Here is a 124,828-nt window from a genome sequence, read left to right as displayed (position 1 = left end):
CATCTACATTTACTTTTAACTAGTGACATATATACTGAAATTTACACATCTGAACAAATCTTACAAGTGTTCCTTTTATTATGACACAAGAATTATTCAAATAGACCTTGTGGTTGCAGAGATAAACTGTTATTATGGGTAGGTAATTTTCGAGAAAAGGCCTGAAAAATAGCTCAGGGCTTAAAGGGTTAAAGCAAAGGAGGTATTCACAGTACACACTACGATATTTACAGCAGACAGTATTTACAACATTACAAGTCAGTGGGGCATTTTGTGAGAGATTTGTACACTAGCGGGAATGTAGCACAACATGAACTTTCAAGCAGTGCTGTCTTTATTTAAATGTGAGTGCAGTAAAAAAAAAAAAAAAAAGGAAAAAAAAGTTGTCTTTAAAATCAATAACATCTCAATATCAATCAAAAAAAATCCTGATTATCATTTTGGCCATACTGAGCAGCCTGAACTTCCTCTAAATCCAAACACTTCCAAACAATAGACTGTGATCCGTTTTGAAGTGCTAGCTTCCTCCAATCTAGACATTTGATTTTCACTTCCTCTGCTCTCTGTTCTATAACACTGTTCTACTTTGGACTGCCGCCTCAACATCCAGCAATTTTTTTGCACAGTCTGCCGCTGCAGGGGCTGTCATACACACCAGCATGATGGCTGCTCAAAAGAAAAGCTAAAACATCTGCATCCCTCCCTGGTGGCTGACTGCTAGTTTAGGAAGCATTTAATCTTATATGTGCTGGAATTTTCTATGAGCAGAGTACGTACTTTAAACATCAGCATCGCATTTGGTCAAGCTGATTTAATTACCAAAATTCATGATCAACATTAATATTCTATTAATTGAGCAGCCGTGACCCCTTCAACTGGAAGAACCAAAAAAATAAGTCTGTCTTTATGCTGATGATATTTTATTGTATTTGTTCAATTGTGGTAAGCCAGTGCCTCACATCAGGGAGTTTTGGAGGTCTTTAAAGTTACCTCTGACTAGTTCTCTATAATAACTAGCATGTGACAACGAACAGTACTCATCAGTGAGTAAGTGCAGAGCAAGCGGCCTACAATATATTCTGAGCAGGAGGTATGATGATAGCGGCATTACGAGCCGAAGCAACAATGCTTTTTATGGCACATGATGAGTGAAGGTTCAACTGCTGAAATGTGCTCAAATAGAGACATTAAATTCTTGGCTCCTTGCCATGGATATTAAAAAGAACTTTATTTAGGCTGTAGCCATTCATTTCACATTGTAAGTCACAACGTGCCACAATGGGCCTTCTCAGATGTCTACTGCACAGTATGACTGAATGTGCAGTATGCGCTGTAGATGTGTTTACAGTGGCCATAGCATGTTTTATGTCATCCACGTAGTTTCTCCCTCCACATACTGATTTATGTTTGCTATTTATTGCAAGCATCAGCAGGCCATATTTGTTTTGTGTTTTTTTTTTTTTTTTTTTAACGAAATGAAATCATTTTAAATCTGGTTTTTCAAACACATTGTAATTAGCTTGAACACCTGTATGGCAGTTCGGCTTGTGACGAAGATCGGCGAGTATGCGAAGGCTGAGATGAGCCAGCCCACCTGCTTTCTCTTATGGGATCAGTTTAGAAAATGTGTTTGTTATGCCGCCTCTGTGGTAGTTTTTTTTGTTTGTTTCTTTTGTCTGTTCGAGCTCATTTTCTCAAAGAGTCAGAAATTTCAAGTGACAGCTCTCTCGCTTTAAAAGCCGTATAAAACACAGAAAGAAACTCAAAGTGGAGAGGGTGAATTTATTTATCCGCTCTTATGTAGGTGAGAGAAACATTTCCAGTCCCGTCCACATCAGAAACGAGCTCCACCAGGAAAAAGTGAGGCCTCATGAGCTTCAACCCAAACTCATTTTTTTGTCATTCATGGCTACAGGATGAAACCTCCTTGTATTCAACTATAAGACACATGAGACCCAGTTGCTGTTATGAAAGGCAGAAAAATGCGTTCTTTTCTCTTTTCACATGTTTTTTTTCATGCATTTCTGTGATTGCAAAAAAAAAAAAAGAGTGATCTCATTTCATACCCATTCAAACTGGTGCCAGGGAAAAATGGTTTGGTTTGAATAGAACCACTGTTCTGTTCGGCTCTGTTCTGTCCTGCTCGCGTCTCTACAGGGCTCAAGGATGCTGGATTCAGAGCTACTTCTGTGGCTTTTGGTTTCACTCCAAGGTTCGGTTAAGTGGTATTTCCCCTTTTCCCCCCTCGCCGTCTGATCTGTGCTGCAGACACATGCACAGCCTGTCCGTACAAACTCTTTTACACATAATGCAAAGAGCAGCCACGTTGTCACACACGTTCCATCACTCTCTTACTCATGTTGACACGCAGCATCCTCCAACTCACAAACTTTTTTCTTTTTTTTTTTTTTACACACAACAGAAGCATTCACAGTTTCCTCTCTGCTTCAGCTGAGACGAGTGACTGTTGAGGGGCAGAGGGAGAGGGCAAGCTGTCTGTTAGCATTACATCCAAGGCTGTGGAGCTCAGAAAGCTTACGGCTTTCAGGAATAGCAATGGCGACATACTACACCTTTGTAAACTCGCAAGGCACTCTGAAATTGTTCCTCTCATAAACAACTTAAAAGCACTGAATGATGAAATCAACAAGTTCGTTGGAAGGGCACAACCTTTACCTCCTCTTAAAAGTCTCGCCCCGTACCTAATAAATTTAAAAAAAAAAAAAATAAATTTCTGGGACCTCGAAGCAGAAAATAGTCGACTGCTGCTCGACTTTTTTAAAAGCACCGTGAGTAAAGCATTTGTCATGAGTATAGCAAATGTCAGGAAATCTTTGATTTTCTAGCAGCATTTTTTGAAATTGGCCAACAAGAGCAGCCAAAACATGCGATGGCTGTCTTCCCTGTGCAGCTTGGTCATGCTATCAGTCCATCACGAAGGAGAGATTTGGCTTCGAGGAAGATGCAGATCAACACAGGTCAGGTTTTCCTCCAATTCTGAACCTTATACATTTCCCCCTTGGTGCTACTGAAGCCCAAGATGTTGCATAAGTTGGACATCTCCTGTGTGTCTGTACAAGCATTATGCATGACCAGTCTTTGGGAAGTTACGTTTTATGATCATTGTGTGCAAAGATGCTTGGCTTCGCAGGGGAATGCTATAATAAAGAAGTATCCTGGCACCGGACCTCTAGATCTCAATTTCCATCCAACTGTTCTCATAGTTTTTTTTTTTCATCCTCCCACAGCCTACTGAGATTGTCTTTTTCTTCTTCTTCTTTTTTTAAAAGTCAACGCTGATTTAGTGCCTTTTTCACACCAGATGAAGAACACATGTAGAGGACTTTCAGTTCGGGTGTTCCCCTTTCCATTTTCCCCTTTTCTAAACAGAGAAGAAAAAAAACAGAGGACAGTTTTCTCTTTTGTGCAGCAGGAGGGAATCCATTAACAGGATACAAGTAAACATCAATAAAATCATTTGGACTGCTTGCTAAGAAATAGAACCACGCCAGATAAAATGTCTGTGTCATGTACTTGACAAAGCCTCTAAGTCTATGATTCATAATGCCATGCAAGTGTGTCACTTGGTAATGGCTGGCCTAGCTTAAAGTAAGCGTTATTGTTTTTATTTCTGATCACTAAACCCAGTCTGAGAGAATGTTACAAGTTTGCATAATCTATAATGAGCCTTTTCGTGTGCTTTCAGTCATTTGGAGTTGATTTTTTGAAGTACAGTCACACACACATGAGGACACGCTGTGCTCCTCTTTGTGTTCCATTATAATGTGCATCATCAACTGAATCAGACATTGGGAAACATTTTGCAAACTGCGTTGGTCCCTTCTTTTTTCTTTTTTTTTTAACAAAGCAAAACACAATCATCAGCATAAATGTCTGACAAACCCTTCTTGCAAAATGCACCCTGGCTTTGACTGTTTACCCAGCTCCAAATGCTACTACAGGATGTGTAGTGGGTATATGTGCCCGGTGAAGTCCACATGCACCAGTTCTCTGGCTCGCTGCTGTCTATCTTGGCTACACTGATTGTTTTAGGGGGTTTTTTGGATCAGAACTATGCAAGTTTGAGTAACCAGGACCAGCTTACTCTCCCTCCATGCCAACCCCGACTGCTTTTATTGATGCCAACCATCAGTAACTTTTTCCTTGTATGGCAATATCAGCGCGTAGACAAAACCTTCTGCAAGACTCTTTAAACCCAAGCAGTTCGAAGCCAGTCGAAGCGATTACGCAATGCGCAACCTGACGCTACTTTACGATGCAAAATGTAGGCTGTTGGCGTAAACGTGGTGGAACTGGAGAGGCTGACTTGTGTAGACTTTGGGTCAGCTGCCATGTTGCTGAACAAACACCTCCAAAATGAGAATCTGAGAACACAGGGACAGAGGGGCAGAGTGCTGACAGAGGCAAGAGAACAAACAGATGACTCCGGGTCAGAACCCCGCTGAGGGGCCACTTGTGGTGTTTCTATGAAAATACTGACCTCTACTAAGTTACTTTCAAATGCAAAGTGAGGATAAAGGTTGGGTTTTTTTTCCCCTTCGTGATGGCAGAAGCTGATCTTGTGACCTTGTGGGTGTACTGTAGGCAGCTGCTGTTTATTTTTAATTAGTGCTGGGGGAGAAAAAAACGAGGTTTCACTGAGAAAATCTTTTTTTCTCTACTGACGAGCTCCAACTCTTCCAAGTGGCCATCTGAGGCATTTCACGCCTGCGAACAGCTTTGCTCGATGGCAGCTGTCCGTTAGGCAGCCCAGTCAACTGATTGTCATTAAATACTGTACAGATATTCATTGTTCCCACACCATGTGGCCCACTAACTGATTGACTTTTCCTCTAACAGCATCATGAGGTTAACGATTCTGTTTTTATACTGAAATGTCTCAACATCGATTAGATGGGTTGCCAGCGTTCAAAAGTTCCAATACCTTTGATGGTCATTTATATTGAATCATCATCAATAATTCCATTTCAGTTTGTCCAGTACTTTGGTTAAAAAAAAAACCTTTTATACCAAACCTAAGGAAACAGTCTTGACCACATGAGGCTTTCCAAGTTATTTTTCTCCTTTTAAATCTCTTTCTGTTACAAATGTTATGGCTGAATTACACCAATATTACAACTTTCATTTGTGTATCGTGGCGTAGTTTTACAGTATTTGAGCTGGCGTGCTCGAGCAGTGGAGGGTTGGTTGGAGAGAAAAGCGGCTCCGCACATTCTAAAGGAAGCAACGGTGTCAAGTGACATCTAAACCGTTTTTAGATATCCATCCATCCATTATCTATACGCCACTTAATCCTCACTAGGGCCGCGGGGGGCTGGAGTCTATCTCAGCCGACTTTAGGCGAAGGCAGGAGACACCCTGGACAGGTCCATTTTTAAATATGAAGAATGTTACATACTGTATGTGTGTAATTTATTTGATTTATTTGCTTACAAAGATTAGTTTTTGGGAGTTTAATTAACAACCAGGAATGAACTTTAATATTCTGTTTGTTTTATTTAGAGATTTTCATACTAACATGGTCAGCATGGGGAAAATTACACCTCTAATCATGAGCACTTTGGCATTGTCAGTGTGAATATGTTAGCGGAGCCGTCAGCATGGCTGTAGACGCTTTGTCTTGCTTTAAATTTATGCACCAGTGGTCTCAGAGGAGATTACATGCAGCTGGAACATTTAAACTTTCATGTCAGCATGTATGTTTCAGGCATCATTTTTGATCGACGCCATGTGATTGTAGTAAGTCTATATATTGTGTCCATCTGTTCAGGATCTTATCAAGATATTAGGGGCAGCAACAGTTTTTTATAGAAGTTTTTCTTTTTTTAGGATCAAAGTGGTCTTAGTTCAGGCTTCAAGCAGCATATCTTCCTCGTTTTTTTTCCATTTCTTTGCATGTGTTTCGAATTAAATTGCTGCGGCTCTTTAAATTAGTGAAAGGGTTCATATGTGAGATACAGAATTTAAAATGCCCTTCAAAAAATCTATTTCCAACGCTGCTGCAGCTAAGAGAAGCCCTTGGAATTTAAAAGACAATGCAGGTCAGCGGCAGGCGCCTCCAGAAACCTTCAGCTATCTTGAGTTATCTGCACAGAGATAAATTTGCAGTAAAAGGCCACGTCACACCCAGCAGCAGCAGCAGCACGCTAAAGCCCCAGACAGTTGACAATACTGGCGAGCTGGCTTCCCCTCATATGTGAAAAAGGAAAGAGCTAGAAGAGTGAAAACAGGGATGAGCACAAGATGCTCAATGGGGGACTTTCCACTCCACAGAGTGAGAACCAGCTGGGTTTGATGTACCCGCAGGGAAAACAGAGAACAAATGTTAAATGAGGACATTAAAATGTTGCTTTATAGAAAAGTGGATTCAAAAAGAACTAAATATTTCTTTTTATGCTTTGTTTATTTGACAAATTTGACACCAAGGTAGTCTCAACATTTTGTTAGCACCATAATACATATGATTAGAAGATTATTCAGTGTTTGTTAGGATGTAATAATGCAGCTAAAGCATACATTCATGGATACCTCCTGTCCATTTCACAGCAACACAGCTGGTAACTGTTGCCTGTGCTTAGCAAGAAGCTCAGTTTAACGGAAATATAATAAAGTTCATATTTTCCTCAGGGCTGCAAGGTGGATCGGTGGTTAGCACTGTTGCCTCGCAGCAAGAAGGTCGCTGGTTCGTGTCCCGGTGAGGACACCCGGGGTCTTTCTGCGTGGAATTTGCAGGTTTATTGGTGATTCTAAATTGTCCGTAGGTGTGAATGTGAGTGTGCTTGGTTGTCTGTCTCTAAGTGTAGCCCTGTGATAGACTGGTGACCTGTCCAGGGTGTCTCCTGCCTTCACCCTGAGTCAGCTGGGATAGACTCCAGCGACCCTAGTGACGATTAAGCGCTGTATAGATAATGGATGGATAGATGGATATTTTCCCCACATTGTCTACCTTACATAAATTTGTGAGTATACAGTAAACTATTTTGAGCAAGCATATTTACGGAACTGTCTGTCTCTAAGTGTGGCCCTGTGATAGACTGGTGACCTGTCCAGGGTGTCCTCTGCCTTTGCCCTGAGTCAGCTGGGATAGACTCCAGCCCCCCATGACCCTCGTGAGGATTAAGCGGAGTATAGATAATGGATGGATATTTACGGAGCACATCCCAAGACAAACAATCGTTAGGTATTGGAAAGAAACAACTGCAACTTTGCAAGATTTCAATGAGAAGCATTTTGTTTGCTTCGGTAGTTTTTACTGCTGTAGTCGCACGAATGCTGAAAATCTGTCAAGCACATTGGCGCTTTTTATTAAATTCTTTGCTTCTGAAGAAGGCCATCAGTGCCTGTGTGGGAACAAACAGTGACACCACGTTAGCAGAACATTACAAAGGAACCGTAACGCTCTTTCTCGGTTTGATTAAAGCTTCAACAGTGCGTTGTTTCACAGCATTCAAATGCAGGTGTCCCCTTTGACATCAGGGAAGGTTCACGCTGTACAACAGTTTATGTAAATATCTTTGGACTTTCATTCTCTTTTTCACTAACACTCCCACTACTTTTTCTAAGTGAGGTTGATCTTTGGCCCAGTGTGATGTGAAACAGAAATGTGCCACAGTTTTTTTTTAAACTTTGCTTCCACTACCGAGTGCTATCACTCTGACAGCGCTGACAACTCAGGGCCGCCGTCGCCGGGCCGATGGTAGTTTCATCTCCCCCTCCTTCTTTCTGCTCTCTCTCTGCTCTCCAGGGTCCCAACGGCTGTTCTCATGTATCATGCAAACACAATCATTTGCTTCCTCTTTCACACACACAGACACCCTTCAAACACCTTCAAGTATGTGCACATACGCATAAATTCACACAAACAGCATTGTGGGAATGCAAACAAAAATTCACACACATTCTCTCTCTCTGTATCATTCTGTCTTATCCGCATGCAAACACACACTCATGGCCATACAGGCACACACAAGTCATTAACCCCCCTTGACAATGTATGAATGCGATCTTAAAATGGCAATCCTCCATGTGCATTTTTTTTTCTAACGAGGTAAATAAAGACCAAGAAGATTTAGTGTCTTAACTAAATTGACTGAATCATGCAAAGCGATGTTGAGTCATTTTTTTTCAAACAGTATTTTATGTTCTTGTAATTGAGGATCATAACTTTTGTGGAGTAGAAAATGTGAGAAACTACAATTTAATCCAAATGCCAAATGTAGTTTCAAAAAAATGAGAAATTCGCCAAACAATAAAACACTTGGACAGATCGTCCCAATGGCAAAGAAAAAAACAAGTCGGTGCGGTTTCATCTGGTTACTTCTGTGGTTGTGATGTTCCACAGTGTCACAGCAACCAAGACACAACATATTAGTGGAGTGAGGACATACTTCACAGCGACACGAGACACTCCAGGTGGTCCAACAGTGAGAGAAATCATATATAGGGGGTCTTACCTTACCGAGCCAACGCTAAAACAATCCGACACCAGGGAAGATCAGCTTTCCAGTTTACACCTATTTGGCTCCTTATGTTACTCCTCATGAGCCCCATTTTAAAGTTTTCCTTTCAAATGGAACAAAAAGAAAACTCGGTGATCCAAAGGCCCATAATGTAGCTGGCAGTGAGTACGCAACGGGGATTAATTCAAAGTTATCCCCTTAACTGAAAATAACCAAGGCTGCAAGCTGGCAAAATTGAAGCTGCTCGTCCGCTGTGTGCTGATTGGCAGCGATGCTGCAAAACTGTCAGCTCCAAGATGAATCGACAACAGATCTTTGAAATTAGGCCTGTGTCACTGTCTAAATGTGCAATCTCTGGGGTGTAATTTGTTACACCACTTTTTAGCCACTAGCCACTGTAGCGGCCTTGTTCTAAGGAAGGCGGTGTTGGTAGGTCAACTACTGTGACGAACGGATAGGTTGCTTAGATGTTTTATGTAGACATTCGTGGTCTCTGGGTGATGAGGCCTCTTGGCAATCCCCTGGGTTTCCCTTTAGTGTCACCATGAGGTTGACATTCATTTGTATTTATTGATTTTTTTTGTCTGTCTGTGTGTGTGCAAAGGATGAATCATACTGACTCTAGCATGGACTGTAAATGAAGATGGACAAACTCTCTTTGATGTCAACCACAGGTTTCTTAAACCGCAGTTTTGAAGCTCATGGTGGTCCCAGCTGTGCAGCGCCTACCTCTACCTAACGTCTGACTAAACCAAAAATGAGCAAAGAGGTGGTGCATTAGCAGAGCTGAGGTGGATCGTGTGCTGTCCTATGATGACAGCGACCTGTCACACAAAGCAGCTTCTAATTATGCATAACTTAAAGTCTAATTTAGTCCTAGTTCGTAGCTTAGTTATAGAAAAAAAAAAGCCTCCCATACAGTTGTCATCAGTGGGGAAATTAGCAAGAGACTGTATAAAGGTTTATGCTGTGAAGTTAGACATTTTAACAAGACGGTCTATGGAGATTGAATCGCTTTTGGGGCCAGCCCCAAGTGGGCATTTGTGGAACTGCAGTTTTTGGAGTTTATTTCACATCCCCAGAGGATGTCTAATGAACTAATGAACAATAAGGTTGACAGCTTTATGTGTGAAGGGAAGTGTCTCACAACTGTTGTATGGATCATCATAACATTTGGTACAGACGTTAATGTTCAACTCATAGTGTTGCTAGCATGGCTGAAGACTGCTACATCTGTATAACATTCTTGCACTGCAAGCCAATTTATGTCCTAGCATACAAATTCTGAACATTCTCCTCTTTCACATATTTTCGCAGTTTTCAGGGATGTATCTTGGGTTTTTTTGTCCATTCATTCCATGTTATTAACCCATAAGTAGGCAAGTAACTAGTGGCGAGTCGTACTTTCAGTCTTCATAGTTTAAAATGTGACTACAAAGCATTGTTTTGGTGCACATCCAGTGCAATAAAAGTAAGGTTTGTGAGCAAGATAGTTATTCAGACCTAGATTTTGCTATTAGCTGTTAACAAAAGAATGCCAGTGCCAGTTGACTGACAAGCAGGTGCTCTCATAAAGTGAATGCCTACATGGCCAATAAATCTGTTACCACTTTATCTGAGCAGGCTTTTGTTCGCATGTACTCGAATGAAACACTGCATGCTCTCAGTTCACAGTAATGCGAATGCGGAGTGCACCACGGAGGTCAGGCTCCTAGAATATTTGAGGTTTGATGAAACATCATACACGGAGGAAAGACCTCATCAAAGAGCATCGATATCTGACAAGTTGTGACAATGATCCAGCAGCTGCCTATTTAGACTCAGCTGCTCCCCGTCCCCAGACACCACCTCGATACGATGTGAGGCCCTTGGTTCTCTCTGAGAGCAGGTCGGTGGTGCCGAGGCCCCCCACGAGGGTCTGGCGCCTTCTTAAGTTTTGCCATCTCTGGTCATAATAGTCGAGAGGTTGCCCTGCTCTGACGGCTCCGTCAGCGGTGGAGAAACAGTGCCGGCTTTTCACTAATGTGCTGCCATCCGAGAGCAGCTGTGAAGAGGGCCTGTTGCTGAGCAGATAAAGACAGGGGTGAGCATAAACACTAAACAGAGGTTGGGCTCACGGGCTTTGATGCTCGTGACGTACGCATAGCTGCAGCAACAGTGGTCTTATCTGGAGTGGGACACCGTGGTGCGACCTAGTGCCGACCCCCCCACCTCCCTCTCTTGTTTAAAATGGAGGCCGAGCGGACACACTTGCCATTCTGAAACATTTGCAAGATTCCTTACAGTCCTCAAGTGTGAAGATTTACGACTGAAACAACAGTCAGTGTGTGTCCAAAAGTAGGCTGGCTGCATTCTCTGCACAGGGCAGCTTTACCACAAAGGTTTGACAACATACCTCTAAAGTCCACACATGACTCGAGTACGGTTTTTTTTTTGTTTTGTTTTTTCAAATCTTAACAAGAAGTTATTCATCCCGGTGGGGGGGCGAGAGTAAGAATAGAGTCAGAATTGTGACGCCTCACCTCTTCAGCACACTTGCAGGCCGAGGAGATAATACACCCATCAATCAAAGTGGCATGAGCGCGGTGTGATGGTGGTAGTGAGGGGGGCTGGCGGGAGGGGATCTGTGATACTAGGTGGTCTGGCTATTCTAGGACAATCTGACTGACTACCACCACCCTTAAGTAGCAGAAAGCTCCTTTTTTTTTTTCATCCACCATCCATGGCTTTTGGAACACCCTTCTCATCCACAGATTTAACACCTGAATTTTTTTTTCGCCCCTCATTCTGTGAGAATTTATTTTGAAACTTGGCACTGCTCACCCTGTAACTGTGCACTGCCTTGCTGACACCTCCCTAAAAATAGTGCCCACTAATCCTCAAGCCCCCTCTGAGAATTATTACACGTTACCAGGCACTGACTAACAGATCAACTGTACCGAACCTCCAGAAACATTAACTTTAAAAAAATAAAAGCTATGTGAGTTTTATTACAGGGGAAATTTCAGTTCATTCCCCACTTTTGACACTTGCAATAAACCTCAAGGCATGAATTGAGAGAAATCTAATATGTTGTCCATCACCTCCATGCTGCAGCGCTGCACCCTCTTGTGGGGTTGATGAATACAGCTTTTAACAGCAGCCTCACATGTGAACAACTGCAGTGGCAACCTATCGAATAATTGAGATCATGTTGTCGAAACTCACACCTATGTGTCGGGAGGAGTTTACATGTTGCTCAAGGACGCTTGGAAAGCCAACAGCCTGCTGCAGATTTAAGCTGTATGAAGCGCTGTCTGTTGTAAATCTTTTGGTATCATTGGTGCTTCAATATTTGAAAGCTTTCAAAGCAGTGATGCAGCTGTAACTGGAAAATAAGTTTAGCAAAAACAGGAGATTTTGCCAGTATTTAGTTGATTGAGGGCTAAATTGCAGGAATAATAACGCTGTAAGAGAAGCACTTTTTCCAATGAAAACAGACATTTTTCATCATGGTAGCCGCTTTAAATGAACAGATCTCAGTAACTGTAAAACTTCTGGTCACATGCATACCTCTTAATGATTTATCTTTTTCTTTTCTATCTTTTAGATCTTTCTAACACATGGTGATACATTTTTATGTCGCCCACTGGGAGGTAAAACACTGCCTTTGGATGACAGGTTCAACAAACTGTGGTCCCAAGTTCTACTGGACTCCACAATAGTTATTTTTCATATCAGCTTTGAGACATTTAAATCACAAGTTTTACATGACGATCAGTGCGGCATGTCTTCGCGTTTGGAAGAAGGAGACATAAATCGTGTCTGTAATGCACTTCGGCAGCCAGAAGGCTGGAAACATAATGTGCCAGGCCTGCTCGCCCCTGGAATACAGCGATAGGGGCGCAGCAAATAAGAGTGTCATGTACCCCCTGTGGGGACTTTGTAAAAGGAGACCCAAACTGAAAGGGACAGCTGAGCCAACTCACATGCGTTTTACATCAAGTGTAAGGACTTTTGGTACCACCTCCAAGTCTGTTTTCCTGTGGTTAGCATGCAGCCTCGTTCACGACTTTCAGTGGGAATAGGTATTTCCCCTCAAACGTCACTGCAATTGAGCCTCAGGAGTAAACAAAGCAAATTAAAGTACAAAACCTTCCCAAGCTGTCAAAATTAATAACAAATGATAATCAATTTCTGCCTGTTTCAGATTAATGAACCTGAGAACGTTTCGCATTCAGATTCAGAACATCTGTGTTGCTCTCAGGCATCTCACAAATAATGCCTGCATACATCAAATCCACATTTCTTCCAGACAGAAAGGATGAGGAGACCACAGACTGGACCGCTTGTCTTTAATAAGACTTAAAATACTCCCACTGACCTTACAATGCACATCAAAATATATTTATAGCATATACACGCATCAGCATTTCAAATACCTCTGAGTCCACAGAATCTCAACGCAAATGAGAGAAAACTGAGCCATGCTGCTACGTGTGGAAAAAACAAAAAAAACAGTTTCAACTGTTAAATAGTGAAGCAAATCCCTGCTTATAGAGATTTGACCTTAGATGACTTCTGGTTTCATAATCTTTAAAGGTTGCACACTCATTATTACATCCAGTTCTGCATACAATCAATCATAGATGAGGTTTCAGTATGAACAGACAGTATGTTTACACTCAGTGGGAAACTGTTCCTCGTGAACTTACAATTCAATTCTTTTAATTTCTCAGCTCAATTTTACAAAAAACTGTTACAGGTAGCTTTATACAAACCAGGATGCATACTACCTGGGTTTTATTTAGAAGACCTACTCATGGCAGAGTAGCATCAAATGGCTCCCTTTCATACGACTTTAATCCACAGACCCTTCCTCTGTCCAACACACAAAGTTCATTTACATTATTCACAAAGATGTACCCAGTCTTTTATATTTCTCTTTCAGTTAAATAACTAAAGAACAAAGAAAACAAACAGTTCTTTTTTTTTTTCAGCGTAACATAATAATTACTCAGCTGTACTGTCATGTACAAAGGATGATACTGTTAAGTAATAAGGTGCACGGAATCGGTGCCACAAAGATCTTTACAAATGATAACACTGATGCACCTCTGTTGCATGCAGCAACACCTTTCATCCCGTCTTGTTTGTCGCATGTGTCCTGGTGCTTTGTCGTCGTCTTCTGTGGCCCACTTCATCTTCAGAGAAAAGCACGTTTGCTGTACAGAGCTTAGAAGGAGGTTGTTGATTGGCACAGGTCACAGGGCTCGCCATGCGAGCGTTGGCAGGGCTGGGAAAGGTTGGTGGCCTAAGGCGATGAGCACTTCAACACTGGAATATGTCACAGGACCTCTGTGAAACAGACAGAGTGACGGGTTAAGGGTCTGAAAGAAGAAGAGCCGTACAAAATGAACGAATACATGGGAATAGAAAAAAAACAGAGCTAGTAGAGGGTTAGCCTCGCTGGACTGAGTAATGGCGTGGTCTGTAAACCTTCGACCTGTTGACAATACTAAATACAAAACGATGCTGAACACGTAGGGGGCAAAACCCATAAACCTTTACTGTCTTGTTTACACGGGGCAAATAAAAAGGCCACGAGAGTCAAGGGAAAAGCATGTCATAGTCAAATACAGCCAGCCTGTAAAACACTGAATTATTTGACAGACAATGCCACATGTGAGACCAAGGACCATCAAATAGCTCCTGGGAAATATATAGACCTGTGGAGTTATCCTGTAACATTAGGTGAGTCTAGCCTATTAATATTACCTATCATTACCCTCCGCCTAAATTCTGCCAGGTCAAAGTCATCTCACATATTCAGGTTTACATGAGTGAAAATAATAAGCGAGACTGACAGGGTGGTGATAAAATGAAGACATTAAAACATTCATTAAAATGAGGCATTAGAGGGCTAGCCAGGGTGATTGTTCTTTGTTTGCTTTGCATCATATTCATCATCGCTGGCTTGTCTTCAGGCTAACAGGTGAAGGTTAAGCTCCAGCTCTAGGGAGGGGGGAGAGTAGGGTGCTGCTGACGTTGCTGCCGGGAGGGGAACGAGTGAGGGGGTTATATGGTGCTTAATTGCTCTGGAGTCCTGTTTCCAACCCTTGGCAGTGAAGCACTTGTGGATAGGGTCTCCTCATCGCCTCTGCCATTCTAGGAATTCCTCACTGGGTCCAGGCCCAAGTCAGTGAGGCTGCTGAATAAAAGCTGTCAACAGTATACAGACACCCTGCATCTCTTCACCCGTCCCTACGCTATTTCCTTCATATCCCATCTCCACCCTTTTGTGAGTGTAAGTGGACTCTCCCTGACACACCTTCCTCTCCTTGGGGGGTGCTCACTTTCACTGGGGTGATGACCTGCACGTTAGGTTCAGCTTCATAGCTGCATCATGCCAAGGACAACAGCACTAGCTGTGGTGTATTACTGTTTGCACTGATACTGCTTATCAATATCAATTTATTAGCAATAATGGACCATAGTTGATCCCTGCAGGTCCCTACCCATGGTTTTGGAATCAATCTCAGGTCTAATCAGCTGACTAATGGATACTAAATCATTAACCCATGTTCACATCATTTATTTAACTCATTGTAGGTGCTAACTATACACACACTTGACAAAAGGAGAGTTGAACTATGAGCTATGCAGCTGAAAACTGCATTTCTTTGTCTGTATGTGATGCAACAACAAACTCTGTCAGCACTGATTGGGACGTGTAACCACACTTTTGAATATTTAGCCCTCAGTGCTTGCAGGAGAACAACAGTCCTCTTTGCTCGCACACAGGCTCAGAGATAAAACTCTTTTCTGAATTTGAAATAGCAAAAATGCACTACAGTTTTAATGTAATTGCAAATTAGGAACAGAGTCAAAGAGATAAAAAGTGTAAGATACCAGTTGTGTAGCAATAATAAGTCGGAAATCTAATTTCCTCATTTCTTCATAACCTGAAAGCAGAACCAGTCAAGCTTATCAGCACTACTGTCTTTAATACTGTTCAATACCAAGTTTCAGCAGCCATACCTATATTGTACCCTGTATTGTAGTCTTGATTGGGGCATGTGAACTTGGCCAATTGTAAAACCAGCTCATCGCAGATGAACCATGACTGCAAATATTTTTCTAGGGACCAATAAGGAAGCAAAGCCAGTGACTGCATTGACACTCTGGGCTTCACTTGTTCAGGTTTATCAGGCGTTATCTTGGATTTTTAACTTCTTGTAGCGATAAATGAACATGCTTTATCTTACATTGGACTACAGGCAAAATGGGACCTTACTAACCTCACTTTGAATTTGTCGTTCTTGCATTTTCTCCAATATGTTGTTGCTGCTTCAATAGAAGCTACAACTTAGCTTAGCCTAGCACAAAGAGTGGGATCAGGGGGAAACATCCAGCATGTGTCTATCTAAAAGGGTTTGAAAAAAGAAACTACCTACCACACACATCTTGTTTTGCTTAATCTGTACAAAAAATAAAACATAATACAATTAAAATGACTGCTTTCTGTGTGCCTTCTCCAACCAGTCAAGGTGCAGTTTACATCCATGTCTGTCATCACGTCTGTCATTTCTTCATCATTCTATCCCACTAGACATTAAAAGTTTGTGTGAATTAGCAAGAGAATTTCTGAGTTATGGCCGGAAAAGTGTTTGTGAGGTCCCAGTGACCTTGATCTTTGATATTTTAACTACCCAAATCTAATAAATCAGTTGATGTGCAAGTGAATTATTAGACAGAAAGAAACTCCCAACAGGCAAGACTCTCCTGTTCTCTCCACCAACACACCACATTACAAAGCTGTTTTTAGGACAAGCCCACCAGTTGTGCAACTCGCTGTCTGAACAGCCCACGTTTGTCGCTTTTATACTTCCTTTCCTCTACTCTGATTATATGTCCGTGGTTAATTTTAGCCTGCTCTAAGTGAAAAGTCGTTGCCACCATGTTTGTTTACTTTACAAGGTTTGCATTGTGGTCTTTTCTTTTGTGTTTTCGAGCACTGTGTACCTGCAACATGCTGAGGCTTCATGGGGCCTGCCTTTTTCATGAATGACTCGTCGCTTTCGAAAGAGAGGATGGGCTCGGTGGCCATGCTGGTCTCAGACTTATCCCGGGCTCCATTAGTGGTGTTGCCGTGATTTGTGAGATGGATGATGTCTTCGAAGTGGGCAGAATCTCCTTTAGTGCACAGACCATTTTCATGTCTCACAGGCTGGACCCCATTAACCACTTGGACCGAGTGGCTGCTAGAGAGGGAGACACAAAGCACAATGTGGTTATAGTTATGATGGATCAGAATGAGTCATACAACAAGTGAGTCATTCCGCCACTGTCCAATTACAGGAGTCATTTTAAACCTACCCCAAGAAGCGTGTTCGAATACAAAGAGTAAACATTTTCAGAAACCGAATCGTTCTCCCGGTGTTACAACTGTTTACTCTGGGTCTGAAATTTGGGGCTCCTTGTGTTTTCCGTTGAGGTTTACAACAATGCGAGCATTCTGCAGACTTGATTGGTAGTCAACTTCCAGCTTGGTTTTCTGGCACACAAGTTTTATACTATTCACGGTGGTCTTGCATCAGTGTGAGCAGAAAGAAAAAAAGGAGTTTCAGTATTACCTTTCCGTGACATTGGTCTGTCCATTTTCTGTCTTATTGTTGGGCAGGTTGACCTCTGGCTTTGGCTGATAGTCAGCAGATGCTGGAGGAAGCAAAGTAAAACAGTCATTGCCTGCAATAACCGTGTAAACGAGTGTGACCACATACATTCAACATCCCACCCTACCTTGCATGGTCAACCACAGGGTGACAAATACCATTCATAATCATTCTTCAGCTGTGTCAGGGTAACTTTAATCGGTAGAAAAGCGATGCCAAATTTTTTTGGGGCATCCTTCTGCATAGTCACCCCCACCCCCACCACACACACACACCAACACACCCATACAGAGCTTAACTAAGGACATGGCTGTGGTTAAGACAGATTTCCACACCCCTGACTAAAGTGGAGGCATGCCTACCAGGCCTCCGACCACATCAGTGGCTGACTAATGTCTTCCTGCACTGGGAACTCTGAAATAAACAGAATTTCTTGAAGACTACATCGATTAGCTTCATCTTACTCGTCTATCATGTATGACATGGAAGCCAAAGCTGATGCTTCTCAAATTACTTGTGTATAAAGTATTGAGAAAATGAGTGCATAATAGCAGGTAGGCATACCTGAGAGCTGTGCAACATTACATATCCTTGTTTTATTATGTGTTTTAAAAATAAATGTTAACTGCTGCAGGCTGTAGCCATAAGCCTGCTCTTCCTCTCCACTCCTCAGTCCCAGGGACTGGACAACAAGTAAGCACACATGGGTCCTATTCAACAGAGTAGAACAACTCCAGCTGGTCAGGATATGAGGCAGTGATATAATCTAATAACCCTTTTATACAAAGTGATTCACTGTGAATTCGACTCCCATGGGAACCGAGGACGAACACACATCAAATGCGCCTTTGTTTAGTAGACATATGTGTGAGATAACAAAGAGTAGAAGCACATTTATGTGCAATGAGACATCAGTGAAAATTAGTGTGATAAGCAAAGTGCAATATCTGCAATGAATGAGTCAGGCATGATCTAAAATTCAGTAGGTAGTGTTTGTGAATTTGTTCACTGAAGCAGTACGAGTCTTTGAGTTGATTCCGAAAACCTGCACAAATCATCCACTTTGTTTTACAACCCTTCCCAGACAACACTTCAATAGTGATCAGTTACGCCAATTATCCAAAATGACTTCTGCAGATTAAATGCTCATAATGTGTAATCCTTTTTCTTCCATCACCTGAAGAGGTTTTCTAAAAGGCAGATGAGTCCACTCTGATGTTCTGCTTACCTTTGCTGCTCTCTGCCTGTTTGTCATTGACATGTGCAAGTGGGGAGGACTTTGTCTCTTTCTGTAAAAGTAAGAGATAATATCAGTCACTTCTACTGGGAAGCTGAGATCTGGTTTCTTGTCTTGGTGAAAAACTGAAGAACACATGTACCTTGTCACCGCCATCTGTTTTGCGTGTCCTCTTCATGATCTCCTCCAGACGCTGAAATAGTAAAAAAAAAAGGAATAAATTAGGGAAAATGTTGCATAGAAGAAAATACCAATAACCACAATCTATACGGAACAGTAATATGAAAGCAGCAAGAGATAATTCTATCCATTTACTTTTAACATAGGGCTGTAGTTTTTGTTCCAACACAAGGCATCTCTACAAAACAATGGATGTCAACCGAGGACACATTACACTGAAAACAACAATGGGCAGATCGAGACACCAGAAATCAGTAAATGATGTTGTCAGTGCAGGCTTATGGAATCTAATCCCTCTCTTCCTGAAGGGTTTGGCAAAGTAGGTGCACATTTTGGGGTCACGCTGTGAGACACGATCATCCAAAGCGTCATGTGGCAGATCGTCTGTCGTGCCATGCTGTCTGAAACAATTTCTTAAGATGACAAAGGGTTGAGTTGTGAAGTGTCTGGCTATGGCTCTAAATGATAAGCCAGCATCCAGCTCGCCAACAGCTTGTGTTTCTCCTGTCATCTGTGACATTGTGCCATTTGTATAAAGCTAGCGTTTTAGGGCAACCTTTTATATTCACCGGTAAAAACGGATTACCGACATTTGCTTGTTCCGTTTATGTTTTTGTACAGCTTTTGTATTTTCTGTACATTTTGTTCTATGAAGGTGGACACAAGTATATTAAAGGATCAGTGCATTTGTGTCTCTAAAATTAAGAAATAGGCAGCTTTTATAGTACCAGTAAAAGATATTCTTACAACATCCACAAAAAAAAGTAGCTTTGTTTTCCTTAGTCCAAAAAAACTGGGTCAGGTTTAGTCAGCTGGAGTGGGCCCACACACCTTGAGACGGTTTTACCAGAAACTGAGCTTTCAATTTTGCTGTTCTTTAATTCTCTTCACTAATGAAGTTGGGTTTTGTGTCATTTGTATCTCTTATTTTAAAAATACTATTATACTGGAAGGAACAGTGGCTCCTGTGTGTCCAGCTGGAGGGCTGTGTTGATAATAGGGAACTTGTTTATTCAGCTGGAACAACTGTGTATGATGGTTGAACAGTGAACAGCGGGATAGAGAAAAGAGGGCAGGACCGTGGTACAGTTCTGAAATACATTTCACTCCCGTCTGGCTAATTTGTATGCACAGAAGTTTGATACAAGATGCGACCTTCATTTGAGGACACGGCGAGCCTGGGACAGCTAGACCCCAGCAGCTGCCACTCATAAAAGTGAGGCATTTTTAAGATCTAAGATTATTCATGGACGGCCGCACACCCATGGCTTTGGCATCTAGTTTAGTTACAAAACGTCTGCTTCAGGACTAAAGATTTTGTTTGTCTATTAGGTTGCTTTTAACCACCTGTGCTTTGTTGAAGTGATAACGAGAGCAGGTCAGTTGGTTTTGGTATAAGACGGTAAGAGTGTGTTGTACAGTGTGACTGTGACTTTGGGGCAGAGGACGTGCTGTTCTTGTGGGTTTATTCCTGCACTGAGCCAGACTCTGACTGGCTGAGCCAGGCCTGGCATGTGTAGATAAGACCCTTTCACACATGGAGAGAAGATGAGGAGAGGGAAGGAAAGGCTTAGCTAGCATACAGAGGCGTGAGTTGATGTGGGTGGTATACTTGAGTAGATGGTCGCAGAGTGCACACATATCAGCTCGCATGTGCAAAGATCTGCTCAAATCCACACACAGATGACTGGCACAGCGAGCTCGCCATTATTAGTGTTTATATATAGCTTCACGCTCGCACACATTCTAAACCCTATTAAATCGTGGCATGCAGACAGCCAATCCAGGATAAGCCAAAAACATCATTAATCTTGGTTTGAGGGACTCAACTTCCAAGCCTGCCTTTGTCATGTCAAAAGGCAGACCACAGAGTGAATGTATCTCAGAATATAACACCGCCGCTGAGGGAGGAGAGCTTTAGTAAATGGCCTACAGAATTGATTTTGTGTTACTCTGAGATGTATGCCGTGAGAGCACAACTGGAACATTTTCTCCTCTCACATCAGTCAGTGTCTCGAGGCATGAAGGCTATTTTTATCCCCAAAATGTCTTCTACTTCTACTTTCATAATTCACAACTGTGCCGTTCTGTTTTGACATGGGTGACTCTAAAACCTGGCTGAAAGAACAATGATGGGAGGACAGATCCAATGCCCTACCTTTTTCCTCTCCAGCCTCTCCTGCTCCTCCTTCTGGAAGTGTTTCTCCCTCTCCAAACGCTGCTTCTCCGCCTCTTCTCGGGCTTTAGCCTCAGCCTCTTCTTTCTGAAAAACACACACAGGCGAGAACCCAACCACAATTTTAATGCCGGCAGAAAGGGGGGAAAAAAAACCTCTGCCAAAATAACATGCCTTTTACGTAACAAGGGTGTGGTTGCTCCCTGCAATTATTGTTTACAGCCACAAAGGGGACATTTTCTGTACCTTTGAGCCAAAAAGATCTATTTTGGACATTTACAGCCTCGTGAGGACCGCTCAGAGTAAAACACAATATATAAGCCTTTGCATAACTATAACGGATCGTCTTCAGCCACTCAAAAGTGCCACTTCTGTGACACACCACAAGGGGGTGGCAAAGCATAAGGGCTGATAACACATAATTTGTATAGATAAGGCAGAGCTACAGTTAATCACGTCACAAGTCTCCAGAATGAACAAATACTCTAATGAATAGCCACATTTGAGGGTTTATTGGAAATCTGTTTCTACTTATCAAGCTTCAATCTGTGCAGAAACAAACACAAAGACAGGATACGTCAACATCGCTCACTCAGGTTACTTGGCAAACTGAAAGAGAGACAGTCATTGTGGCTACCCGCTCACAATCCTAGATTAATATTTGTCTTTAGTGTAAACATATCATTGACAATGAAACAAAACAATACTGGGCTGGGGCTTTATGACAAGCCTCATATCAAATATGACTAGTGTAAGGTTGCATGCGTGTCTCCTGACCTTTACTCAAAAGGCGATAATCACATTGGTGTTTGATGCTTATGTGACGATCCGCACCTGTTTAGTGCAACACATAACACCCTCTATATCCAAGTTAGAGCTGACGGTCAGAATACCTGTTTCTGCAGGCGAAGGTTCTCCTCCTGCTCGGCTTTGGCTCTCTCCTCAGCCTCCTTCTCCTCCTGCAGCCGCTGAGCTTCATCCCTCCTCCGCTGCTCCTCGGCCATGGCTCGGGCCTCCTCCTCCCTGCGTCGTCTTTCCTCTGCCTCCCTCGCAATTCGCTCCTCTCTGAGGATTCTAAATAATTTGGGAACAAGGTTAGAATAAGATTTTTTTTTCCCCCCCACAAAATCATATGCCAAGGGCTTTGAACGTGGTAAACAATGTTAAAATGGAAATTAGTCTCCTGACAGGACGTTTCCTCTTTAGTTTATACTTCCCTCTGCTGAGTTGACATTGAAGCGAAAGCAAAACAAAACCAAACTATGTATGGAAATGGAAACAACTGGCATAACGTACGCCAACGAGAGATCACATCAGCTCGCAGGCTGTAAATAGTGACTTCCTGTGGTCAGAACTGGTTGACAGCCTCTCAAACTTCTGATGCTTCCACATCGCGGCCCGTGACAAGTGAAGGCTCATTCAGGCTCATGAGAACACATGGAGCCTTCCTGATTAGTCTTTTTTTTTTGATTGTTTATGTGGAAAATAGCGAAATGTCCTCTGTGAAACTTGTTTTGCAGCTTTAAACAGCTACAGCAGCAGATTCCACATGAGCCATCGCATGACATTACAAGAATCATTACTTTTGAAAAAAACTGTCAGCATGGGTTAGATTATCATATTATCTAGGGGCAAATGTGTACTTTAATATTAATTCCTCTTCATGATCTGTACAATTCCTGACATAGCTGCCAGCAGAAAAAAAAGAGCACTGTCTATGTAAAAAATAAAAACACAGTGGGAGTATAGACCACTTGGGAATTACTGTCATCCGTAGACACATTTAAAATTCCTTTCTCCTCTTAGACAGTAAAAGAACTTGACAGTTCTTTGACTATGGAAGGTTTGCATTGCGCTGACCTTCTCTGGTTTGAGACACATTTAAAAAAAAAAAAAAAAAACAGCTGACCTCTCCTTCTCCTCCTGTTCGCGGCGTTCCTGCTCCTCTCTCTCCCTCTGCTCACGAGCCTGCCGGCGTTTCTCGGCCAGGATGCGAGCGGCCTCCTCCGGGTCGTTGGTGCCGGCCATGGGCTTGGCAGACGGGGAGGGGGCAGGGGACACTGCACGGACAGAAGCTGTCGACTGGACTGGCTCAGGTGAGGAAGAAGTGGCACTGGTTGTCACTGGTGTGCTTGACGTATGAGCTGTGGCAGCTCCTGAGGATACGACGATGGCAGGAACCACAGGGGAACCTAAACAGGATTGCAGAGGACAGACAGCAAACATTAACCAACCTGTACTGTGACTGTTGGTGCTTCTTGTTAATTTTGAGGTGGTCCTTTCTCAAAAGGTTTGATCGTTATTGATGCAGACTTCTCTCTTTGCATGCATCGTCAAACATTCTGTCCCCAGCACAAATGGAAATTTCAAACAGTCATAGCTTGAGCTGAAGAACTCAGTAATTACATAATTAAGGCTGATTAGTCCGGCCTCTTAGCGCTGTGTGAGCAGACATAGACCATGGAGCTGTGTGTGGCTCACTGAGTGTGCACGCTTTGTTTTCACGGCTAATTACGCCTGATGTAATCTTTGCCAAATGCGACTTGAAAGAAATACAGATTTTCCAGTGGCTCAGTCACTTTTTCCATTAGATTTATTATTCTGTCCAATCAGAAGAAGGGACTCAGGCAGACGAGAAATGTTTGGGAATGTAAGGAAATCATAAACATACTGCCATGACGGGAAGCTACCCGAAATCCAGATGCACTGTATCTTATCTCAAGCAGTTGGTTTAAACGCAGTTGACAAATGAAATGAATGAATGAAAATGAATGAAATGAAAAATACTTTATTCATCCCAGAAGGGAAATTCAATATGATGTCATATTGAATATCAAATGATGAATGAATGTTGAATATCAAATGATGACAAAACAAAATTGACAATTACCAGAACAGCACTACAGAAAATTGAAAAAAATAGAACTTTCAACTGTACTTCAATGGATAAAGTTGGCTCAGTTGTCATTATGTGACATGAATGTACCTTTATGCTCATTTTTAATAAGAGCAAGAAGGATTTTGTCACAAAGTTTGTCTTACTGGGAAAAAAAACAATAACTGACTATGCATAAGAAATAAAATGCTAACATGTACTATTTCAAATCCAGTCTAGCCTGCAAGGATCTTTATCATCACCCCTTGTGGTACTCACTCTTTCTCTCCTCTGGGGTGGCGGCCCTACGAGGCTCCTTCACTCTCTCAAGCGGGACAGGGGAGGAGGTCCGATGGTCTATCCTGGCAGGGGTCCGGGCTCTTTTGGGGCGGCCCTTAGGAGTCGACGGGCTCCCGCGTGTTGACGGAGGCTTGGGGGAAGCAGCAGGGCTGGGAGAGGCTGTTCTGCCCTTGGGTGTGGCTGGGGATGCAGGCCGTTGTCTTGATAAAGGACTAGGGCTGGAGCAAAGATAAACACAGGGGGAAAATGTCAAACTGATGGGAAATGATGTCAGCAATGATCCTCTAATGCTTTTAAACCAAGTTCATTCATTTTAGATCTGGGCTGAAATCTCAGTCTAAAATGGCACATGTCCTGAAGAAACCTGACTTCAGCAAACAGGTTCACAGCAGACAGAGCACTCAAACATTGCATCATCCCTTAAAGTACATTATCAGTCAGCATCCCAGCAATTCAACACTTGGAGGGGAAACATCCATTATGCTGAATTTCTTTTTCCTTTAGACCTCTGGCTCTGGCAGCTCTGCCAAGCTCTTTGTTGCCTTTTTATTGAGTCAAAAGAACTTTATTTTTTTTCTTCTATTTCATCCCTTCTGTCATGGATGTCATTTATTCTGTGGCCTTGGGCTTAGAGGGTAAATTCCTAGGCTTACACTCAATGCATAGGCACAAGCAGTGCATGAAATATGAAGTCAGTGGCGTGCAGACATAAACACAAATGACCTGACTAACCCAGTCATTGACCAGAAATAAGCTGCAGGTCAGGGGATGGGGATTTACTATAGAGTGTATAAATGCAGATTATCCTAGTTCAGACTTTTAAAAAGCTGCTTATGGTATGTAAAGTAATGTATTTTTAAAATATGTAGCTAATTCATTTAATCTACAATGAAACAGGAGAAAGATATTTAGAAAAGGTTGGAATTTTTATGTCACTGATGCATCAAACTGAAAAGTTGGTAAACCAAAGCCCCCTCCTTTTTTTAATTGATCACATTTAAATGAGGTGACAGATTCAAAACTGAACTGACCTTGAAGTAAAAAAAAATATGTGAACCAAGGAAACGCAGTGCATGTCCTACCTTGGATCAGGTCTGTGTCTCATACTGGGTAGAGACTGTCTCTTCTTCAGCACCTTCTCTTTAGTGATGGCACTTTTTTCCTTCTCATTCTCCCGCTCTTTGTCTTTCTTTTCTTTCTTGTTTTTGTCCATCTGTTTGACAAAAGGATAGAAATGGAATAGCATCTCAAACAAAAATGCTCATCACATGTACATCAAAGTGCGAGGAAACAATGGAAAACTGGAAACCTGGTCTGTGTTCAAGATTCGTTGTCTTGGCAATAGCTTCTCAAGAACAATATAATAATCGCACCATTACTTGTTCACTCAGACTCAGTGTGAGGTAAATAATAAATCTACTTACAAAACCAGAATCAGCTGTTGTAGATTTTATGGTTATTTAGCTACACTGAAGAAGGGCCAACTTATTATGAGGCTTTTGATAGTGTGAAGTTCACTTTCGAGGCCTGTTTTAACTTTCTGAAGACTGTGACTATACTTGGCTGTGAATGGTGAATACATCTGATGCGTGTAACATTAATAATAAGCCAGACATACGGGCGTGGAGCTCCGTCGACGCTGGCGCTGGGTGATGTCCGGTGTGCTGGACGTCACTCTCCAGCGGTCAGAGCAGCGGTGATGAGGCTGGTGGGCGCACAGGGTGAGCGGACTGGCTGAGGCCGAACGTGGGCAGAGAAGAGAGTCTGAGGAGGAGAGCGAAAAACAATTAAAGCTCGTCACCATTCACACCAGCGCGCTTTGATGTAACTACTGCGACATAGATGTGAAACTAACGTTTAGTGTTTTTTTCCAACTTACGACCATCTTTGCCATTGCTGAGAACACTGGCAGCGCTGCGGCTCCGAGCGAGGAAAGACAGCGTCGGTGTCATCAGCCGGTCCACTATACTGCTCTCCCATGGGCTCAGTGCAAGGCTACGGGCTGCAGGTAGGAAAAACAATTAATCAGTGTGTCTTTTTCAGTTAGCTTCACCGGTAAGTGTTAAACGGATGTCCTGAACCAGAGCTCCGTCACCAGCTCAAAAGTCATGGTGAAGCCTGCAGTGTTACAGTAAATTGGGCTCTTTTGAGGGATTTCTCTCTTTCTTTACCCCACACAGCACTACATTTAAAGTCTAAGATTTGTCACAAGTAGGAAATGAAAAGAGATAGTGTCTCAAGGTTATGTTTCTCACATGTAGGAATTTATCTCCAAGCCATAAGGACCTGATAAAATACTCATAATCATAGTAAGACACCCAAGTGCCACCCAAGCAATTTATGAGGAGGAGAAAAAATTAGGCCAGTAAAAGTGTCCACTATAACCTTGGGCTCTACGAGTACCACCCAGGAGGGAGAGAGGTATTTGAAATGCTTGTCTAGACAGTGACTTAGGTATTTATAACCACAGCCTTGAGCATACAAGCAAAGAGGAAGACTGGAGACTCATCAGTATTTATTTGGCAGAGAAATGTTCTTTGCTGTCTGCAAGGTGCAGGATGAGGAAGATGTTACACTGAATGTTCACAGAGTGTAATTGTGTTGGTGGGGTAGAGAGGAGGGAGGCAAAAGGGACCCATCTATTTTTTCCAGCAGCAAAAAAAAGGACAGTACCTGCTCCGGGGAGTTTTCAGAATACATTATCACCTAAGAAAATGCTGACTCACCGACTCACTCACTTACTTACAACTTTACTTTTTTTTTTTCAAACTCAAAAGTTTCCCCTTTGCAGGAGTACACCATGACCCGGTTAACTGCAGACCTATAAAAAGCTGCACATATCTTCAGCATTCAGGAAGGTTGTTGATTCAAAGACAAAGTTGATTCCAAGAAACAAATGCCAAATCACACCATCTCCAAATCATCATTCACAAAACATTTAAGACACCAAGAAGACATCCTGTATCCTGTATGATGAAAATGAGAACAAAAGGACCATTCTGATTATGCAAACGCATCAGGAATGAAATGGCCAATACCACACAATGAGCCACTAGAGGATAGGAAAAGGACACTCCCATATAGCAATGAGCATGCAGGGCATGTCAAACAAAACACCAACCCAAAGTCTGGAAAGTAAAATAAAATAAAATAAAAACTCGAGATGGAAATGGGTCAGCCGTCAATCATCAAGCACAAGAGAGGGACTGAAATCAGAAAGGGGAAGAACTGAAAAAAATAGAGGACAATGATGGACGGGTTCGGAGGTGTTGGCAGTGGCAGAGTGATGGACACATTGAAACAGGAGCGGGGCATTCCACATGTTGCCTTACTTCTGCTGGGGGAGTTCCAGAGCGTGGCAGAGGACTTGGAGAGTCGCTTGTTTATAACAGAGTCCACTTGTTTGGGCAGGTTGACCGTTGAAACAGAGCATCTGCCTAAGAAGCCAAGAGAGCGCCATACAGATGTTCACACAGGTCACATGATTGAGAGGAAGAGGAGGAACTCTGTGGCGTCGTGTGTTATGCTTCGATGATACCTTTACAAACATATGCCCGCTGATGGTAAAGGCAGCTACACTAATGCATCTCATAACATCCGATTCCTGTGTGCTGACCGTATCTATAAATATATCAAAACTGAATGACAGTACAACATCTGTTCACCTCAACCAGCGTTTAAGTATGTAGACAAGCATCCGTGGCACAGAGCACGTGTTTCAGAAATTACATTTCATGATTTTACAGTTCTTTGTTGGTATTCTCTGCCAAGTTTCACTTCAGCCAAATGACAAACAATACCTTCTGTCTAACATTCTGTGATGTTTACTATGCAGATAGCTTTGGTTTTAATTGTCCAGGTTTTGACACAGATGAAAAATACTCATCTTTCTTTACACAGCACTATAAGAAGTCCATGCTACGATAAAAACAAGAGTTCTGTCTCATATTTCTGCTTTTAACACAATAGAATAGAAGTGAGGAAAAAAATTTGATTTTGTCTGGTGCTGCTAACAAGATTAAAAATCACAGCACCTTTTATATTCGTGTCTACTGACACTATTTCTTTGGTGCAGAAGTGAAAACTGCTGCGATAGTAGCAACAATTATGGATTAACAATAGTAACCTGGACCTCTTCTAAAGAAATGATTTATTAAAAAGATTGTTTAATGTCACTTTTCAGTCCTGAGAGTCCAAACTAATTGTAATCTAACCTCACTAAGGTAAATGAGAAAATACATGTTTGCTGTCTTTCAAAAAATAAAAATAAAAAACTGAAATATTCACAAAAGTTTACACCTACAAGTGCATCTAGGTCAAAACCAATTCAGAAAAGCATGAGATCCATTATTAACCACCTTGTCAAGCAACCAACACAAGCCCAGTGAACAAGGAAAGGCACATTAAAATTGCCATAACAACCAAACAAGTAAAGTAGCTGATCGGAAAATATCCGCTCATTTCAAGGCTGGTGATGTAAAACTGGCACTTCAGAAAAAAAAGCAAAACCTTGAATCCTTGAGACAATCCATGTCCAGAACTTGCATCTGTCCAAATTCTACATCCCTTTTTTTTTTTAATACTCCAATCAACAAAACACACTCTTTCCCCAAATGGCATGATTCAGAGAACATTGTGGTAATGGAGATATGGCATTAAAGCAGGCCAAGCATGAATGTCTCTGTTCAATTGCGCAAAGCCAGTAGGTGACGCAGAGTTCTCCTTTGATAGAGGCCAAGACGGGCGCTTCGAAACATTTCCCAAACAACACCCTGAGCTGTCAAACTATCCACTGCAGCCTGGTTACACTTGCTCTCATCATCTGACAGACAGCAGGCGGGCGAGGGAGGAAAGAAAGGGGAGATTGATTTAAGTGTCAATAATTCCCCTGGCATATGGCAGAGGCGATTACACGGCATGAGACGGAACTCAGGACACTCCACAGTTAGAGTTTCAACCCTATCAATCTGCACCGCTGAAACATAATTTCTACACCATTACCGAGCTTCTGCAGCTATTTCAGACTCTGATCTAATTGGCTGTTGGGCAGTCAGGACATTTATTAATTTAAATTAGGCACTTAATAGACAACTAATTTAATTTTGTTGCTAGTCGATAGAACGCTGCTCACTGCAGCAGCTGCAATAAAAGCAGCATTTTCACCTTGTGTAATCAATACAGTCTGGTCAGGGGCTTCTAACCCTGCAGTAATGTTTAGGAGACAAACAATCAGACAGAGCAGCAGGGGAAATGGTGATGAGGAGTGTCACTGATGCAGTAAAACACCAGGCAGAACTCCTGCCTACGGACCGGCCGACATCATGTGCCAACCCCAGTGATCTGCATCCACTTTGCTGTTGAGATGAAGAAGCAGCGATTCATCTGTGCGATATGATAATGCACCCATTAATGCTTCACATCTATCTACATGGTTTAGTTGTTTTATTGTGGAAGATGTTTCACAGATTAAACCTTTTATTGCAGCAAAACAAAAAGAAAAAAAATGTGATGTTTGGTCAGTTTTCAATTGCTTGTGTGTTTTTGTTCAATTGCTTAATCAAAAGTATTTTTGATCCAAGCGTAATTAATGTTGTAGGACATCCAGCTGAAAACAAACTTTCTATCATCAACATCAGAGGTTTTTGGCGCTGAAACTCAAGAGTCAGAAATGATGAATAAACACATCGATAGACAGACTCATAAGGTAGTTATTCTTGACAACAAATCGGAAAAGATGTTGTAAGGATATGTATCCAGGTAGCATCAGCGTACTCACCTTCTTTCTGGCTCGAGTTCTGGTTTAATGCGCCGGCCCATGACCATCTCTGCTGACGGATTTCTGCCCACGTCTTCTTGGTTGACCTGTGGATTGCTGCCTCATAGCGTTCCTGGACAGGATACAAGAACAGACATCTCTATAATGTCTAATGCATTACAGTTCATATGCAAGGGTGGTATAGGACACCCTTCAACTGACAAGCCTGGATTCTAGCACCCTGTCTGGCTCAAGTGTCCCTGAGTAAAGCCCTAAATCCCCCCCATATGCAGCTGACCCAGTTCAGGTGACATTCCAATGAAGGAGGTCGTTCAGTTTATTACTGCAGTGTAAGAAAGATGTCAACGTCCCCTCTGCGACTGAAAAACTACTAAAGCATCGTTCTTTTACATGCATCACTAAAACATAGCCTGTGTTCTCGTCCACACATACTTTGTTCTTCTCAAGTTTCTGTTTCTGTCTCTCTTCCAGGGCTGCTCGTCGTTTTTCTGCCTTAATCCGCTGCTCCTCGAGCTTCCTGCGGCGTTCCTCCAGCTGCTGCTCCCTCAGCTGCCGTGCCTTCTCCTCCTTCTCCAGCCACTGGGTCTTTTTGGCAGCTAAAATCGGGGAAAAGACATGGTCAAGAGAGAAATATTCTGCAGAATGGGCGTTAGAAAAAACAGTCCTGCCTCAGTTTCCTTTTTTTTTTAAATCAAAATACTGTAGGTACACGTATCCTCATCGAGGGGTCTGTTAGTTTTGATGCAACCTTGTGTGGTGTTTGTATCTGAATGTCAGAACTTAAGGCAAAAATAATATAATAGGTTGAAGGTTTACAACAAACAGTTGAAGCTTGAAGAAAATATGCCAGAAGCCAAGCAACTCTGATGTTTACTTCACATGTAAAGCTGTCTTTGAAAACAAATTGCCCTTTCACTCAGTCCCCTTTTCAGTTTAGAAAAATAAATTCAATTACTTGACTTTTCCTCAGAACACTGCATAATGCCAAGTCAGGTGGACACCGTACTTCTGAAGTGACATTTTTATGTCACACTAATCGCATCAAGCTTGCATATCAGCTTCAATAAACCACACACTTTCATATGGAAATCATCTCTTTGTCCCTGAGCCTTTCAAAGAGGGCGTAAAGACGCCCTTTGCAGCTGCTTCTCTGTGTACACAACTCACCATATTTCTTGAAAGTACAAAGAAAAACCTCCATGAAGAATCAGCCTCTGCAATGAGGCAGAGCTTAGCTCTCTAAAGCACTTGATGCAACAAAAATCAACTGGTTGTGTATTTCAGATTACGGTGATGGATAATTGTAGAGATGCTGAGGGGTTAAAATTTATGGGGAGGCACACAGTTTGGCTTCTCTCTGTGAATGGAACCGAAAGCTTAGTTAAACGAAGGCACTGCTTGCCAGCACCTTGCAGCAGAGAAATGAACTGCTGCAGTGCGTATCTCAGCTCATCGGAGCTTGATGGCCTCGATTTCAGAGGCGCCTCAGCTCTACCTCTCAGTTTTAGGGGATGGTGAGTAAAACGCAGCGGAAACAGCTTCATAATTCACCTACTGAACTGCAATGAGCACAGAGGGAGGGGAAACCGCATCACCCTCTTACAAATACAAGGCTCGCTAAGATCATTTACAGTTTTCCATATACATTTACTTCATCCTCACAAGAGGAACGGTTAAGTCATGTATTTATTGTAATAAAACTGTGCCCACTTTTTCCAAACAAATCAAACCTGCCACAGTGTGTGACACTTTGCTGAGTGAATCTGTGAATTTGACTCATTCAGCATCGACGTGTGGTAATGGTTTTCCAGAACATAGGTGCTGTTTGCAGGAGAAAATGAGCTAAAAAGAACTGGCAGGGCCTCCATAGTTAGTTAAATGGCTTTCAGCTTATGAATTACACATTTCCAGAGTCCTATGTAAAATCAGTCACTTATGCAGCTACTTCAGAGCTGTAAATGGGGTCTAAATCTGAACATGTACAGCAGACATTACTTTAAAATGCATTCCTCAACTCTCTCCTGACAGTGATGAGTGCTGACAAACAGCATCCAGACCGACAACAGTAAGGTCATTAAATAGGCATTACCAAAGGGCTGCTCTAACCCTGCTACATGAAGTATTTATACCTCCCCACCAAAGATAGACAAGGCAGGAGGGTTGCTCTTGTGTGTTCCAGATGTAACTGAAACAAAACTGATCTAATAGGAGAGAACCTAGAATATGTAGAAATTGAACCTCCGCTGCTAGAAAAATACCACTGCTGATGTAGTATGGCCAAGATCTCCTTTAAGCTGATATTGTAAACACAAGCTTTGGCAAGATCTCATCTTTTATCCCAGTCTGACTGAGAGTATTAGATTAGACCCATACCATCTGGCATGCCCCGGTGATCGCCCAATTAGACTGATCTACAGCATGAAGTGTGTCACACTCATCTTACTGCCTTTGAACACACAGTTGGATTAGACAGCAAGGCTCAAACTACAATCACAACTAGTTAAGCGGAAACCTGCATCATGTGAGGGTTCAGGATTATACATTAATTGTGCTGTTTGTTGCAGAAATGTTCAAAATCTGTGCAAGCAGGGAAATACATAAGTCACCTCTGCATCTAAACAAGGACACACTTACTGATATAGTTTAACCCTAGTTGTTGTTTTTTTTTTGCAGATTGTTTGTCTATTTGGCAACAATAACTTGATATAATTTCACAGCCAAGACAAATCTGGCTTCAAGCATCTTCAAAGCCCTTCAATTTCTTCAGTAAGCTGGTAATCGTAGCGGTTTTGCGGCATGTGGTTCAAATGTGCTATCTTTAAATGCAAAATCCAAAGAGTTTTGCGGTGCCTGCAACAGGAACATGTGGATGAGCAGAGTTCAAACTCAGGGCAGGCTACGCTGTCATACATTCTGAGCTGTGAACCGCTGCACCCTATTAATTAACTTAACATTCACACAAAAATGATAGTTAAGTGATCAGTCTGTGGCTACGTGATTGTTGTGAAAGATGTACTGATGATGTTTAGAGAGTAAAACGGCTAAAATTAGTGGAGCTTGTCATGGTAAAAACAAACATATCCATGTTCTTTTTAAGTAAAGAAAAAAAAACACCATGAGGGGGGAATGAATGAAACAGCTCTAGGGCTGGGCAATATGACCAAAACTCAATATTCTAACTCCTAAGCATATAGTGATACAGTGATGATGACCAAAAAGCTTTTAGATATTCAGTTACTGACAGATTACCACTCGTTATTTTCCATGCTTCTTTCTCTATAGAAAAAAACAGCATGATGGAAAGATAAGGAGAAAGCATGTGATAAAAGTTTTTGTCCTTTCTTTCTCCAAATTTCAGTCTGGATATGTTTCTGGTGTATTGCCCAGCTCTAGTTAAAACTACTGAACTTTATTAGGCGGAGACATCCAAATTAAACAGAATGATCCCACAGGGTCTTCACCACCACCACCACCACCACCATCACCACATAAACATAGGTGAGTGGCTTACCTTGTAGCTTGTTGAGCTCTTCTGCAGGAGGAAAGGGTGAGAGAGAAGACAGAGGCAACTGTCAATCATGCAAAGCAGTGCACGACCAGTGTGTAGCCGGGTGACAATGTGACAGCCGTGTGTTAAACAAAAAAAAGTAAAGCGTTGGAGATGCGATATCAACTGACACGGAAAGCAGAGGAGTGTCATTTGATCAAACTGCATCGGTATAAATTGTAGAAGATGCTTTCTCTGCTTTCGTGACTCATCGCTGTTGCACGAGCCAAATTTTAAGCCATCGGTCAAATTCATCACCGTCAACGTCCATTTTTTGTCACTTTTTTTGGCAATTTGATGAATATCTGCATTTAATTCAAATTGCATTACATTTCAGTGTATAGATGAGCTAAAGCAATGGCCAAAAATCATACAAAGAGGCAGTTGTTTTGACAGTGCTCAGAACTATTGCAGCATGCAAGCAGAAAATGGACGCTCACTTGTCTCTGGTAAAATGGTTCCAGGGCTTCTGCTGATTCTGGTCAGTTTTCAGCAGAAGTCCAAACTACCTTTTCTTTTATCCTTTCCAAGTGTTTGTGCATGCCATCTGCAGCCTAGCGCCAACCCAGTAGCAAGAACTACTGCTAATAATACTAACAGCAACAACCTCTTCCACCCCAACACCAGGGGGAGCTCTCTTCCTGTGTAAAAGGTTTGTCCTCCCACCCCTTGTTCCCACTTACCGAGGTATTTGGCCTTCTCCTCCCTGCGCTCTTTTGCAAGTTTTTGCCTTTCTTCTGACTTTACGGCATCTGGGATGAGAATGAGGGCAGGAGAAGGAAAAGAAACACAATGAGGACATGAAATAGAGAAGCGTATCAGGTCCGATCCTTCAAATCACATTTCAGATGTTACTGAAAATAAAAAAAAAACGATGTTGGACTTTTCTTTGTTTTCTTGCAGGTCAAGAAAACAGTTTAAAAAGAAGGTTTTCTGCTACAAAACCAAGACACAGTAGTTTAATTATTGAGAATTGTTGGCACTGCAGGTGGAGATTCATTACATACATTCACATAAATACACCAGTATTATTAAAAAGCTCTTACTAAGAAGTCAGTTTAAGCCGGCTGGTCAAGCAGACCTGACCTGCAACACTCCCCTGAAGGAAACTTGCATTACGTAGAGAATCCTTAATCGTGTCAATTTCTACTACATCTCTACTATGGGATGAAACTATTTGTCTTATTATTATTTAGTCTTTCTAAAACAACAGTTGCATTTCCAACCCCACCTCGACTGAGAGCTTCCTTGATGCACCTGCCCTCTGATAAACACAAATATGAGTAAATGTTTTTTCCAGTGCCACCAAGTCATCACGGTAAAGGCGTTTAAACTTTAAATATCTCCACAAGGAAACGCATGCCACAAGACAATGACAGGAAACTGGCAACGTCAACATTTCAACACGGATGCTGAACCCGGAGCTGAAGCTCACGCGTTCTTTTATTTTCTTGGTTAAAAGAAAAACCTTAAGAACAAATGTCTGAAGAAAACTCTGCAGGCAAGCCAATCTCCTCACAATGAAAGCTGCTGCACGTGGCAGGAACACTAAATCTCCTATGCCATCTGGATGTGGGTGTATGTTTGACTCTGATATGTTGCGGCTCGAGGGGAAAACCTACATATACTGTGTCTCCTCTCTGTTTGACATCCCTGACGTACGCTCACACTCAACATTCCTTCCAAATACCGCAGAGGAAATATTTAGTTAAAGAAAGCAGAACGGAAGAGCGGTACAAGTCTATAGACTGTCATGCCGTGTCAAGAACTGAACCCACATTTTTTTTTTTATTATAGCTGGTGGTACTTACTGGAAAAAAACAGTGATTCTAATAAATCAAAAGCACAGTTTGTCTTAGTTTCAGCTCTAGTTGTAAACATTTTTTTTGCACATTCTTTGGAGGATATACAGTTCAGTTAATCAGTACAATTTACTGGCAACAGATATTTAAATACTGTGTTTAGAATATTTTTTGTTCTTTTAACAACACATTTGAAGACATCACTTTGGGCTCTGGTAACTTTCTGATACGCAGGTTTTGATTTTTGATGGCATTGTGGCCAAACTGAGCAAATAAATGAACAAAATAATAAATCAAATTATGGAAATTTTATTGGAGCTCTATCTATAACACACAAATGATCACAAAAAGTATTCATGCTTTATCATCAGTGTAATATCTTATTTCATGATAAAGTATTTCAACTGGGCAACCATCATTTTTGACTCTTTGAAGTGTATCATTAGGTTTCCAGACATCATTGGATGATTTCTCTATTTATCAAATATACACATAATATTGTTGCAGTCTACCCAAATTAGTATACTTGATACCCACACTGATCAAGATCACGTGAAATCATAAATAGCATATACAGTAAGCTTTCAGTGTAACTACGTCCCCGACTGGGAAACACCGACACAGACGGCACTCTTGATCTTTCTTGAGCCTTTATGTTACATCATCCCCCCTCAGTCTTCACAGACCAGATGTTCAACATCAACCACAAAGGAACTCATCCTTCAGCAGCATCTAATAGGAGGAGGCGTGTATCATAAACACGACAACAATCTGCCACGCGGCCGCCCATAAGAACAACACCTGACCCACTTTGATATTTATAGGATGATGGAGAAGCCATGTGCACCGACTTGGTCAGTGTGATGTGCTGCTGTTTGCAACTCACCAACGTGTTAATCATAACATCACATGCACAAAGCGTCAGTAACAAAAGCAGAGTTGCCTAGAAAACACTGGTAAGTGCAGTGTCTGGACTCTAGACTGTTCACACATGCTCTTCTCAAAATGTCACCTCTGTTATTTGTTGGCGTCTAAATTAGGGTACAAAAGAAGTAGTGTCGGGTATACTGTGAAGAGTGATGTAGCAAATTCCAGTAGGCACACAAGCGAGACAGAGAGGCATTCCACTGTGTTAACAATTTGGTATCTGTCACTATTTATATTCAGCTGTGGCTGAGCGTAGCAGCGAGCGATTTCTGACACCACCTACACGAGGAGGTTTTCTTGGACAAAAGCAAATCTGTGTGCTGTCATGGGAAAAAGTTAGACAAAATGCAAACAGGCAGACCATAAGCAGCAGCTCCTAACAACAACCCTCTCCATTTCATTTTACTAATAGTGGGGCCACAGAGAGCTGTTCATCTTCACTGTATCCCTCTGAATGGTGTAAACGCAGTAAAAAATGAGCTTTAAAAGAAATCAAAATAACCTACTCAGGAAATACTTTTTATCTGGAGACTAAAGACTTAACCACACTTCTGCAAACTAGCTAAGAGTACTTTTTAAGTCTTGATATAAGTGATCTGGCAAAGCCCATATGGAGGTATTCGACCTGGCAGTATTGTAATAGTTTTGGGAGCAGTTTGGAACTGGTTTATCCCTGTCACCTCACGCTAAGGGAATAAAGACCATGACCACAGTGAATGGATTAATGGATAAAGAATAAAGAGGAGAGAGAAAAGAGGCTTACACTCTTAAAAACCCTCAAACATGCTCCTTAGAGTTTGCATGTGCTGTTCGCCAGTGACTATAAGAAGTTCAAGTGGTGGGATTGAGCAAACAGCTATGGTCAAACTAAAGGCCTTCTTGGTATCACTCAGACAAATGGGATTGTTGCTCAGGTTGTCTCTGCCTAGCTTTAATGAGGAACCAGCGCATGGCAGTGATCGTCATTAGTTATCCACTTAGCAACAGAAAACATTTGTCCACATTTTTACAAACCTAATTCTTCCGATGCAAAGCTGCAATACTCTCACATCTGCTGCGCCCTCTTCCAACGCATAAGCACTAACTGCAGCCACAATATTGGATTCTGTTTCACGTCTGAAAGCATGCGGTCACGATTGCTCCAATACTGCTACTCAAGAGAGCCGACCTAACTAGAACAGAGTGCAGATGTAATTGCACCATTATCAGAGTGCTGCCTCAAGTCAGGCCAAACTCAGCCTCCATTATAAGTTCTAACTTATGCAAGTGAACTCTATCCAAGCAACGTGGATGCTTTAAACGTAAAACTTTTTGTTTACCTCTTTTTGACCTGGGGACTGGAGATGCCGGCGACGCAGGTGATCGAGGGATGATGTCAGATTTTGTGGGGGTCGTCAGTCTTCGGTCTAAATCTTTCTTGACCGGAGAGTCCATCCTCTGAGTGTTGTCTGTCTTCAACGGGCTGCTTTCCCCCTCCGGGTCAGGCCTCGTAGGGTTCGAGTTGAGAACTGAGCAAGGATCTGATCCAAGAGAAAGACACAAAAACAAAAGAGCGTGAACGAAGAAGTGCAAAACTCAACCGGTTTATCTTCATTCCATTTACTGCTGAGCCTATGAGGTAGCTCGGCGTGGGTGACGTAAACTTCCTCAAGCATGAGGTGGAGTCGATGACTACAAGGAGAAGACTGTTTTCTATCAGAAATTGTCTTCGGTCTGTCGTTTTTCTGAACTCAAATTTCAGCATCGTGACAAAGTAATGACACAGAACACCACAAAAGAAACCTACTGTTTTTCTGTACAATGTTTCTTTCAACTGTTGAGCAACATTATCTGCAGCAGAGATTACACCACTTGCTCAGAAGCACAAGACAATAGGTACACAGCCTCCATTCTGCACCTAATACCATTTCTACACTGTGCGACTGATTTATCGACAGACTGGCCTGAGCAAAAGGCCCAAATCCCTGGCAGAATAAAACACAGTAATTGCTTTTTGGCATCCTGATGATTCTATTCAGGGGAAACGAATTGCTTAGAAAAACAGAATCAGAGTGTTCGCCTACGCCGAAGTAGTTAAATTTCTTTTTGATTAAAAACGACTCAATAGCAGCCAGTCGAGGCTCAGCAGTCATCTGTACTTTCCGAGATTCTGAGAGTTTTTTGATAAAAAGAATAGCTGGGCTGGTTTGTTGGGACTGCGGCTTCACTCACAGCACCATGACTCACATTTGGCAGGCTGCTTAACTTGAATCTCCTACTCAAACATTAGTTTGCCCAGGCTTTGACAGCCAAACAAAGACCCTCATGGGAGCGACACTTGGCTTTGTCCACTCAGCACTGTATCCCTGCGCTCCCCGTGGAACCATGTTGGGGCACAGTTTCTTCTGCATAGTCTCTGAAGGTAAACACTGGGGCAACATGCTGTAAATTGTTCAGACCTTGGCTAAAAACAACACAGACAGTAGGGGGCTGTCACACCAAGACAGTAAGTGCACTGAAGATTTACTATACAAATGCTGTGCTATTCAACAGTTTGCATAGAAAAGCACCAATGTGCAGCAAGGCCAATTCTGTGTAAATTCAAAGAGAACTTATTATAGGTCCCTATAATGTGTGCAATTGTGCAGTGTGCTTGTACTGCTTGTTTTTTTTCTAAACAAATCCTTCTTGTGAGCAAAACTCTGATTACTATTAAGGAGTATAAAGCTGGACAAAGTTCTGTATGGACAGTTGTCAACATCTCACTACTGCAACTGCAGATGCTTAGAAGCATTCAGCAAGATATCAGACCTCATGGCAAAGATTGTCTGAGCTCAGCTCGGCACATGGAAAGGCTATGTCATCAGTCTGGGAAATGGAGTCTGCTGCCGATGACCCTGAGTTGAACAAAGCCTGATGGGCAGTAAGAGTCTATGAAAGAGTTCAGCTGGCAGACAAGACGTTGTGTTTCCATTGTCAAAGCCTGCCACTATTAAATAAGCATTCCTGGGGCAGCAATGTGCTGTGACAGAGAGGGGCCATTGTTGTGGTCTCTGCATGGCAACGGGACAGCAGCCAAAACACTGCAATGACAGCGAGAGGGGAAAGGAAGCCGGGGGGATGGTGGTGAGATGAACTGAAAGTAGAAGATGAACACTACAATCTATTCACTGAAAGTTTGTAACAAACTGCATCTCAGTGTGAAAAACACTAAGAGCTGTAGCCAACTGTAAATTTGGGAAAGAAATTATAATGGTCTACAAGAGCAAAAAAAAATAAAAATAAAAACATGGCAACTGGGGTTTGTGACTAACTTCCAGTCCTGCGTCCAGGAAGAATTTTTCACAAGATTTAATAATCAACCAAATCCCTGCAATGTTTTTGTGGACAAATGATGCCACACAGAACCTCAGGCGTCACACACACTCCTCAGGTAATGAATCATATAGCGCTCGTCTTGGAATTTACCATCCAACACCATTTTCTCAGAGATCCCTGAGGGCAGATATGACAACTAGGGTTACCAAAGGTGGTAGGAGCGAGTGCAGCTCCGACAGATGAGTATCGTGTTGCCTCATATCTTGTGAGCACTTTCCCATACACCTGGGAACTGGAGACACAAAGACTTGACTGGCTGACAGGACTGTGTGTGACTGGTCAGACAATTACAGTGATCTATATAGTCAATGATGAAGAGAATGAGAGCGTAACATACTCTGGTATGTGGGTAGCACCGTCAATGAATACCAATGAAACCTGAAGCTCTCTGGAGGGAAAATGGGATGGGAGCTGAGGGAGAGGACCGCTGCAGCGTGGCGGGGGACTGAAACAAGGGCTGATTGAAGTAGCGGTTTGACTGTCTAGGCTGGTGATAGATGACTGGGAAAATGTGTGAATAAAAGTTTAAGAATGTAAGACGAAGTTCAAACTATGTCTGTAAGTCACATTTAATTTTCTCATCAATTATTCAGCATACTGCTTGTTTAATCATTTAGGGAAGACAAACTGCAACAGTAAATGCCAGCAGACTGTAAAAATAACTGGTGCATAATTGTCTTGAAATAATCAGAAGAGTCAACTCTTCTTTTCATAACCACCAGCAGTTGGAAATGTATACCTTGTGGAGTTGAAGCGATCCAGATACCTGCAACTGCACTATTCCGCTGATCAACAAATATGGACATAAACGATGCACAATTTTTTTTATTACGCATTTTTTCTTTTTTAAATCGCCTTGCAAATGTCTTCTAAGGAGTGAAATACATTAAAGTCAGGCCTCAAGGATACACACATTATATTTTGAACAGGAAGTCTGAATGCCAGCATAACTTTGTTTACAAGAAACCTGCACAGGTTACATTAAACTAGCAAAGAAGTATGCTAAGTTGTTGTTGTTCATCTCAGGACTTTTGCCTGTCCTCTGCTGAAGCTGGGATACATCAGGTGTATTTGGAAAACTGTCCACCCGGTGACCCCTTACAGCAAACAAGACTTGGACACGGTCATACAGCGCTTTGAGGAGAATGCTTAAGTAATATTTGCACAGAGATGTACTGAATGAAATAACAACATCTATGCCACTAATCTAACTCAGCAATCTATGAACTTTGTCTTCTGGCTGTTCTGAAATAATAAGACTAAAACAAGTTAAATTACCCAGTTGTTCTCATTTGGTGTGTTTCTGTGTGAAGTCATTGTGAAAACAGAAACACTGGCCTCAATCCATCATATTTATACATCAACAGAGGGAGTAAACCACAGGAGGTTGCTTGTGTCACCTCAGTAACTACCTTCTTGCCATATTTACACTCCAGCTTCCCGGAGGAACTGCACCCAGGAGAGGACTACAGCCAAAAGCCATTAGACCACCCTCTTGTGACATCACTTACATTATTCATATTCAGAAATCAATGCGCATCAGCCTCCTCTGAGATCCCGGAGTCTCCACCAAGTCTGAACATGGAAAAACACTTTGGTGGATCTTATTATTGGAAGACCGGGGAGAAAAATACGCAGGACAAACATTTGGCCAGTATTTCACAAGCCTGATAAAATATCACCACAGTTCGAAGGTTTAGTGTGCGTCACCAGCCTCTCCGTTCAGGTCCTGTAAAGCGAGGTCTTTCTTATCGGGGTCCATGGGTTTATTTACCTTGCCACATTTCAGCATTCGTCCTGTGTTTATTATCTCATTGTTTGCTAATATATAGATAATATTGGCGAAAACCTTAATATTTTAAACAAGTTTTTCAGTGCTTTTAGTTTTACATAGAGGACACGATCATCCAAAAGCTTCTCCTTAACATCATCTCTTACTCATAGTAGGAAGTAAATCATTCCTTATAGCAACTAGAAGCTGTAATGTCCTGCTACGGTCGCGTTGTTTTGCTCTCCTCCTGCATATCAAATGGGTATTTGACAACCAAGGGACCATACAAAGTAGGTCAGAGGAGGTTCAGGAATCTGTGGCACGCTGTGCGTGATCATTGGTTGAACATCACACCGTCACCCTCCACCACGGCTCAGTTGGCCCCATCAGGTCTCCCAACGGGGCCTCTCCAGCTGCAGGTGTCAAACAAAGCCCCAAGCACACAGTCAAACCCATTTGCATGCAAAAGTGATACAATGGTATAAGATATCTGTAAAAGTCAGCAGAAATGCTAAAGGAACCCCTGCAGAAGTGGGTGTAAACACGCATGCATGAGCACAGTGTGGGCGCAGAGCGGCAGGTTGAGAATCAGCAGGCAATTAGCATCCACCCAGCGCCATTCCTCTGTCAGGGATATGTCACTTTGGACAAAATATATAGTATGTGGAACTTTGAGTGTTGATTTGGAAAAATGTAGCACCGTTTCTGAAAAGCTCATTGCACATTCACTCCCGGAGTATAATTACAAAAGAGTTTAGTGCTTCGCGGCTCGGCTGATGACATTGCGGGTAAGGGGCCAAGTTAAAACTGGGACAACTGGTAATACTGCTACACAAAATGTGATTTAGCAGAAATCCAATTTCACAGCATATTACTTTGTTAGCGCAGGTTTATAAATACCCACACTGCAGAGTCTGTTTCTTCACATAGTGCCCCAGTGCTACTTAATAGATAATCGCCTCTAAAACCACAGGGCACAAAACCCTTCCAGTTTAATTATTTCAGTAACAACAGTGAATGAATATTATTTTTGTGACAACAATGAGAATATGATTGTAACAGCAGAGGTACGAGAGGCGATGTCCTTGAAACAGCAAGTGGCATTAAAACGAGTGCTCTTATATCTCGGTACAAGTGTATAGGCCAGAAGTGCATCTTTTCGACAACGTACCACACAGCTGTTCTTCTACCTGTCGATCAAGCATACAGGAGAAGTGTAAATCGGGGTGGCAAAAAGCTTGCGTCCTCTGCCGCAGAGCAAAACACATGACTCACTGTATGACAGAATCAGCAAACTATGACAGCACATTCTTATGACAGTGTTTGCTCATTTGCAGCTCAGGGAGGGATTCTTTCAGCTGAGAGCAGCAGTAAAATGTAAAAATGTGAAACTGACATAAAGCCAAGCTGACACTTACCAGAGCGGGCCTAATATAAAGAGGTAGTGCTAAGCCTTAAAATGATTGTTTACTGATGGTGACCGGTCATAAAGAAGACAACTTGCAAGTGCTGTTGCTTCCAGAACATCCAGAGCTCTGCGAATGTCTGGTAAAGATACACAGGCACACGGAGGGGAAAATATAGGGCAAGACATGGAATATTTATGAAAGTCGGCAGCGTCGCTCTTAAGCGCAGCCCTATTCTGCCAAACAGATAAGAAAAGGAACAACTGCACTGTCAGACCGCCGGTGAAATTAATTAAAGACTTGTAATTTAACGTGCAACGTGTAAATGTTTCTAATCTTACAAAAAAAAACACCTTGTATGAAGGGAAATGCAGCACATTCACAGGGCAAATGTAAATGAGGCCAACAAGAGGTGAGGAAACAGTACCGAGTCTCAGAGCGTAAAATCAAAAGACTGGAAAAGGAAAAGGGCGGCGACAAATAAAAAAAAAAAAGAAAGAAAAGAAAAGAGGAACTCGGGGGAAACTCACAGAGACTGGATCTGCATCTCATTTGGGATGGACCAGGGGGACTAATGAACTACCTCATTGCTCACCCCCTCCACCCCATCACCCCTTCACCCTGTTGTGTCCCTCCTGTACAGAATAGGGTGACGTAAGGGGGCAACGGGGCCCAGACACACAGGAAGCGCAGTGTAAACAGCGAGCACTGACTCCATGCAAAGACCAGGCCCTGTGCGTGTGTGTGTGTGTTTAGAGACCAAAGTTTTTAGTGGATGTAATTACAACAGAAAACTGCAATTTTAAACGGGACTTGAAAAAGTGCCACTAACCAGGAAAAGTTACTTTTAGCTAAGCCAGCAATTAATGATGCTTTTTTTTTTTTGCAGTGATTGCTATCTTGATGTTTGAAACTATTTGTGTTGTTTACAAAAATATAAAACACAACTATTTGAGGGTCCAACAGTCCAAAACCCAAAGATCTTCACTTAAAGATAATATGAAAAACAAAACAAGCAGGAAGTTCTCACATTTGAGAGGCTGAAAGAAAAGAATCTGGGTCATTTTTGATTAATAAACAAAGTTCTTTGTTATAATTGATTGTAATTTAGAGTCAAACTTCATTTAACTGCAGAATTATATAAGAACGTGTGCTCATGACAGAACTGAGAAAGCAAGAACTGAAAGTAATTGTTCTTGATTAATCAATAACTTGGTCAACAAAGTCATCTTTAAATGTCTTGTTTTGTTTAATCAACAGTCTACAATCCAAAGACTTTCAATTTACTATCACATTAGACCAAAAAAAATCAGAAAACAATCAAAAACGAGAACCTGGAACTAGAGAATACTTCGCATGTTTCTTGTAAAACTGCATCTTGAGACTGAATGACACTACACAGATCAGGTCAAACGCATCCCATACAGACTGACCCACTCATCTGGCTCTAGCTGCCTAACAAAGTGGTTGTGCATACCAACCGACAAGGCCCAAGACACTTCAAAAGACAGCATTCCTTTACTGCATGCCAATCGACCAGTGAATACTAATGTCTCTGTCAGTGACTGCAACAGCTTTCATCTCATCACCTGGCTTGGCCTGACGACAATGCCAGGCATTTAGTTGCTGCTCTCCCCTGCGCCGGCGTATGTGCCAAAGCCACCGCGCTGATGAAAGGCTCCGCTTATCTGAACTAGCAGCAGCTCCCGAGGGACCCTGCATCTGCTGCTGCCACCAACATGCTCCAACGTAAATGGATAAGTAAAGCGAGACGGACTGACCAGAGGTGGGAGAGAGTGTCAAGCACTACCAAACTGAAGCCATTTTCAATGACATCAGAGGACAAGGAGGGATTGCTGGGCAGCACAAGCTGCTTTCATAACTGGAAGCAATGTTATAAGCGGCCGGTCAGCTGCTCCTGGCAAACTGCTCTATGTCCGTTTTAGGGGCAGGGGAAATGGCTTTAATGACTGTGTTTTTCCTTGTTCACATTCACACTCCAATGCCAGGATTAGTTAATAAAGTTTTGGGTAGCTGGATGTTTTGTAATGTAGTGTGCTGTGACCCCAATTCAATGAAATATTATGATGATTGTGCTAAAAGCCAATTGGTTGGAGGAACAATAGTCAGGATTTTGATAAGTGGTTGAAAAGCTTACACTGACTAGTTAAATATTGAGTAGAAATATACACAATGGGCTGGTACTTGATCACAAACCTCATCTGACTACTAGTCATTTATGCAACTTTAAAGGTTGTTGTCTGTATTTCCCCAATGGTCCATCGTTGCAGTAGCCTGACTACAGTTTTTGAACACGACTGCAGCACTATGTTGGAAATTTCATACGCAATAAACTCGTGCAAATGACATTAGGAGAGGTCCTTCTCTGCTCCTGATCCATCTCTAGGACCACTCACTGGGTAAAGGTAACACGATTGGTGACATTTTCATCAGGACGGCGTCGTTGACATTTTGAAAGAGCTTTGGCCGTGAGTGTCTTTTCCCGAGGTCGCTCTCCAAGCTGTTTGTCATTTTGTTTGAATACGGTTATTCTGGTAGACATTACCTAAAGCAAAAATCAGCCCAAGCAGTAATCATACGACCGTTCAACGTACAATTATATCCAACAGTTATGATTAACTGGATTTTTGTCGCCACTCGCCACACACAAAAACCCAGATGTTGTTTGCTGGCAACAGGGTCCGCTCACAGGTTTTGTAATCACAGGTAGCTACGAGAAGGCGAGAGTCCAAACCCACTGGGTGAAAATACTTCATCCACAAAAACAGGAACCTGCACAGAACCTGCAGTGCTTTTAAATTAAATAAAGCAGGCGCAAAAAATTTTAAGTGTAGTGAAAATGGGTCAGATGGTGTTTTAAGATGATACATGGTGCACCTGCCAAGAAACGCGTCGGGAGATCCAGAAGTGTTTACACTTTAAGAGGCCTGCCCTTTAGCTGAACAGGGACTGGTCTAATATTAGCAGACAGGTCTGGTGACTGAACTTCCAGATGACCAGGGAGCCCAGAGCAGTCGCGTCTGGGATATTTTCAGGCTTTGATGGAGGTGGTAGGAACAAGCAGCGCAATCCAAATCAAGACTTCCCTATATTTGTCCTTCCTCTTGTGTCTCAGGGAGAACAGGCGCTACAGCTGACTGATAATAAATTTAGGCTCCAGCACTGCAGCATCAGGCTTCCTAGTGAGTGTCATACACGAAACTCAAAGACAGAAATGGGTTAGGAGAAGCAGATGACTTCCACGTAGCACATGTGTATGTCGCATGGGCCTCTCGTGCTTTGAAAATGAGAGGGTTCGTAGCAAGAACAGTATGTTTCACTGGCATTCAGTCTTTTTCTTACTACCCAGATGCTGCAGCTGCACAACATCCAGACTTTCCTGGACTCTTTTACATTCTTGTCATGTTCTCTCAAACAGCATTGTGTCGGGACTTTTAATTTCATTTGTGTATTGCATGAGCTAAACAAAACTGCCTTGTCATCCCTTGGTCCAATAAGTTAAATAACCCATACGTCGGATTACATTATGCTCTGAAATGCAATACAAAGGAAAGGTTTGCCATTTGGGGAAATACACCAATTTAAATGCTTTCCATGAGTTATATTAGCTTAACTTAGCATAAAAAATGGAAATAGGAGGTAAAGCCCACTAACATATTTTAGTTATTGTCAAAAACTTTTAATCACTCTCATGCACCTAAGGAGGAAGTCAAAGATCATTTTCTTGTACGCTACAAATTCTATCACACCTACTAATCACCAAATACTTACTGAAACTCCTGCAGACCAAGTAATCACAGGTGGTCCTAGACTGACCATATCTCTCTGAGTGATCAACTGTATTATATATCAAAGAGTCTTGTTATAAGTGAAAGACCAAAAGGAGCTGAAGAGGTGAAGACAGGTAATAAAGCCAGTCTTAGGAGGCATTCTCCTGAAGCCAGACATGTTCTTGGGAGTAAAATGTGAAGTTAAAAGCATCTCGTTTTGGAGGCACATCTATTAAAAACTGTAGCCCCCAGTCATTATTCTAAGTGTGACTAATAGCACGTGTAATGGGAGTATTGAAAGTGAATGAATTACCAGTCACCAACAGAAAGCGGCAAAGAAAACACGAGCTTGTATTGATTAAACTGCCATATGTCGGCATTTCAGGAACGCTAGTCAGAACATACGGACTATTGGACCGTAATTTGCATTTATTTGCACAGACAGTCCCTTTGGTGTTTGAGATACTGTGTTAATTTTATGGGTTAGAGGCTGTTCAAGGTTTGGTTAGTTTAACTCTTATCCTACCTTCATCAATGCTTCCATAATAAACACCGTGTTCCTATTTTTTCTTATAACTGCGAGGTTCAAAATGTACAAGTTCGGAAGCTCACTAGAATTGTGTCTGTCAAGGAGGAATCAGAACACCTACAAAAACAAACATGAACTGTGCATGGATCGATCGTTGCTTTCAGCAGCTATTTCGTGGCAGAAGTCTGCAGAGGCCAAGAGTTTATACACCTCAAGTGCTGGTAAATGGAAAGGGGATTCTAAATGATTTGCCTTTCCAGAGTACTGGCTTAGAAATCCCCCTCTTAGTCCCTTATCAGAGATCAGTGTCTGGCCCAGGGGTGATTTACACCATCTGGGTGCTACAGAACAGACCAGCACCGATGTGACGTCTTCTCTGTGTGGGGAGTTGAACTTCAGTGAAAGCAGGTCAATCAGATTGTTTTCCCCCCTACTTTTTCACAATGCTACAAGTCTGGTCTTCCTCTTTGGAGCTCTGTGTTTCTTTACTACTAGTTTTAGTCTCCTCGAGTGTTTGAATTTCTTCTTTCTTAAATCTGGGCACTGACAGAAAGATAAGATCCTCAAAGACACAAACATGCACAGTATACAAAAACATTTAAATAGGTAATACACTAGGAGGCTTTACATAACACAGAATTGTTGTCAGAGCAGATGTATGTGTACACCTTGAGTATCTGGATAGTGGCGCTGTACTCCAAAATACTTGATTTGAAATTAAATTGAACAGCCCCATTTAAAATCAAATGAGTAGTGGGAAAACTACATAAGACTTGCAGCCCTGTGCCTGTCATACTGCACCAAATGGGGCAACTATGTCTAAAAAAAAACAATGTCAACACAAATACGATGTAAAGACTATCAAACACTTTACTTTAAAACCAGTGTGACTAAGTACAGAGGAGCCAAAACAACTCCAAAAGTGACCACCACCTAAAAACGTCACTATAGCTTCAAGAGCAGACCTCGGTGCCACGGCGCTGGCGTGACTTCAGTCGGTTCTTTGTGACTCACATGCGTCTGTTCTTTCCCCAAACTTCTTTCTCCAAACTTCTTACAGGACCGAGTGCCACCGTGCTGAATGTGAGCTTTGAACATATCTGAACATGTGGGCGCCGGGGAGCCTCCAGTCTCAACAACCCTGCCTGAAGTAGCTTTAGAAGAATAATCAATTAATCCACACACCAAAAAGAAAAGTTCTATCTTGTCAACGAGGGCGGTTGAGTATAATCACTCTCAGTTTAATCCTTTCAGTCATGCATGCAGTTTGCTATTTCTTCTCAAAACGCTAACTCAGATTAAAACGCCGGGAAAAAAAGCAATCTGACTGACAACATAATCTGTGATTGCCGACACATATGCTGAATTAAATGGATTATGCAGGAGGGAGCCGACTCATAGTTCGCTCCTCTTTGTGTGCAACACTCGGTAATATAAAAATGAGATTAAAGGAACAGCAGGATGAATGTAATATTGTGCCATTGTTTTCTCCCTCCGATAAGGAAATATCCAGATTGTTTATTTCCCTACATAAATGACTTGAAGTTTAAGATTCCTCAAGTCTACTGGCATAAGCATAAAGCCTGTTGTTTGACTTATAATTTAAAATTGTCACATGTGCAGTCTTAAAGTACCGTGCAATATCATTGCAGTACCAAAATTACAAGGAAGTAAAATACGCTGTACAAAAATGTTTCCTTCTATTTTCTATTTGTCATCATGTTGTCCACATGGTACAGTATATGGATGTTACTGTATCATCAATGATACAGTGCAAACAAGTGCTTTCACACATGGCTAACACATCATCTGCGCAACATGAAAACATCTCCTTACGACACGCACTTCCCCACCGCATTGCTCGCAATTAATCCTGCTCAAATCGACAACTCCCCTCCGTTGTTATTAAAATCCATTGTTAGGCAGCGAACCCAGGAGGGCCCGTGGGATCCTGTTAATTTACGAAGATGCTAAAAGCAGCTCCAAAAATGGGACGCCGTCACACTTTGCGCTGATTACATAACAACTCCTGTGGCTGAAAATGCATAGCCGACTGATCCTGTTCACTTGCAGGCTTGACAGCAGAAGCTGGTGGATTCTCCCCTTATTACACAGCAGAGAAGGACTAGGCTATGATGCCCTGTCAGTCTGCTGAGGCTCTTCTTTCTACATTGGGACTGTGGTGATGCAGTCTGCTGTTTCTTTTTTTTTTTTTGCTTAAAACAAAGTTGGCATAATGGCTCATTAACAATTTAAAGCATCACCTCATTATCTTCCACACTTCCTCCAGAAGGAATCTATGCGATATATGAGCAGTGGAATCCCTGCGAGACGCCAGTGAATGCGGCAGAAATTGTAAATCCTAAAGGAAAATATCAAGTCCCTATTCATCTTAGCTGGTCACAGCTTTGTTATTCAGGTATGGAGATTAAAGAGGACGACCAGACAGATCTGACTGTCAAAAGGCTGGCGGAACGAAGAGCTCAGGAAGAAGAAAGCCTGCAGAATGAAAAGGAGGATTAGAAAATCTCCAAAAGTCCTCACGGCACATTTTCACAACGCCGGATGAAGCTTTCAACAGCTCCCAAGGGCTATCTTCAAACAGGGCACATCAAGCTTCCTTTAGTTAAGGTACTTTAACCAAAGAAGGAAGACTTTTGCAACAGTTTAGATGCTTACAGGTGATTAAAAGTATGAAAAATACATGATCCCACAGTGCAATCAAGCTTGAGTCAGATGTTGCACTTTGTGTTATTCATCAGAGTTGTTGATGCTCTGATCACCATGGCTTATCAGAGAAAGCTGGAAAAACAACTTTTGATCATTTTGTGCACAGGAAGCCTAACAATCTGGCTAACACACACACACATGAAACATGAGAGAGGCCTGATGTCAGTCCTCATATGATCACTGCTGTTATGTTACTCAAAACATTTTTGAAGACACTCCAGGTTTCTGGTCAAAAATTCCCACAATCAGGGTGGAGAACATCTCTCCTCCTGCTTGATGCATAGCCAAAGCAATCTGACCTCCCTGCATGAAGCTGCCTGTCTGCAGGAAGGAAGTTTTTTGTTGTCACAAGGAGGAGGTCGCATTGTGTGTCCCCCGTCTATTTCCAGAAACAGGCTGCATGTCAATAACACAAACACTTTGGCATGGAGATGCAAACATTAGTCCAAAGAAGGGTGCCTTGCAAAAAATGACCTCACACTGGCAAACATCCCGCATGGGTATTTCACCTCCTTTTAAGATGAGACATGTGTTCCGTCCGAGTGGGAAGACATTGGCCTTGAACTGTATGATCGTGGGATCACATAGTTTGTAATTGCACATATAAATCTGTAACTAAGCTGCATCTGGCCAGAGTGTGATGTGGACTCTTTATCCTGCACTTTGGCCCTGCGCTCATTAAAACATTTTCTGGATTTCAGTAGTTTGTTGATGCATCTCTGCACCAGCAGAGAAAAAAAGAGTGTGACTGCACCTGCGCATAAAGTATTCAGTGAATTTAGGGGGAGGGAAAAAAAAAAAAAAAAACATCCTCTGGTGGAGCATAAGAGCAAAGAGGAGATAGGAATGGATGCCAGACCGCCTGTGACTGCATCATAGTAGTGAGCTAAACATAACATAAGGAGGGGGATGGGATGGGACTAGTGAGATTACCTCATCTAGCGCAAATTGTGTTATTATAACCCTCATGGCTGAGCTCTCTGTGAAAAAAACAAAAAGCAATGGCAACAGAGCAGTGAGATGATGACCATACCGGCTTTTTTTTAAATGATCTTATACTGTGCAAATTGATAAATCACATTTTCATTCCACAAATTTAAATCAGCCCTAAGTGTTAAGCTTGTTGGGGGGGAAAAAAACAAGCTTTCCGAATTATGGACTGTGTGTACCCGCACCTCCTAATGGATCTGTATTCATAATTAATCACAAATGTATTTCCGACCACACTGTCCTATCCCTTCACCTTAATGCGAACCCTGTTTCTCAACATCTGAACGGACCGGTGTTGGGTTTTCTAATCATTTCAACGTGACCCGAGGACGTGAATGACAAAGCGCTCGTGCAAAATTTCAAACAGAGAAGGAAAAAAAAATCATGTCCATCAGTTCAGACTTACATGTTGCTCCTGGCAGAGTATTTTCCTCCATTGCGGCGGCAATACCCTCGCTTTCTGCTCTTTTGTTCATTCAAACATACGAGTTTTCAGCTCTCCCTCCCAGCAGTGCTCTCATTCCTCAGGCAGAATAAGGAGGGGGGGAAACTTGGTCGAGTCACTCCTGAACGGACGAGGACAGGAAATCCTCCGGTGCGCGTCCGGATCGGTCCCGAATAGGACAATTCAAACAAATTAAAAAAATAAAGCAGAAGGTTGTCGACTGAGGCACTGGTGGCTAGTCCTGCGAGAAGTTAAATAAAAAACAAAAGCAGACAAAAAAAAAAGAAAGGTGTCCGAGGGAATTTTGGGAGAAGGAAAAGCCAGAGAGGAGGAGGGAGAGAAGTTTCTCACTCTCCGACACACCACAGCTGATGCTCTGCTCGTGCGGAGGATCCCACACTGGCCTCCGGATCGGACTGTACCATTACTAATATGGGGGTGCGGCTGCGACTTAGGGTCTCGTTTGTTAGAAAAAATAAAGTACATTTAACCTCGTGGAGAACTCAGAAAGTTACTAATACATTCATTTATACATATCCAATAATCATAAGGCAAACTCGACAAAAGGAAGTAATCTTTTAATGTTAAAGAAAACTATTCGTCCCCCGGCGTTCTGATTGGTTCCTTCGCACACACAACTAGCACGCTTGCGGCCGGTTCACAGTTCACATTCAATCAAAAAAACCTTTGCTTTGGGAAATGTGCAGTTGGTCAGCATGTGTGGCAAATTGTCAACAATGTTGTTGCCTTTTATTAGATGATTGAGGCACTTTTGTCTTCTGAAAATCCACTTAAAATGCACAGCTATATTCAAATAACGTGGGATCGCTACAGTCAATTTCACATATTTTGGGGGGGAATTAGTTACAAAAACACATTATTTACTTTGCAGAAATCATTCATTTTTGGCCAGACAAGTGTATCTGACAGCTACCCCTGCTCAGCCACATATAACCGAATAAATACCAAAGTCTCAAGCGAAAGCAGCATTAAAAGACAAAAGAAGAGTTAATCCACAAACTAAATATTGAAACCACCTTAAAAAAAACCTGAAGCTCTGTGTCAGCCTGGTTTTCGTCTGGAAAGACAAGTTTTGTGGGTTTGTATCAAATGATTTAAGGGATTTACAGTATTCGGTGTACAGACTATTCGATCATCCTTAAGTCTTTGGGAACACCTTTTAAAGAAATTAAAGTTTGTGCTGCATCCACAATACAACACAGTGGTACAATAGAAGAAGAAGGTGAAGAAGTTTTATATATGTGTTTTTGTATTTTTGAGTCCATACCAACATACTGCTTTAAAATTTTATTGTCTTCTTAGTGGCTACAACTTTCAGCTGCACACATGTAGCCACATTTAACGCTATGTTGAAATAAACAGGTTAAACAGTCCTTTTGCAATTTTTTTGTGGAAAGAGAACATTAGATTATCTTGTCAGCCTGGTCATTGTTTAGACAATGGATGTGCTGAACAGGTTACTCCACCCAAGAGCAATAGGGTTCGATATTCCCTTTATTCAAAGAAAACACACTTCATTTTAAAACAAGTACCTCAACATGGCTCTTCATTACATAACAGTGCGTAGGACTCCAGCACGTCTTCTCATCTACCACCTGTGGCTCCGTCGTAGCATCTGCCGAGGTGGGGGCTGGGCCAGGGGCTGGCCGGCACGCTTGAGAGGGGACACCCTGTCAAAAGGACCCTAGTGGGGCTCTTTTGTGCAGCTGTTGAGTTGTGTTCACCCAAACCCCCAAGAGCCACCTGTCATTGCAACTGGAAAGTGGGGGATGTTGAAGGAAATGGGGGTTGGGTGTACTGTAGGGTTGCTGGTTGTTTAAAGCCAAAAAAAAGTGACTGTGTATGTCTCAAAGGCTACATGTACTTGTAATCAGATTACTCCTAAATGTCCTTGATAATTTCACTTGGCGATGTAAACAAACAGTTTCGTCAAAAATCCTGTTCTCCTAAAGTCATCAAGCTCTGTTTGAGGATCATCTGTAATTTAATCAAAGATAAGTATGGTGTTCAATTTACACACAAGAGGAGCAATTACGAGTTTGGTTTCCACTTCTTTCAAGTCAAGGAACATTAAAAGAGAGCAGGAAACGTCTTTTTTTCTTTTTAAAGTAAGATTATTGGCTCACAAAGCACACAAACTGTTATGTTTCTTTATAGAAAATAGAAGCAATATCTCTTTCATATGTCGCTTTTGCCGAGAACTACTGGTGTTAAACGATACCATTTATAGCTTCTCATTATGGATTTTGAAATTTAAATATTATAGCAAAATAAATAAAAGGCTTCCTAAAACATTGCTTTTCAAGTGCTTTGCAGAAACACATTTTTAGATCTTCTGCGCCCTCTCTTCAGCCAACCTATTGACACCCGCCAATCCTTTCATCCTTTCATTCTTATTTCTATACAAAGCTCTTGAGCCAACATGTCTGCACACACTTGCACTCAAACACCTGTGCACACAGAAAATATGCTCTTGGTAAAAAGCTTTCTAACGCAAAGGTAGAAATATATGCCACATTAATGTTAATGAGGTTGTTATCTATTTTTGAAGAAAGGAGCAAAATGTAATAAATCTCTGCAGAGTGTTTAACCATATTGAGAAATAAGATGATTTACTTGCTTCAAAATAAAAAAAAAAAGCAACACATTTGCAGACTGGAATTAATTTTAAAGGAAATTTGCTGAGGTGGTTTATTCGTTTTACTCCTGGGGAGTCAAATTTTCATAACATATTCTCTAAAAATCTACAACACCTTTAATTTCAGTAAGTTTTATAGTTTCATAGAGGCTGAAGGTATCCTCTTTAGGAACATGTGATGGCATCATAAAGGACACATTATAACTCAGCACTGCACACTAGACAGTACATAGACCTGGTGCATGAGCCAGCAGTCTGATAGGAAAATTAAAGGGCCGGGGATAAAAGCATACCTCAGTGTCAGGAGCCATGTGTCCATTTATCACACAGCAGTGTGCTTCACTGGGCTAATGAGCCATTCAAAGTGAGGTGGATGCAAATCAGCAAAAAAAATAGCCGGCTACCATTAACTGGGTTTTAGATGTGTTGAAATGTTGCATGACTTCAAAAAGTTCTGCAGACCGAAACAATGTCAAACGATGCTTTTGTTCTCTTGCCTCCCTCTCTTTATTTTTTAGTTTGAGTTCAGGCCAGGCTCTGTAAGTAACCCATGAACCTGTGTCATCTCCATTAGTGAACCATTTGTGTGACCTCACTGCACACAGGAAGTAAAGGGGGCCCCTCCTCCTCTATGCATCCCTCAGTACTCAAAAAAAGGGCTTGATTTTGGAGCTGCAGCTGCACCCCTCACTTAGCACACAGAGAACCCGTACCACACACACACACACACACATATCTCATTAAACTGCCTTTGATCGCTGTAAGCAGTTCATGCATTGAAAGAGAACACTGGGAATAAAAGAGTAAATCAAAATCATCACTACAGAGAGGACATGATTGCATCAGTATGCACACATGCTCAAAACAAAAGTAACTATTGGAAGGACTGCAAAGCAGAAAAAAAAAGCTCTAAGGAAGCTAAAAATGGAGCTGAGATCCAGTAACATGTTATATGGGACAACAGATACTGGAGGGCAAAAAAAAGAAGTGCTGATTGGGGCTTATCTGTGGAAATATAGTGCTCTGAAACCACTTGTGTCGTTTCCTTTGCTCCTCTTTGAGCTTTCGTTGCACCTCTTTGAGCTTTGAACTGTTTGAACAGGACCCAACAGGACTCCAGCTTCAGAGGGGGACAAGGTACAGTCCAACAAGAAGAGAAAGAAAACCCACGTGAATCCAAAGTGTTTGGAAATGACCAGCTGCTATCCTGTTGAAGTCGATATTTATAGCATTTTGAACATTTTTTTCGCAGTTTGATGTTGTGATTGCTTGCTGAGGACGGGCTAAATACACATATTTTCTGGGTACAGAGCCTGCGTTTAATTAATTCTGCTGAAATTCTATGTAGGACATGTTTTGTCTCTTCTCTCAGGAATGAGTGATATAACGTTACCTGACTTATGCATAACAAATGTAAACTTGTCTGTTTGGAAAACTGCTCAGTAAAGCTATAAAGGCAGCTTTCATGGATTACTCCAGTGGACAGTTTGGAAGGGCCAATTTAGTATCTCAGTCATGTGAATATGCCAAATATGTCCGTGCTGTCGAAGGATGTCAGCATCTTTTTAGTTTCAAAGTCTCAGTTTTACAATATGGAGAAAAGAGGCTTGGAGCAACTTTACATAAATGTAAAATTACAGCGTCACACTCAGCTAGTTTGCACAAATCAACAAGAGTCTATATCTATACCAGCAGCCATGCAAGCCTGTGCTTAGACGAAAAATCATTACGCTATCATGTTCCAAATCAGATTGTTAACGCATTGTTGCTGAACACCAAACAGTAGCAGAGACATTTCAATCACACTAGCATGGCTAAAACTCTGCACAGAGTAAGAAAACAGGGCTTTACAGAAAGAACATTAAAATATATATATTGATTTATACTGTGAGTTGTAGAAATGTTATTAAACAGCTCGCCTTTTACCAACATATTTTTGGGTTGTCACTTTGGCGAAAGAAAGAGCTCAAATCTCTCGCACTTTCTGTTCCAAGGAGCGTGGTCACTACCGCCACCGCCAGCAAGTCTAGGGGTCAGCTACTGTGAATGGCAAGGGTAACCCTCATCCTTGTAATGAAATAACAATAGCAGGAATGTTCAGAATGTCCCCAGAGAGCATCGACCCAGCCTATGGTATAGACTGCTGAATACACTACGTCTGCGTTTGGCAAATGCAGGATTTTAAGCAGTAGGGGTGGGGTAGCATAAGGGAAGGGTGGATATGATACCAATTAACTATGATGGATTCACTGCTGAAATATGTTTGTTTGCACTTGCTTAATGTATCGTAGCTAAGGCCAATAACAAAAACAGCTGTCATATAACACTCACTAGAGTTGGGGTTTCTTTCTGGAGCAGTTCAGTTTGCCGTCAGGTTTTTGCTACCACTCGATTGTCCCAGCTCAGCAGGGTGACAGGTCACTAGCACCTGTAGGGGGCCTGCAGATTCAAATAATTTACAACCTTGTTGTCTTTTGTTTCCTGTAGTGTGATTTAATCATGTCCTACATCACATGTCACGCTGGAAAAATGTTGTGCATAAGTGCTGGCAGAGATAGAGTGTGGGAGAGTTGCCTGTTTCTTTGTGTTTCTCTCTAGGGTGCTGGGAAAAAGAACGCTGTTTGGTCTGAATCATCCAAATTTAGTCTGCCTCTCACTGTGGGCTGGAGTTTTGATTTGAGTTGGGAGGTCTTGCTGTATTGTAAGTTTTACATCTTGCAAGACTCTTGCAATTTGTATGTTTCAGATGCAGTATGTTTGGATGTACAGCTATGTTGTACTTAGGTTAAGCTAAAATAAACGTCATTGTAAATAAAAAGCACTTCCTGCATATAAACAATGCCTTTGATTTAAACCAAGCTTTTTTAATGTACCTCTTTTTTGTATATCTGCACACATAAAGTAGTAGTCCTTAATACACCATATGATGAAGTGTACATATTATCTTTCAGAGGAATGTGGGAGGGCTGGAGCCTATCCCAGTTGTTACTGTGAGAGAGGCGAGGCCCACCACAGACAGATTTCTGAGTACATCACAGGGAGATTGAGAAATAGTCCCACTTACAATCAATGTTGTCTCATGCATGTCCAGTCAATCAGTCGGTTGGAACTCTTGCTGTTTTTAAAACCACGATTGATATCGCTTAAAAAATAGATAAGTTCATCCACAATACCTTTTATCTTCACCCAAAATTGGCATTAGAATCACAGATGTATGTGTGTTGATGATAATGGGGGATAACAGTGTATTCATCACAGGATTTCACTCATTTAATAATGTTTACATGGAGCTATTTAACAGTCTTGCTGTGAGTCGACAGTGCCAACCACTGCACCATTAGGCCAGTAACACGCCAGCACTCTTTGCAGAGATGCATTAAAAACAGCCGTTAAAATCATGGCAGCAGAGGTTGAGACAGCCTGATAGTTAGTCCCTACTCCCTGGTGTAATGGTCAAGCTCCAAAAACATTTGTTTTTACATTTTTCTAACTCTGAGAAACTTCCCCAAGAGCCATGGAAGACGTTATAGTAATATTTTTACAGGCGGAATAGTTTTTCAAGTCTTGAGTACAACTTTCTCTGTAAAATCAATTGATAATCCCTCGTTTAACAAAATCTTGCATTGTCCTTAACATGAATGTAAAGGGGGCAGAAAGGGGGTATGTTTTAAATTTTGTTGATTTACCGCTTAACCTTCATAAAAATTCTGATATCTAGTTTCTAACTTTAGACTGACTAATCCAAAACTGAACAACAGCAAATATTTGGTTTGTCCGAAGTCAACCAATAAGACAAGCAAAACCAATCTTAGATTTGTAAAGCCCGTTTTAAACTTTCATCCCTTTAAACTGTTCACCACATGGCACCATGGCAATAAAGACAGCAGTTAACGCAAGCCACCGCTGCCCATAAACGCCTCCTGCGCTGCTCCTCCTCGAACGGTTTTTCCTGGCCTCTCCAGCAACAGGTGGTATTACCAGGGGCTCATTTTGCCGTCTTCTGTGAGCAATGAGATTCCACAGCAGTGTGTCTCAAACAGCAGCGAGCCTCGCAGACCATGACGTAATGGTCTAAAACGTGCTATCAGTTGGAGACGGGGCCAAAACACGTGGAGTTGGCTCCTCTCTCCGCTCAGCCCCGGGGCCCCTCTCTATTCTCCTTTTCCTAGTCTCTCTCTCTCTCTCTCTCTCTCTCTCTCTCTCTCTCTCTTTCCCTCACCCCCAGCCCCTCCACCTCCCTTATGCTCCACCGCACTCTCTGTTTATGAGTGCATGAATCGCTCCATTTCACTATACCCAACTGCCAGCCCACTACCAATCCCACAACTGCTTCAATAATAGAAGTCCCCCCCCTCCCTGTGCTTTCATTTCCATGACAACCAACAATGAGGAGGGGGGGGCGAATAGCAGAGGCAGGAAAAAAAACGTGAATGAGAGGGTGGGAGTGCCTTCCCTTGACCTCTGGTTCTATTTGTAAGGAGGGAAATCTCTGCAACAACAGCCGGAGTTTTACTGAGGTTAAACTGACCAGTCAAGAGCAGCAGCTTCAGCAGCGGTCATCATGCAAGACGCCTATATTTAGCTCTTGTTTTATTTTGCTCATCACTTATTAGGCTTTTTTTTTTGGGAAAAAAAAGGGACCTGAGTACAAATTTCATACCTCTAACATGTGAATGTGAGCTGGCATGACAAAATAAAGTTCCTTGAATCCTTAAATCCTTAGGTAGCGAGCTAGAGTATGACCGTATCTTTGTACAGTGACTTTGGAAAAAAGAAAAAAAGAGTTGTTTTACAGGAGAAAGAGGAAATAAAAGTGACAAAACATATTACAAGCTGCTGAAGATGTTCATACTATAGGTGCTAACATTCAGCAATTATAATATAATATTCACTATGTTTGCAAGATTTGCACGACAAGTTAGGTTGCTAATTGTGCTAAAGAGTGCTATACAACAGTACAGTTGAAGCTGATGGGAATGTTGCTGTGCAGGTAACTGGATATAGGACAAAATAAAAGGGTATTACATTACAGTGCCCAGTCAAGATATTTTACTAATAACAGGGAGGGGGAAAAAAGCATATTTTACTTTGCCATTTGCAAGTAGAAAAATATTCAGTATTGACGATGTACTTCGGAAAAAACAAAGTCATTAAATGTCTCTGTCACCTTTGGAAAGGTCTCATTAATACCTAAAAGTCACAAGATCACCCCACTGTGCTAGAAATCATTGATTTGAGAGTGACACAAACACAATGGAGATAAACAAAAGGTGAAAGGTCTTGAGGTCAAGCCCCAGCGGAGCTTTGCGACACACACATACACACACATACACACACATACACACACGTGCTAATGTACACATACAAAGGATTAGTTTGTTTTTAATTCAAGTCCCTAGATTACCGGTAGGATTAATTCTACATCACTTACAACTGGTGCGAGAATATTTCTGTTCAGCTCTAACTGTCCTAGTTGTTCACACGTTTCCAGCGTTGTGTCTGTGCTGCTCTAAGGCGACAGTAGCTCCTTCTCGCAGGCTGTTTGCTGTTATTTCAAGTGATGCAAAGTGGAAGAGAAGCGCTAACACTATTGACCTCCAGATAATTATGCCATTATTTCTTCCTCCCTTTGAGGCTCATAAAGATGACAAAATTCACGTCAAAATCTCCTGAAAAGGACAGATAGCATGGCAGCAGTCAACAGTTTTGTGTCTGTGCCACACACAAAAAAATCCTGAATTTGAAATACTGACACTTCTCACATCTTAATCCACAATTAGATCATGCCATTTCTATCGCGTCAAAATTCCAACACAGTGAAGTGTCATCAACACTCAGGGGAGTGTCAACAATGTAATGAATGTGTTGCTAATCTGCTGCCATGTGATCGTATTGCACATTTTAACTGCACTGTGAAGAAAATGTGTGGTGGGAAGACCTGGTCTGCACACGCATGTGGGACATGAGTGTGGTGAGCACCTGCAGGCATGTAAGCAAATGAGAGCACGCTTTAAACAGACCTTGGTAATAAGAACACAGCAGCCAGCTTGTTAGTGAGCTCTGCTGTTAACGATACACTATAAAACCAATGATGAATTTTTAACTAACATACTCTCGAAGCGATGCTGCACTAAGAAACGCGATTTGCTCTTCACTGCAGGCACTGAAGTATGACTCATTGCTGCGAAGCCATCGCTGCATTTTTAATCAAACCCTGCAAGAAACGGTCAAATTTAGCTCCACCAATGCACCAAGTCTTAAGTTGAGTCCGGGACGGTGGGGTCACCTGTCCCATGGGAGCTGGCAGAGAAGAGGGTGAGCTCAGTAATCCCTGAGGTTCTGGGCCTCCCAGTGAGGCGTCCTCAATCCCCCCAAGAGCCTGCCAAAATCCCCCTGACAGCAGTCCTCATTATTTGCCTATCGCTGGCTTAACTCCACCTCCAGACAGAACAGAGATGCAGGGATTTAGGCATCAGAAGGAAGAACAGAGAAAGACAATACAATCATGATTTCTCTCTTAAATGCAGCAGAGAATATGGGATATGCAGCAAACTAACAAATGCAAGTAGAAATTAAAGTTGTATAACTGATGATGGAAAGAAGATAAACACAAGCTTTTGGACAAAAATTTGATTACTAGGAACAATGAGAAACACTATAGCCTTGACTGTTCCCAATCACCACTATAATTATATCAGTTCTCTTACATTGCCCAGTTAATACTGCCTGTGTGCACCAATACGTCTGATCAAAACTAACAGTTTGCATCCTACTAGCCGGACAATCCTAATGCTATTGTGCTACAAAGCTTATTAGAATAAGACTAAGGGGGATGCACACACATTACATTCAATTATATGTAATGGGAAAAACATTTGAGGTGACAGCTGCTGCCTGCTTTGTACCTATAAGGCACAGTGTGTCAAACATGACAACAGCCACCTTATGTCGGTTTACCTCAAAGAAATATGCACTGAGCCGTCAAATGTCAAGAATATGTACTTTCAATAAAACGTCTGACTGAAGATGACAGTATTTACGATAGAGGAGGAACATTAGCACATATATGGCATGTATTCTTATACTGCTAATCAGCCACATCTGGAAATGTCTGGCGTACTTTTTGAAATTCAAACCAAAAAGAGAACGCTCCTCCGTGTATCTATCATACAGTCATTTATTAACCAAATGACAGGTGAGCAGGGGATCGGAGTGAAGGGACGGGATGGTGGCAAATTGAATTTGGTTGATACCATCTATTAATTTTCTTTCTGACACCATCCAAGGACACGAGAAGAAGATGCCTTACATGATTTATTCATCCATGTTTTTTCAGCATCCTGGAATATTGCTGAGGTAAATCAGAGCTTATGATCATCATTGCATGAGAGGCCTAATCAGTATTAAGGTGGTGAGAGTGGGGGTTTTTTTGTGTTTTTTTTTTTTTTTTTGGATGATGCTGAATGAATAAAGAATGTCACAAATCTATGAACACGGGAGAGAGAAATGTCAGTTTTAAATTATAGTATGAGTTGCTGTTGTTTGTATATGATATGACCTGAAGTGAATTTTAATTGTCAGTGTGCTGCGTGAAGGGTTGAACATTTCGCATACATAAATGCAGGCCTATTCTAAATCAAACTTGCATGTACTGCTTTTGCCTTTTTTGATTAGAATATTATGTATATATATGCTGATGTTTAGGGGTTGCAAGGTGGATTGGTGGTTAGCATCGTTGCCTCACAGCAAGAAGGTCACCAGTTCGCATCCCGGTGAGGACACCCAGGATCTTTCTGTGTGGAGTTTGCATGTTCCCCCCGTGCAGTGTGGGTTCTCTCTGGATTCTCCAGCTTCCTCCCACAAGGTCCAAAAACATGTTGAGGTTAATTAGTGATTCTAAATTGTCCGTAGGTGTGAATGTGAGTGTGCTTGGTTGTCTGTCTCTAAGTGTAGCCCTGTGATAGACTGGTGACCTGTCCAGGGTGTCCCCTGCCTTCACCCTGAGTCAGCTGGGATAGACTCCAGCCCCCCACAACCCCAGTGAGGATTAAGGGGTGTATAGATAATGGATGGATGGATGCTGATATTTAGTGGAATCTATTCTTCCCTCTCAACATGCAAGGTTTCCTATGCCACAACCCCAAGAGCTCATTTTTATCCTATTTTTCCCCCAACGCAGTTTTCACAGTTTCATTTAGATGTTGCTTTGAATTGTTCATATGTGGTCATATGGAGGCTCTGCTTTGCCTTTCTGTGTAGATGAGCAGTTCTATCTGAAAGCGTTCTTGGTGTTTTCTTGTCTTGGTTCTTTACCTTTAATTGCCATTTCTTAATGGCATTCTAACAGTGAAAAGCGCAAGCGTGACGTGCTTAGAAATGCTTTTGTAACCCTCTATGTAGGTGTCAGTTAGCTTCATTTCAGACCCTCCTCAGTGTATGACTCGACCCCAGTAGTTAAGTGTCATCACAATGAAAAGTCAGAAAATTCACCAGCACTAGAAACAGCATCAGCTCACTATTATTCTTTAAGAGAGTTAATTAATGTCTAACAAGTCATTGGAGCTCATTCGCAACATTTGCACAGACTAAAATTAATTTTCAATTATATACATTACGTGATTTAGTTTTGCACAAACCATACAACAGCAGTCATGCAAGTGAGTGTGATGGGGACCTGGAGTCATAACCGGTCTCTAAATATATCATATCCTTGTAACCAGAACCTAGATCAAACATTTTCATTCTTTACATTACTCAGTTACCTAGTTTCTAAAGTTTAAATATATAGTTTAACACTTACACATCGAAGAACTGAGGACTAGATAAAACATCAACAAAAATTATCAACTTGACTCTCCAAAAGTCAAACAGTAGAGCTACACAGCCTCACCAATACAGCACAGAGACACACACACATTCACACACACACAACGCTTACATCACCGTTTCTAAGGAGATGTCAACATCGTGAAACAGATGAGGAAACAGACGTGGAATTTAAAGACTGTTCGCCACTATTCATCACTTCTTCCATGAGACGTCACTCCCTCGAAAAGAAAAAAAAAAACCCTCACCCTGTTACCAACAACCGGCTGTGTGCAGATAACAAGCAAGTCTGAGAGATTAAATGTTCCTGTTTATTATATGAATTAATTTTTAACAGGATGTATCGTACAAATAACCCATGTTTTGTTTTTTTCCCTGAGAATGCAGAGGCATTCATCTTAAAGCAGTATGCTCCTAATAACTTAGATCCTGCTTAGTTTATTGTAAAACACAGTCGAGCAGCGTCATCGGAAAGAAACATTAAAACAGCATTTAAACTTGTTTGTTTGCAGATTCATTAACACTCTTCTCTGCATTCTTTTTGTCGAGGCATAATTGCAGTCCCACTTGCCAAAGCCCTGAGAAAATGTTTAAAAAAAACCCCAAAAAGGTGCTTGTAACTTTAGCAGACTTGTGGATGCTCCCTTATATGCACAAAAACTAGAAGCAGTAGTCAGTATCCTTTTAAAAATACATTCACAGTTCAACAAAGTAGCTAAAAATCCATCCTGCTTTACATCAGCTCCTTTGCAGAGGCACTTATGTTCGCCAGTGCCTCTTTTTCCTCCGGATGACACAGGGCCAGCCTGTCAATAAACCTGTCCTTTGATGTACAACATCAGCAGCCATTAAAGAGGAGTGTCCTCGCAGTCCTCATTGTGTGTGCTGAGCTGGGTCTTTCTGCGAGCTGTGATGGCTGCCCAGATTCGACACAGCATGCCACCTCTGAAACACCAATTTACGAGAGATTTAAACATTTAAATACAAAAGCTACAAAAGAGGTATCTCAAACACCGTTACATCTTTTTGATGTAATTTAAACTAATGATGCAGATTTGATCTTTTCTTCACTACCCACAGGGCAGTCTCGTTCCATGTTTCTGCTCGGACAGATTTAGTGATAGTGATGGGTGGAGGCAGCCTACCTTATTCCACAGTACATCAAGTCATCCCTGGAGGCCATGTAGAGGAGACAGTCCAAGGTGAATCCATGAGAGAGCAACTAGAAAACAGGATTACACAGGTGTGGGTTAAGAGTAGCTGGATGAGTAATACCAAGCAGCCTCAGGGGTGGAAAAAAATGAGGTTGAGCTCCAGCTGAGTTTACCTTATCAATAGTGTCTTGATCCACGGGGACAGACTTGAGCCAGCGTACCAAAGCCTTCAACTCTGGATTAGAGGTTTTCCGTGAAGCCAACTCACCATCTATAAGAGTTTACAGCTATTAGGTTGTGTCTGACTTGGACACAAATTACACACATGGAGTCATCAGTGATGTTAATGTTACACACAACAAAAAGACTTGTTGTGTTTCCACAGCCAGACTGTATAATCATTATCCAAACTTACAAGTCAAGTTTGAGCACATTAGCTGCTGACCTGGCAGCCTACGCCTCTCTCAGAAACCAGTCTGGCAGAAATCCGCCGTCAGCCTGAAGCCGAGGCGTGGTACAGAATGACGGGCACAAGTGTTAAGAAACAGTGATGAGACTCACTGAGAGCATTGATAATCCAAAGAAGGCTTGGTCCCTTGATGAAATACTGATCGTGCTGCAGCTTGTGTGGTTGATTGTCAGACTATAGGCTCCTACAAACTCTCAGAGCATGACTTGTTCGTCAGATCAGATGACTGGCAAACGTCTTTAGTTATAAACAACACCAAAAAATCTTTACTATAATCTATTGGCTGCATTAAATATAATAACTATGGCTATTCATGCAGCACTCCTGAAAACACGCAGTTACAAAGTGCTTCATACACACACAAAACGAATAATAAAGTAAGAGTTATGAACTGCATGACACTCGGAACTGAGCATGATGACGAACCAAAACACAGCTACAAAATGTATAAGGAAAAAGTATGAATATATATATGAATATATGACAAAATGCAACACTACAGCAAGAGATGGATGAACCAAAACAGGGATGGAGGTCTATCAAAAGGTTTGCAATCAAGATGGATTTTGTCATGTGTGTATTTTGTATGTAATCAACAGGATCTTACAATGTATTCTAGACTTTACAGGAAGCCAATGAAAGGACGCAAGAACGGGGATAGTTCTTGTTAATAGCCTAGCAACTGTATTTGAAAACTTTTAGAGCAACTTCACTTGTGAATTACAATCATCTAGATGTGAGAAAATGAAAAGCATTGATTAACATTTCAGGATGTGTAGAAGACAAGATAAATATGCTTTAAGTGGTATTTCTCATCTTAAGAAAACAACTCGATGAGCTTGGTCAAAAGCCATATTCTGATCAGAGATAAGCCAAGAGTCTTAGCAATCAGTTTGATATTTGGGTGAAATGGACCAATAAGCTGATCAACTGCAGGTGCAAAGATAGGTCCAATTAAAAGAATTTCTCTTTCATCAGAGTTTAGGTGGAAAAAACTACGCGAAATCCAATCTTCAGTGGTGGCTAAGCAATCACATATGGAGAGAAGTTGGTTCAAGCTAGCAGGTATTACAAAGAGAAATAGAGTATCATCTGCATAACAGAGCTTTAATATGTTTTAAAGCACCTGAACAAATGACCCAGACAACGCATGTATAATAGGAAGAGGACTGATCCGAGGACTGACCCCTGAGCGACCTCACGAAGCACTGGAACTGGGAAGAACACGTGATTGTTGATGCAAACAATAAAACATCAATTAGACAAATAAGAATGTAACCAGTCGATCCGGTACCAGATATAACTGCCCAGTTGTGCAACCTATTAAGTATTGATGATAATTAACAAAAGAGAATCATGTCAAACTGACTTAGTCTACCTAGGTTTAGTGTTGAAGATGACACTAGAGCAAATAGAATATTCCTGAGCATTAGTTTTAACCTGCTTGAAGTATTGGAAGCTACACGACAATCATTTATATGATAGGTTCAGATTTATTAAGCTTAACTGAATAGCAGATGAGTTACTGGATGGGTGCATTCCAATGTAATGATCTTCTTTAGTACAAAGGTTTCTATTTGTGTTGCCAAATCCTGTATCTACAACCACAGTATCATTACTGCTGTCAACAAGCACAACCAGTACTCACAAAAACATACTCGTGTAAACTACCCAACTCCCTAATAACATCACCATAGAGTCAGTACCTACAGGGATGCAATTAAACTGTGTGGTTAAAGCAACATTACCTTCAGTAACTGCTGCTTTCCTCAGCGCATCTATCTGTTCCTGTTTCTTCTGGACAGTGTTCCTCAGTAGCTCCTGGTACTCTCTCTCTTTTTCACTCAGCTGACTCAGCAGTCTGAAAACAAACAGCCATCACCACTCAGCAGAAATCAGTGCAAGTAAAAATTTGCATTCTTCTCAGTGTACCGCCTAATAGCGAAGCCAGCATTGTGACTATACACATTTTTACACCAAAAAATGCTGGATTTCATTTTAATTATGAGATTATGAAGCTTTGAGAACACAATACATGAAACTGGAGTCTCTCAATATATGAAATAATCATGATAAAGAAAACAGCTACCTCCTGGTCTCTATTCGCAGGTCTCTCAGCTTCTCACTGAGGGGACAGTTGGTGTTAAGGACGAGGTCTGTGGGGGAGTTAGGGCTATCTGGAGGCAGGATCCCATTCATGGGTGTTGGCTGCTGCGTGTCTGCCAGCGCCACCAGGTGGTCGGGGACGAGAGCTACGGGAGTGTCTGGGTCAGCATACTGCTCCTCGGGGGTGCTGTCTTCATTCTCAAACGAGGACTGCAGCTGGAGTTTCAGTTCTGAGAGGCAGAGAGTGGGGTGGCAGGAGTGGTTGGCATACAGGCAAGCAAGCACATTAATAACACAACAGAAACTCGGTGACAAAAAAACAAACTGAAGAGCTGTTTGACAATGTGTCATAGGTGGTAACATGTGGTGTTCAGTTCATTCTTTCCATTAAATCCCAGCTGTTGGACATTAAATTGAATGAAATATATGCCATCTGTACCTGGTAGTAGTACAGTTATGGCATCCTGTACTGCCTGCCTCAGCAGATTATCCAGAGCAAACATCCAGTGAGGTTTCACCTGTTGCTGCCTCAACACCTTCTTCACCTAAGTACAGAGAAAAACGGCTCAATAAGAATGTAAGGAGACTGATTCTGACTCACTATTCATGCACTGTATCTTTAAAAATCTTGCCAAACCAAGATCAGCGTAATCATCAGGAAAATCTGACTTGGCTCGGAGGGTAACTTACTGCATCTTGGAAGCTAAAGAGCACCGCCTGTAGGCTGTTCAGAGGTACTGCAGCCGCAAGCAGCGTCGCTCGTAGGTCCAGCAGGACGCTGGTCAGCTGTTTCCTGTCTGGGGAGCGGATGTTGTCTCCCATGCAGGTAATAAGTGTGGTGATGTGCTCTGCAGTGAGCGATGATCCTTCACCATACTGTTAACAGAGAAAAAAAAAGATGTGAAAATGAGGATATACTTGGTCTTATTTTGGAAGACTTCACTTCTCAATAGTGCAGTTCTTTTTTTTCACATTAGTACACGACACTGATATGTTTCCTTACCAAACACCAAAATGTTTTGGCTCCTCCTTAAGCCTTAAAACATCTTACTTTCATTTTTTAAAACAGAAATCAGAAAACAAGACCTGGACATTATTTCTTTTTCTTTCACTAATACTAGAATTCCATAAAAATAGTGCATACAAGTTGATTTAATGAATGATTGCAAAGGGAAAAAAAAGAAGAAGAAAAAAGGAATAACCATACTGACAGCTGTAATAGTTCTGTGGAAATGTGCTGCTTGATATCAGACATTTACTTTGAAAAACAACTGCCAAACGCAGCGCACAAAGGACAGCCAAAATTCCCTCAGGCTCTAGATTATTAACTTGGAAGCAAACTTCATTTGCAAACTTTGCACTCACTACAGAAAGTCATGCCATGTGGCTGCTGTGTTTCCTGTAGGTTCACATTTCTGGATTCTACAATGCCAGCAGCACAACAGCACAGATTGTGTACTATCAGAGTGAAAGTGCAAAGTTCTTAGTCATAAGGTGAACTTCAAGATATATCTGCACCGCAACTAGTCAACAATTATTTGAGAGCAAATAGTCAGTTTAGGAATTTTAAGGAAAATCCCGTATGCCATGCAGGAAGTGATGCAGGTAACAGCTTTAAACTCTGTTTTCTTTCTGACATGCTGCTGTGACTTTCCTTCACCCACCTGAGGCACAGACTCCCGTATATTTGAGACGACATTACTGATGTAGTCGGTGAGAACTCGGTGCAGTGTCGCTCTCCTTTCGCTGTCCTTTCTCAGCATAAAAAGACCAATGTTCTCCTCTGTTGTGGCCGGACTGCTCAGGTCCGTTGCAGAGTCGTCTTGTATTCTGGACAGCAGGGGGCAGTAAAGAGATTAACCAAACAAGATTAATGAACACAGATTTAAAAAAAAAAAACAAGCAGTGATTATACTGAACTGAAAGTCACAGGAGAAAGAAATTAGGATACGGAACTCAATCATGTATGCTGGATTTACAGGTTATATCACAGGTACTACATGGTAACTGTTGATGTGACCCCCTTCTTTCTTTTTTTTTTTTTTTTACTTAAGACAGGATGTAGGCTTACGTACTGAAACCTCAGTGTGGTTTGTCACTGAAGTAAGATCCTGCAGATCTGGTGCAGAAATAGTGAGGCTTGGCTTTTCTGACCAATAATGCAACTCACGACAAAAAGCTGCTGGTGCTGGGTGGGCTCTCTGGGATTTCATCCGCTCTGGGGATTGACTGGTGCCTCCTCAGGTCCAGAGAACAAGACAGATCAATCGAGCCAGAATAGGAATCAGTGTCCTCAACAAGGATGGAGATGGGCACGGACAAGCTGCGCTGATAATCAGCTGCAAAACGGAGAGATTGGGGTTAGATACAGAATAATATATTGATAGGTGCAAAGAACAAGACAAACAGAGATGTAATAAACAGAATGTGAAAATGATGCAAAGGGGGAAACAACACAGTTATAGAAGATTTCACAATGAGAATGGAAGGTAATTTAGATAAACTAGATGACAACAGTAGATAAGATAAGAAGACCGACATGTGAATTTCAAGTGCGCCAAAGCCTCACCTGTAGAAAGAAAGTCTTTAGACCCTGATTCCTGTTGAGCTTTAGCCTTTTTTCTTGGGGAAGATCTAAGGAAGGTGTCCTTCAGCAGCTCTGTAGCCGAGGCTCTGTCGTCCGGGTTTGGTTCGAAACAGTTCATGATGAAGTCCTTGGCTTCATCTGACATGCACTCTGGAACCTTGGGGTGGATCTTAAACATGCCCACCTTAATGGGATTGTTTAAAGGGTGATGACAGAAAAGGATTTTTAGGGAGATTGCAGTATTTCCAGAGGAAAATGCTTATGCTCTTTGAGAACTTTGCTCTGAGATCGTCATGCTAATGGCTCGCTGTCGCTGCACTGATGTTGCGTCAATGCTTTTGTAATTACAAGTATATGACTAAATTGTAATTATCACTGATAAACTCAGGTTTTTATTGGATTTAATTTAACAAAATGAAACACTGACTATAATGTACATTAAATTTAAAAGTTAACAAATGACCAAAATTAATACAATTAATGCTGTGGGAGTTATCACCAGCTGTACCAAATATAGTGACAATCCATCCAGAAACTGTCTCTCCAAAAGTTCTTATAAGACTTTATTCCACAGGCATGACAAGTTACTTCATAGCTCTACTATTGTCTTCTGTCACCGCCGAAAAAAAAGTTTATATTTGCCAAATTACACAAAATCAACATCTACACAAAACACAACCTTCCCCCCTCTTTACCTTGAACATGGCTGCCTGAGGGCTTCCCAGCTCATGGAAGGGTGTTTTGCCTGTTGCCATTTCTATGATAGTGCACCCCAGGGACCAGATGTCTGCTGGCTTCCCATAACCTCGAGGCCCTTGGTCTATAATCTCCGGCGCCATGTACTGCAGCGTTCCTATTGACAATTCATCATAAGAGCAATTAAATGCAATTATTGCAGATTAAGAATCCAATATATCTTTTTTAGTGTATTTAAAAAGAGACATAAATGTCAGTTGGTCACCAGCAAACGTCTCAGTGCAGGGGTTGATCCCTGCTAACCGCTTCGAGGTTCCAAAGTCAGAGATCTTCAGCACTCCACTGTAGGTGTTGATCAATACATTGTCACCCTGTAGGAGAGACAAAACGAGCATTACTGAGCCATACCCAGCTAAGTGGAAAATATTTTAGAACATAAGACGATTATTTGCCATAAGTGCCAGGGTTCTCTGCTCACCTTAATGTCTCTGTGGACTATCTGATTATCATGAAGGTACTTGAGGCCCTCAAGGATCTGCTTGGTGTAGAAGATGATGGTGGCTTCATTGTCTTTCAGAGGACCCCATTTGGAGCGCAGAAGAGACGACAAACTTCCTAGAAGCAGCAACGCAAAAATTTTACGAGCAGATTACATTTGTTTTTGTAAAAATGTAATCCTTCTATGCACATGAAGACACAGATTTGAACAACATGCTATTTCTCCATTTATTGACAGAGAAGAAGGAAGTTATTTCTCTTTATTTGTAATATTTAAAAAAAGCTATGGATTAGAATTGTTCACATTTCCGATGAAATATTTCCGATGTTTTTCTTTCGATTATGTCATTGTCTAAAAAAAATGTTCTGCAACGAACAGGATGTGTTTGGAGCCGCCCACTTCTTTAAAACTGGCTTCCAGGGAATGTTACACAATCACTCATGCGATTTCACATCTGAACACATGATTTCCTTAACGCTTCATAAAGGCAGGATCACATTATGAAGTCACAATCCCTGAAGAACAACAAGCCAGGAAATGCAGGCTTGAAAGCTGTGACATGGTTTTCCGTATGTATCGGAATTTCCGAGCTGCAAAGACACGACTCCTGTCCTAGTCGTCAGTGATCCAAAGAACAGTTCTTCCTGGTGACCTAATATTACAATGTCAGGGTATAACTATTAGGTTGTAGTTCACACTGAAATAGAATGATGCATTTGTCAGACCAGTTAGATGTATCAGTAATTATTTCTGTGTCAAATTCAAAAGAAAACGCATCAGTAATTGCATAAGCAGATGTGACTACTGAAGAACTTACAGAATAAAAAAATATTACATTACATCAAAAAAGCTTTCTTGCTCCTTTAATATGCAGTATACTGAATTTTAAACACCATCGGCCAGTTCTAGTCAGACACACTTCCAGATAAAAAACGTTTAAAATGATAAGAGTTGGCTAATGTTTACCCTTGATTGACATCAGACGGTATTAGAAGTTTAAATCTTGTGGATTTTTACCTCCCGGTACTTCTTCCATGAAGATCTTGATGAAACCATCCTGACTGACAGAACCCAGGTACTGGACAATATTTCTGTGTTTAAGCCTCTTGTGTAGAGCTATCTCCTCATGGAGGGGCTGGGAGTACCTGGATAACACAAAGGCAGGAAACTGTGACTGTGAAATTGTCCTGATTTTACAGGTCAAGAACACAACTTCCCTTGTGACAGTTACACACACACACACTCATACATAAAGTCACCCTAAATAAACCCAGTGTATTATTGGTCAAAAAAACACAGAAGATTCCTCCCTAAATTGTGTCAACAGTGTATTATAAACTACATCTAAACCGTCATCCATCTATCCAAATGTTCCTAAAAAGCAGTGATCTCTGCCAAATCCCTTCCCGTTAAGGGGATTGTCTAAAGAACATTTGAGAAATAGTGCAGCTTAGAATTCCCTGGGGAAAGATGACTCAGAGCAAAAAAAAAAAAAAGATGTTTCTCATACGTGCTATCCTTCTCAGGGATCTCCTTGATGGCGATGCGTACTTGGTTGCTCAGGTCTCGTCCTGCGTACACAACACCGTACGTCCCTTTACCGAGAACCACCTTGTTGCCGTTCTCGCTGGTCTCATAGACGTACTGCAGAACGAGGTGAAGACATGAGGTGAGATGTCTACAGGATTGTGAGGAATTTCACAAGAGAAAGATAAAATGTGCCAAGAAAGAGGCTTCATTCAGAGATTCCCGACATGGAAACATGAGTCCATCTGTTTACCTAAACAAACACTACAGTAAACACAACTGCGCGTTATGTGGAAAATGTGACATTATCTTACAGGATTGAATCTTTGCTTGAGAGTGTGATTTTACAGAGCAACTCGAGTTCTTTTTTCAACTTGTTGAGGCAAGTGAGACCTAAAATAGAGCATGCACTGCAGCTGAGGAATGAAGGACTGCGACTGACCTCTAGTATTCCCTCAGTTAGATGTTCGAGGTCATGAGCTGTGTCTTCAGCCTGCTGGAGGAGGGAGTTTACCAGCTCGCAGAAACTAGGAAGAAAAGACATTAATGGAGATGAGGACATGTGGGAGTTTAGAGTTTTCCCACTACTAGTTCTTCCTAGTGGATACCTAGCTTGATTATGTTGTTTTTTTCCCCACAACAAGACAGATTAATGCATGTAGCTGTTATGGGATTAACGCTTTTTAGCTGTAGATGATTTAATATAAACAGTCTTAGTTAAAAATGAGAAGCCTGCTACTGCTGCCTGCCAGTTTCTAAAGTGAATACTAGTCTGGGTAGTTCAGAGGTCAGGTCAGTGTCTCGGGCTCTGTCGCTGCCATTCCTGAGTAGTTTTTGTTTTTTGTTCTGCTGGGAGAGACCTATGGACATTGCCATAAGGAGTGTGCTTAGTCTGGAACTGTGTTTAGGTGGGTGGAACATATACATGAAGTAACATCCACATAAATTCTAGTAGTTTAGTCGTAGCAACTGGACTTGTTTGAGTTCCTTGAAGATGTTTCAGCTCTCATCCACTACTAGTTGGGAGTTCCAGATACTTATATTCTTTAGGAGGCATTAATTGAAACCTCCACGTCGAAAGGAGCCAGCTGAGGTGGCTCGGGCATCTTTTTCGGATGCCTTCTGGACGCCTCCCTGGGGAGGTGTTCTGGGCGCATCCCACCAGGAGGAGGTCTCAGGGACGACCCAGGACTCGTGGAGAACACCTAGGGGTCCACCCCGGAAGAGCTGGAGGAGGTGTGTGCAGATAGGGAAGTCTGGGCGGCTCTGCTAAGGCTGCTGCCGCTGCGACCCGACCCCAGATAAGGGGGAAAAGATGGATGGATGGATGGATAGATGGATGGATGGATGGATGGATGGATAATTGAAACCTCTTCAAGAAACTCAAGCAAGTCCAGTTGCTTTGACTAAACTACAAGAATATCCATGACCTCGATGACTGAGAATCTTCACGAACAGATGTTTTTACCCAAGGTTTCCCAGCAGAGCATTGTGAGAACTCTCATTTCTTGTCACCACTTGTCCCTTAACACTTTCATGTTACACTTTTTTTTTCCTCATGTGTGTTTTGCTTTAATTGAACCATGCTAGTGTAGCATGGCAGCACATACTATCCCAAGTTCATTTCTGTTAATATGTTACAGTTTACATCCATCACATGGGAGATTAAAGAAAAACACATAATTACTTTCAGCTATCATTTATTAAGTTCAGGTTAAATGAGGTTTAATTGCTTGTTCCTTTGTTCCGACCCACCATGCAGGATTAGTGTCTGGGAGGAGGCCGGGAGAGCACTTCCTGAATTTATGGTATTGGTAATGTCAGACTGGGATCACTGGGTCAGACCAAGTAGAGGTTTTTGTTCTTTTTCGATAAACGCATCTTTTGTATTAAAAGGCATCCATTAGTATTGACTGTATATGTATAGTTTTCAGGGAGATGTGCAGAAATGCCTACGAGTTTGGATGACGTTTGCAGATTTGGTTTCAAAGTTATAGAAGAGTCACAACGCTGGACGATGGTAGAGCTGAAGTGAGCAAGAGGTGAATTGAGCACCATATATAAGGAGCAGAGATTTAGCTTCCTCAGGAGAATGAGGTGAGGCTGTGCTGCCAAAACGTGATATTACTTTTCCCAGTAAATTATTTTTGTATTGTTTTGTCATTTTAAGTCTCACACGTAAAATAAAATCTTCACATTTTTGCACACAAGAACTCTGAGTCTGTCTGTCCACCACCTTCCTTGACCTTGTTGGCCAGACTATTCTACACATTGCATCTTAACGAAATGATCATGAGTGACACTTCACTTGTCAGTGGCTTTAATGCTGAGGATGATCAGTGTATATTGGTCTTTACTAATAAAATACTACTGAGGAGAGATAAAGATTTCTAAGAAATTACTCAGGAAACCCGTATATTTTTCTGACCACGAACCTGGTCAGGAAAATCCCGGTTGTGTATACATCATTTTTGTTTGTTTACAAGACAATTGCACAGTTTGCCTTGAAGGAATCTGTCAGTGGAAAACTACAAAAAGCATTTCTTAGCGACTAACTATGGTGAGCATGTAAGCAGGCAGGTGGTTTCAGTTTTACTTCCATTTATTTGGAAATACTTCAGATGAAGACAGTCCTGAAAAAGCAGCAGGATGTTGTGTTTGAAAAAAAAGTCAATCACTGAGCAATGCTTTGAGCACAACAACAAACAAAACTGAGTTCACTCACATTATACTAAGATGGCAGCAGAGGTTACAGCAGTTTACAGACCAATCTATCTGTTGTGCTGCATGGCAGTGGAGGCTAGACAGACTTCTGTTTTTTCTTTACTATTATTTGGGTCAAGTGGCTCTTGAAGCAAGAGTGAAAAAAAAAATCTGCCCTGAGGGGATTTTCAAGAGGGCAATAAAGGAAATATGACTCAGAGTAATTACATCACCATTAGTCTGGAAAAGCTGGTTTGCCCGTTTGTCTGTTGACATTGTATTATCTTCCCGCGCCCTGCACTGACGGTCTGTTTATCTTTATCTGGACAGTCAGTGGGTCAGGGAGCACGTCATTCCACGACCACACCGCCACACATACGCACTTTCTAGCTGTATCTTTGTAAATCTATTGGTCACTCACCCTTTACAATGAATCTCAGAAGGGAAGCAGAGCTGGAAGTCATCTGAGTTGTAGTGGACGTAGAGGAAGCAGCTCCGCTCATCAATCTTTGAAGCACTTCAGCGAGAAATAAACAAATACAGAATACAGAGTTATTCGAAAAGTCAAAGCTCTACTGTATTTGTTTGGATAACCTGTATGCAAATGGAATTCTGCTGAACTCAAAAGACGCTGATGCAGTCGGCACACAGCCTATACCTGGTAACCCCATCCTGTTCTATTGAAGCAATGGCTAATGTTTGATTTTTAGAGGACACTTTGGGGAAACAAACCAGGAGAGAATTCATTAATTCAGTAAAGCTGATGAAGAGTCTGCTCCCATACAAAAAGGGGCTTTTCATCTTCCCACAGTGATATTACAGTCTGATGAAATTGTTTGCTCTTTTAAAGCTGCTCAGCACCTGATGGTTTTGGGTATTTGCTAAAAACTGCTCAACTGGCAAATTGGCAGACAAGACAAGGCTAAAGTACACAGTGACACTGATGAGTAGGCACAAGGGAATAAACAGAAAGCACAGAAACAACAAAGAAGCAAAGCATTTAACTGTATTGACATAACAGAAATCTGACAGTCTGCCAAGGTTCCCCAGACAACCCGTATGTTTTGAGTCCTCTGGCTTTGCTGTAGGCTCGGACACACCCAGAACTGAGAAGAGATGTTTGCACATGCTGTACTCCACGTTACCTCACTCCCCGAATTGCGGACGCTGGGAAAGTCCACTGGTGTAAGCCTTTCTGTGGAGTCAAGCATAAACTTAAAACACACAATACTTCCAATACAGATGGTCTTATACATGACAAACCAGCTACAATTCACCTACATAATACATAAGAACGTTAACAGGCCCTGTGGCAGAGGGAAAGTCACTTTTTTAACAAACAGTGACACTCAAAAAGGACGCTCCCCAGTTAAAACATTCACTGGGCCGTAAATCAATTACAGAAAAACTGGTTGTTCCTTTCATCGTGCAATATGTTTTACATTCTGTCGATATGGCATGTACAAACACACAGATACATTTAGATCAGAGAGCGTCCAGGAGTTGGAGGACCCACATACCTTTAAGGTTGTGACGTGTTTTAACTGGACAGTGCGACTTTCATCTTCCTCGCTAACACAGACAATAGCTGGTTGGAGGACTTTGCTGGGTTCCAGAACGAGTACCTGTGAAAAAGCGATGCACAACTCTAATCTCACCTATAACAGCATTTTTGTAATATTCACATTCTATTTTTAAATGTGGAGGGATGTACTGCTGCAGTGTGGTTAACCTTACGATCCAAAAAAGCAGAAGCGGTTCTTGTTTTCTTGCTAAAGTATTTGGTTAACTGTTATGGTCAGTAATCTGTGTTGTCTTACTGGGCAGCGGTCTGTTGAGATGGTGGGTTTACAGGTCTGCAAAAGCAGCTCCATCCAGAAGTCCCCTATATCTTGTTTTGGAGATCTCACCTCCGGCAGCTTGGCAAACTGACGGTACAGTATGTAGGTCTCCATAATGGATGCCACAAACCTAAAACAAACACATGGAAATTATAGTCCACATAAAATGAATATGAGACACGTATGCATCCACTCTAAACACATTTTAATCCACATGATTTTTTAATCAGAGTATTTAAATTAAACTAATGCATCCTAGTAACTGAATCTTGATGATTATTAAACACTTGGGTGTGCGTGGCAACCACTTATCAAGAGTGGATCCTCAAGTCTCACCAAATAGGGGCCTTGAGTCTGTAGAGCTTCTCAGAGGCCTCAATGACTTTTCTGTGTTCGCTAGCGAGGATGTTTGCACCGAGGTAGAATCCCACATCCCAGTAGTCCTTCATCTTCTCCAAACTACCCTTTCTCCCAAGCAGGGTGCTTAGAGTCACACCTAGACGTCAACACAATAACAACTTGTTCACACATCAACAGACCTGTGGAATGACTAACAGCTCATTTATCATGATCGTCTTCCAGGGTAGTGAGATGGAGCAGGAACAAAGCAACATAATGTTATTATGAGCTCATATACTGTGCGCATTACTGACACAAAATCTGCCAACATGAACGGAACATTACACTGACTCTAATGGATAAATCTATTCTAAGGACAAATACGGGCTGAAGTGCAGCTCAATTGTGATATATAGAAATGCACACGTACATGCATTAGCTTTAAAAGCTTGACTCACGTGAAATAAGCTCTAAAACACTTAAATTTCTATATCAGGGACACTTGAAATGTCACCAAATGTCATCTAAGAATCAGGACTGTGCGGCACAGCTTAACAAAGTTTTAAGGTTTACACCCCTACAAGGTAAAATGTAATGTGTAAGTAATATAATAAATCTGGAGACAGTAAATAAGCTTGCTCTAAGATTATTCAAGCAGGGTTTTTTTTTTAAATAAATTCTCTTTCCGGCACAAAAAGGAAAAGCACCTATTTTACGCAGTTCAATAGAAGTCTCAAATTCATGGCCAGCTGCCATCAAGAGGACCACGTTGTTGATGCCTGAGTGAAGGGTTGGCTCTGTCTCAAAAGCTTTTCCATACCTGAAAAATAATGTAATAAAATGAGTGATGTCAGATATGGAGACTAAAGTACGTCTCCAAAGTAACATAACATAAAGTGCAAAAATACATTAGCAGCCACAGTCACAAAAACAGCTAACTCTTTAATTGGGTCTAGGTTTGCATGAGCAAACACACAACATGTTGTACCAGTAGCAGGCCTGGTCTCTGCTGCGCTGGTCAGTGAAGCCTGAGGCCATGAAGATGTCTTTGTAGATCCGTCCACACAGGCAGTAGACATCTGATGCCACCTTGTTCCCCGACTCTACAATTGGCAGAATTAATTCCAAAGCCTTTGCGCGATCTCCAGGGTGATTCCTCCTAGCAGGGGGAAATGTGATAATGTCAACCATGGTGCAGCTTTGACAAAGTCCCCATACCTTGTATACATACAAAGCAAATACAAGCTACATGCTGAGAATTGTACAAAAACAAGAAAACAGTTTATAATCGTTTAATTATGTTCGCGGAATTATTCTAAGTAAATCCAGATGCAACAGCAGTTGAGTTGGTACCTGTTTAGAGCAAATATATAGTGAAACTTGATATTCTGATGTCTTGCTACCAGGCACATTGGCAGGTTGTTTAGAGTCTCCACCAGTTTGATCGCGGCGTCATAGTCCTGGCAAAAGAAGGGTGCAGAAACATAAGGTATTGACGTGAAATACTTTATCATATTGCAATATTTATTAACAATATTAATCTAAACTTTGATAGTCATCTCTGTTAATAGCTACTCCTATATGGAAAACTGGATCTTGAATGTTTATCCATCATTATTCTTCAATAGGGGTGGGAATCACAGAGTAACCTACGATACTATAATTTCCCGACTATAACATGTTTATATAACAGCTTCACAATCCAGTGTTCAGCACTACTGGATACATTGCAAGAAACTCATCTATGATACATCATATCTGTGTAACTGAAGGAGGAAAAAAAGGCAAAAAACAGAAATTATTTATTTATGTACTGCATTATGACGACAGTCTATGTGTGTATTATTATTACTGGATTGTATTAATGTCAGTTTAATCATTTCTCTGATTTGCTTTCTTCTGCTGTTTGCACTGTCTGTCATTTTATCCTTGTGAATTTCTCCTTCACTGCACAAGCAGTTATGAAGGAGTGACTGATAAATCCATCTGTTTATGTGAATTTATTTACAGTGCCTACATGGTTTAGTGAAAGTATGAATGTGTGGCACCAGTGTAAAGATAATCTACCACATAAGGAAGTGTGCAGTATATGATATTTTGTCCCACCCCCACACTTAAAGGCACATAAACTGATACAACAGTAGTTTCTCAGATCTTCTACACACTTCATGCATGGGTATTTACTACACACAGAGATGTCTAAATACATACCTGTATGTCCCTGTAGGATAACAACAGGTTCATGACTATATCAGGGGTGAGCAGCTCTACACTGTCCAAACGTTTCTGGATACGACTCAACTCCTCACTCAGGGCATGGCCGCTGAACCTCTCGCGTGCCATGCGAATCTCATGCCTGATTGACTCGCGGAAGTATTCACTGTCAGCAAAAAGACGAGAGGAGGCACAACATTGCACAATTTCTTAGCCTTCAATAAATCTGCCAAGTGAAGTTGCAGGGGTGGAAAAAATGGTTTGCGGTTTGCCTCACAACCATGTGCATGTATGAACTGAGATGTTACCGACAGAGCCCTGCAGTTTGTGCCTGACCTGGACTGAATGTGCACATTGTTCAGCAGATGCACCAGTCTCTCCACCAGCGGCGTAAGGAGGGGCTCCAGCTGGAAACTAGGCTGCATCAGCTCTTTGATACAAGTCATCATTGTGGCATCGCAGGCAAACACTTTGCCCTGAGGTGACACTACGTAAGGGATGAAGGTGTAGCTGCCACACTGCTCCTGAAAGAAGACAATGCATGCATCACACGTGGGCAACTTGCAGGGCCGAGATCTTGCCTCAGTGGACCTGAAGCGTCATTTTCTGACAGTCAAAGCATTTTTGGTTTAAAGTGGTGAATAAGTCATTTAACATTTAATTCAACCATCGTTTATAGATATATAATACCTGTTGTCCCTTCATCAATTGTCCTACAGAGCATTTTGATTACTATGACAAGTATATTTTAAACTTATATACTCATATTTGTGAATATTTACTGCTTTTCTCAGTTCACTGTCATTGGAAATGTAATATCTTTGCATTATGGATGTTTGGCAGGACAAAGAAAGATTTCTGATGACGTCACCTTTGTTCTCAGAAATTGTACTGCACTTTCTGTCGTATTATAGAACAAACTATTCATCAGATGCGTATTGAACTGTTCTAGAATAGGAGCTTCATAGCAGACTCATCAATAATGAAAATATTCATTGGTTGCAGCCATGGCTGACTTAACATGCTTAGAAGGCCACAACAGATAGCCAGTGTCTATTGACTGTCTCCATTTCTCTCACTCCTCTTAAGTGCACAGTAAAATACACCTTAGTGCTATTTTAGGGACTCTTGGGGTCTACTGGGACCAGGGGTGTTGCACACTGGGTAATCTAATCTGGGCTGCAGCCGTAGTTTCACTATCACCACATCAACACACAGGAGCACGTGTTACCTTGACCGCCTGTAGATCACTATCTTGTTTGTAACAGTAGAGAATTATATTATTGGTCATGCTGAAACTTTCTCTGACTCCGAGGTGGTAGAAAAGAGAAGGCTGGCAGAAAGTGTCACTCATCTCCACCACTGCTACATCTGTGGGGGGGAAATTCAAAAGGGCGGGTGAGTTTGCGTAATTGGCGTAACACTGCGCGTATGTGTCATCCAAATTACCCTCCAGTCAGCATGCCTGCACTTGCCTGCATTGTAGAAACTATCCAGGATGTCTGTGGTTCCCAGTGATATTCTCTCAAAAGAAATGGTTTTAAAAGCAGCGTGCGCGTCCGCACAGGCTTCCTTTAGACATTTTAGCGACAAGTTCTCTTCAGTCTGCGGCACCGACGCGTCCTCGTTGACAATGTAAGCCACGGACACCGCTCTGCTCCGACTCCGTGGAGAGACGATCGGTTTACCCGAGCCGCTGCTGGCACTCAGCTCTATCGCCAGAGAGTCCTGCCACAAACTCCCAGCTGACACCCAGACTGGATCCTTCCTCTTCAGCTCTCGCAGGCTCATCCGCCTGCGCTCGGACGTGTACATGTTGTCTTTATTCCGCAGCTGGAGCTCAATGCATGTCGCAGGTCCGGGAAAGTTCCATTAAGAGGACGCACGGTTGCTTATTCTTGTAATTCCCCAGGTGCGTCTCCACCTCCGCTCGTATGACATGTCCACTAACATTCCCAGTACTCCTCTCCACTCGGCCCGCCCTCCTCTCCTCCCAGCTCCGCTCCGCCCGCTGGCACTTTGAAACTGTTTTCCTCGCAGCCTCGACTCTCGCATGACCTCTGCTGTGAAGTTACGACTCAAGATTCTTCGCATTTCTCAACAGGCTTTGAGTGTAACACCAGTTGAGCATTTCTCCTTTCTAACCGTGTTTTCTTGCACAGAATCTTTACTAAACTATTAAAAACAAAAAGTAGACATGAAGAAAATAAGATCTGTAAGTGGCTCTTAAAGAATTATGACACAAAGTGCTTCTTAATGTCTGATAATCTGTCACACACAAAAAAAATCCAGAAACTACACAAGGGAGTTGTCTACAATGAAACTCTTCAGACAATCATTTTTGTTCCTTTTTTATTTACAGTACAAAAATGGAAATTTACTACCAATGCTTCTGAACGATAAAAATAAAAGGAGAAGTCTTTAAATACACACTGTAGTGGTGCAAAGAAACACACAACAGCATTAATTTGTACATTTTCCCTGCACTACAAAGCAACGAAAAAAAAGGCCATATGCTCAAAAGTTGTATGTCTGTAATGTCGACTCTGACAATAAGCAAAGCTTAACAAACATGAATCTAGAGCTCACATTCCAATAATGTAATGTACACTTACATATATAGCATGGACATAGACGATAAGCTATGTTTTGTACTCAGTGCTGTGACCCCGAAAAATAGATAACTATCTATTGATTAGCAAGATATCCTTCACCTGGCACTGAGCACTTATTTGTTGTGAGCGCTGTCGGATGTAAGATCAGTCATGCATCACAAACACATTACACAACAACCTGAGAATAGGAAGTCTGCTTTGAGACAGTTGTGGCAGGTTTAAGCAAGAGTTTGTTAATTACAGAATATACACTACAAAACAATCTTGTTCCATTTTTGTAATTAAATCCCCTATATATCTGTTTGATTTATTGCTCCATTCCCTGCAAAAATACGCTCTTTGTTTTGTTGACACTGATGATGATGATGATGATGATGATGTTATCCAACCTGAAAGAATTACGCCAACATTTGGGATCGGATTACTCGTCAAGGCCCTCGTCTTCCTCTTCCTGCTTGGCATCCACCTCGCTTGTGTCTGAGAACTCGTGCAGGAGGACGTACTCGCGGCTGCTGAAGCCAAACTTGAGAACATCCTTTTCTTTGAGCTCGTAGTAGCGCTGGGCCTCGATACGCTGGTTGTTCAGGTAGGTGCCATTGCCGGAACCAAGGTCGATAATGTAAGGCCTTACCCTGCGGCCCGGGGTACCATCTTTCCGTGTAAACTCCACCAGTCTGCAGAAAGACAATCAGGAAAAATAGACCGGTTTTATTAGCACAGCAACAGAACAACTGAAGTTTAAGACAACACACTGGCCAGGAAAATAAATTACTGTGGTTTAATGTTTGTTAAGATTATACTGAAGTTATCAGTGTGTCTAACACGCATCATAGCGGAAAACATTTTAGCTGATGACTAATATTCCTACCTATACTGGAATACTGCATGTTGCTTGGAGCAGGATGGGTGGTCAATGGGGATATCAGCAATTTTTCTCTGCCGCCCCAACAAATAGGCACTCTGTCTGTGAATGTACATGACTGGAAGGGGCTCATCATTCTTGAAAGGGTACAGTCGCCATCTGCGCTTTGGAATGCGAGCCTCCGGTGGTTCGTTGTACTTGATCACCACTCCCCGGAATGTGTTGGTGTCTTCTGTCAGTGCCCCTGACAGTTCAAAGTTGGGCTTCTCTTTGTCAGGAGGAGGAGCATTTGTGTCACTGCTCCCACCTTCAGATTGTCCAAAATCATCTTCTTGGTTCTCTTCACGCCGCTGACGATTTTCCCTGCGTCGTTCATCATGCTGCTGTCGCTCAGCTTGTTGGGATGCAAGTGCGCTGCGTTCCCGATGTCTCTCTCCGCCGCGGTCTCTCTCCCGTGGCCTGTCTGATTCCCACCTGCTCCGTCTCTCCTCTGGTTGGTCATTTCTTCTCCTCCGCTCATCACTTGCCCTGTGTTCATCCCGTTCCTGTGACATATTTGGAACAAAAAGGCATTTAAAGAAAGAAGATCCAGAACAAACTTACACAGTTACAGCTTTGAACAGTCTTTATCATCACAGAGGTTATATAATCTCTTACATTCAGTCTGACTCCCAAAATTAAAAATGGCTACCGCTGTGTGTGGCATATTCTTTATGACACATGCAACTGATAAATGGTTCATTACTGTAGTCACAGTAACAACTACAACATACCATTACAATACACAATTTTAAACTGGTAATCATGTGACCAGCATCGTTGCAAATAATGACCACTTCTATGTAGCTTGTGCAATCTATTTGTGTTTTGTCTCTGCTCTGCTTGCTTGAACAACTAACTGTGGCCAAGTGTAGTCTACACATTGCAGGCATAGACTGTCTCTGACAAAAGTAGAAAAACTAAATTTAGAAAACTGTAATTTTTAAACTTGCTACTACTGATTTTTCAGCATTAGTTGCTGATATCCATTGCAATGCCAGTGTACCAAGTGACGTACAGCATCCGTCCGTTGTTCACAAGTGACATAATAACATAAGAAACTGCTGTACGTGGCATTTGTCATAAATGCCAGGTGTCTACACGTTTTGGCAGAATATCTTAGTAGAGAATTATATAATGTTTTGCCACTGAAGGAATCGTGGGTTATCAACGGTCATTTTTCCATTATGTTGAGTCTTAGAAGGCTGCATTGCTTCTCAGTAATTTAACACCTAATCACCCGCTTTATTTTGGTATCACCACCACGATGAGGACTTCGACTCCTTCTGTTTCTCGGAGATCTGCTGCTTCGTCTAGCGGGAGAGGTCTCCCTTCTACCTGGTGAGCGGTCCCTCGTCCTGGCAGGTGACCTACGTGAAGAACGTAACAGACTCTGTAACGACGATACATGGCACATTTCTTTCAGCTTCCGTTAAGATGCGAACAATGTTTAAAGACAACCAACAAAACAACTATTTTAATCTGACTCGTAAAGACTGGCAGGCTAACGCGTGTGGGGCTGGCTGTCAAGTTAAATAACACAAAATACGTGTCAAAAGTGAAGCAACATGGTGACTGTATTGTATATACCTGCTCGTTCTTCTCCGTTGTGGACTGGAGTTGCCGGTGGATCTCGACCTCGAGCGGCGTGATCTCTGTGGCCTACCAGGGCTCAGTTGCTCCTGCTTTACCTTAACTTCGGGTTCCCGCTCCGGAGATTCCCTTTTCCTGTGTCGCTTTTCTTTGGCCATTCCCAAACAATTATACCAATTCGACCGTTATGTGACTAAACATACATCGCCACCCACACCAAAGCAAATACAAACAAAAGCCTCACAATCTAACAAACTTCGACTGTTATGTTAAGATCAAGCACTTCCGCTTCCTGCGGTTCGCCGAGAATTTATCTCGGCGTGGTCGCTGTCCACGTTGCACTTTGGTTCCGCCGCGACTACTTATGTCATTAATTGTTTATTAAACAAAACCGAGACTGCTTAAAGTAAAGAGAAGTCGGATAGAATTTGCTTCATCATTTTATTTTTTTGTTTTTAATCATACTTTGGTCCTAAAACACACGAGGCGCGTTTTAAAAGCGTTACAAGTGGAAAAAGGAGCGTTTATGTAAAATTGAAACCTAGCAGCTCTTCGGCTGTTTTCGTTTGTTGTGCTCATTAGTAGCAACACTGAAACAGTGCAAATATAGCGAACATTTGTGAACGTAACCGCTAATTTCCCTCGGATAGATAAGAATGAAACGCCCGAACGCTGTTGCCATGACAACACAAACAGAGCTCGAACTGTCAGTAGCGACATTTTGGAAACCAAAATACTTCTAGTTGATAGTTTTAGTTAATTTCTTTCTTTGTCAAACAATGATTTCACCAGCCGACTCTCTCCTGAAATATGAGAATCCAGTTTTGGTCAGAGAAAGCAGTGACACAAAATCCCCAAAGGTGAGTTTACCAAATAAGTTAGCAGCCGCGTTTAGTTATTGCTAGAGTACGCGATGAATGTAACATAACATACTTTAAGCGAATGCAAAATTTGTAAAAATCTTCGACACATAGTGAATTGTCTTTATTCAGTAACATTTAGACACAGGTCTATGTGTAAGGGTCTGAAAAAGTGTAGTTCAGACGATTTTCACTTATTCTTTTTTTCTTTTTCTTTGATTGCGGTGGTAAATGTAAATTCTTAATAATACACAACTGCAAAACAGAGAAAAACGTACTTTCTTTGTGTGTCACCACGCTCATGTGTATGGAAAAGATCTCATTTGGATCATTTGTATCCTGTTAACTAATGAGTGGGCTTGTAAATGTAAAAAAACAACAAAATAAAACGGTTATAAGATAGTTTCATAATAAGGTGTCAGCGATTGCAAAATATACTTTAATGAGGACACATCATATTAAATACAAGCAATACATAGTGTGTCATAGAAAAGACTTTTCCCTACAGGGACGTCCATTGAGAGTGAGCCCTCAGCCTGCTGACTCTGCACCTGTTCCACCACCTCCTAAACCAAAAGCAGGCTCTTCTGAGGCCATCCAGCAACAAAACCAGCAGATCCTGAATGACATTCTTCCACCCAGGTATAGTTCACCACATCTGCTTCACAGTACACAGCAAAAGTTAGTACGCTGCTGTGCAACGTCACCTAATTATCAAACGATTCGTAATTGCATCAATAAAATGTATGATTTCGAAGATGACAAGCAGAGTATTTCTTTTTAGAAACAATCGCAAACATGCTTTAGAAAGGCTTTACTGAAAATACAGGCCACAAAATAAAAACTCAGTGCAACAAAAGGGAATGCACCTGTGATCACTGGCACGCAACTTAGAAAACCTATCTGCATGTCCGCATCTTGGCTCCACGTTTAAAACAATTGCCAGATGAATCGAAAAATCTGATTGTGAGACTTCAAAAAGATGGAAAAGGATTTAGGGAGGTTGATGGACATATACAAATCAACTGAAACACAATAACAGCAATAAGCAAAAGGTATACAACAGCCATTAGTACCACTCATCAGAGCCTCAGTGGCCATCCTTTGAAAATGCCGTGCAAGGTAAGAAGCTAATATAACTTAAGTCAGGAACAAGACTAGACAGGGGCTATCAGTGAAAATCTTTCCTTGACAGCTCCTACAGTGTGAAGGACGGTTTATAATTTCAACCTCATGGCATCCAAGAAAAACAATGTTGCTTGTTGTTTGGTACAAACATGCCAGGTCAAACTGTGCACACAAGAGTTTCTAAAGAAGGGAAAAAGGCAAGATTATGACCTAAGTATGTCACCTGACTTAAATCCACCCATCCATCCTTTATCTATACACCGCTTAATCCTCACTAGGGTCACAAGGGGGCTGGAGCCAATCCCAGCTGACTCAGGGTGAAGGCAGGGGACACCCTGGACAGGTCACCAGTCTATCACAGGGCTACACTTAGAGACAGACAACCAAACACACTCACATTCACACCTACGGACAATTTAGAATCACCAATTAACCTCAACATGTTTTTGGACCTTGTGGGAGGAAGCCGGAGAACCCGGAGAGAACCCACGCTGCACGGGGAGAACATGCAAACTCCACGCAGAAAGATCCTGGGTGTCTTCGCCGGGACGCGAACCAGCGACCCTCTAGCTGCGAGGCAACAATGCTAACCACTGCACCACCTTGCAGCCCTGACTAAAATCCAATAGAACACCTTTGGGTTATTTTAAAAAGAAAGATAGAGCAAAACAATCCCTCCAGAAAAAAAACAAAACGCTGAGAAAAATTCTATCTTAAGGATGGCAGAACATCTTTCTAGAAACTGATGCTAGACCAAATATCTTCCATGTTGAGAAAGATTGTGGTTGTCATTAAAAAAGGTTTCCATATGAAATACTGAGAGGAAAAAAAAACAAAAATCAGATTTAAATCTCTATAATCACGGGGGGAGTGACTTTTGTTGCATTGAGTTCTAACCGTGGGGTCTGTATTTCCATACAGTAAATCTAAAATATTACCTTTCAATTTTGCATAACAGCATATCCTTCAGTTCCCAATTCAGTGATATTTCAGGGGTGCACTTACCGCTGTTATACACTGTATATTGTTCAACAAGTTCATACTTTCAAACTTGTGCCATTGCAGGGAATGGATAGAGGGAAACCAACTCTGGGTGCAGCAAGTGTCCAGTGTACCTTGTACCAGAGCAGATGTTATAAACCTCGAAGAACTCTTGGACAAAATGCTGCAGCAAAGACAGGCGAGACAAACGGGCATCTGCCCTGTCCGCTGGGAGCTCTACTCCCAGTGTTTTGGTAAGGAGGCGGCTGAGATGTTGGTGATCACTGATATCACATGAAGATACATTCAAAAAAAAGCACTAAGTTACCCAAAGGACCTGTATATCGATTTTTGAGCTCTACATGGCTATATTTGTATCTTCATTACGCACATTTTCACTTGCACAAACTCAGTCTAATCTTCCCAGTTTTCTGTTTGTTTCAAGATGAGCTAATCAGACAGGTAACCATCAACTGTGCTGAGAGGGGTATGCTGCTGTTGCGGGTTAGAGACCAGATCCAAATGACTATTGCTGCCTACCAGACACTGTATGAAAGCAGTGTGGCTTTCCGCATAAGGAAAGCACTGCAGGCTGAAGAAGGCAAGGTGGACATGGAAAAAAGAGTGAGGACATGGAGTTACTCATGTTTTTTTGTGATGTCTTGCAAAAACCAACAGAACACAGCAGCACAACAACGTGCACTTGACAATTAACAAGAGATTTAAAGAGCCACCCGTTTAAAGCTATGGCATTACAGTTAGACTGTAGTTTGGCTTTCAGTCCAGCAGAGAGCACTGTTTCTTTATTTTACAGTTATTATAAAACAGGAATGGTGGCAGTACTTGCATGAATTGAGTCTGCATCAGAACCAAACTGATAAGTGTATTTTATTACATTCCAAGATTCTGGATCTGGAGGATGACAATAAAGCTCTGAGGAAGAAACTGAATGAACAGAGGACTAAATGTGATGAAGTTGAAAAGAGAGAAGTTGAAAAGCGACAGGTGGAAGAAGAAAAGTATCGTAGGGAAATTCAGCTCCTGCAGAGAACCAACGAGCAGCTCAAGGTAACGTTTTCATACCAGCAAACAAAATTTACATCTTCCTAGATTTTGCACCAACACTAGCTGTGCTGCTTGTCCCAATATTTACTTCACTTATTTGTCTTTCTCTTCAGGTCCAACTGGAAGGGATAATTAGGCCAAAGAAGTAAAAAAAACAAAAAACAAAAGCAAAGTTGCCATTTCCCAGCACAGGATGTTATTACGTTCGCATTTTGTCTTATTTCTAAATGATAAATAAATGAGAACTTGAGTTTAGTTTAGTAAATATTTAATTTTTCTTATCAGCATGGCATGACAAATATACTTCAAACAATTACTGCACATTTCTCTTGAACATCAAGAGAGCTGTACATTTGTAAATGATGAATGAAATGTCATTCAAAAACAGTTCTGGGTTGAAGAAAGTTGAAAAGGCAAGGCAGAGTGATTTCCTTGTGGGAGAGTCGAGGTCACCGTAAGGCATTAAGTGGCCACCTGATTCATTTAACACTCAGTTACCTTTGCACCACTTACCAAGTTGTGATTCAATAAAACAAAGCCTTTTTGGCTAATTTAAATACAGGTCAATGACGTATGTTGTGTTTTGCCAGTCTAGTGCTTTGATCTTTTGGTCTTTTGGCCTTCTGTGGCTGCTGCTGGGGCCTTTCTGTTCTTGTTCTTGTTTTTCACATTGTGCGTTTCGTAATAACGCACGCCAACTTTCTTCGCCTTCATAGCACGGTCCATGGCTCTTCTCTGTAGAAATGGATAAAAAGAAAGAGAATAAATTCAAATCTTAAGAAAGACCAGAGCTTTTGTTTTTTTTTTTGGTTTTTTTATCTACACTGCTGTTACATCAGTTAGAAGAAATGGCATTCGTCTAATGTGCTGACCAAGACAGATTGGCCTGTTTGACGTCAGTGAGAACAAACATTGCATACCTGTTTAGATGTCAGTCTGTCAGCCTGGTTGGACTCCTCATCAGCTTTTCTCTTCTTGCCCCTCTGATTTACAGCTGAATTCAAAAAAGAAGATTTATCAACTCTGATACCAGTTGCCTGAATGTCAACCTGACCCAGCCATACAAACACAAATACAAACAGGCCTTTAATCGGCAAAATATCATTCAATCAGTAATTGATTATCTGCTTTTTTTTGTTCCGTGGGAGTGTGGAAGATTTTTTTTTTGGACCTTAACCACATCTGATAGACTTCCCTGAATGTTTTCTACATTCAGCACCATACAAAGTAACGACAAACATGTTGATTGACTACCTTTCATTTGTGCTTGTTTCGCCGCCGCTGCTGCTTGTTTAGTCTTGATGTCTGTGAACACTTTGTCAGAAAGCGCCTTAGGTATCCTGTCCAAAGAGAAGAAAAAGAAAAGTAAATTGTTACCTACCAAAGCAAACAGTTTACTCCTGTTGGGATATGCTGAAATGAACACTAATCAGATTAGGCTTAGTGGAACTATACAACTGTTATTTGACTTTGTTCTTCGGTGTGTGTTGAAATCCAACAAGGGGAAATGCAGATTAAAGAACACAATGACGCAAAAGTTATGCAAACAGGTCACTGATGAGACGGTCAAAATGATGACTGCTAGTCCTCAGTGGCTTAAAGGCTGATTAGCACGGACCACCTAAAATGCATGGCATCTCTGCTTGACAACTTCACATTACTTTATTGAATAAAACAAAATAAGGGAAACACACACAAGACAAAGAAAGTATGGAATTGAGGTCTGGGAAAGAGCCAACTGACCGGATTGCAGAGAAGCGCTTGGATTTGGCTCGGTCCAAGAACTGCTTGTACTTGGCGATCTTCTCGTCCAGCTCGCGTATGACCTCCCGTGAACTCTTGTTGCCTTTTGCCTTGTCATTCTGAGAGGTTGTAGGCTCGGCGTCCTCGCTGTCTCCGTCTGCTGGTGTAGCGCTGGCCCCATCTTCCTCGCCGTCCTCGTCTTCCTCGCACTCTTCCTCGCCGTCAGAGCCGGAAAGGTCAGACATGTCCAGGTCTGGCATCTCCACGGGAACCAAGTCTTCCTCGCTGAACTCAGGCGCCACGTTGATTTTGCCGAAGTTCTGTCGGACATTTGCCAGAATCTTCTTGACCTGCTCCTTCTCTCTCTGCTGCTGCTGCTGCTTCTGCTCCTCATGTGTCTCTGTGATGGCGTCTGGGTTGTCTGGCTGTTCCTCTTGCGCATTCTCCAGAACCTCTGATGGTCCTTCAACTGGCAACAGCTTCTGGTCCTACAGAATTTAAAATACCACACAGAGTACACAAGTTGATGGAAAAAAAAAAAAAAAAGTCATGTAGTGAAAAAGCCAAGGTGAAAAATTCAGTATACTCCTACCTCTTCATCTCCTTCAGGTCCAGGAGGTTTTACAAAGAAGGGGATGCGTCCTCTTTGCCAGTCATTCAACACCATTTTAGAGACTGTGGAAAGATCTGGCTCACCCCCCTGTACAAAAGCAAGAATACACTGTTCAAGCTGTTTATGCACACTTGACTGTTTCAGTGAATGCTGTCAAGAGAGTACAGAACATAATGTACATAAGCAGAAAACAGATCAGACGTATTACTCTCGCACGTTCAAAAAGCAGACGAACCAAACAGCCTGGCATGAGTTTAAAGCATCAGTATAAAAACAAGACAAGATTAAATTTAAAATGACTGCTCAGTCTGATGATAAAGTTTTGTTTTATGACCACATTTTCATGTAAAACGTATAGATTTTCATATAAATGATTGAAACAGAATAACGCTAAATGCAAAGCAGTTGCCAGTAACCCATGCTCAAGTCCTCTAAGTACAGAAATGAAAGAGGAACCTTTAGAAGTTTCCCAGTGCGAAAAGCCAGCTTCTCAAGAAAGTCTTCAGCAGATTTCCAAGTAGGGATGCGGTAAGTTTTCTGAATATATTCTGGCTTGGCACGCTCGAGCACCGCCCCAATGTGCTCCTCTGGATTCTTGATCTTCTCCACTTGAACCTTAGGGAGGAAAGAAAAAGGTAAGAGATTTAAGATATGAACCTGCAACCTTTCAGTTACGGGGACTGTGTGGTCTACATGCGAACCCTCTGATCCCCAAAAAGGATCAGAACTGCAGCTGATCAAGACCTTTTTAAACAGCCAGGTATTATTATTATGACGCCCGATCCACCTTGAAGTCTGTTCATCGCACTCCATTTACTCTGGACTGATGAAATAGCACGCTGACAGATGGCGGATTACCCTCAGTTAATGGGACACTGTTTCTATGAGTTGTGTTTGAGTTTTTCAGACCGTGTGAGGAGCACAAACAATTTAACCCTCTTTGTCGTATTTGGGTGTCAGCAGGAGCTAACAAGGCAGATCTCACAAAACTGCGATACAAAACACTTTGAACCAAGCATAATGTGAAAGACTTACCACTCCTTTTAATACAATATCAGATTCGCTGTCTTCTGACGGGTAGACGACACCGGGGCAGTCGATGAGAAAGATGCGCCTCATCAACGTGATGTACTGCCACACCTAGAAAGGCCACAAGGTTAATTCTGTATGAATGGTCAAAGCACTTCAGGTTCACACTACATGAGACACTTTTTTTTACCTTGTTGATATTTTATAATGTTAAAATCAACAAATGTGATCGGGGAAGCAAAATATGAAACGACTACGTGGAACTTGTTCAACAACTGTAATAACTGTGTCATAACACAGCTAATTTTTCCCTCTATGACTGGTTCATCAACTAGAGGGATTTTATTGTATCTTTCCACATAAACAAATACCACTATTTAAAAAAAAAAAGAGAGGAATGAGAGTCACCGTAGTGCTGCGGCTCATGAGGTTGTTTGGCTTTCACTGCTGTCGGGTATGTGGTGAGAATCAAAGACAAGGTAGGAAATAAAGGAGTGCTGGCCACAGGCCCATCAGATTCATTGGATAGGTGTGCAAAAAATCTCCCCTCTGTTGCGGTCCAAGTTCACAGCTTTGGCAAGCCAGGAAAAGTCAAGATATTTTCCCTTGCTTTCCCCTTGACCCTTCTTTGGACATTGGGGGCTTCAGACCCTTGTTCGCTTCCAAACAGGATAAGCAGCCCAAGAGAGAGGAAATTAAGGATAAAAAAGGTTGTTGTTCTTTCTCTTGGCCCGGTCTTCACTTAGATTTTCAGTTATACAGCTAAGAACACAGAGCTGACTACTTCTGTTGTTCCAGCTATCAACAATTACCGAATTAAGCAGCAAGTAACATGCATCTTTTCACCTCACATCACCTCCCCGCTGAACCGAAGCTCCGTTCACCTCTGCATATAAAATATAAACCACAGAGTAACCACAAGTTGGGCAACAATAATAAAAAATTCAAAATCAGTCAAGAAACTGTAGGTTCTCGTGGTCTGTTTTACTCATTCGAAGACTTTTCGTCGCGTCTGTTGCTTTCTGGCACACAACAGGTTTACATACAGTTTGTGAAGGAGAGATGACATTACCTTTGTTTCTCCGGCGAGGGGGGCCACGTTGCAGACCTTCTTAGACCGCAGAGTGTTGATGACTGAGCTCTTTCCCACATTTGGATAGCCAATAAAACCCACACTTATCTGCTTTTTGTCTGTGTGGAGCTGTGGGAGGCAAAAAAAATAAAAAATAAAAAATAAAAGTCAGAGTGTTGTGTTTCCTAAACATTGTTTCCTCATTTCAGTGAGGTCATTTTAGATGGGTTTCTGTTCTCATCAGTATTATTTGAACTTGTCATCACCCCAGAACTGCAAAAAAAAATATATATATATCCTCAAAAGGTCCTTCTTTTTTGGCTAACAGTGTAGAGAATCAAAGAGCTTTAAAAACCTTTTAAAACAAATCCATGTCTCAATTTAATGACCTTGCAAACCTTTTACTACATAAGAGTGCGTGATAAGGTCTGAAAGTAGGCAACACAGACAAAACCTTGTACCAACGTAAACGTAATGTTAAGCTTTGTTATAGTTATTTATTATAATGCAATTTAGGTTTTGGAAATATGATTACGGAATTGTTTGACTACAGATATACACACTGTCTTTAGACTAATAATTAAACAGATGATAAATCAAGCAATATTATCATTAGTTTAATTTATATATCATATTGATATCTGTAATTCTGATATTACCACAAAGACCTGCTCAATGAATACCAGCATTGTCCATATTGGCCTAACAAAAGCATTGATATTAAATTAATAGCTGTGCTTTGACACAGATGTCGATTTCTACCAAAATTGAGACATAATCATGTATATTTAAAAAAATAAAATATAAACCTGATTGCGTTTGTGTTCATATCAAACTAGAAAATGAAAAAACTCATATTAATGAAGGCCTGCGATTGCTCTGGTCTTGTATATTAGAACAAACAAACTCAAACAAATTAATAACATGGTATAAACTATGTCTTCATACTACAACTACAATACGGGGCTAGAATATCCAAGCTTGAAAGGTGAAGTCCGCAATGTTGGCCAAATGTTGTTTATAAATGTTGTTTATTATTTACTTAGCAAATTTAAATAGCTAGCATGTTTGACATTTATCAAAAGTTGTTGGACAAGCATCGCATAGTGCACCTTTAAACTAGAAGTCGAGTAATAGCTCTGCTGCAGATTAATATTACTTCCAAAAACTGGACAAATAGGTTAATTCTGTGCCACTTCTGCTTGTTACCGGATCATTAAGTGGCTCAGGCTCATGACAAATCAAAGAGATGTTAAATCTGAGGCACTTGCTTACCTTGCCAAACTGCCTGAGCAGCTGGATGAGGGAGCCCTTACCAAACGAGTTGGTGAGGCTGGCGTGGAAAGCCAGAGTCGGGTATTCTTGGGACAGAACAGCTACCCAACGTTTCTGGTTTGAGATTGAGCAGAGACAAAAAGACAGCCGCACAACTTAATAATATGAAACAACAGACAATCATTCCCAGACAAAATGGTAAAGTAAGGATGACGGCTGTAACCATCTTACCGTCACCCAGGTAGGGATGAGGTCACACTTGTTCAAAACAAAGATCAGATGTTTCCAAGGTTTCTCTTTCTTCATATATGTCTCGATGCTCTTGGAGCGCGTTCCCATGGGATCACGTGCATCCAGCACTTGGATTATGACATCAGATGAGTCAATCACCTATTACAATAAAAAAAAAAAAGGAATGTGGAATGATCACACAACACTTCAGTGCATCATATCTACATTAACAGAACGCACAATATTTAGAGCAGCATGGAGATGATACCTTGTAAAGTTCTCCCCAGATCCTCTTTGACTGACCCTTTTTGAAAATCTCCTCGCGTACTTCATCCCTGTTGCAAATTTAGATAGTAAAAGCAATTTACTCTCATCTTCTAAAAACAAAAACTCAGCAACTCTGCTCCTGACGACATACATTTAGTGTGTATTAATATAGCATCTAGTGAGAATCTTACCGGACCCCTGTGTCCTCGGTAACCAGGTTTTTGTCCTTGTCTGCATCGTAGCTCAGGGCCGAGGCCTCAGCTTGCTCCACGAGGTCCTTTACATCCCCCACCATGAGACTGGGCCTCTTCCTTTGGGCCTTGGGTCCAAACGTGGTCTCGAATCCCTCCGTGTCTAGAATGTGCACCTTAGAGTTCTGCAGTTGCGAAAAGACAAAACTTTTTAACTGCTTTGACTGTGACAGTAACCCACAAGAGCGCACCAGTAGATATTTATGTTTTTAACAAAGTTGTTGTATTGTCTACTTGATGTTTTCCTACTGAATAAAGCTGCACAGTGCATATAACTTAAAAGTAACCGCAGCTCTTTGATTGGCCGCTTAAGGTTGATTTCAAAATCAGGTCAATCCCTATAGACTGCCCTGTTAAAAGGCCCAACTTTACAGCATTGATAAACGAGTTTACAGTCTGTGACAAAGAACACTTGTGGTCTCTATAGCTAACGTCCATGTTCATTACAACTTTACAGGAGTTTAATTTTTGTACAACTCACCCAATGTGTTAAGTCTTATTAAGTTATTCGGGCATCTATATTTTGAACAACATGCTTTGGTTTTGAAACAAATGGATGACACGAAAGCCTTTTTTTTCTCCTTTGTTACAACCAATTTTGATGCAGCCACAGTGGCACAGCCCGTTTAAGAATTTAAGAAAAAAAAACAAAAACCCAGAGCAACTGCAAACAGTAAACAGAGCACCCAAGTATGCTACGACAAAGCCAGTGTAACAGCAGAGATTGTGCCAGTGCTGATTAAGTGTTCCAGTGATCTTAAAACGCGAGCCATACTCGTGTTGCAACACCACCGCGAGGAGATGGAGGCAGGTTACAGGGTTTGTCAGAAAACACGCAGTTTATAGCTTCAGGTTGCCTGGACTATCTGCCAAAGTCTTCAGCAAAGCTCTCTGGTTCTTTCAAAACACATTTCCCAACTGAACAACAAACCGTTCCGCTTAGTTTTTGGAGGATAAATCCACTGGTCAATCAACTGTTTTAGACATTTGGCTTCAAAATCCTCTAATGGTGCACACTGGATTCAAGTCAACTGACATATTAGACCAGGTTACAGTCCTTCAGAAATTCTTGCGTGATTTTGTCCGTGTGCTTTGGAATCATTACCATGTTGGAATATTCCTCCTCTGCTAAGCTTCTGGAGACTGGAAATCATCTTGTCAGCCAGTATTTTGAAGACATGATTGATACCATCTATAAACCATTTATAAATGTCACATCCCAAACAACTTTTGTGGTCATGCAGGCCAGTATCATCACACTTCCACCTCCGTTCTACACTGTCAAGACTATGAATTCCCTGTGGTAGTCGTGGCTGATCAAACCAAAAACCAATCTACCTTGGTCTCATCTGACCAAGCAATGTGTTCCCAACATTCATTCTTTTCATTTGCTTCACCAGAGTTTTGTCTTACTGTTATGTTACCAACAGCAAGTATTTTTCCTCAACCCAATCACAAGAGGTGGACGTTATATAATGTCCTTCTCAGTGACTAAGTTGTCACAGAAACTTTGATTTCCATTGATGACCCCTATGCCACATATGAAGCACTTGCCTGTAAACAGTCACTAGTCAGCGCTGTCGTTTTAGAAGCACAACCACTGCTCTGATTCGTGGTAGTGTGGCTCTTTCCTCCTGATTACTGCTGCAACTGTGTTTTGATAGACTTTTTGACAGATTTTCTTGTATCCGTTTCCACATTTGTAAAGTATCACCATCCATCCATACATCCATCCATTATCTATACACCGCTTAATCCTCACTAGGGTCGCAAAGGGGCTGGAGTCTATCTCAGCTGACTCAGGGTGAAGGCAGGGGACACCCTGGACAGGTCACCAGTCTATCACAGGGCTACACTTAGAGACAGACAACCAAGCACACTCACATTCACACCTACGGACAATTTAGAATCACCAATTAATCTCAACATGTTTTTGGACTGTGTGGGAGGAACATGCAAACTCCACGCAGAAAGATCTCGGGTGTCCTCACCGAGACGCGAACCGGCGACCTTCTTGCTGCGAGGCTACAGTGCTAACCACTGAGCCACCTTGCAGCCCAAAGTATCACCAATCAGGTATTTTTAAATTGCTCTAGTAAAATATTTTTCATATGGAGCCTTGATCCAGACAGACAAACAGGCATAGGTCAGAACAGTTCTAAAGTTCACAAGTCATTTTAAAACAATGTTGACTCAGTTATGATAATTAAAAAACACAAGTGTACTCAATTTTGTTTCAATAATTACAGGTTTTCCAACTTGTGTCTCAATGATCAGTGGTTTTCACATTTATTCTTCAATGCAGTCTTTCTAACAAAAAATCTTTTGATTGTTTACAGATGGAAATATTTACTTGTCAACTTAGAAATAATTGAATTGACAGGTGGTGCAATTTGAATCATTTGACATCTAACTGATCCTGCACAGGGGTGTACTATCCTCTATTGGAATTTCACGAGGGGCTACAGCACATGGCATAAGAACAAGAAGAACTAGATGTTATCTTATTTGGAACTGTGTTGGTTATGGAGTGGAAATGTTATTGCTTGGCAATAGGCAACTCACTCATTTCAAGTGCAATGTCAACTCATGTTTACTGTGGGGCAGAGCGAGAAATGAAAGAGGTGTAAAGTGAGTCCTCACGTTAATCAGATAAGAGAAAGAAAGACAGAGCAGTGATCCTCATCTACATTGTTTGATGTAAACCAGGTACAAATGTAAAAAAAAAAAAAGCTTTGTATGCCGGTAAACTTGCGTTAATTTCCACAAACAATGCACATAACCCCTTCAGAACCTTTCTGGTCTCACATCATCCATCAAACAAACAGCAAAGGACAAAAAACATGGTTTTTCTTTTATAGTACAAGAGGTTAATAGCATTTATACTCACATGGGCTTTGACTCGATCATGCAAGAGGGACATAGGCAGTTTGCTTTGTCTCATCACCACACGATATGGATCCTTCTGAACTGCTCCCATCTCTTCCTGGAACTTCTGCAGGGATGACTGCTTGATCACGCGTGTATTTGCTGAAGTACAGAAGATGTAGGTTGCAAATTGAGACCTGGCAATCTTAGATATCCTTTCACTGATAACACGCCTGTCTTGTGAGTTTTCTAATATCTCCTCTCCTCCACTGATGACTTAAAATGGGGTGCTCAACTGTGTTAACTTCAGTCATAAGGTCTTCCTTCTTTCAGCACAGAAAACAAAAGCATTGAGGTGAATGTCTCCAGTTAACCGGCTATTTAACTGATTAAAACAATAATACTCTGACTGTTCTTTAGAGCTGTCATTTGCATTTACAATTTGCAGCCATGGCTGAGTGGATTGTTCAGTGATTGCAACCCTCCATGTGCCAAAGCATCCTCGGGCAAGACACTGAAGCCCAAGTTGCTGCACAGGGCAGGCGAGCACCTTGCATGGCAACTCAGCCACCACTAGTGTGTGAGTGTGAATGTGTGAAAGCAAACACAATGCAAAACCCTTGGTAGGATCTACCTAGGGTTAAACGACGATGCATAACTGCAGATCATTTACATGTGTTAAAGCATTTTAAACTATTTTTGTATCATCTTGCTAAACACCACAATGAACTTAAAATATTAATAATATCACTGAACTGTAGTAATCCACTTTGGTAAGACCAACACAGCCACTTTGACAGCATACATTGTTATAACACAGACAACAGTGGGGTAAAATACTTACCAAACCATTTGATGTTAGGCTCCACTCTGGCCTGAGTCCCTGGAGCTACTGTGGACTGGTACTGTAGCGGTTTGATGACTTTTCCACGGCTATTACTGGAGACAAAAGATCAGTGTCATTATTATTATCCTTATAATAACATTCCATCGGATTTTCCAATCAGTGTCTCTTGAAATGAATGCAAATCTTGATTGTAAATTACCATCTCTGCTTTTGTCTGTACATATTCAGACGCTTGATAGTGGCTCGGTCCCTCATGTTGTTCCCACCAGCACCTTTGGCTCGATCTGTGAAATGCACGCACAGTCACTTGAATGATTCGTCAACAAAGGACATCTGCTATCACAAAACACTCAGTTGACAATTTATTAGGTAAACCTATTCATTATTTATCCAGGTGAACACTACAGCTTAGCTATGAAATCTATATTTATCAATCAATCTGTTTTTTTGTTTTCTTGTTTGTTTTTTGGTATATTGTTAAAAGTGCTTTAAACGAGGGCTGATTGAATGTTTGAATTTCATGGTAGTTACGGAGTCTGTATAGTGCTGTTGAGGTATATTTCAGCTATACTGAGAAGCATTTCTAGTATGATAACTTTAAAATAGTGTTGGTAATGGTATCACCTCTATCAAAGTTCAATTCGATTTGCAACCATATGGACTGAGGCCACATTAGCCAGGAATATGCAATAAGCTGAGCAGCTGAGTGTACATTTATTTTCAGGAACATCAAATTCTTGCTGAGAAGTCTTTCGACCAATTAATAATAGCAGCAGTTTCTAGACTTGAAGGCAAATGAACTTGACTTCAACGAAACAGTATTTTTATTCCCCATAAGTTGAATATATCAGGTTCAAAACGCCACATCTGGCAGCTACTTTGCATTGTAGCAGCAGCTGAAGTTAACACTGAATTAACTCGTTGTGCGTTCATTGACTCATTTAGACACGCAGCACATGTAATAATAATAATCACCACTTTGATTTAACGACAGAAAATAACCCAGAAATCCGTTTCCCACACCGGCTAGCAACAATTAGCATTAGGTGTAAACAAACGCTATAGCTAATGGGAGATTAGCTCACCGGGGTTGCTGCTGGACGACGAGGGGTTTATCGAGCTTTTCCCCTTAAACTTAGGCTTCACCATGTTGACCACTTAGTCGGCAAAGCCGTTCACAGACAAAAAAAAATGTTAAAGACCACGCTGAGGTGGGCAAAAGCTGAAGTTTGATGCTGTTGCTCTCTTCAGCTCGACACTTTACACCCTACACGTGTTCCTATGGCGAAGCCGGAAGGACGTCATCGGACGAGCGACAGCGAGAACAACCAATCAGAGAGCTCCGTGGCTGCACGCGCACTGAACCCGTCGGTGGAGTGTATTGTAATTGATATGGATGTCATCATGACTTATTGTGAACTCATTTAAAAACTTTTTCATTTATGTTGTGCGAAAGCGTCAAGCTTTTATTTTGAAAATGATCTATACATATTTATAGATGACCAATTATGTAAAAGTAGTGTTATATAGATATATGTCAAATCAAACAGCTTTTACAATAAAATCCAGACAAGTTGGGGAGGAAAGTATATCTAGACTTAAATTAAAACTCTGTCGTTATCCTGCATTGTTATGCTCTATTTATTCCAGAAGAGGGTGCAAAATAGTTTGTGTTAGGACAGTGGTACATGTCAACATGTCCCTGCTCTGCTCTGCCATGCTGACTGCAGCCTTGGTTTTCTGGGTGGCTGCTGTATGTAATTTGAACTGAATAATGAATGTCACAGGGTGCATAGCAATTAATAAACTGGGCTGGGTCACAAATTTTAGAATACTGAGGTGAAAAGTCCAATGACACAAAATGTTTTTAGTTCTAGTTTCTAACGTTTTATTTGTTCAGTTGATTGAAACAACAAGAAGATCTAAATGGTGATTCACAGCCTTCTTTCCTATATTCCATATCCCTATTTGTGCTAAATGTACAGATGGTTATGGAGCCTTCCTATGAAATGCAAATAGTCCAGCAAATACACATTGCTAACATTAAACAGGCATAGATAGTTTAACGCTGTGATATATTCTTTTTATGCCTGCAGGCAATTTGCAAAAGAAAAAAAAAACTAATAGGACAATCTATACTTTTCTCACCCAGTCTTCAGCAGGCCTATTTAACACCAGAATACACACCAGAGTATGTATATTAAAGTTTGCCTGGTTGTTATGATGCTTTCTTTACAGTGTATACGGTACGTTACACAAGTGTGGCTCATTGCCAAGGTAGGCAAGTTCGTAGAGACTCCGGCCTGGAGAGGCGCCATCCAGTATTCAGTTTATACAGCAGGGAGACTGAGGAATGTTCTCTGTTCATTTTCATAGACATGAAATTGGAACTGACTGCATTAGTAATCCATTGCAATAAATGATCTTTTACCAATATAGTGTTTTGGGTTTTTTTATCCTCTTTAAACTGGAATATAAGGAGAAGAATATGCTTTTTATTTTCATTTCATTCAATCTAAACAATTCTTCCACTTTAACATTTACATCTGCAATAGACATGTTCTTCCAGCACAGTCGATCTATGCAGACAGGAGAGAAACATATGTTGTCAAGTTCTGTTTTATTTGAAGCCTGCTTCATTTAAACCCAGCTGTTATGGTTGTATATGAACAGTTGTTGTGGTCCCTTCAAAGCTCTTATTGTCTTTTCCTTTGCAATTGGACAGTTTTCAGTGTCTTTACTAAACACAACCGTCTAGTTTGGCAAACCATTCACAGCACTCAGTGTTAAGAACACTGACTGTGCCCTAAACGGCACTGACCTACGATGATCAGCTGTTTCCTTTACATGTCTTTAGCATGTAATAAATCCTCCTTTCCATGTAATGTCTTAAAACACAACACATCGTCACGAGAACCTGTTTAAAACCCTTATATTCAATGATGACTGCATTATGCCATTGCAAAAGACTGTAATACGACTACTGTTATTACAACTACTGCAAATAATATTTATAATAATAATAAAAACCATTGTTTATACAGAATTTTTCCTAATAGCTACAAAGTGCTTACCAGAAAGACAAATAATAAAAAAAATCTACAAAAATAAATAAAAAATATACAACAATAATAAAACCAGTCAGCGAACATAAAAACATGAAGCAAAGATCGTAAAAACCATCAGATTCTGCAACAGAAGAGGAAAAAGGGGGAAATAAAACACAGCCATTTATCAAACATTTCATAAAGTACTTCCCATAAAAGAATGTTTTCATAAGAGATTTAAAAGACACTAATCATGATGATATTTTGATCTCAGTCGGCAGACTGTTCCAAAGTTTGGGCGCCCTAACAGCGACGGCCTGGTCACCCTTGTTCGCTAGCCAGGACTTGTCAATAACCAGCCGAGTTTCATTTACCAAAGATGATATTTTTTGTTCCCTTAAAAAAAATAAAAAATAGCTTCTCCTCATAAAAATCCACTACCAGTTAAGCACTTTAATAAAAAGAGGCACTAAACACAGTTTAAGCTATATACTCTGAGCTATCTGTCATCTGAATGAACGGAGAGTATATTTCCTCTGTCCTCACATCTGTATTCAGCGGTTGTACATTTTACAGCTGCTAAACCAACAGGTTGGCTGAACTTCATGTGACCTTCTCCGTGCGATTTGCATGAAAATGTCTAGTTTAGTTCAGCGAGGCACTACCACCGCAAAGAAAACCAACTGATTGGGCAAGCACTAATCAAACTATGCATGCAGAAAAATCAACCGGACAAGGACCGACCATCCATCTTTCCATCGAGACAGACTTACCACAATTTATGAGCAGGAGGAAAAACAGTAGACCTATGCAAGGTTTACAAGCAATTTTAAGCCAATAAAACCTATGGCAGGGTGCATGAAGCAGAAAGAGAAGTCTAACTGGGTTTGCTTGCCATAAAGTAGAAAATCCAGTAATTTTAGCAACAATATATCAGCCAATTATTACCTCTGTGCAACCTAAGTTTATTTATAGTTTATTAGCCATTTGTCCTTTTGTCTCTTTTTCATATAGATGCAAAAAGCAGCTGCAAATTAAACCAAGAGAACAGCAGATTTCGGGAGAAATTATATTACAGCTAACAATAAAACCACATTTTATCGACCCATATAACAGAAAAAAAATGTTGAGAACAACGGTGGTGTGAGAACACTTGGCACATGACATAAAAATCGGCCGTGCACTTTTTGGTCTTCCAGCTGTGAAGCATGGCAGGTAAAGCTTGTCTATTTCTGTCTAATGCTATGGAGAGCCAACCACTGGAAGTCACAGCATCGATCTTTACGGCAGATATTCAATCAGCCAAAAGTTTGCAACTGACAATCCTGGAGTTATACGGATAGGAGCGTCAGCAGTTAACACTAGAACACCTGTGTTTAATAACAGTACGACCGAGCCTTTCACAGATTGATACCTCAGCTCCAGCATGTGTGTTACAGATTTCATGTTTACAGCTACAGAGGTTCGTTCCAAAATGAAGTAAATGATGAGATGACCACTGGAAAAAAAAAAAACTGACACACGATTTCAAAGTGAGTAATGGTATATAAAGCATCAAAAGGAGAGGAGATGTTTTTGAAACAGGGAATAGGAATGGATTAACATCTGCCGCTTTTGATTTATTAAAAGATTTGCTCACAAACATAAGTAAGATCGTTCCAGCAAATAGGTTCCATAAGAATTTGGAGAAAAGAATAACATACATGCTTCAAAGGGATTTCTTTAATGGAAAACTGTGAAAATCTAACAAGCCTACAACAGGAACAACTTTACAGCAAGTTGTAAAACCACAGCAACCAAAAAGCACACAATTTCATCACAAACAATACAATTAAGCTATTACTTCCTCACTGTTGCTCCCCAAGGCTATAATATGCTGTGGCAGGAATTACAAACAGTTGCTTAAAAAAACCACTGCACCCCCATATACCCCTTTTGCTTGGTGAGAAACACCAGATGGATTTCAGTGGGTAAATTTATGCAATTTTAAAAAAAAAAATCTATAATACACAGTGAGACAGAAATCAGTTAAATGGGGTTAGTGTGACAGATGCAGCTTCACAACTCATCGGCAGTGGATTGAAGCTCTCCCTAACTGCTCATGTGAATGTGTGCATTTGTGGATAATATTTCAGCCCGGCTCACTTGCTGAGTCTCTGCTTTGAGTCAAAATTGGAACACCAGCTAGATGACGGAGCGCAGACTCCGGTGGGCCTGACTAAACAAAAAGAGAAAAATTGACAAAGGCCTAAAGGGCGCTCCTCCTCATAGCCCTCGCTGTTGAGAGTGTTTGCAGGAGAAAGTTGACGTTTCTGCTGAGAGCGTTTCACGGCTTAAATGGAGGGCTACTGAAGTGCCGAATGCTGACGCTGCGGTGTCAGTAGCCACCCATGCATTCTGTATTTAGACGGGAGTCAGTGCTGCAAAAAGGGTGCGATAACGCAAAAACACTTTATGGTTTCATAAGTGTCATCATAAGATTAAGCAGATGTGATGTTCATTCTTATCATTAATCATCATCATCATCAAAAATAGCAAAGAAACTCATTATATACAATAAAACTGTGTGTCAGCATGCTAATTAGAACCAAACACACAGTACCACAGAGGTCGATGGAAATGCATTCGTTTTGCAAGTATATAGTCATAAACAAAAGCACAAAATTGCGGGGCTAAAATTTAAAGTGTGGCGAAGAGTATCTATGCCAAACCATACGACTTGGAGGTGTAGCATGAATAATTTCCCTGCTTTTGATTACTTACAGTCCCTAAATTTAGCTACAGAAGACATTTTGAAATATTAAGATCCTGATTATAAATTTTTTCTCAAGAGCAAAAGCACTCTTGCTAAGAGCGCTTGTCTTCATATAACACCCGCACCTCATTTATATAGAGACACTATTGCCAGTTTTAAAAGATTTGAATAGCAAAATAGGGAATAATGAGAAGAGAACACCATGAATCATGAGACAAATGAAAACCCAATGTTGGAAAAACCCAGCTGGAGATGAGGTGATGGAATATGTTGTTTTTCAACAGAATGTGTTTCACTAATGCGTAATATCTTCTCTGTTTATTTTAAACAAACCTAAATCTTCTACTTATTGAGTTCACAGCTTGTCGTGGCCACAAGTTTCACACCGCATAAATCATAGCATAATCTGTTGGCAGGGACCTTCGGGAGGCGCTCACGCAGCCCTTTAATGAATGGTGTTTATGAGTGCTAATCTGTGGCATGTAAACCACCATTTTTGGTTGAGATAAGCCACAATAAGGTGAAAATGTGTTTTTCAGTGTGTTCACTGCCTGTTCTATGCTCACCAAACTTGGCTCATATCTCAATTTGACCTTCAGTTTGAGTAATAATATAAATGTGAGGCTAAAATATTTACTATTTTCTGACGTCACTGAGAAACTCAACATAAAAATAAATTGGGAAACGTTTACAAGTTTGAACTTGTGCATTTTTCTCTTGAGGGAAATTCATGCATAATCACTACTTCACTGACACGCAACTCTGAACCATCTCTGATGTTAGTAAAAAGAAAAAAATGTCTTGGCAATCCTCCTGCCAGGCCTCCAGGTGAACTGAATGTGCTTTATGGAAAAATAAAGTTTTACAAGAAGTCGTTTGGTTACCTGAAACAGTTTTCAAAATCACTTTTGGTTAGTATTTTGCCTGATAAGATTGGTATCTCTTGTGAAACATGTGGAAACTATTACAGGCAAATAGGCCTAAAAGGTCTAAATAACTACAATTTGAGGGGATTTTAAGGGAGCAACGTTAAGGGCTACTTTAATGGTAAACCACAGCACATGACAAATCTAACAGAGACAGGCTTGTGTCTTACAGTTTCCATGGCAATAGAGCATCAACGAAGATCTATCCCACACTCGTAAAGACAGAGAAAAGAGACGTTGAAGCTCGTCTGTCTTCCTGGAACCCCGAACAATCAAACAATAAAATAGTAACCTTCTGATAACAAAAATGTGTGTGTCAAGAGTTTCTCAGAAACTTAATACTAATCTTAAGTTAAGTGCAGGAATGCTCCCCCTCCTGTAATCTTGATGTACCAAGGGCTTTTGCTTGCTGCTTTAGCACTTGCTCAAAGAAGCTGGCAGCAGGTCTGTCTCTTGTTCGTCCAAGTCAAACACACTCCTCTCACTCCAAAGTCCAAAGATGAGCTGCCATGAAGTTCAAGGCCCTGCAACAAAAAGGGCCTGAACTCCGCACATCTGGTTAGCAGCACTAGTTTGACCTTGCCAGCGCAGGGTGTTCATGCAAACATGGTTTTTACCTCTACTTCATTCTAAGTGTCAATAACGGGATTGTGAGTTGGCCATGATGTAAACTTGAAGGATCAGCTAAAAATAAGTGTTGCATGGCAAGTTTTTGGGTGGGCTGTGTGCCATAGAGCTTCTTGCCAACGATTTTTCCCACTTGAATCGAAATAGTATTCAGTGGAGGTGGGCACCACCACCCCTCTCGCTTCCCGCTGCTTGTTTTTCTGTGGCTCACCAAGGCAGCTTGTCTCTTGCGTTTATCTGCTGCCCTTTCAATTAGATAGGGACAACAGAGAAGCCTATTTGGACAGAGGTCTGTGTCACCTCAAGGCTATGGTTGCCACTGCTGAGGTCATGCTATGAAAGGGAAATGGAGCACTACTGTTTCCCCTGAGCATTCTGAAACATAAGTGATTACACTGACTGATCTGTCCAAGGGACCCTGGTTGGTGAGGATCAAAGGCAGCCTGGAGACCACCTGGAACTCCTCTTGGCAGTAGATTTGGCCTGTAGAGGAATGAGACGCTCTGGGAAAAGGAGCAGAAGCACCGTGCTTCTCATTCCCATCCTGATCTTCGTGAGAACACTGAGTCTTTGAGGGAAGAACCTCCTTTACTTCCTATGTTATTTTTCTAAGCTTTCAGTGTCACATTCAAATATATGAAGATGAGTGATTGGGGAGAAGAGGCTTCAGTTTAAAGACAAATCGGAGAGCTTAGCATGCAAAGCTTGGCTTCACTGATCCACAGCCTTTCTCTGGCACAGTCTCACTAGACTAGTGAAAGATTGGGTAGGTTGCCACAGTTAGGAATTTGTCTCTATGGCCCTCTATGCATTCTGGTAGGTCTTTCGGGACCCCCATGAAAACTGGCTAAGATAGATAGGACATGGCACAGAAAGGGGACCAGAAAGTGGGATGATTTACACACACCTACCCCACCAATATATTCATACTTCATACTTATAGTTCATGTGTTTTTATGCTTTCCACATGTTAGGCTACAGCAATATGTGTGCATACTCATTACATAGATACTGTACAATTTACTATCACATTTCCAAAAAGAATATTTCCAATTTCTTTGCGCTCAACGGGTGAAAGTAATTTCACTTAAGTGCATTAAATGCTGTCAAAAGGAAGAAATATGGAAAATACTGCAAATCACAGAGGAATGTAACAAGAGTAAGTAAAATGTTGGACCAATTAGCTCCTAAATTCCTATCTATGGGCCAGTAGTGTGGTTTGGCGGACACATTACCCTTCTTTCTACCCTATGACAAACATACCCAAATGTGTACTCAGTGCAAGAGAAAAGACATATTTTGTAGTGAATCCCAGGGCAGGTCTGAAGAGAGAGCTGTGCTTGTTACAAAAAAGAAAAGAAAAGAAAAGAAAAGAAAAGAAAAGAAAAGAAAAGAAAAGAAAAGAAAAGAAAAGAAAAGAAAAGAAAAGTGTTGAAAGTTCCAAGTGATCTGAAAATATGTCTTCAAACAAATTGATATTGCATGCATACAGGCAATATTTTGTACATATGGCACTGGTACACATAGTCTTTATATGCCCATGAAAAATCCATTTTGTGTGCTTTATAAGGCTCATATGAAACTATTATGAACAACATACTGACTGCATTTTATTGTGGTTTGAGGATTTCTTGGTCTGTTACTATACTCACAGGACAATTTTACACACATTTATTGAGCGAAGACAATATAAGAGTAACAACGACTTCATTAATCTCTAAATGTGTGGAAAGTTGCGTGCTGTGGCAGATGCTACTGATCACCAGCGGGAGTAAATGCCTAATATCCTCCTGAGTGTAATAAAACCTCAGGGTGTTTGTTTCCACCAGCTCAGGTGCTAGATGTGACTATTTCCAAACCATTTTGGCTTGGTAAAGACAGCAGTGTCTCTGTGGCTCAAATGTTAGAGTTGCCTAGAAAAAGCCTCAGGGTAAGTTTCCACTCTACCTGTCCAGTGGCTTACCATAGCTCTGTTATGGCCCTGCTTGCATCCTGTTCATAAAAAAACAAAATCCTACACACAACCTGGACCAGAGCTGCAACGTGGCTCGGGGGTTAGCATCGTTGCCTTGCAGCAAGAAGGTCGCCGGTTCACGTCTCGGTGAGGACACCTGAGATCTTTCCACGTTCTCCTCGTGCAGCGTGGGTTCTCTCCGGGTTCTCTGGCTTCCTCCCACAATCCAAAAGCATGTTGAGGTTAATTGGTGATTGTAAGTGTGCTTGGTTGTCTGTCTCTAAGTGTAGCCCTGTGATAGACTGGTGACCTGTCCAGGGTGTCTCCTGCCTTCACCCTGAGTCAGCTGGGATAGACTCCAGCCCCCCGTGACCCTAGTGAGGATTAAGATGATGGATGGAAGGACAACCTGGACCATTTTTCTGAAAAATGCTTCCGTTTTTTAAATGTATTTTTATATATATATAGCTGATCAAATAAAAATATTCATTGGAGAGAGATTATTTTTTCTCCAGCACCACAAAAAATACCCGCTAGTGCTTTGTAATTCTTCTGCAAGGAAAAATGTCTGGAAATGCTCCCTGTTTCATTGCCTTTTAACCTTAAATTATGATCAGTATAATATGACTATTTGACATGCATTTATATTTCATGTCAAGGGAAAACAGGTTTACTATTATTATCATTATTATTATTTAGCACTTTTAAAGACATTCAAAGACGCTTTACAAAGTAGCTAAGAACACAAAAAAAAAGTTTGGAGAAGCTGTAGTCAAGAGTTGTAGTCAGTGTTGAAAAGATATGTCTTCATGGACTTCTTAAAAATGGAGAGTTAGGAGGATTCTCCGATGCTTTTGGGGAGTGAGTTCCAGAGGGTGGGAGCAGCGATGGAGAAAAACCTGCCGACCAAGTTCTGGTATTTGGTTCAGATGGGGTAGGATAGGATGAGGCAAGTATCAGCAGAGTGGAGGGTGCAGATGGGAATGGAAAAGTTCAGCAAGGTATAGGGGAACCAGGTTACGGAGAGCTTTGTAGGTGATAAGGAGGATTTTGAAGTGGATTAGCTGTGGCATGGGGAACCAGTGGAGGTTCCGAAGGATAGGGGTAATGTGATCACGTGTGTGGGAGTGAGTGAGCAGCAGAATTCTGGATGTATTGAAGTTTCTTGAGTATTTTGGATAATGTCCCATAGAGAAGACTGTTGGAGTAGTCAAGTCTTGGTGTGATGAATGGGTGGATGAGAGTTTCTGCAGCTGAAAAGAGGAGGGATGGACGGAGGTGGGCAATGTTTTTGAGGTGGAAAAAGGCTGTTATAGTGATATGCTTGATGTGTTGGTCAAAAGAAAGGGTTTGGTCAAAAATGACGCCTAGATTTCTGATGTGAGGGGAATTGAGTACAATAGGGCTGTCGATGGTGAGGGAAAAGTTGTGGGTGGATTTGGTGAGTGATTTTGGACTGATTATGATGATTTCTGATTTGTTACAGTTTAGTTTGAGGAAGTTTGCTTGCAGCCATGACTTGTTTTCTGGAGTGAGGCAGTTGGTGAGGGTCAAATGGGAAACAGTGACGATTGTTTTGGTGGAGATATAGACTAGATGTCATCAGCAAAATAGTGAAACTGGAGTCCATGATGGTGAAACATGCAGCCAAGAGGAAGCATGTAGAGGATGAAAAGGAGGGGGCCAAGAACAGAACCTTGGGGAATACCTTGTGCGAGGGGAGCAGTGGAGGATTTGAAGTTATTGATGCTGTCGAACTGGTGTCAGAGAGGTAGGATTTCAACCAGGAGAGGGCAGTGCAGGTGACTCGTTGTAGATGGTGTCTATTTTGGTTTGGAAGAATGAAGGGAAGGAGGTGCATATGTTGACTGTAAAAGACTGGGAACCATTATCCAGGGGGTTGTGGAGTTTGTTTGTTGTGGTGAATAGAACTAGGGGTTACCAGAACCAGACTTCATTAGTCAAGAGTAGAAGGTGGATGGGGCATGGGAAAGGGCATTTTTGTATTGCTGCAGGTGGTCCTTGTAAAGTTGTGGATGAACTGTGAGACCTGTTTTTATTGCAAAGCCTGTCTAATTGACGCTGCACACATTTTCATCTGACGGTGGTCAGGGGGCTGGAGTCTATCCCAGCCGACTCAGGGAGAAGGTAGGTTACACCCTGGACAGGTCGCCAGTCTATCACGGGGCTACACTTAGAGACAGACAACCAAGCACACTCACATTCACACCTATGGACAATTTAGAATCACCAATTAACCTCAGCATGTTTTTGGACTGTGGGAGGAAGCTGGAGAACCCGGAAGAGAACCCACACTGCACGGGGAGAACATGCAAACTCCACACAGAAAGATCCAGGGCGTCCTAACCAGGAACCGGAGATCTTTTAACTGCTAACCATCAAGCCACTGTGCAGCCCCTGAAGTAACTGAGTATTTCTATGAATTCAGTGGTTGTTGTGGAGTCTGTAGAGTCACTGAGGCAGAGGAAAGATGGGACGAGAGAGCAGAGCTGGGTCAGGAAAACAGAGAGGTCAGAGAGGAATGACCTGTTTGGTTTGGGAGGGTGGTGGACAACAGCCATGACTAGCCGTCTAGGACCAGAGTGTTTGAAAACCAGGTGTTCGACTGATGGAGCACACGTGATGGATGGATATGAGGCTGGTCTTTGTGTCCTGTCTGTGTATAACTGTGATGCCACCGCCTGGGCGCTGTATCTGTTTGGTGTGGTCAGGTTTAGTGACAGAGGCTGCTGCCATGTTTCAGTAAGACAGAGAAAGTCTGGTTTATTGTAAAATATGAAATCACTGAAAATGTCACTTTTATTGTTGAGGGACCAGGTATTGAACAGTGTGAGTTTCATAAGGCTTTGCATGGTGTGGATGGGCTCTGGTGCTGTGACCAGGGCTCGTAGACGTGCAGATGGAGAAGGCAGCCGACACAGTCACTATGGTTTTGCAACATTATTTTGGTCACGGTTTGTCAGGACTTTATTTAGCCTAAAACATCGGTGGAAAGCCAAGTTAATCAGACCCTAACAATGTGAGACATTAACTGTATTACTGTAATTTGAAAGACCTCACTGGAATCACATTTTTTTTGTAGGATTCATTTCAACAAGTGTTACACCAGGCTCAGCTGCTTTCCCCATGATAGCTTTTTTCCCTTTCTTGTGGTAGCTTGATTTTAATATTCGTGCTTTAGTCCTCACATTGGCATCGTGCAGGTACCATGTTTGGACACAAACTTTTCATGCAGCAGGGAATTTGACTATAAACACCTTTTCAAGGAGGCATTCTGAATCACCCGGGAGTGACGACAGTCAGAAGATTCATTGCTTTAAATTTACATTTGCCACAGTGAAATGTGTATGTACAAGCCCTAGATTGCATTAGACTTACAGGGCCCTCTCTAGTTTATTATCCAGTCCTGTTGTCAATGGCCACAACTCTTCTGTTGTTACATTAATTCAGGAATGACGCGCAATTTAAAACATCGTAAACAATTTTTCTGGCATGCTTTGCTGGAGCTGTCCACAAAGATGCAAGAAACAATGATTTATGCAGCCAAGACCTTCTGACCTGAGGCCAGAAGCAGCTTTTTGGCACCCAGACACATTAACAAGACAGTCTTCTAAGAGAGGGACCGTGAGGGTAGATTAATTTTTAATTTACATAGGGTGAGAAAACTTCACTTGGATTTGACTTTGTATTGAAGTCTTTATCAAAATTGTTGTAAAAGTGATAAGCAGTTAGGTGGCCCGGCACCCTGCAGTGAACTATATAAGATCTGAAATATTGGCTTCGACAGGGGAGTTAGGATAAAGAGCCAACCTGTGTCTGTCTCCAGGAGGAACTAAACCTGAGTCTGGAGGAATGTTCCAGACCATAGAGAGATTCTGTGGTGCACATCAGAACCCAGACGCGTAGACCATTGTGAAGGGATTATTAGTTCCCATGTAGTCCTTATGCCCCTGCTCCCCCTTTTTCCCCCTTGTCCACACTTGTCTTTGTGTCTGACTTGACTCCCTGGGTCCACTGAACTGGGAAAATTAGGTTTTGCACTTTAAAGATTCATTTCCACTGACTTCCTGACTCAGCATCTGTTAGTTTGATGTGTTAGCAGAATGTAAAATGAAAAGAAAAAAATATACAAAAGCCTGTTTCTGTATGATGGAGATCCTGGTGAGTACCACATTTCTCAAGAACACTTTTGACCTTAGTTCTTTTAGTGCATTGCCCTTCCCCTCAAAAGATTTTAGTCGGACCTGACCCGAAGAGAATCGAACAATTTGCCATTGGCTGCAGTTTTGGCACTGAGGCAGGCCTAGCCAACCACAACACTCTCTCCATGGTGGGCCTGAGGACCTGTAAATTAGACAAGCTCGCCCAAATTCCCTGTTTTTTGATGAATTGACTGAACCTAATGGCGTCTTCTGTCCGGGTAGACAGAAAACAGCAGATTTGGCATCACCCTGACTGTCTTGCTGTGCAGAGTCCCATAAATTTTGCACTAAGTTTTGGTGTTACTGAGGTCGATCTGCCTTTCCCCCTCACTCTGTCTGTCTGGAGGATGAGGAGTGATGAAGACACTCTGCTTTCTCCTGTGTTGTTTTGCACTGGGGTAATGTTGCATTGAAACTTTCCCAAATCCTGGGCCTGGTAGCCTATTTATGGGCTCTTTCATGCCTCACCTACTTTCAAAAACATTCCATCATTTGTGCACCATTAAGTTTGGTGTAGATGGATGTGAGATTCCCTGGATCACTCTTTCCAGTCTCCCAATCTTGGATGTAATTTTGACACATTTGTGACTGCATTTTTTCTTTGTGGTCACACAATCTGCTTGTCGGCGAACATAAGATCAACAAAAACACTGGTCAAGACATTTATAGACAATAACTGCTGAATATAGCTCTTCATCTATAGTTTAGTCAAATATAAAGAAATATATAAACATAAAGAGAAATCCAACAAATCCAAAGTTTCCTTTGGATTCCCTTTGAGCAAGAGCTTGGCAATAGTGGGAAGAAAAAACATCCCTTTACCAGGAAGAAACTTTTGGCCAAACAGGCTTAGGGAGGGGAGCCATCTGCATGGTTGGGTTCAGGGTAAAGGGGAGAGAGAACAAGGTGGCGGATAGAAAACAGATAAACAATGCACAAACAAGAATAAGCACTTTGGAGCTCGATAGGGCCAGTAACCACAAGTCAACAACATGCACAATACCTATAAAAAGTCTTCATGTCCTTTGGAAGTTTTCCACATTCACTGTTTTTTTCACCACTGAATCGTGCTCAATATAGTGTAGCTTTTTTGACAGGAATTTACAAAAAGAGCTCTTTCACATCAAAGTGAAATAAGATTCTAAAAAGTAATGTCAATGCATTAAAAACATAAATTATCAGTTGTATCTACTGAATTCTGATATTTCTGCACACAGTACAGCATTGAGGCTGTTAGGACAGCTCTTATTCAGGCTTGCACATCTGGACATTGCAATTTTACCCCAAACTGCACAAACTCTTGTCAGGTTGCATGGGAATCATGAGTGAACAGCCCTTTTCAAGTCCAGCCACAAATTCTCAATAGGATTGAGGTCTGGGCTCTGACTCGGCCACTCCAGAACATTTGCTTGTTGGCTTTAAACCATTTCCTTGTAGCTTGTGTGTGTGCTTCAGGTCGTTGTCTTGCTTCCCAGAAGTTGCAGTTGTCTTGTTGACTGCATCAGGTTGTCTTCAAGGACTTACTGATGCTTTTCTGCATTCATTGTACTTTCAATCCTTACAGGCCTTCCAGGGCCTACTGCAGAGAAGCACCATCATGGTGCCACCACCATGCTTTATGGTGCATTATAGTGTTTGTGATGATGTGCAGTGCTAGGTTTGTGCCAAACATAGCGTCTAGTCTGATGGCCAAAAAGAGTCCCCCACATGCCTTCTGATTAACTTTAGTCAAGATTTGATGTGAACTTTTTTCAGCAGTGGCCTTCTTTTATTCACTGGTGAAGAACCTGGGCAGCAGTTGTTGTATGAACAGCTCCTCTGTGGCATTTCTCACTAGTTTCTTTTAAGATGTCTTACTAAAAGCGGATTTTCACATGTGCCATTTTCTTTCCATTTCTTAATAATGGATTGAACTGTATTCAGAGGAATATTCAATGACAGGAACATTTTCTTGTATCCATTCCCTAATATAGGCATTTCAATATTTTTCTGATTACTTGGTGTGGTCTTCATGGCTTAGTTATAGGTTAAGGATTCAACAGTGACTGGATATTCCAGATACAGGTGTCTTTACTCTACAGTCATTTGGTACACGTTTACTTCAGTCAGATGATCTCAGTTTCAATTACTGTGTGACTTCTTGCGCCAATTGGTTTCACCTGCGTTGAATTACAGAAGTTGAGTCACAAACGTAAAACAAGGGATAATAAGGAACCCCTCATTTTGTGTTTTATGTGTTTAATTAATTGGCATTACTTTATAGAAATCTGTTTTCAATTGACACTAAAGAGCTTGTTTTGGAAATTCTTGATGATTACAGGGTCAAACTTCCAAGGGGGGTGAATGTTTTTTATAAGCAGTGTAGCTCAGTAGCCAGAGTTACCTGCAAAAAGGAACAAAACATAAACTAATAGACAGAAGACACAAAGCTAGTCATTTTTAACAATGGCATTTAAATATATGTAGAGAAAGAGAGGAGAGTAGAAGGGGAAGTTAAGAGGGGGCCCAGCCTATAGCAGCGTGACTAAAGGATGGTTCAGCTGAGCCAGCCATAACTGTAAGCTTTATTAAAAAGGTACGTCTTGAGCTGAAATCTTTATTCTTGAATGTAAGGAGGGTGTCCGTTTCCCAAAACTGGGAGCTTGGTCCACAGCAGATGTATTTGATAGCTGAAGGTTCTGCCTCCCATTCTAGCGACGGCATCTGCAGTACATGTTGGGGAAAGCCAGAATAAAGATGTTGCGTTTGAGGGTGCAAGGCAAAACTGAATGGCCTGCCAGTCACATCCTCCACTGCATCATCCTTCCCCAACATCTGTGTCTTGTCTTGAAGCTCCACAAAGACGCTTTACAAACCTGTATGTCTTTAGGTACACAAGAAACTGTGTTCTTCTCTATGCTAATAAATGTCTCACTCAGGAGCCTCTTATGCAGTAAATCGAACAAATACTTTCTGCGGAATATTTTACCGATCTTAACATAGAAATGACACTTGCAGAGAGTCACTGTGGTGTCACACAGTTGGTTACTGGTTAAATAAAGTATTTGAGTACAAACTTTTGGCTTCTAAAATTGTGATTAAAATGCCAAAGGGGATTTAAAAGACCATATTGTTGTTGATTATTTGATTTATTCCCTACCCTCCAGACAGGCTCTGGTTCTGATTCAGCGCAGTCAGTACAATATCAATATCTACTTACGGACTTAGCATTGGTAGGAATTATTTGTCTCAGATGTTTTTGTTAAAATCATGTTAACATTGCATTTCTGTGTACTTGGAAGACGAAGAAGAAAAACTCCTTACTTTCGTGTTGAGGATATTCTGCTGAAAAGGTTAAGAAAAGGAAGAGTTGTCTTGAAAATGATGAATTATAAATGTTGATCTCTTTGGTACTTCTAATGGTACAAAAACTATAGCTGCCAAAGTGTACATCAACATGAATGATTTTCACATTGTGCTAAAATAAACGGAACCTCTCAAATATTTAGTATAATTCAAAATGTCTACATGTAGGTCAACATACAACATAAATGCAATTAGTAGTTAAAGAATGATTATGCAAACTTAATAAAACCCCTTTATACTCAGATACATATTGTGGTTTTATTATGAAAAATATCTCAACAGACCCGATCGATTTGAAAATAAATTTTGATGGCCGATCCAATGGCAGCAAGAACATGTTTTTTGAGAGTGAGAACATTCTTCTGTGTTTGCGACTGTGTGGCCACGAGTCCCTACAACATTCTGGATTGGAGCGCCCCACTTTTCATTTGTTCCAGGGCCCACTGAAATAAAATGATTTCAAGCCATTCAGCAAATAAGCCCAGAGGGTTTCTGTAACTGATCAAGATATGGCATGTCTGAATTTGTCGTGACGGTGATTGGGCCAGCGGCACATTTTGCGGTTAGTGAATTGCTGCAGGGATCATTTTTCCATTTTTGTGATTTCTTTTTTTTTCTTCTTTTTTTTTTAAAGCAACAACAATCTATGATTTCCAAAGAATTTCGGGGGAAAGGGCACGAATCTTATACTAGTGTGTCCTGTTGTATTCAGTACCTCTCTTTCTAAACTGAAACGCAGAGAAGAAGTAAAGGGCGAAGGAAGGCTGTTTTGATGTAAGCATAGAAGCTGATAAGTCTCAGTGTATGCGTACGTTCCTCACTCACCACTTGAACCACATCTGGAAGGGATCAACTGAAAGGGCTGGAGACCGTGAAAAATTAAAAAGCACTTAAAACACAGCAAAATATTTAAATTGAGCGAGCAGATAGGATGTGTGAATTACACCTCCTTGCGCAACAGGAATGTACATTTGGAGAATCTGTGGAACAGGCAGTCTCTCTCTCTCTCTCTGCACTGCTTGCACTCCTTTATGGTTCATTCTAATACGCAGTTATGATCTTCTTTCAAAGAGTCTCGTGCTCATCCCGAGTCCCCGGATACAGTCGTCTCCTTTAGGCTCCAGCCCCCCTGCGACCCTAGTGAGGATTAAGTGGTGTACAGATAATGGATGGATTATTTTTTGTACGTTTTTAGTCAACATCTCACTACTCTCTTCTCTTGTGAAGTGTTCAGCTCCTGTCTAAGCCCTTTAAAAAAGTACGCGCTCAAACTTTGGGACAAACAAACGTCTGATTATTTAAAGTATGTAAGTCCGTCTGTATCTAAATACACTGATATTTTCTGATATGCAAGCAAAACAGTATCAGACTTGTAAAAGTTGTATGCTGCTTAGAGAGTCTCTTTCTTTACTCGTGACCTTTTATATGTGGCAAACGGTGCAAAACCAATTTAAAGTTTCCAATTTGGAGATCAAGAGACGGAAAAAGTCCATGCCACGTCATTCCTTAAATCCCCAACCCAGCATAATCATTTAAAAAGATTTTGTTGTAGTTCAGTAACAACACATCCAAAGAGGTAATGTCCAAAGATTGTTTTTATTTTTTTTGTACTGAACAGAACAAAAGGTGGACTTCACTGACCTCCGCTGAGCATCCAATCCACTTGTACTCTACTGTATGCTAAAAGAAGCACAGGATGAAAGGTCTGCATATGTGACACGTAGGAATGCGTTTGTGATCTATCAAACCCACGTTACAGGATATTAAATATTGTCTTAAGCAACAAAATAGTGGATCCATTTGTGGCAGCTGGGATCAATTTGGAGAGACTAAATTCAGTGTCCTATTTGTTGTTGTTCTTTTGTGTGCAAGTCTGGGATTTCATTCATGTCCCAGCCTCTTTGTGGTCCTTTTAACTCAGTTTCTGAAATGATTGTATCGGTTCGGTCATATCACCCCAAAACAAAAAGTCCTCTATAGAAAGTTCTTGTCTCACCAAAATATAATATGCTTTTATTTTTTTTTGCTTTTTCAGGAATAGTTTAGTTGTTATTTGATTTTAAAAACCCACTTGATACCGTAATGACCACAAATAATGTGTACAATATGTTCAATATCTTTTTGAGAATAGCACACGCGGTTGCATGCGGCTTCAATGGCTTCAAGCCCCATCAGATAACTAACGAGGAACTCTGAGCGTCCCCGGTAACAATTCGCTGACAAGAAGAGGCCTGAAAAGTAAGAGGCATTAGTTCATAACAGCACAAAGCAACAGAGCTGATTAAGGGTGCCAGTGTTCTGAAGAAGTTGTGCAACTGAATTTGCAACCTCAGCGATGGCATCCTGACTGCGTACTTTCTCCAAACTTGCATTCAAACACACAAGATTTGATTTAAAGGAACTTCTAGTCTATGCCACATTTTTTATTTTTTTTTTGGTTGTTGCACAAACTGATCTTTCGGTTCCTCAACAAAGCTTCACTGGCATCCTCACTTTGTTTTCCTAAGTAATCAGTTATTTGATCCTCCATAGGGTATGTCTCCTACTGCAGCGCTTGAGCTCAAATATTGGGCGGTGAGCAATTTGTAGACAGTTTAACTGACTCTCATGCCCTATGGGGGAAACCAAATCTTGTCCGATTTTTTTTTTCTTTTCCTCCTTTCTTTTTCTTCCCTTTACTTACACATACAAATCAAAGTCATTTTTTTGAGAGTCAATTAGGAGTTGTTATAACAAATGTGGCGTGTTTATTAAAGGGCCATTGGGGGGTGCAGTAGATGTGTGAGCAGTTCGTTTTCTGAGCAGTAGGGGCTCATGTGGGGCTTTATATCATCGTGTTTACTGCACAGTGACATACTAAATCGCTTGCACATTCTGATTTCCAACATTCGGCTTGTGTTTTACTTATGCACATGGGAAAGAAGCCCAATTAATGACTTCTGCTACTACTGATCTTTTTTAGTGAGAGACATGCACATGTTCAAAGAGTCCGTCTGCAGCATATGGTTGATTTATTGTTTTCTCAAAACACTCACGCGTGCACACACTTTCAAATGCACATCTGGTAACGGTTGATTTTTAAATAAATAAACCGTGCTCGTCGAGGCCCTTGTGTGACACACCTGTAGCATCTGATCCTTCCACTTTATTAAGATTGTCCTCTATTTCTTGTTATAAGTTCTATATATGCAGTAGTTAAGTAATGTACATAGAAGCCGTAGATGTTAAGGTATGATGGTGCTGGCTCTCCCAGTGGATGTCTTTTTGACATGTCTGACACCTGCTCAGAAGAAGAGAAGGCCCGAGTAGGAGAAGGAAAAGCATGTCAAATGAAAGACAGAAAGCAATTTTTTTTTCCCCCCTGCTCCCTTGCCTGAAGGTGACAAACTCACCACTTTTGAAATCCTGTTCCTATTTAACAGTTGGCGAGAAAATCCTGTAAACGGGTTATTACAACCATGTTTTTCTGTTGTGGTGTCACTGGAGATTTTCAGAAATGTCTTTTAAAGCTAAACAGAGAATATGAACCGTTTCTGTCGAGCTGGATCGAAGTTTTAAAAAAAAAAAAAAAAAGATCACGCACACAGTTCCTGCTCATCGAAATATTTACGAGGAGCAATCTTCTTATAGGTTACAGGTACTGGCTACCACAACAGCAATGCCTGTGCGTGTGTGTTTTTCCTGTAAATGTGCTGAAAGGTGTATTTATTGAACTAAGGCTAAAGGAGTTGTTTCAGATGTTTTCATCAGACAGATTGGACATCTGTTCCTGGCCCAACGAAAAGAAGGACTTAACTTACAAAAATGTGTTTATTTTGGAGTGTGTTTTCAATGGCTTCTCCAATCCTAACAAGCTGTCAAGTATATGCAGCGGGCAGGTATATTGCACTGTGCTGCCTTCTGACCTGCTCAGAGATGTGATTGCAATTTCAAGCGAGCATCGTGTTTGGATTGACAACTGAAACGAAAGTCCTTTAAAATGCATTTCATTGCAGTTTAGAAGTCCTAGAATGCATAGCTCTCGCCACAGAAAGGAAACATGGAGGTTTGGAAACTGTTTTCTGTTCTAAAAATGAGTGACAGTGTACCTACTGTGTTATGTTAATGCAAAAAAGAACAAAAACACTGAGCGGTTAAATGTGATTTCATGGTTTATAAAGAGTGCTGTGCTGGTTAAACTGGCATTTTGGTATAAATAAGTGTAACTGGGTGATTTTGAGTGGGGTTTTTTTAAGTTTGGTGCAGAACTCTGCGGCTAAATTAACATCGTGTTGCTTTTGCACGTTTGAACGTCGTTATCAGCGTTGATCAGTTGGCACGGAAAACAAAAGGACGAGACAGGACGGGTAAAATTACCCCACAACAGAGGAGTGATTTATTCCAGCTTCGCGTTTACACCCTGTATTGGAAAAAAAAAAAAAAAAACATTAGAGTGAGTCACAGCTTCCCTTCAATAACAAGTAGAGCTGTTTGCTTCATTAGTGGGCCCATTTCCACATCGCTATCATTCATTCCTTATCACTACACTATCAACAAAGCATGAAAAGGGTAAGTGTTTCCTATGATTAACACATGACTTTAAAAATGAAGAAATATTATGCCGTTTCCTCCTGCTCAAAACCTGCATGCTAAGAAATGATGAAAGTTATGTTTGTTTCATGCAAAAGTTTCCCTAAAGATTTCTGCTAATGACACAAAACTCTGATGAAAGCTTATATAAATGTGCTTTTTTTTTGGTAACGAACACACAGTACCAATAAAAAGTATTCATCCCCTTCGGACGTTTTCTCCCTTTATTGCTTTTCTACACTGAATCATTGTCAATTTATTTAAGGCTTTCATGTCAAGAAAAAAACACTCCTTCATGTCAAAGTAAAAACAGATTTCTACCGAGTAAAGTCAATTAATCAAAAATATTAAATTTTAAATAAGTGATTGTAAAAGAAGCCGCACATTTAGTGAAATGGAAATCCTCTGAGTGCAGTGAATGTGTCTCAAATGATTGTCGAATACAGACATGTTCATCTGGATGATCCAGTCCTGGCTGTAACTACACCATGAAGACTGAGGACACTCCAAGCAGCTCTGTGAAAAGGTCATCGAAAGGCATAAGTCCAACGATGGATTCAAGATCATTTCCTAGTCACCAAATATCCCTTTAGGTACAGTTCAGCTCATCATCAAGACATGGGAGGAGTGTGGCATATGTGTAAATATGGCTAGAGCAGGCCTTCCTCAAAATCTAAGTGATCGTATAAACTTTAGCAGCTATGACAGGAGAGATTGTGCTACTGCCAGGGTTCCTCACCAGTCAAAGATTTATGAAAGAGTGGAAAAGAGAAAGACACTGTTGATTCTTAAACCTCAGCTAGAGTTGACCAAAGGGCACGTGGAAGACTCTGAAGTCAACTAGAAGAAGGTCAGATGAGAGCAAAGTTGAGCTTTTTGGCCACCAGACTACATCTATAGCTATGTTGGGCAAACAACAAACACGGCACATCATCACCTACACATCTCCACACCACAGTGGTGGCAGCATCACGGTGTGGGGATGTTTCTCAGCAGGCCCTGGAAGGCCTGTGAAGGTTGAGGGTACTATAAAGGCAGCAAAGTTTAGGGAAATCCTGGAGGACTAGTCTGAGGTAGTCTGCAAGAGAACGGCGACTTGGGGGAAGATTTATTTTGACCTGAAGCATTAAGCCAAAGCTACATAGCGATGATTTAAAGACAACAAGGTGAACGTTCGGGATTGGCCACATTAGAGCCCAGACCTCAAGCCAATTGAGAATTTTTGGCTGTACTTGAAAGGGGCATTTCACTCATGATCCCCATGCAACTTGACAGAGCTTGAGCTGTTAAGAAGAACAGGGTAAAACTGTAACGTCGAGCGAGGCCGGTTGTGATCCATCCACACAGGTTCAATGCTGTCTTGCTGCCAAAGGTGCACTAAATACTGACCCGAGGGAGGAAAATCATTATGTAATCACTCATTTTAAGTTTTATATTTTTAATTAATTTACATGACTTCGAAGAAATCTGTTTTCACTTTGACATAAAAGAGTATTTTTTGGTAAATTCTTGTCAAAAAAAAAAAAAAAAAGGCAAATTATAATGACTGTGATTCAATGTTGAAGAGCAATAAAAGGGGAAAACATCCTTGGGGTGAATACTTTTTATAGGCACTGTAACTGGTAACCATTAGTTGTAATGAAACAAGGCTAAAATTCTGCTCATACTTCAGTATGGGCAAATGCCTCTCTACTCACTATAATTGGGATTCGGTACACACACACACACACACACACGCGTTCCACACGTGCATACTGAAAAACAAGATGCCGATCTCACACCAGCGTGAAGAAGTGCTTCCATGTTTTGTTGTCTTTGACAGAACAAACAGAACAACTTCAAAAAAGAATAACAATAAATAAAGAAACTGACATCAAGTAGACCTTATCTGCCACACAGATGAGGCCACCGGGAACTGGCCTTACTGCCAAAACCCTCACATGCTTTAAGCTAAACGCTAATATCCAGTGCTGACGTTTTGCCAACCTAATATCGACCAATATCACCATCTTAACTTAGCCTGTTAGATTGCTAATATTTTAAAATTTGCAGAAAACCCAGAGTGCAACCAACTGATGGAATTGGTTTAGAAGATATTTGACCATAAACAAAAGCATACCGATGTTCGGGGAAAGTCGGGGATCACAGAAGTGAGAGGAATCCATCATCTGGGAGCCATGAATGTTTGTTTTAAATATGGTGCCAATCCATCTTTTTTTTGTTTAGTTTGTGAGATATTGCATTGGACCAGTGACAACTTTGCCCTTTTTTGTGGAAGTAGATGAAAACTCAGTGTATCACTAATGCCATTGGGATCTCGGTCCTGGGGATTATGAACATCTGTCCAAAATTTCACTGCAAACAATTCAGTAATTGTTGCAATATTTCTGCCTGGATTAAAGTGGCGGACTGACCAAGCAACAAATTGACACAGTCCCCCATAGAATCGCTTAATCAGTGCAGAAAATTAAATAAATACAGATAGATGTCTGTGTATTGAAACAAAACGTTTGTGTCTGAGAGTTTTTTGACAGCAAATGACAATGGAACATGTTGGACTCTGGCGACACGACCCACTCACTAATCATGTCACATTGGCTTTAATAAACAACTATAACAATTCCAATATCTTTTTTTTCCCAACATTATGGTTGTCATTATGAGTCAAATTATTGTTTTAGACAGCCAAAGTTTCCCTATTCTAAGTACAAAGACCATATGAAAATCAAAACAAGTATTATTTTAGAATTCGCTATTAATATCAATACACTGTTGTAAACAAGTTAGAATTCCCAACATCATTACAGTAACTGGTTCTGAAGAGAGAACTCAAGAGATCAAGTGCTTCAGGATAACATGTAATATTTCTCATTCAAAGATAATCATAAGCATCCACTCCAGTGGGAAACACCAATGGTGTACCCTGCCAAAGCTTAAATGAGCTCAAGGTCACTGACACTAGGATGCTCCTAAGTTCTTTATTTTTGTGTGATTAAAAAATATTCTTTGGGACTCTAAATATGTCTATAAACGTGGCATTTCTTTCAAAAGGTAACGTGATGATGGGTGAACAAAGAAGGTCGATGCTAGGGATAGCTTGGATTCCACCGAGCATTTCAAAATCAGCTCTTCCGCCGACTTCTTTTGTTTTATACGAACTAATAAATCATAAATTCATGGGTGTAACGCATGTTCTATCAGCAGGTGCTCTCTCAGCAGGACCTATTTGATCACAACAAAGATGTTGACAATATATGACAAGTTGAAGCATTTTATTTGCTGCAGATGTTTTCGTTCCATCTGGATGCTGTGGTATAAAAGAGTTATTGAGTGTCAGTGGGTTCTACAATTTGATGATGACTGCAAATGTGCAAGAAATGCGCCATAGCTGACTTCAAACAGTTGCTTGCTGGTATGATTTATCTTGCGGGCAATATGCAGTGTAGTAATACGTATTTCCTAAGCAGTACAGCTACCTTTCACTTGCAGAATGAAACCTTATCAAATCAAGAATACGATTAGCGAACACCTAGTGAAGTAATAAAAATATCTGAAATGCGTTAAAGAGGTGAACATATCTGATGCATTTGCTGCTCAGATATTCTTGGTGGGATGCGGCCTTTAGTCTTCACGTAGTGTCTTGTCTTGAATCAGATATAATGATTGCCGTATGTACCCTGATTCCTTTAAACTGTCGTCCCTTTTCAGATTCAAATAAATTTCTATGGAAATTCTGCACCATCTGGAAATTAAACTAACAGTTGGAAAGGCCTCTGATCAAAAACAGTGATTTTACAAAAGTTTCTTTTCAACTGCATCTGCAAATCCACTTAGCCTGCTGTTGCCTGTGCAATTTTGTGGGGGTCTTTCCACACTTCCCACAGCCGTGACGTCTGTCCTCAATGTTCCCTGAATCACAGTTGAACCTTACGAGAGCGGTTCCCAGGCCTCGCTCACAGAACCATGGCGAGCATCAGACCTGTGGCTTCTGGTTACCGTTCAAGCTAACAGAGTGGTGGAGGTTACATAACTGACTGCAATTTTGTAAAGTCACGCAAAGCAATCCAGTGTCTTTATACTGACATCATCCAGCCATGCTATTAGGAATTTTAAAGGAAAACCTTTATAATCCAGCCTTCGGTTGCTGCTGCACGTCTACCCAAATCTCACAGCTGCTCGTGTCTTTCAACCGACCGACTCTATAAGCCAATTATCTGGCTGTAAACGTCGAAACTAACATTATTTATTCAAACGTTTCTTCTTGAATGCCAGATTTACAGGCCAAATGTTTTCTTTGCTGAGTAGCGCAGCAGTAATATAGTTCAGCTGGCCAAGAGCATACTTGCCATACTTAGCGTTGACATTATTCTTCTTTTCATCACGTCTAGGACATGTTTTCTTATAGATTTGTGTTCTGTTGGAATTATTGCCTTTTATTGGGCTTGACGCCTACATTTGTCAGAAAATCACTAGAAAATAATATAAATTAGTGTGAAGAATTAGTCTGACCAGTATGTCAGCTTTTCTTATAGCTGCGCCTCCATTTTTTAAATTATTTTTTATTTTTTTAATGTTATTTAGATAAAGCAATTTTGGCAACAATTTTCCAACTATTTAGGGAAAAAAAAAACCTCTAATATCTGTTTTACACGCAAAAAAATGGAAGCATTATTAAGAAATTTGAATCAAAAACCGTAAACTGAACAATGTGCACTGCTAAGTCTTAGTTTTTAAAACCTAAATTGTTGCAGAAAAAATATATTTCACTGTAACAGAAGCCAGCACTTACAGGCACCGCATGCAGCCTTTTGTCTTGTGAGTTTGGCAACTTTAAGAGTCCCGTTTGAGTTTCAAGTGTTAATGAACTCATTAGCCTCTGGATGAGAAAAACACACCAGCCTTATAAAGGAGTCTGAGGTTGAAGTGACGCCAGACTCCTTTACACCACGGAGGACGTTACTTGTGATTAACACCCTGGACAGTTCCAGAACATCTGTGGGAGGCAAATCGCGGTTGAGTGAAACATAAACAATATCGGTCAGAGAGAAGAAGCATGGCTGGAGCTGTGTAATCCATGCACCATGCGGAGAAAGGATATGAGAGAAAACAGCAGATAGAAAGAGCAGAAGCGAGAGACGAGAAGCAAGAATTCGATAAAGGCAAAGTATATATAAAGTGGTCATCTAAGCGCCACCTTAAGGGCCACCTTTTTTAAACGCTTTAAATGCTAGTTTTGTCAGACTTATTGATTATTTACATTTTCTAATGATGCTGACATGCTCTTGCATATCCACTGGTTTGTTATTATGATGGAAAGCAAATGGATATTTTCTGCTGTTAAAACTCCTTCTCTGCTGCAGGCCTTGTATTAAGTAAAGCCAGAACTCATATTAGACTGTGTGTGCACTGCGTGTGTGTGTGTGTGTGTGTGTGTGTGTGAAATCACTGGG

At 41.3% G+C, this 124,828-nt stretch overlaps 5 protein-coding genes across 16 annotated transcripts; 1 reads left to right on the top strand and 4 right to left on the bottom strand.

Moving 5' to 3' along the window:
• Nucleotides 1-12,797: 12,797 nt before the first annotated feature.
• Nucleotides 12,798-51,333, bottom strand: map7d1a (MAP7 domain containing 1a). 11 transcript variants are annotated; one of them, XM_008291909.1, is made up of 19 exons: nt 50,935-51,333; nt 37,274-37,474; nt 33,909-33,977; nt 33,190-33,210; nt 30,111-30,274; nt 29,679-29,790; nt 27,235-27,339; nt 25,758-25,904; nt 25,521-25,666; nt 24,985-25,115; nt 23,882-24,120; nt 22,637-22,919; nt 21,621-21,801; nt 20,710-20,814; nt 18,514-18,564; nt 18,363-18,423; nt 17,096-17,177; nt 16,485-16,723; nt 12,798-13,817 (listed from the first exon to the last, which is right to left on the bottom strand). In XM_008291909.1, the coding sequence occupies exons 1-19, from the start codon at nt 51,002-51,004 to the stop codon at nt 13,807-13,809; spliced, it is 2,418 nt and encodes an 805-aa protein (XP_008290131.1). In that variant the 5' UTR covers nt 51,005-51,333; the 3' UTR covers nt 12,798-13,806. The 11 variants fall into 11 exon arrangements, with proteins under 11 accessions (XP_008290131.1, XP_008290135.1, XP_008290124.1 ...); XM_008291913.1 differs by lacking the exon at nt 50,935-51,333 and adding an exon at nt 44,270-44,302; XM_008291902.1 differs by lacking the exon at nt 50,935-51,333 and adding an exon at nt 44,078-44,253.
• Nucleotides 51,334-62,139: 10,806 nt separating this feature from the next.
• LOC103364698 (mitogen-activated protein kinase kinase kinase 5) lies at nt 62,140-80,551 on the bottom strand. The gene is made up of 28 exons (XM_008291901.1): nt 80,069-80,551; nt 79,825-79,964; nt 78,930-79,117; nt 78,591-78,759; nt 77,733-77,839; nt 77,368-77,538; nt 77,087-77,199; nt 76,377-76,536; nt 76,020-76,170; nt 75,720-75,824; nt 75,345-75,394; nt 74,621-74,716; nt 71,939-72,023; nt 71,480-71,613; nt 70,987-71,114; nt 69,949-70,085; nt 69,736-69,841; nt 69,470-69,627; nt 68,757-68,958; nt 68,358-68,526; nt 67,852-68,017; nt 66,878-67,063; nt 66,627-66,732; nt 66,171-66,417; nt 65,830-65,942; nt 63,786-63,883; nt 63,604-63,680; nt 62,140-63,403 (listed from the first exon to the last, which is right to left on the bottom strand). The coding sequence occupies exons 1-28, from the start codon at nt 80,406-80,408 to the stop codon at nt 63,307-63,309; spliced, it is 3,999 nt and encodes a 1,332-aa protein (XP_008290123.1). The 5' UTR covers nt 80,409-80,551; the 3' UTR covers nt 62,140-63,306.
• Nucleotides 80,552-80,930: 379 nt separating this feature from the next.
• Nucleotides 80,931-83,988, bottom strand: snip1 (Smad nuclear interacting protein). The gene is made up of 4 exons (XM_008291900.1): nt 83,700-83,988; nt 83,350-83,479; nt 82,077-82,615; nt 80,931-81,882 (listed from the first exon to the last, which is right to left on the bottom strand). The coding sequence occupies exons 1-4, from the start codon at nt 83,858-83,860 to the stop codon at nt 81,630-81,632; spliced, it is 1,083 nt and encodes a 360-aa protein (XP_008290122.1). The 5' UTR covers nt 83,861-83,988; the 3' UTR covers nt 80,931-81,629.
• Nucleotides 83,989-84,481: 493 nt separating this feature from the next.
• Nucleotides 84,482-88,236, top strand: dnali1 (dynein, axonemal, light intermediate chain 1). Of its 2 annotated transcripts, XM_008291897.1 has the most exons (6): nt 84,482-84,562; nt 85,071-85,204; nt 86,756-86,925; nt 87,117-87,295; nt 87,575-87,739; nt 87,850-87,891. In XM_008291897.1, the coding sequence occupies exons 1-6, from the start codon at nt 84,482-84,484 to the stop codon at nt 87,883-87,885; spliced, it is 765 nt and encodes a 254-aa protein (XP_008290119.1). In that variant the 3' UTR covers nt 87,886-87,891. The 2 variants fall into 2 exon arrangements, with proteins under 2 accessions (XP_008290119.1, XP_008290118.1); XM_008291896.1 differs by having other exon boundaries at nt 87,575-88,236.
• On the bottom strand, nt 87,988-99,227 carry gnl2 (G protein nucleolar 2). The gene is made up of 16 exons (XM_008291899.1): nt 99,018-99,227; nt 98,132-98,216; nt 97,930-98,024; nt 97,108-97,247; nt 94,158-94,342; nt 93,968-94,034; nt 93,700-93,858; nt 93,469-93,582; nt 92,194-92,322; nt 91,128-91,232; nt 90,549-90,707; nt 90,072-90,179; nt 89,480-89,967; nt 88,991-89,076; nt 88,657-88,730; nt 87,988-88,471 (listed from the first exon to the last, which is right to left on the bottom strand). The coding sequence occupies exons 1-16, from the start codon at nt 99,079-99,081 to the stop codon at nt 88,328-88,330; spliced, it is 2,202 nt and encodes a 733-aa protein (XP_008290121.1). The 5' UTR covers nt 99,082-99,227; the 3' UTR covers nt 87,988-88,327.
• Nucleotides 99,228-124,828: the final 25,601 nt, after the last annotated feature.

The sequence above is a fragment of the Stegastes partitus genome, unplaced genomic scaffold, assembly GCF_000690725.1.
Source record: "Stegastes partitus isolate 25-593 unplaced genomic scaffold, Stegastes_partitus-1.0.2 Scaffold768, whole genome shotgun sequence".
Lineage (NCBI taxonomy): Eukaryota > Metazoa > Chordata > Actinopteri > Pomacentridae > Stegastes > Stegastes partitus.
Note: the sequence above shows the minus strand (reverse complement) of the source record. Positions and strands in the feature narration are given on the sequence as shown.

What these genes read in the sequence shown, in the direction of transcription:
- map7d1a (XM_008291902.1), bottom strand. Translation starts at nt 44,210, where the DNA reads ATGCAGGGTCCCTCGGGAGCTGCTGCTAGTTCAGATAAGCGGAGCCTT. An exon ending in TTGTCGTCAGGCCAAGCCAG is followed by an intron (nt 37,475 to 44,077) that starts GTGATGAGATGA and finishes CTCTTGGATCAG; the next exon opens with ATCCTTGCTCAGTTCTCAAC. An exon ending in GAACAGGAGGAGAAGGAGAG is followed by an intron (nt 21,802 to 22,636) that starts GTCAGCTGTTTT and finishes CAAATTATTTAG; the next exon opens with AATCCTCAGAGAGGAGCGAA.
- LOC103364698 (XM_008291901.1), bottom strand. Translation starts at nt 80,408, where the DNA reads ATGTACACGTCCGAGCGCAGGCGGATGAGCCTGCGAGAGCTGAAGAGG. An exon ending in GTGATCTACAGGCGGTCAAG is followed by an intron (nt 79,118 to 79,824) that starts GTAACACGTGCT and finishes GTCTTCTTTCAG; the next exon opens with GAGCAGTGTGGCAGCTACAC. An exon ending in TATTGAACTGCGTAAAATAG is followed by an intron (nt 76,537 to 77,086) that starts GTGCTTTTCCTT and finishes GTTGACGTCTAG; the next exon opens with GTGTGACTCTAAGCACCCTG.
- snip1 (XM_008291900.1), bottom strand. Translation starts at nt 83,860, where the DNA reads ATGGCCAAAGAAAAGCGACACAGGAAAAGGGAATCTCCGGAGCGGGAA. An exon ending in CAACGGAGAAGAACGAGCAG is followed by an intron (nt 83,480 to 83,699) that starts GTATATACAATA and finishes TTCTTCACGTAG; the next exon opens with GTCACCTGCCAGGACGAGGG. An exon ending in GTGATACCAAAATAAAGCGG is followed by an intron (nt 82,616 to 83,349) that starts GTGATTAGGTGT and finishes AATATGTCACAG; the next exon opens with GAACGGGATGAACACAGGGC.
- dnali1 (XM_008291896.1), top strand. Translation starts at nt 84,482, where the DNA reads ATGATTTCACCAGCCGACTCTCTCCTGAAATATGAGAATCCAGTTTTG. An exon ending in GCTCTACTCCCAGTGTTTTG is followed by an intron (nt 86,926 to 87,116) that starts GTAAGGAGGCGG and finishes GTTTGTTTCAAG; the next exon opens with ATGAGCTAATCAGACAGGTA. An exon ending in AGGTGGACATGGAAAAAAGA is followed by an intron (nt 87,296 to 87,574) that starts GTGAGGACATGG and finishes TTACATTCCAAG; the next exon opens with ATTCTGGATCTGGAGGATGA.
- gnl2 (XM_008291899.1), bottom strand. Translation starts at nt 99,081, where the DNA reads ATGGTGAAGCCTAAGTTTAAGGGGAAAAGCTCGATAAACCCCTCGTCG. An exon ending in TACAGACAAAAGCAGAGATG is followed by an intron (nt 98,025 to 98,131) that starts GTAATTTACAAT and finishes TTTTGTCTCCAG; the next exon opens with TAATAGCCGTGGAAAAGTCA. An exon ending in ACAGACTGACATCTAAACAG is followed by an intron (nt 88,472 to 88,656) that starts GTATGCAATGTT and finishes CCATTTCTACAG; the next exon opens with AGAAGAGCCATGGACCGTGC.